Genomic DNA, 120792 nt, shown 5'->3' with positions numbered 1-120792 from the left:
ATAAACAAGTTTTTGTGTAATATAAGTTTTCCACTCCCTTGGTTGCATGATTGCTCTGGATTGTATATTAAATGTAAAGTTTTGTAAGAAACTGCCATACTGTCTTCCACAGTATTTTTACATTTCACATGCCTAGCAGCAATGAATGAGAATTCTTATTGTTCCACATCCTTGCGAGCATTTGGTGTTGTCAGTGTTCTGGATTTTGGTCATTCTAATATAGGTATGTAGTAGTATATTTATTATTCTTCATGATTATTGTATTCTTCAAGTTTTCTACATTGAAGATATGTTATTATTTTTTTAATGTTTATTTATTTTTGAGAGAGAGAAAGAGTGTAAGCAGGGGAGAGGCAGAGAGTGAGGGAGACACAGAATCTGAAGCAGGCTCCAGGCTCTGAGCTGTCAGCACAGAGCCCAACATGGGGCTCTAACCCACAAATCGTGAGATCATGATCTGAGCCAAAGTCAGATGCTTAACTGACTGAGCCACCCAGGCGCACCAACCATACATTGTTTTTGTAATAGAAAAAATGCATTATAAAATAGAAAGCTACAAAGTCTATGTCATAGGAAGGATTGGGGAGGAGGGATGGTAGAGGAATAAATATTATATAATATTACATTAAAAAACAATACAAAGTAATTATACAACTAGAATGACTCTGGTTTTAAATATTGTAAAAAAAAAAAATTGGGGTGACTGGGTGGCTCAGTTGGTTGAGCGTCTGACTCTTGATTTTGGCCAGGTCATGAGTCATGATCCCAGAGTCTTGGGATGGAGCTCCGAGTTGGGCTCCATGCTGAGCATGGAGCCTACTTGGGATTCTCTCTCTTTCTCTCTCTTTCCTTCTCCCTTTCCCTCCTTCTCCCTCCCTCTGTCCCTCCTCTCCTTCATGCTCTCTCTCTCTCTCTCAAATTGAAAAAAATGCATGACAATTCTATCCAATTTAGCTTTTCATTGGGACAAGAGACTGGTTACACCCAAAATGTGTTGTTTGTGGAGAAGTGCTTGCCAAAGGCATCTTGAAATCTTTTTTCTTTTCTTTTTTTTTTTTTTTTTAATGTTTATTCATTTTTGAGGCAGGGGGCAGGGAGAAACCCAGCGAGAAACCTGATGAAACCTGATGCAGGGCTCCATCCTGTGTCTAAAAGATCATCATCCGAGCTGATATCAAGAGGCTGACACTCAACCAACTGAACCACTCAGGTGCCCCCCCCCCAAACTTCTCTGTTTTCTTATTATTTAAAAACAAGACATAGGGAAATCTGGGTGGCTCACTTGGTTCAGCGTCTGAGTCTTGTTTTCAGCTCAGGTCATTATTCCAGGGTCTTGGGATTGAGCCCCACATCGGAATCTGTGCTGAGTGTGGAACTTGCTTGGGATTCTCTCTCTCTCTCTCTCTCTCTCTCTCTCTCTCTCTCTCTCTCTCTCTCAAATGAAAACAAAAAATGGGGGCACTTGGGTGGCTCAGTCGGTTAAGTGTCTGACTTCGGCTTGAGTCATGATCTCATGTGCTGACAACTCAGAGCCTGGAGCCTGCTTCGGATTCTGTGTCTCCCTCCTTCTCTCCCTCCCCCACTCATGCTCTGTGTGTGTCTCTCTCTCAAAAAAATGAATAAACATTAAAAAATTTAAAATAATATTTAAGAATTAAAAAAATTAAAAACAAGACATAAAAAATTATAAAATCAAATACAATTGTAAAAAATGTGATATTTTAAGGGGAAAAGTTAAGAATTCTAAACAAGTCATAAAAGTATTATTTGACTACCTATAAATCCATAAACAATTACATTTCATCCTATAAGTCAGTATACAGTTTATATTCAATATATATAACACGGGTATGATATAATGTAATTTTTGTATTTGCTAACAAATCATGCTTTTTTTCTTATTATAAATTCTTTTTATATTCTTATTTATATTTATTTATTATTTGTTATTTATATAATTTGTATGTTTATATTTATTTTATTTTATTTATATCCTATACATATTTTATATTTATATAAGAGAATTTATATTAAATTCTTTTTCTTATTATAAATTTAAAACAAGTATAAAGTGTGCATCATTTGTGTAACAAGAAAAAAGTAGAATTCTGCCAATATATTGTATATCATGGTGCAATAAAGTTGACTCTATAATACAATTTAAATTTTTTTTTAATGTTTTTATTTTTGAGAGAGAGAGAAAGAGATAGAAAACATGAGCAGGGGAAGGGCAGAAGGAGAGGAACAGAGGATCCCAAGCAGGCTCCGCACTAACAGCAGAGAGCCAAACATGGGGCTCTAACCCAGGAGCAGGGAGATCACCACCCCAAGCCCAACTCTGTCGCTTAACCAACTGAGCCATCGAGGCGCCTCTATAATACAATTTTAAAAATATGTATTAATCTAAAACAACATGCTTTACCTAAAAGTAGTTCTATATAACAGCCAAGGAATGACAAACGATTCGAAAAATTCTTAAGCTGGTAAAAGTATTTATTAATATGAAAGGGTTAAAAACAAAAAACGTTGAAAATGTTCATGTAATGTTTAAGAACGTTAGGGTTAGATTTGGCTCATAATCTAGACTCCTTCCTTGGAAGAATGATAGAAACTCCCTGAGGTTTCATTTTACCTGTATAATTGGGATATGAATATCACAGTGCTGTTTTAAAGGTCAAACCAGATTATATCTGTAAAAGTACATAACCTGTTACAGGATAAATCCCCAATAAATGTTAACTATCCTCCCCCCGCCCCCCGCCATGGGGTGGAAAATGAGGAAGGAAGGAATCTCCACCTGTGGCCATACATCTTCCTAAGTAAGAAAAAAATCCAGAGGATAGCAGGCATCCTTGCTAGACACATACACCATTTCGTTGTCCAGCGGCACAGAATCTGCTGACAAACTACACTCTCCCTTCCAACCACATTACCCCTAAGATTCAGGGCACTTTCCCTTCTGCGCCCTTTCTTGCTCGTACTCCCAGCCCCAGCTTCCCAATCCACCTATTCCAGTCACTAGCTCTTTGCCCCGCTTCTTTTTTTTTTTCCTCCCTCTATCCCTTCTAGTTCTAAATTTCCCGCCCTAGTAGCTCTTGACCAATCGGGGATGGGATTGTGTCTTCTTTCCCGGCCTTTTGGTGACGTTAAGAGAAATAACATTTCTGATTGGATTTTCTGGAGCAGAAGGCCACCAATAACTGGCAGACTTTTTTGGCGCAGACGGACCGCTAGTATTATCGCTGGTGATTGGTTGGAGTGGCGAGTCAGGAAAATGGCTGCGAGTCCCTCTGTAGTCCCTATGGCTGCCCCGGTGATGCCGGTCCTGTCATCGAGCAGCGATTTCTCAAATTTGCGAGAAATAAAGAAGCAGCTACTACTCATCGCGGGCCTTACCCGGGAGCGGGGTCTACTGCACAGTAGTAAATGGTGAGACGTCAGGGTCGGAAGAGACTGGGTTTGGATCTTTGGCCTTTGGGGCTTGTTGGAATTAATTCAGTTTGGGTGTTCCAGGTCCGCGGAGTTGGCCTTCTCGCTCCCTGCCTTGCCTCTGGCCGAGCTGCAGCCGCCGCCGCCTATTACAGAGGTAAGCACTTCCATCACTGTGAGCGCTCCCCACCAACCCGAAGGGTTATGGTGTATCCCGTCCTGCTTAGCAGGAATGTTTGTAGAGAGAATTAAAGCTTTTAAAGAGCTGGATGTTTTCAGCGATTTTTATCTGTGTGGTTTTGTTGATCTTTGTAAAGATTTGGTGGTGCTTTACTTAAGCTGGAGAGAATTAGTAAACAACCCTTGCTTAAGATTTCAGCCTTTTAAGTTTGATAGCCTAGCCTAGACAATGTTCTTAACGATGAGAAGAATCAAAGGTTTTAACAACAATGTAAAACTGGTTTTGGATTCAGATAGCTCTGGGTTCAAATCTCAGCTACACTGGGGACTTTTGGCAACTTTCATCTGTGAAATGCGGATAATAATAGTATCTACCTTAAGTGGATATTGCTAGAATTATATAAGATAGGAATATATTTTATGTTTGATCTACAGAAGGTATTTTTACATAGTCTGTGTGGTTTGAATAATTGTCACAATCCGTTTTGTTTCTCCTGAAGATGCCATTTCTTGATTCCCCTCCCCTCCACACACTTTTTTTTAATTTAATTTTTTATTTTTTAGAATTTACATCCAAATTAGTTAGCATATAGTGCAACAATGATTTCAAGAGTAGATTCCTTAGTGCCCTTTACCCATTTAGCCCATCCCCCCTCCCACAACCCCTCCAGTAACCCACAGTTTGTTCTCCATATTTATGAGTCTCTTCTGTTTTGTCCCCCTCCCTGTTTTTATATTATTTTTGTTTCCCTTCCCTTATGTTCATCTGTTTTCTCTCTTAAAGTCCTCATATGAGTGAAGTCATATGATTTTTGTCTTTCTCTAATTTCACTTAGCATAATGCCCTCCAATTCCATCCACCTAGTGGCAAATGGCAAGATTTCATTCTTTTTGATTGCCAAGTAATACTCCACTGTACATATATACCACATCTTCTTTATCCATTCATCCATCGATAGACATTTGGGCTCTTTCCATACTTTGGCTATTGTTGATAGTGCTGCTATAAACACAGGGGATGCACGTGTCCATTTGAAACAGCACACCTGTATCCCGTGGATAAATGCCTAGTAGTGCAATTGCTGAGTCGTAGGGTAGTTCTATTTTAGTTTTTTGAGGAACCTCCATATTGTTTTCCAGAGTGGCTGCACCAGCTTGCATTCCCACACACACACTCTTAAAAATAGTGAAGGTTTCTGATGTCAGAAGGTATAATGCATGTGAGAGGAGGTGGGTGAAGAAATAAGGAATTGATGAAGACATGTGAAAAAGGCCACTAGACTCCTAAGTTGAATGGATACATTTAGGATTTATTAATTCAATGAAGAAAACACTGAACATGTTTTGGTTCCGGTTTTGTTCAAGTAATATTTGGGCCAAGAAGGATGAGAAAAATGTAGCAAATGAAGATTTAATCGACTTACCCCTAGAATTTGGGAGATTGTATGCTTTATTAACTTAAATGTGCATCATTTCATTTATATACAGAATTAAGACTGTGTTCTATACTTTTTGCAATACTAACATGTCAAAACTTTTTTGAAGTATAAAAAAATAAAAGTAATTGCACAGTATGTTGCATTTCTGTACATTTTTGAAAGCCTGGAAAAGGAAGCAAATGTCAGATATTAATGCTAGACATTTTCCATGACTTTTCCACTTTTTCCTCATCAAATGTGTATTATTTGCTCCGTTTTACCCATGAAAAAATGAGTTCTCAGAGAAACTAAGTAACTTCCCTACTAATGTCATGAAACCAGGAAATCAAGGAATCAGAATTTGAATCCATTTCCCTAACACTAAAGCCTATGCAACTTCGCACCTCATTTAAAGAACTAGTACAACTTTCTGAGTGTCTTGGTTCAGTTTTTAAAATTTTTAGTTTTTCCCAACTTTTTATTTTGAAAAAAAGTTCAGTGACCTTAGTGTGTAATAAGACAAATATACAAAAGTAATTTACATTTCTATGTATATGTAAATATGTATACATATCTACACACACATATATGCTAGGTTTTGGGGAGGAAGAAAATACTTTTTCTTACATCTTGAAATTAATGAATATGCTTCTTGAATTTGGATTTTTGTTGTCTTGTTCCCAACCACTTATAAAAACTTGTCTCTCTTCTAGGAGGATGCCCAGGATATGGACGCTTATACCCTGGCCAAAGCCTACTTTGATGTTAAAGAGTATGATCGGGCAGCACATTTCCTGCATGGCTGCAATAGCAAAAAAGCCTATTTTCTATACATGTATTCTAGATATCTGGTGAGGGCCATTTTAAGATGTCATCTGCCTTCCATGAGGCATCCATATGTAGAACGAAGGGGGAAAAGTTTAATCTTTTAAATAGTTGAACAGTAGTCTACTTGCTAAATATACTTTATAAATACTTAACAGTAATAAAGAGGATGTCATAAAGTTAAAAAGTGGCAATATAGAAGAAAATATTAAAAATATTTTTTATTACATTTTATTTATTTTTGATAGAGAGACAGCACAAGTTGGGGGGGAGGGGCAGAGAGAGACGGAGACACAGAATCTGAAGCAGGCTCTAGGCTCGAAGCTGTCAGCATAGAGCCCGATGTGGGGCTCAAACTCACAAACCGCGAGATCATGACCTGAGCCAGAGTCGGACGTTCAACCGACTGAGCCACCCAGGCGCCCGGAAAATATTAAAAATATTGATAGGAGTCCATGGCTGGCTCAGTTGGTGGAGCATGTGACTCTTGATCTCAGGGTTGTGAGTTCGAGCCCCACCCACATTGGGTGTAGAGATTACTTAAAAAAATAAAATCCTTAAAAAAATTGATAATATTCATTACTGGTAAAATAGGCGCTAGGCTCCCTATTTTTATTTTTTTATTTATTAATTTTTTTTTTAATTTTTAAAAAACTTTGGGGCACCTGGGTGGCTCAGTTGGTTAAGCTGCCAACTTCAGCTCAGGTCATGATCTTGAGGCCTGTTGGGTTTGAGCCTCATGTCAGGCTCTCTGCTGACAGCTCGGAGCCTGGAGCCTGCTTCAAATTCTGTGTCTCCCTCTCTCTCTGCTCCTCCCCTGCTTGCATTCTGTCTCTGTCTTTCAAAAATAATAAACATTAAAAAAATTTTTTTTTAAATTTTAAATCTTATTTATTTTTGAGAGAAAGAGGAACAGAGAAAGAGAGAAGCACTGAATCGGAAGCAGGCTCCAGGCTTTGAGCTGTCAGCCCAGAGCCCGACGCAGGGCTCGAACCCACACACTGCCAGTTCATGACCTGAGCCAAAGCTGGATGCTCAACCTACTGTGCTATACAGGCACCCCTTAAATTTTTTAATTTTTAAAAATTTATTTTGAGAGAGAGCATAAGCAGGAGAGGAGCAGAGAGAGGAGAGAGAGAATCCCAATGCAAGCCCAACACGGGGTTCAATATGTGCACAATGATATATGAACAGGGCTATTTATTAAAGTATTTTTTGTAATAGCCATAAAATGTCAATAACCTAAATATTCATTAGTCAAGCAGCACCTGGGTGGCTCAGTCAATTGGGTATCAGACTTCAGCTCAGGTCACGATCTCACCATTCATGATTCGAGCCCCATGTTTGGCTCTGTGCTGATACCACAGAGCCTGGAGCCTGCTTCAGGTTCTATGTCTGTGTCTTTCTCTGCCCCTCTCCCGCTTGCACTCTGTCTCTCTCTCAAAAATAAATAAACATTAATATATATTCATTAGTCAAGAAATCCATTGTTAATTCTTGCCTGAAGTATTCTTTACTATGATATTGCAAAATAATGATTTTCCACTCCAGTATTCTCTCCACATTTGCTACTAGCCACTTGGCATTCTACTCTATGCAAGAGTTTTCCCTCACCATCCCCATTTATTTACCATCAGTATGAATTCAAGGATTCTTATATTTGTAATTGTTTGTAATTTATTACTGTACTTATAAATTATGTCAGTGCTCGAATTATTCCAGATTTGGACAGTGGGAGCCCCTGAATTATTGTTTAAAAGTAGTGACCAGTAGTAGTTGACATTTTGGTTGGACTTGGACCCTTTAGCTAGAATCAGACTCCTAGTTTTATTTTTATTTTATTTTGTTTTGTTTTATTTTATTTTAATTTATTTTATTTTAATTTTTTTTAATGTTTTTATTTATTTTTGAGAGACAGAGAGAGACAGAGAATGAGCAGGGGAAAAACAGAGAGAGAGGGAGACACAGAATCTGAAGCAGGCTCCAGGCTCTGAGCTGTCAGCACAGAGCCCAACACAGGGCCCAAACCCACAAACGGCAAGATCTTGACCTGAGCCGAAGTCAGTTGCTTAACTGACTGAGCCACCCAGGCGCCACCAGACTGCTAGTTTTAGAATGAGTTTCAAAGTAAAGTGAGAAAAGACCAATTTGTTGATTTTCTCTTACAGTCTGGAGAAAAGAAGAAGGATGATGAAACAGTTGATAGTCTAGGTATGGATCTCTTTGTCTTACCTTTTGGATGAAAGCAGGGGTTGCATAATCAAATGCCTATATGAGCCAGGCAGGTAATATAAAGGTGTGAAGTAGACTTAGGAGGACTGTTGCAAATTGGGGAGCACAACTTGGTAACTTGTAACCTGCTTGTTACCCAGCCCTGCTGACAGCTCCCTTGAGGAAATGTGGGCCTAGTGTCGTCAAGGCTTTCTTCCCTTGGCCCTACTGAACTGAAACTGGAACTGAAACTGGAAATTCAGCTTTTTAGTTGAGACTTCTGCTTTTTAAACACTGATTATTATTTTAAAGTTTTAAAAACCTTTGTGGGCCTAGCAAAATATGACTGTAGACCAGTTATCAGTGGTAATTTCTGGAATAAAGTGGATTGTGTAAGGTATTGTTGGCCACTTCTGAGTATTTGCTGGAAGTTCCAGGTGTAACTTTGGTTGATGTCAAGGGGAATGTCTAGGTCCGTGAAATGAAGATTGGCAGTCTTTCCTTAGATCTGAGATTTGGTTCCTTTCCTAGGTCCCCTGGAGAAAGGACAAGTTAAAAATGAGGCACTTAGAGAATTGAGAGTGGAACTTAGCAAAAAACACCAGGCTCGGGAACTTGATGGATTTGGCCTTTATCTGTAAGTGGTAGAGTAATTTCAATCCTTCTATAACATTTTCTCCAGAGTGGGAGGGATGTGTTATGAAACATTAACTTCTGTGATTGTCTCTTTCCTAGATATGGTGTGGTGCTTCGAAAACTGGACCTGGTGAAAGAGGCTATTGATGTGTTTGTGGAGGCTACTCATGTTTTGCCTTTGCACTGGGGAGCCTGGCTAGAACTCTGTAATTTAATTACGGACAAAGAGATGGTAAATTGAGAGGAGCTATGTGAAAGACCCTCTGCTCCAAGTCTTAATGTAATTCTGTAATGGGCTGGGAAGAGAGAGGTTTGCTAAACCTTTGTAGTTACATCTTTGCTTCTTCTGTAGTCTCTTTCATTGCTGGAATTTCGGTCTTTGAAAGACTCATGTCTGGCTCTTGTTTGGTGGTTGCTGTTGGATATGTGTCTAGTTATGTTAGAATATCTTTTCATTATTTCATGATTCACATTCACATTTTACTGTGACTTGCTTTATAGACTAAATGCTATTATACTTTTTTTTCCTCATTCCAAAGATGCCATAGGAAAGGTTTCTCTGATATCAAGTATTGTATTAAAAACATTTTTAAGGTCTCCGCTGAGCTGTCCTAGGACTTTGTAGAGATTTAGAAATTTGTTATTTAATGAATTAAAGTATATGAAATTGCTTTATAAACTGCAATCATTTTATTAATTGTTATTATAGGACATTGTCTATAGAGTTTATTTTGCCATTCTGCAGTAGTTAACGGAATTGATAATACACTTGCTTTTGTTGGCTCTAAAGAACTGAAGGCTGGTTGACTTCCCCCAATAATGATACGTGCTACTAAATCTGGGTCTGAAGTCTTATCTTGACTTACTCCTATTTATTATCTCTAACTGCCTAATAGACTTTCATTAAAAGTTTGTTTTTTCTCTGAACTCAAAATATGCAAAACCAAGTTTCTGATCTTGCCTACCAAATTCTTTCTTCCTCCCAGCTTGATAGACTCCCTTGATACCATCACTATTTCTCAAGATACCCAGTCTTGATGCCTCATCACTAGATTTGTTCTTCTCTTTCTCTTATCTCCTTTTATCTAGTCAGTCACCAGACATTGCCATGGTCTCCTTCTTGCATGCATCTCTTTTGGTTTTCTTTGCCATCTTGGTTTTCATCTCAGATTTGGATTACTTATAAGTAATAGTTACTTTTCTACCTAGTTTTTCCATTTGTACCCTCCCATTCCTATGCTATCGTGCATACTGTTTTCACACTTACTCTTAAAATACCCATGTCATTGTGTCGTTCTCTTGTCAAAAATTTCAGTGGTTTCCTATTGGATCCCACTTCCTGTTTTGCCATAGGACCTGCCCTATCCATTCAGTCTTATTTTTTTCACTATTTTTGAACACATAGCCTCCTCTCAAACTAAGCTAGTTTCCTCATCCTATTCACTCACACTCAGGATTGTTTTGCCTCTATTGATGTTGTTGCCCTGCCTAGAGTGTTTTTTTCTTCTTCCTCTCTCTTTTTTTCTTTTCAAGTTCTACCTATCCTATAAGACTCACCTGAAATACTAGGCTTTTCTTTGAAGTCTTCCCTTAATTTGGTCATTCCTCCCTATTGTGCTTGTAAGTCCTGTTCACTTAATTGAACTGCCCTCTGTTTGTTATGTGCTCTCCTAAAGTTTTGGTGATAAATTTCTTTAGACAAAAAGACAGTTCCTTGATGTTCATTTGAGAGAGAGGTCAAAGTATATTAAGTGTGTCCCTCTCTCTCCTGCTGGCAGCTGAAGTTCCTGTCTTTGCCAGACACCTGGATGAAAGAGTTTTTTCTGGCTCATATATACACAGAGTTGCAGTTGATAGAGGAGGCCCTGCAAAAGTATCAGAATCTCATTGATGTGGGCTTCTCTAAGAGCTCATATATTGTTTCCCAAATTGCAGTTGCCTATCACAATATCAGAGGTGAGTGAATAAGGACAATGAAATACCATCAAATCCTGAATGTAGCACTATGTTGTTTTCTAAACTTTCTTACCTTTTTTTCCTGCAGATATTGACAAAGCCCTCTCTATTTTTAATGAACTAAGGAAACAAGACCCATACAGGATTGAAAATATGGACACATTCTCCAACCTTCTTTATGTCAGGGTGAGCTGCTTCCTTTGCTTAGAATTGATCAAGCTCTTTTGTGCTTTAATCTCTTGGGTTGGATTGTCACAAGTTGCATTAGCTAGGGGGTTCCTTAACTCATGCTTAGATTGTCTTTCCGTTTTCTTCTAGAGCATGAAATCAGAGTTGAGTTACCTGGCTCACAACCTCTGTGAGATTGATAAATATCGTGTGGAAACATGCTGTGTAATTGGTAAGAGTCACTACTTTTTTTCTTTTAAGATTTATTTTTACTGTAAGTAATACAGATGTAAAAAATAACAATTAAAAGTGTCAAAGAGGGGTGCCTGGGTAGCTCGGTTGGTCAAGCATCCGACTATGGCTCAGGTCATGAGCTTCCAGTTTGTGGGTTTGAGCCCCAAATCGGGCACTCTGCTGTCAGCACAGAGCCCACTTCGGATCCTCTATCTCCCTCTCTCTCTGCCCCTCCTCCGCTTGCACTCTCTCTCTCTGAAAAATAAATAAACATTTAAAAGTGTCAAAGATAACAAAATATATACTATAGAATGTAAAAGCACAGTGTAATCCCACCCCCTAGATTATTTGGTGAGCATGACTCCAGAATGTTTTTCTATGTGAATACATGTGAATGCTAAAAATGTGTGTGTGGGTGCATGCGTATGTATAACTTGCTTGCAAAAACTGTATCATTATACACACTCCTCTGTAACTTTTCCTTTTTAAAAATATTAACAAAAAAAAAAAAAAAAAAAAGCGGGGTGCCTGGGTGGCTCAGTCGGTTAACCGTCCGACTTCAACTCAGGTCACGATCTTGCGGTCTGTGAGTTCGAGCCCTGCATCGGGCTCTGGGCTGATGGCTCAGAGCCTGGAGCCTGCTTCGGATTCTGTGTCTCCCTCTCTCTCTGACCCTCCCCCATTCATGCTCTGTCTCTCTCTGTCTCAAAAATAAATAAACGTTAACAAATTTAAAAAAAAAAAAAAATAAATAAAATAAAATATTAACAGTAAGCTTTCTCATTTTTTTATTTAGTACATGAAGATTTATATTACTTTTGATGGCTATTCAGTATTTTATTTCATAGATGTACCATTTTTATTTTTATTTAACCATTTTCTATTGTATAAGTTGTGGCCACTATTTATTAATATAAAAATAGTTTCAGGAAACATCTTTGTATGTGTACATTTATTTTTTCATGTTTATTCAACTATCATCCATGTGATCCATTCCTAGCAGTGAAGGTTGGATCAAAAGTGTGTATATTTTAACCTTAATATTACTAAAAAGCTTATAAGAATTTCCAATCCTAGGGGCATCTATGTGGCTTAGTCGGTTAAGCATCTGACTCTTGATTTTGGCTCAGGTCATGATCTCACAGTTGTAAGACTGAGCCCTGCGTTGGGCTCTCACTGAGTGTGGAGCCTGCTTAAAGTTCTCTCTCTCCTCTGACCGTCTCACCTGCTCATGCTCTCTCTCTCTCTCTCTCTCTAAAGTAAAACTAAAAAAAAAGAATTTCCAATCCTATGAAAACAAATCAGAAAACCTCTTTCTTCATATAGGGGCATTTCAGTCTTTGTACTTTTGACATTTTGGGCTGATAATTTTTTTGTGTGTGTTGGGGGCCGTCCTGTACATTGAGGGTGTTAGCAGTATCTCTAGCCTCTACCCACTAGATGGCAATAACCCTCTTCCCCCAATAGTGACAACCAAAAATGTTTGCAGATATTGCCAACTCTTGGGGTCATAATCATCTGTGGTTGAGAATCATCCGTGGTTGAGAACCATGCCCTATGTACTCCACCACACTTATTGTGACCTTATCATCAATTGACATAAACATATCAGTGGCCACATTTGGATAAAAGTAAGCTTGGTTGTTTGTGACAGAAAGCCCAGGTTCCCTGGAAATGAAAGGGAAATCCCCCTTCCTGGGTGTTTGGTGACCTGGCGTTGAGATCGTACATTCATATCTTTCTAGGTCAGGTAGTTGTTAGTAAACTGATAGAATTTCTATCCATTAATTTAATATTATTAGCCCTTGAGTAAGTTGTAGTTCAGTGTGGGAAATAAGCGTTAAAAAATATAATAGGTCCTAGTGTGCTTGGGTGGCTCGGTTGGTTGAGTATCCAACTTCAGGTCAGGTCATGATTTCATGGTTTATGAGTTCGAGCTCCACATCTGGCTCACTGCTGTCAGTGCAGAGCCCCCTTTGGATACCCTGTCTCCCTCTCTTTCTGCCCCTCCCCTGCTTGTGCTCTTTCTTGCTCAAAAATAAATAAAATATTAAAAAAAAATGTAATAGGTCCTGGGGTGCCTGGGGGGCTCAGTCATTTGAGCTTCTGACTCTGGATTTTAGCTCAGGTCATGATCTCACAGTTTGTGAGACTGAGCCCCATGTGAGGCTCTGTGCTGACAGTACAGAACCCGCTTGGGATCTTCTCGCTCCCTCCCTCTCTCGAATGCCCCTCCTCCGCTCATGCATGTGCTGGCTCTCTCTCCCCCTACCCAAACAAATAAACATTTAAAAAAATATAATAGGTTCTTTTTTTTTTAATTTTTTTTTTAATGTTTATTTTTGAGACAGAGGGAAACAGAGTGCAAGTCGGGGAGGGGCAGAGAGAGAGGGAGACACAGAATCTGAAACAGGCTCCGGACTCTGAGCTGTCAGCACAGAGCCCAATGCGGGGCTCGAACCCACGAACCGTGAGATCATGACCTGAGCCGAAGTCAGACGCTTAACCAACTGAGCCACCCAGGCGCCCCAAGATGTAATAGGTTCTATTGGAACATAGGTGAGAATAAGAATAAATGATCTTTTCAATATCAGAACATTATAAAGAAAATATAAAGTCCATTAGGGTGAGGGCATAATCCCATTTTATTCAGAAAACATCTTTTGAACATCTTTTTTTTTTTTTTTTAAGTTTATGTATTTATTTTGAGGGAGAGAGAGAGCAAAAGCTGGGGAGGGGCAAAGAGAAGGAGAGGCAGAATCCCAAGCAGGCTCCATACCATCAGCACAGAGCCAGTGCAGGGGTCAAACTCAAAAACCCTGAGATCATGACCTGAACCAAGATCAAGAGTTGGATGCTTAACCAACTGTGCCAACCAGGTGCCTCATCTTTTGAGCATCTTCTGAGTACCAGACCCTGTGCTTTCTTTTGCAGTACCTACCCTTATTGCCCATCGAGGAAGACTAGTAAAAAAAAATAACTATAATGCAGTGGGTTGAGTGTTAATGATTGAGGTAAACCTAAGATGCTAAGAGAGTACATAAGTATCTAATCTAGCCTGTGATTATTAGGGAAGTCTTCCTGAGATGGTGGTGCTTGAAGGCTGGGCAGAAGTAAAACAGTTCAGTAAGAGAGTAAAAGGATTGACTTCGGAAGGGCATTCCCTGTATAGCACCAAAGTATGAAACAGGCATTCTGCCTGAAGTAGCTCAGCATCTGGAAGCATGGTGTGGGAATGTTCAAAAAGGGGCCCTATCTTGAAGAGGCTTTTATGCCTTGCTGAACATTAGGATTTTATTATGAAGGCAGTAGGAGTCTTCTGAAGGAATGTATACCAGAATGATGAATGTTCTCAGATTTTCAGATTTTTGGAATAATCCAGTCTAGGGATGATGAGAGCCTACACTGAAGTATTGGCAGCAGGGATGGAGAGAGGCTGTTGGACTTAAAAGGTATTTAAGAAGTAGAACAAATAGGGGGCACCTGGGTGGCTCAGTTGGTTAAGTGTCCGACTTCGGCTCAGGTAATAATCTCATGGTTTGTGAGTTCAAGCCCCACATCAGGCTCTGTGTTCACAGCTCAGAGCCTGGATCCTGCTTCAGATTCTGTGTCTCCTTCTCTCTCTGCCCCTCCCCCACTCACACTCTGTCTCTGTCTCTCAAAAATAAATAAACGTTGAAAAAAAAAAAAAGAAGTAGAACAAATAGGAATTGGTGACTGGGCAACCAGTTGGATAACAGTGCTCTATACATGAAGAAAGGAAATAGAGGTGGGGGAGAGAAGGAATGAATAATCCTTTTTTAAACCTCCACACTTAATGCTAGTTAAAATCAAAAGAGACTTACATATGAAGAGCAATGATTTAGGAGTTTCTTGTTTGTTTGTTTTGATTTTATAGTAGCTTTTATTATTTTTTATTTAATTTTTTAAAATTTTTGATTTTTAAGTTTACATCTAAGTTAGTTAACATATAGTGCTATAATGATTTCAGGAGTAGATTCCAGTGATTCATCCTCTATGTGTAACATCCAGTGCTCTTCCCAACAAGTGTCTTCCTTAATGCCCCTTACCCATTTAGCCTACCCCCTGCCCCCCACAACCCCTCCGGCAACCCTCAGTTTGTTCTCTATACTTAAAAGTCTCTTATGCTTTGTCCCCTCCCTGTTTTCATATTCTTTTTGCTTCCTTTCTCTTGTGATCCTGTTTTGTAACTTAAATTCCACATATGAGTGAAGTCTTATCTTTATCTTTCTCTGACTAATTTTGCTTAGCATAATACCCTCTAGTTCCATCCACGTTGCAAATGCCAAGATTTCATTCTTTTTGACTGCCGAGTAATACTCCATTGTATTTATATACCACATCTTCTTTGTCCATTCATTCGTCAATGGACATTTGGACTCTTTCCATACTTTGGCTATTGTTGATAGTGCTGCTATTAACTTTGGGGCACATGTGCCCCTTCGAAATAGCACACTGTGTCCCTTGGATAAATACCTAGTAGTGCAATTGCTGGGTTGTAGGGTAATTCTATTTTTAACCTTTTGAGGAAACTCCATACTGTTTTCCAGAGTGCCTGCACCAGTTTGCATTTACAAGAGTTACTTGTTTTTTTAATAATCATTTGAGGTGAACTCCTTAATGAACTGTTTGTTTTTTTTTTTCCCTCAGTATATGTGTTAAATGCCCAGCACAGTGCCTGACATACGGTCAATAAATGTTTGTTGAATTCAGCCTACCTACTTAAAGAATGAAAAATAAGGAATATTAGTTTATGATAAAAAAAAATATCCTTCAGCTTTCATATTATAGCCAATTCAGAGGAAGTAAAAGTAGAAAAAAGGGTAGAGAGAAAAAAAAACCTGAGGACCTGAGAGAAAATGAACGCTCTTATGAATAGAATGGTCGCAAGGATCTCCTGTTGGTTTAGTCCTTGCATCTGCTTTGATGTTTCGATGTGAATTGTTTCCTTCTTTGTCTTTTCTGGAGTCCCAATGTCTGACAGGCAGCATTTTATGTACTATGTGAAACAGCTTATACTACAATATAGCATAGTTAAGTTTGGACTCTGGAACCAGGCTACCCAAGTTTAAATCTCGGTTCTACTACTAACTAGTTGTGTGACTTTGGGCCTAACCTGTCTCTGCTATGGTTTTCTCATTCACAAAGCAATAATAATGGATTCTTCTCTCATGTAATTGTCATGAAGATTAGATAAATTAATGCCTACAAAGCACTTACAGCAATGTAGTTGCCCAGCACACTTGTAATCATTAGTATATTTTAGCTGCTCCAAATGAGATTTAAAAAATCTCATGTACTTGATCTTTGCTCAAAACTTGGCCAGTTCTGACTTCCTTAATATCTCTATCATTCTCACTCCTTTAGAAGCTAGGGCATATATAGGGCTATACCCTTCTTCTTGGGTGAGGATCAGTATTTTGGCCTAGAAATGTACTATGCTGATGTATATAGCTCTAATCTTCCCTTTCCCTACTCTCTCACTTATGACTATTTATTTTTTTTAATATTATAAACATTCTTCTTCATAGCTACATTACAAACAGGATTTGTGGGGATTTAAAATTATTATTGAAGTATAATGTTATATTAGTTCCAGGTGTATAACATAGAGATTCTACAATTCTGTGTATCATTGAATGCTCACCATGATAAGCTAGTCATGATACAAAGTTATTACAGATTTATTGACTGTATTCCCTATGCTGTACTTTGCATTCTGTGACTTACTTATTTTATAACTGGAAATGTGCACCTCTTAATCCCCTCTATCTATTCATTCATCTTTTTAAAAAAATAATTTATTCCTGAGGTTCCTAGGTGGCTCAGTCGGTTAAGCATCTGATTCTTGATCTCAGCTCAAGGTCATTATCTTATGATTCTTGAGATCAAGCCCCATTTGGGGCTTTGTGCTAACAGCGTGGAGCCTGCTTGGATTTCTCTCTCCTTGCTCTCTGCCTCTCCCTTGCTCTCTCAAAAATAAATAAACTTTAAAAATAGCTTTATTGAAAAAAAAAACCAGGCTTATTAAGGTATAATTTACATAAGTTTATACTTCAAGGAGTTTTTGTAAATTTATACAGTTGTGTAACCATAACCATAAATCCAGTTTAGAACATTCTGGCACCCCTGGAAGTTCCCTTGAGTCTGTTTGCAGTCAGTCCCTCTTGCATCCCCCAGCAGACACAGATTTGCCTTCTATCTCTATATTTTGCCTTTTCTAGAAATTTTCATGTGAATGGTATCTTGCAGTTTTTAGTCTTGTTTGGCTTCTTTCACTTAGCTGTTTCTGAGATTCACCAGTGTTGTAGCATGTTTCAGTAGTTTTTTTTTTTTTTAAGTTTATTTATTTATTTTGAGAGAGAGCTCAGCACGTGCACAAATTGGGAGGGGCAGAGAGAGAGGAAGAGAGAAACCACCCAGACACCCCTCAGTAGTTCTTTTGAATGTTGAGTAGTACTCCATTGTTTGGATATGTATATTTTGTTTATCCATTTACCAGTTGACTTAAGATAAATGGGTTTTATACCCTTTCTGCAATAAAATCTTCCACAGATTCCTAAAAGCTCTCACTTGCTCTTTTCAAGACCAACAATGATAGATCTGATTTGATTCTTATGGGAGAGAGGAGCTCAGAGCTCTACCTTTTTATCCCTTGAAGTACCTCTTTAGAAACCTGGGAATGTAGTTGGAAAACTACCAAACTGTAGAAATTTCCCATCCTTTGGTAAGAAAATATGTATAAGTGCTATATCCAGATGAAATAAACTGAAGAAAAACTTGAAGTGTTAGGGAACATTTTTTTTTTTAAACCAATATGTGTGATAGATGAATATATTTCCCAAGGGAATAATGATGTTCCCGTCATGTACATTTTGGCTTTTCTGCAAATACTTTGGGGGAATGAGTTATAGTTTCATGCCTGCTCTGTGGAATGCTATTTTAGGGAACTTTTATTTTTATCTCTCTAGTTACTTACATGTCTTTTGTTTTTCAATCAGGCAATTACTATAGTTTGCGTTCTCAGCATGAGAAGGCAGCCTTATATTTCCAGAGAGCACTGAAATTGAATCCTCGGTATCTTGGGGCATGGACACTGATGGGACATGAGTACATGGAAATGAAGAACACATCTGCTGCTATTCAGGCATACAGGTGAGTTTCTGGTTGAGTGTTGAGGTGGAGGAGATTGACGTTAGGAGCCTCTCTTGAGCCTGCAAGTCTCTAACCTTGATTCTCCCCTCTTACCAATCTCTCTTTTGTTTCGTAGACATGCCATTGAGGTCAATAAACGGGACTACAGAGCCTGGTATGGGCTTGGACAGACCTATGAAATCCTCAAGATGCCATTTTACTGCCTTTATTATTACAGACGGGCCCATCAGCTTCGGTAAATCTGACCAGTTGATGATGTGTTTGTTATGAGACGGGCTAGTACTTTATCTTTTGATAGCTACTGAAGAATCACAGTGAATGAATGGTTTTCACTCTTAGAGACCTGGGTGTAAACTTGCCCTATGCTCCTTGGTCATTTTTATGCAGTATATTCTGATGGGTTAGTTGGTAGTATAATTGTGAACACAAAATACTGTAATTATATGAAGTATTGGATTAAAGGCTAATCCCTGCATGGATTTGAATTAGTGGTTGTTGGTGGTGTGTCCTCAAGGTTGGACTTTAGTAACTTTTTAAAGTCTTTGCTCAAACTGCCTATTCCTCCTCTTTCTTAGGCCGAATGATTCTCGTATGCTGGTTGCTTTAGGAGAATGTTATGAGAAACTCAATCAACTAGTAGAAGCCAAAAAGGTATCTGAATTGGGGTCCTGGAGAATTTGAATGGAGATGTGCTGGTTGGATGAAGGGTTGGTCTCTCTGTGCTCTAATTTTCCTTCATGTTGATCTATCTACCTAGGAAAGTTTTAAGTATTTATAGGTGCATAGGCTAAAAAGCAAAGCACGGCTGACATTGTCAGTGGGATTATCAGTCTAGTACAAATGCTTTGTATTCTGCAAATCTGAACTTCTGGGAGGCTTGTAGGACTTGAGCCTTTATGTGGTAGGTCATGGCACATGGGACAATGGTCAAAAGTGATCAGTTTATTGTTTTGACAGTGTTATTGGAGAGCTTACGCCGTGGGAGATGTGGAGAAAATGGCTCTGGTGAAACTGGCCAAGTGAGTGAAAGGAATGAAATGCTGTTGTTATTTCTGCTGGCTTCTCTGGTACGGCTCATCCTGCACTCTCTAGAGCCCCCATCATCCTCCTACATGAGTGTGCAGATGCATCAGGGTGTGTGAATACTGGTCTGGAAGTTAAGCCATCTTGACTCAGGAGACTCCTCTCTAAAGGGGGAACTGCTTTCCTCTTAGGCAAGGGATCAAGAATGAATTGAAAGGAATGAAATTTTCATGTCAAAGCAGTCTAGGAAAACTACTTTAAGTACTGATCCTCCTCCAGATAAAGCCCAAGGAAATAAGGAATGACTCAGAAATAGCAGGCAAACAAGTCTTAAATGCAATCTTATTCCTGCCAGTTCTTTTCTGAATTCTTAGCAAAAAGTCTGAATTGCTTGGTGTCTTTTTAAAATTTTGCTCAGAGTATTATCAGAGAATTTTGCAAAGGTATGTTGTCCACTATAAGTATTTACCTACTCTCCCTCCATCACCAGTAGGAGAGGAACGAGGCTGAGTTTTGATGAGATATCCATCACATTGGGACACTAATATTATTCTGGGTCCCAGTGTGCCATTTATGTCAAACCTTGTAGTTTTCTCTGTATTGCCATTTTTTGGGTCTTAATCATGTGCTTTGCGTTTTACCATTAGCTTGCTCTGAGATCTGATTTGTACTTACAGACCTATTTATTTTGTAGGCTTCATGAACAGTTGACTGAGTCAGAACAAGCTGCCCAGTGTTACATCAAATATATCCAAGACATCTACTCCTGTGGGGTACGTTTCATGACCATGCGAACTGGGTTGCTGATCGTATTCTCATCGCTTTAGTCACTCTTGCTTTCCTTATCCAGGAAATAGTGGAGCACTTGGAGGAGAGCACTGCTTTCCGTTATTTGGCACAGTACTATTTTAAGTGCAAGCTGTGGGATGAAGCTTCAACTTGTGCCCAAAAGTGTTGTGCATTCAATGATGTGAGTAGCAGTTCTTTGCTCAAGGGTTTGGATTTTAGGTTCAAACATATGATGTTTAAAGAGGCACCTGGGTGGCTCAGTCGGTTGAGCATTCAACTCTTGGTTTTGGCTCAGGTCATGATCTCACGGTTCGTGAGTTTGAGCCCCACCTTGGGCTCTGCGTTGACAGTGTGGATCCTGCTTGGGGTTCTCTCTTCCTGTCTCTCTGCCCCTCCCCTGCCTTTGCTCTCTTAAAATAAATTTAAAAACAAACAAAACATATGATGGTTATAATCATCTGAGAGTGGAAGATGGGTAAGAAGGTAAGTGGAAAGGCTTCCTTGATCTGTGAAACTTTTACATCAGTATTTTAGAACTGGTTTTTGAGAATAGCCTTGGATAGACTTTGAAACACTTTTCTGATTTTGTTTCAGACCCGGGAAGAAGGCAAGGCCTTGCTCCGGCAAATCCTACAGCTTCGGAACCAAGGGGAGACTCCCTCCACTGAGATGCCTGCTCCTTTTTTCCTCCCTGCTTCACTTTCTGCTAACAACACTCCCACACGCAGAGTTTCTCCACTCAACCTGTCTTCAGTCACACCGTAGTTGGCTGTTTTCAAGCCAGCACACTACTAGACCCATGTTAAGCCTTACTTCTGTGTAAGGAATGGCCACATCTGTTCTTCCAAGGACTTTAGTTGTCCGTTTGTACAGATGGAAACAGCTCCTTGGGGATGGTTTACAGAATCTGACAGAATAATCCTGGCAGGAACGGACATGGTCTTTTGCCGGTTAGAAGCACTTCTGTTTCCCTTCTGTTCAGAGAGTGGCTACGAATCTGGGCCTTCTTCCCAGACCTTTTCTCCCCATCTAAAAAACATCCCTTTAACAGCACTTTAGTACAGGCAAGGCTTACAGAAACCAAGTTTTAATGCTGCTGGGAGTGAGAGATTTCTTTAGGGAGGGATGGAAGGGAGAACAGTGTGCCACTCTACCCTCTGCAGGCAGTAGGGGCACTGGATACCCTAGGAAGGTGAGGGTACCGGATAGACATGACCTCATCATTGTGGATTTACTGAGCATGACTATGCTGTCAGAGGTAAGATTTAAACGGAAGCTACACATTTGTTCTTGCTCTGGGGGGACATTCTTCAGAAACATAATTTTAAGAACTCTTCATAGAAATTTTCATATTGGAATTAACTTACTAGAGTTGAATGAAAGAGGGGGCAAAAAGAATCTTACTTTGCATGGAACTGTTGATGGCAAAAGAGCCTATGGAGTTACCTATACTCTTACTAAAGCGAAGCAAGGAGTCAGGATTACAGATAATTTCATGGATGTTCCAAGAGGTGTTAGGTTTTGTGACCGTATAGACAAGAATAAACCCATTTCAACCTGGTCTGTTGTAATAAATATTTTCGATGTAGTTATGTTCCCTACCCGCCCCCCCCCCCACCCCCATGCCTATTTTCTCCCAACAGAATGGTTCCTTTCAGCCTTCACCTGTTTAGACAAGGCAAAGGGAGTCATTCTTGCTGTGCTCTTAGAGGGTTTCAGGCCTGTGCATGTGTATTCAGTAGGAGGTAATATATGCTATGCTTGTAATGTCTGCTGTAATGAATTTGAACTGTAGATACCATGGATTATTCTGAGCTCAGGGCCCAGCCTTCCTTTACTGTTTCCAGAACAAGTTTGTTACCCATTCACCAACTAAAGTCTGACACTTCATTTTATATTAAGGAAGGTTTAGAATATCTAATGTCCCTTGAATTCATTTTTTACCAAGCTTTCTTAGCTGTACACTAGTTACACGTCTCTACTGCCATTCCTGTGCAAGGTTCCAAAGGGCCTGAATTTTTAATTTAAAATTTTTTTTCTCATTTTACAAGTTCTGTTTTAATGAATTTGTTAAATTTGGAATTCAAACAAAAAATGTGAATATGTTTATTTAATATAACTTTGTGTGTGCATAGAAAACCATATACGTAAAAAAGCAATGAGATTACATAGGTGATTATATTACAAAAGGGAAGAAAATAACTAGTACTTGTATATTGCATTCTGGATACAGTTCCAGGTATGTGGTAAAGCTTAAAAGAGACCTATTTCTCCAGCAGCTGACCCACCTCAGAGCAACAACTGCTCTCTCCTTCCCTACAGCCTTAGTATTTTTTGCCAAAGGGCCCGGATTTGAGTAAAGGGGAGCGCCGTGAGCGCAGGATCCGCGCATAAGGGCTACAGTCTGTTGAGCTTTGGCAGGTGGGTGTTCTGGGAAGTAAGTTTCGAAGAAATGGTTTCTTCCCTGGGGGCTGTTGGTTTGGTTGCTGGTTTTCCTGGTTGGCACCAAGGCGTTTTTTGGTAGAAGCCTGGCCTTGGAGTTTTAGTACAGTATGATACTGCTCTGCGATGCATGCTGCCTTCTTCCGAAGGTCCAGTTTCACTAGCATCATGTTATTCTGCAGCTCAGCCAGGGTCTGATCCTAGAAAGATGAATAAAGTTACAGAAAACCTTTCTGTCTGGTGTATTATAGAAACAAAAGGGTAAGGTACTCACCATTTGTTATTAACAACTGTTTTTAAAAAGATTAATTCTTTAAGTTAGAGCTTTTAATGGAATAGGGGGTATTTTCCTTAAGACCCCAACAAATAGCACTGAAGAGGAAGACATTTTTTACCATGAGGTGGCATGAACTCGAATAAGTTTACTTAACCTCCAAGAACGTTAGTGCCTAGGTATCAAATCAAGATAGACAGCTCCTTTTTATTTTTTATTTTTTAGTTTATTTACTTATTTTTGCTAATCTCTACACCCACTTGGGGTGCCTGGGCGGCTCAGTCCGTTAAGGGTTCAACTTCGTGTCAGGTCATGATCTCAGTTTGTGGGTTTGAGGCCTACATTGGGCTCTGTGCTGCCGGCTCAGAGCCTGGATCCTGCTTCAGATTCTGTGTCTCCCTCTCTTTTGCCCCTCCCCTGCTTGCATTCTGTCTCTCTCTCAGAAAAATAAACATTAAAAACATTTTTTTTTTAATTAAAAGAATAAACTAAACTTATGACCTCGAGATCAAGAGTCTCATGCTCTACTGCCTGAGCCAGCCAGGCACCCCTTAAAGTCTACACATTTTGGATGAAATACAATACTATTTATTTTCATCAGGTTGTTACAACAGAGAAAACACCTATAAATTACATAGCATAGTGCCTTGTACTTAGTGAATGGTTATTTTTATTTTACAAAGAAAACAAACTCTCCTTATTCTAAAATCAGCCCCTAAATGTCTGCCTTTCTCATCTGCTTCTCATTCTTTTTTCTCACATATACTCTGGGGTGGGCTGATGTGAGAGAAGGAAATATATAGGGTGTCCTTACCTGTTTGATTAAGATGTCATCACAAGTGGTCAAGGCTTGGCGAAGTTTTCCTGCCCCAGTGCTGTGGCAACAGGCTCTTTCTGCTGACTGGAGAGACTCACCAAGTTTCTGAAGCTCCGTCCGCAGCAGTCTTATATTCTGAAAAAAAAAACGAGTAGGAACCACACTGGCCAAGACCAACCAGGATAATGATCTGGAGGCACTCAACAGCCATTTTAGAGACGTAAAATTAGAAAGGCTAGTCAGTTAAATGAAGTAGCCACTCTCCAGGACAGCACAAAAACCCCCTGGTCCTCGTGTAAATCAGACTGGAAAGGAAATTGCTTTATGTAAGAGCCTTGGTAACAGAGAAAGGTATCAATTACCTTCTGTCCCTCCTCTAATTTCTTGTCCACATCAATGGTGAAGGGCTTGGCTGATGGTGGTGGTTCTAACATTTTCTGATACTTCTGTAGTTCTGAGAGAAGGAAAAAAGAAACTTCAAAATGTAGGCTTTCTAGCCTTCGACTTCCCTCTTAACTGAGTTAACAGTAGCTTGCAACAAATACAGAAAGTGAGGCAATGTGCAATCTAGAGTGAGAGGTTAGGGAGATACAGGTCCAAGTTGATGAAAGTATTTTGGAGTTGGAGTCAGAAGGCCCAAGTTTGAAAACCAGTTCTCTGAACCACTCTCATGCTTTGTGACCTCTCACCTTCAGTGGTGGAACGTAGCTCTGCTCTGCACTGTTCCAGTTTAGCTTTAACCTCCTGGAGCTGCTGGCTGGAGGCAGAAGCCGCCAACCTTTGTGACCGCCGAAGGGACAATTCAGACCCTGGTTGTTGATGGGCTATTGGCTGCTGTCTGACTTCCTGCAAAAGAGCTTCTAGCTCTTCTATTTTCTCATCCCGCTCCTAAGAGGGAAGCAGAGAACACAATTCCATCCATAGTCAGACAAATCCTACAGGAACAGATGGCCAAATGGTGAATAAAACCTTCCCTGACACTTAATGCCTGTTAGCACTTATACCATTTTCTAGGCCAAACAAATCCTTAATCAATTCATAGACTGACACATATATAGTACCAAAGACACTAGAAAAAACTTGAGTTACATATTCCTGCTGTACCAGCATTTATAAAATCTATTTATCTCAGGCAACCCAGTGATGGGAATCAGTAGCTGGCTGGGGCTGGTTCAGGACAACTCACCTGAAGCTCTTCTTGGTAAAAACTTGTCAGTGACTCCTTGAGGATCTTTAGTTTCTCTTCATACATTTCCTCTAACAGTTCCTTTTGGGTATCCAAATGTTCACTTTCAGAGGAGAAAAATGGATAAAGAAGATGTGGTATCCATACACACACATGCATGCACATACTCACACACAATATTGCTCAGCTATACAGAATGAAATCTTGCCGTTTACAGTGATATGGATGGACAGAGACAAGTCTTCAGTTAAGCAAAATCAGATGGGTACCTGAGTGGCTCAGTTGGTTGAGCATCTGACTGTGGCTCAGGTTGTGATCTCACTTTGTGCATTTGAGCCCTGCAATGGGCTCTGTACTGTTGGTGTGGAGCCTGCTTGGGATTTTTGCTCTCTCCTCTCTCTGACCCTCCCCACTCATGTTTTCTCTCTCAAAATAAATAGAAAGACAAAATACCATATGATTTCACTTATATGTGAAATCTAAAAACAAATGAACTTAAAAATACTATTAAACTTAAAATTATTTATTTTTAAACTTAAGACTTTATTCCAGTCTTGTCACTTAAAAAAGTTTTTTTTAACATTTATTTATTATTGAGAGACAGAGAGTGAACAGGGGAGGGGCAGAGAGAGAGGGAGACACACTATCAGAAGCAGGCTCCAGGCTCTGAGCTGTCAGCACAGAGCCCGATGTGGGGCTCGAACCCACAAACTGCAAGATCATGACCTGAGCAGAAGTTGGACGCTTAACTGACTGAGCCACCCAGGTGCCCCCAGTCTTGTCATTTTTTTTGTTGTTGTTTTGTTTTCTTGGAGAGCACAAACCAGTGAGGGGAGCAGAGGAAAGGAAGTGGGCTCTGTGCTGACAGCCTGACGGCAGCAAGCTGATGTGGGGCTCGAACTCACGAACCGTGAGATCGTGACCTGAGCTAAAGTCAGACACTCAACCGAGCCACTCAGATGCCCCTTTTTTAAATTTATTGTTGAGAGAGAGAGATGGTGCAGGTGACTGAGGGGCAGAGAGAGAATCCTACACAGGCTCCACACTGTCAGCATGAGGCCTAAAGCAAGGCTCGAGCTCACCCCATGCAGGTCTCAACTTTAAAACAAAAAACAGACTTTTAAATACAGGGAACAAACTGGAGGGCAGGGGGGTAGGGGAAATGGGTAAAATAGGTAAAAGCAATTCAAAGGTACAAACTTCCAGTTATAAAATAAATAAGTCACAGAGATGAAAAGTAAAACAGGGAATACGCTCAATAATATTATAATAATGTATGGTTGACCAATGGGGACTACACTTTCTTTTTTTTGAGACAGAGAGAGAGAAAGCATGGATGCATGACTGGGAGACAGAGAGAGAGAGAGGGAGAGAGAGAGAGAATCTCAACCAAGCTCTGCGCTGGAACTCACGAACTGTCAGATCATAACCTGAGCCAAAATCAAAAGTCATATGCTTACCCAACTGAGCTACCCAGGTGCCCTAGATGGTGACTACTATTGTGGTGAGCACTGAATAATGTACAGAAGTGTCAAATCCCTAGGTTGTACATGTGAAACTAATATAACATTGTGTGTCATTTATATTTCAATAAAACATTTTTTTAAAAAAAGAGAAGATAAGTGAGTGAAGATTCTGAGAAGCAAGCTTGGGAGACAGATCTTGAGGCACAAGATCTATGATAGTTTCTATTTCCCACCCTCTGGTCCTATTGACAGACCAAGAGGAGTCACTCAGCTGGTACCTGCACCACTGTTCCCGCTGCTGCATCTGCTCCACCATCTCATTGCAAATTTCATCACGAAGCTGAATCTCCAGCTGCAACTTTTCTTGCCGTTCTTTACAAAGCAGTGCTTTCATGGCTTCTACCACTTGTAGGAGCTCCTAGGAGAAACACAGAGGCGATCAGATGGAAGGCAGCATGGAAAATACATGGCCATAAAGCGGATACACCAAAGCTTTTTTGCATTCTCACCTCCTTGCCATACATGGAAATGTCAGCTTCATTTTCAGTGTCCTCATCAAGGCCTGGATCTGTCTTAACTCCTGTCTCTAAGCTGGGAGATGCCCGTAGACTGTGTTCCTTGATGAATGAATGTAGCAATGGGAATCCCAGTTGCACAGGTGGAGCATGCACAAGCTAGGGGTGGGGTGGGAAATCAACTGAATTCATAACTAGTCCCTAGTAGATTCCTTAAATAAAGGTACCAGCCCAAAGTGAGCACAACCATCACACCTACAACTTCTTACCTGGCTGGCAATGGCTGAGAACTTGGCCACATGAAGGGTCTCATCATAGGTAGATGCACAGGGATTCACATTGACAATCATGCAGGAGCGGCCTCGGCCTGTGAAGAAGCCTTGGAACACTCGAGTCAACTTGCTGTCACGAAAGGGAACCAGGTTCTGCTTTGACCTAGCAGGGAGAACAGAGCTTTGAGCAGAATTTCAGCCTTTGGTGTAACCCAGCACCATCCCCAGTGGTGACCAGGAAGTCTCTCAGCAAACTGTAGTGCTCCAGATCATCCTAGCGCATGGCTTGTAATCAGAAGCTTACCGATTCTGCTGGTTTTGGCGCAGGGCAGCAATACAGCGGCCCAGGGTGTGCAAAGAAGTATTAATGTTTCCTGCTTCCTTCAGCCGCTCACCACTCTTCTGATCTTTGCAGCGTTCTGAGCCAGCCAGATCACAAAGTGACAACCTTGAAGAATGGACAGGATCTGACATAAGGACACCACATGTTATGAGCTTTCCAGCCCTTCATATTGTTCTGGGGAGGGGAGGACCCACCAAGAATCTCTGTACTCAAGGAAGCAGAGCAAGACTCTAACACAAGTAATTCCTCTGAGGCCCTCCCTTATCCCCTATTTCTATTACCACTTATGACCAAGAAGTCCAAATTTCTTTCTTTTTTTAATTTTTTTTAATGTTTATTTACTTTTGAGAGACCAAGAGAGAGCACAAGCGGGGGTTGAGGCAGAGAGAGGGAGACACAGAATCTGAAGCAGGCTCCAGTCTCTGAGCTGTCAGCACAGAGCCCGATGTGGGGCTCGAACTCACTAGCAGTGAGATCATGACCTGAGCAGAAGTTGGTCCCCCAACCGACTGAGCCACCCAGGCGCCCCTCTTTTTTTTTTTTTTTTTTTAAAGATTTATTTATTTTTGAGACAGAGATCACAAGAGGGGGAAGGGCAGAGAGAGAGGGAGACATAGGATCCAAAGGGGTCTCTGGGCTGATAGCAGCAAGCCCAATATGGGGCTCAAACTCACAAACTGTGAGATTACAACCTGAGCCGAAGTCAGATGCTCAACGAACTGAGCCACCCAGGCGCTCCAAAGCCCAAATTTCTAAATGGAAAAACTTACTCGCTGATCTTGGGGATGATATCCCCTTCCCCTTGAAGGTGCAGGATCCGGATTGAGAAGATGCTGTGACTGGAAATCAAGAAAAAAAGAGAAGTTACTGTATATCTTCCATGACTATGTAGAGGACCAATGTTTCCTAGAACACAGTGAAAAGCTGACTCTCACAACCCATTCACCTGCGGCTAGAGTTCTGGTTCAGATGGGTACTGGCAAAGCTCTGGTTTTTACGACCCACTTTGAGCAGCTTCCAGGCCTCCTCAGCATCCTGAACATGAACCCAATTGAGATCTAAAGCAAAGAGAGAGGAATACATAAGATGGGAGCACCTAACTTTTCCTGGTTTCTCCCAAGTCCCCTTTCAGGGTTGTCCCCTGCCTCCCACTTTCCCATACCTTTCACATAGGGATTGCCATTCTGATCCTCACACAGCCGCAGAGTCTGCCTCTTGCGCTGCTGGCTAGGCGGTTCTAACAGGTCATAAAGCAGTTCGTTGTAGATCTCAAAGAAGGAGATCCAGATGGAGAAGCGGATGTCTGCAGGGACACTCACAGGGGCAGTGTCTGGCTGTGCCCATCGGTGACTCATTTCTGGGGAAGAAGCCAATGTACAGGGTATCAACCCTAGAGTAGTCCATCTCCCCTATGGTCTGCAGTGGCCTTAGAAGGAGCAACTTGGGTTGCAACCTCTGGTCTTTACCCCTGGCAGCTGTTGGGAGCAAGGGAGTGGGTTTCTACTGTTACTTGGCACAAAGCTCAATCATGGTACATACCATCCAGTTGGCTACTGCTTGTCATTTGACTGATGGAGGAGAGCCCAGCAATGCCACTGTCAAAGCTGCTACTGGTACCCATCCGTCCTTCTATGTAGACACTCCTCTTCAAGGAGGTGGACAGCTCCTCCTGGAGGGGTGCAGGAAAAAGATGAGCACAAAACTTTCCAGAGATTTATCCTCTTATCCCCACCTCTGTGAACATCAACACTTCACCTCTTGGAGGCCTCCATTTAGCAGGGCCAGTTTCTTTATCTCCTCCTGTCGAATCTGCTTACTGTCTAGCCAGATGACCTCATTGGAGAATATGGGCTTCAGATCAGGTGTTGCATGAAGTTGGCCTTGGAGGCTATTGAAGATCAGAGCCAGGGACCGGGGTAGGATTCCCCCATCCTTGATGGTACCTGGAAGCATGCGAAAAATGGACAGCTAAGTGCTATTCCCCAATTCAAAGCATCAAAAGGCAAAGAAAACACCATTACAGGCCAATCAGCAATTCTGTGAGGCCTACTAACTCACCTTGAATTGTGTGGGTTTTCCCTGAGTTGGTGACTCCGTATGTATAGATGAGCCAGTTCTGCCCTTTGAGTACATCCTTTACCATCTCTTTGACAGTCAGGTTGAAGAAAGATGCCTGTCCCACTTCTGGCCCGAAGATCTAGAGATAGACCCAATTTCTCAGACGCCCATCCCTCATCTGTGTAGAGGCAGAAGCATCCCTTCCTGGGTGACTGCCTCTGGACACTACTTAAGCAACTTCTTCCTACAGTGCTGCCAGCTGCTCTACAAACATTAAAGATTAAAACCACTCTCTTCCAGTGCATCTTTCATCCAAATCAACAAATACGTAAGGAATGCTAGCCACTAAGTCTGATGCTGCAAACACAATGGGGTAACACAATGATCACAAGTGTGGGCTTTGGGGATGGGTAGCTCTAGGTGCAAGTCCCAACTCTACCACTGACTAGCTACATGGCTTCCACAACATAACCTTCACTGAGCTATAATATCCTTATCAGGAAAATAGGGACAATAATAATAATAATAGAAATGTTGGGAATTAATGCACATAAAGTACTTGATGCACTGGTTAGCACATAACAAGAGTCCCCAAAATTGTAGACATGCATATATAAGGAACTCAGAGTCAAGTAAAAAGCTTCCCTTTAAAGAGAGAATAAAGCTGCCTCTACATGTTGGTCCCTTGCTCATAAACCAGTACCTCCATACCTGGGAAAAGGTGAATCTATGTGTGGCTTGTCCAATTCCCCGCTCACTGCTCTTTTGGGCAAAGGAGTCCTTAGGTGCCTGTAGAACAAGGGTCTCCACATTCTCAATACGGACACAATCCTGAGAAGGGGGAAGAAAACAGTTGTCACAGAAGGAAATAATCCTGGGAACCCCTTCTGTTCTGCATCATTCCATCTTGAATCCTCCCTCCTCAGAAACTCACCTGATCTTCCTGTCGTTCCAACTCTGAAGGTAACAAGGGCCTGACCCTCAGGTATACTTTCACCTTCTCTGTACTATCCTCAGATGGAACCTGTGGTAGAATTCCAGGCTGGAATCAGTAGTTACTTCCAAACAGATGGGCAAACATAGAGTAGTTCCAGAGAATCATGCTAACACTACCTCCATTTCACCTCAAATGTCTCTGTACAGCTACTCTATAGTTCTATAATCATTTCAATCCACATGTGTTTTTTCACTACTTCATCGCCCTTCACTATCTTTAGTATCTTGGAAACCTGGCTTGCCACAATGACATTCTGAATCAGAACTGGTTAACTGGTATGAAAATCAGCATGTGGTATTTTGGCAAAACACAACAGGTAAGCACCCTGGAAGCAGACACACCTAAATTTCAGTCCCAATTCCATCACTTAGAACAATGACACCTTGAACAAGTTCTTTAGACTCTCTGCCTCTTTTTCCTGATCTGTAGAATGGGGTTAATAATAGAACCCACCTCATTCATTCAACAGATATTTAGAGATCTGCCTACTATGGCCCCCAAACTTTAATAGGCACTGGTAGTCTGGAGTCAGGGACTTTCTTAAGGCTCCTACTCTCATGAAACTTTCTCTATAAAAGAGGAGACTTATCAGTAGAAGTGATCTCAACCAGAGCCACTTTCCTGCCAAGGGACATTGAGGTATGTCAGGGTAAGTTCCTTGGTTGTCACAAGTGGGAAGGAGCTAGTGACATCTAGTGGGTAGAGGCCAGGTATGATGCTAAACGTCTTCCAAGGTACAAGACAGCCCCCTGTAACAAATTATCTGGCCACAAATGTCACTAATGCTGCAGCTGAGAAACCCCAGTTTAGCAGAAAGCCTCCATAAATGGAAGCTACAGTTGATATTAAAACCTTACTTAATGGGCAGTATGCTCTTGTGTAAATTAACACATCTAGGCATCACAGTGAAGAAGAGAGAACTATTAGCCTTCTCTCACAGGATTAACTGAGTATGCACTTGAGAATGTTTCATTTGTACAATGTAAATAATGTTTCTTCCTATGGACACACAAATTTACATTTTTTACTTGTCATGATCTTAATTTGGAATTCATCTCCCAGACCCTCAGGATTATTGGTCTTTGCCCTGAAACTAATTCTGTATGGACAACTAGTAGGCTGAAGATAACACTTTCTGCTGCCAAGCCACTGTCCAACTCCTTTACCTGCTGCTTATCCTCCAGGGAGGTGGAGATGACAGAACAGTCTGTTATCAGGTCCTTGCGTACCACAGACCCTAAATCTGCAGCTGTGGACTCAAACATGGGGGAGACTACAACTTCCTCATCTGACAGCAAGCCGGCTGGCGGAGAAAGGATCCCTTGCGACATGACAGCAGGGGCAGCTTAGGTCTACAAAGAGACAAGAGTGGGTAGGGAGGAGAACCTTAAAGGACACAAGGGGCTGCAAATTCTAGCTAAGAAACAATTTTCTTGCCCCAGGACACCTTCCTCTCGCTGCTTGAATTCCTACTCCCTTTTCCCTTCAAATGCCAGGAGAGAAGGGGATGAGACGGGTTAATTATGTAATCCAGTCTTTAGGCATTTCCGACCGCCATGAGGAATGAACAGATACCTCACTCCAAAAGCAAAATCCCCACTCTAATTAGGGTGCCTCACCCACCGGTGTAGAGAAGGTGGTATAATTAGCTTTAGGCTTCTTCTCGAAGCCCGCCACCAGGCCCAAAGGCAGGACAGACGTATAAAGAAAAAAAGGGATGGCGGCAGCTTCGCTTTCTGAAAACCTATCCCGGGAGGGCAAGAACTCGTACAGCCGCTGGACTCCAGGAGACCCGCAAACTCACCAAAGACGCGACACTCGCTCCTCCTCCGGTACCGGCTCACTCACACCCCGCAGCCGAACCTGGACTTTCGCAGTCTGAGAGCACAACTCCACCCACGAGGTGCACCTTTGTTACTGATACAATGTTTTAAATTACGCGCTGCGTTCGTTCGGCCAATCAGATAGCGGAGCCTGCAGCTGCCAATCAGCGCAAGCAAAGGGGGCGGTGGAGCCTTTTAGACCGTTTGCTCTGGTCTGACCTCTACCCTGCTCATGCGGGTCCGGGTTACCAACTGTCAGAGTTTGGATTTGGGAAAGCCTAGAATTTTTCGCGCTTAACACTTTTCCTTGGATACACGCGTTTCTTTTCTAAGAAACTTAAAGGAAATTGTGAGGCTTCAGAGCCATCCTTTTTAGCACATTGCTTCCTAAGATCGCTCAAAAAACCTGGTTTAGGGAGCTTGCTCGTCCTGAAGGTTGGGACTACGCTTCCCAGGAGGCATCGCGAACAAGCGTCGGGACTCTATTTCCCAGAGTTCCCGGGCTTAAGCCCCAGCAGGCAGTCCTCCCTGAGAGGGGGTTGGAGTTTTCGGGGCCAAGATGGCGACAGGAACGGGTAGTAAGTATGTCCGCTGTTTTTGTGTGGAAGGCCTCTTAGATCCGAGACTAGGCACCACATTTCTGTCACGCGCTTAGGGAACAGGTGCAATGATTTGCTTAAGAACCCAGGGTCTTCAAAGACCTGCGCTCGATCGTACTGTGAAGACCAACGACTAGACGCCCAGAAGCGAAGGGTCTTGTGTTTCAGGGAGGCTGCGGAGATTTGAGAGGAGCAGCTCGGCGAATCTTTGTGTGTTTGGGAGCTCTGCGGGGTGAGAGATAAAGGGGCTCTGGAGTCTTGGGTGTGCAGACGAAGAAATGCCGGTAGCCGTACGGAGTAGCCTGATTTCCAAAAGCCATTCGTTTTCTGACCAACGTTTTTGAGGCCCGTACTCTATCTCCCACAGAAACAGGGTACTTTAACTGTTAGCTTTTTTGGCCACTAGGAAAACGTTCGGCCACTAGGAAAACTGCGTTTTCTGCGTCTCAGCCATTTTCCTCTGTTGGATACACTGAAAAGGTCTTTTAGGCCCGACAGCTACTTGGGGGAGGAGGTACTGAGAGAAGTAAACAAGTTTATGCTAAGAAAGAGGCAGGGCACTAGGCTCGGGGTGGAGTGGCGGGTGGCCGCTCGGAATCCTGGGAAGAAGCCTTTGCGTTCAAATTTGAATAAAATGTTAAAACTGGGCCTCTCCGGGAGGTGCCTTATCTTACTCTGACCTTCCCCCTTCCATTTTTAGAATAAAACGGTAGCCTTGTCATTTGAAGAAGTAAAAGGTTTGCCAGATATTCAGTGCAATTCATATGGAATAATCATTCGGTGGTGGTATTTTCTTAGGTGAAAATCAATATTCGGTGATAGTAACTCATTTTGTTCTTAGAATCCGGGATGTTTTGCATTAGGCTTTTAGTCCTTACTTTGGGCCTTAGAACTAGTGTCTGGGTGGCTTGTTCTCTAAGACTTTTCTCCTTTTAGAACACAAGCTGCTGAGTACTGGCCCTACAGAGCCATGGTCCATCCGAGAGAAGCTCTGTTTAGCCTCTTCGGTTATGAGGAGTGGAGATCAAAATTGGTAAGGCATCTAAGATGGCTGCTTTCTTGGGTCTTAGAAACTGTTGGGTATTTTTTTATTACACTGGTGCAATGTTACAGTTAATCATACTAACCCTTAAGCAGTATTTGTTTTTTAACAGCTTTATTGAAATTTAATTCAAATACCATAAAAGTAACCTAGTATATTCACAGAGTTGTGTAATCATCTCCACAGACTAATTTTAGAACGTTTTCATTACTCTTAAAAGCAGTCTCTTATCCCTTCCTTAAACTGCCACTTGACAGTCTCCTCTCCACCTCCGTAACATCCACCCCCACACACACCCTCAGGCAAAAATACCCCGTCTGCTTCCTGTCTCTCTAGATGGCCTATTCTGGACATTTCATATAAATGAAATTTGAGGAATAGCAGAACTGTGTTGTAAAAAGGCCCCATTTTAGGGCGCCTGAGTGGCTCAGTCGGTGAAGCCTCCTACTTCGGCTCAGGTTATGATCTCAGGGTTTGTGAGTTAGAGCCCCGCGTGGGGTTCTTGGCTGAGAGCTCAGAGCTTGGAGCCTGCTTCAGATTCTTTGTCTCCCTCTGTTTGCCCCTGTGCTGCTTGCACTCTGTCTCTCGCATTGTCTCAAAAGTTAGTAAACATTTAAAAAAATTTTAAAAATAAAAGGGCCCCATGGTCTTTATATTCCCACAGGCAATGAATTTTCTTTGTATACTTGACAACACTTACTGTGTGTCATGCTAGTGGGTATGAAATGGTATCTCATTGTGGTTTTGATTTGTATATCCCTGATAATGTTGTTGAGCATCTTTTCAGGTGCTTATTGGTCATTTGTCTGTCTTTGGGAAAATGTCTGCTCAGATCCTTTGGATTATCTATATTTTTATTATTGAGCTTTAAGATCTGTAAATATTCTGGACACAAATTGCTTGTCAGATAATTTGCAGATTTTTCTTTTGTGTGTTGTCTTTTCATTTTTTTTTGATTGGTTTAATTTATGGCACAAAAGTTTTTAATTTTGATATGTCCAATTTATTTTTTCTTGTGTTGTTTAATGCTTTTGGTGTCATAGCTAAGAGACCATTTACTTCTATGTTTTCAAAGCTAGGTTTATTTTGTTTATATTTTTGTTTAATCTCTCCCCCCATTGTGGGAGGCTGGAGCTCACAACCCTGAGATCAAGAATTGCATGCTCTTCTGACTGAGCCAGCCAGGCATCCCCAAAGCTTTATAGTTTTAGCTCTCTATATATGGGTCTGTGATCCATTTTGAGTAATTTTTCTGTAGGTTGTAAGACGGGGATCTTTTTTACATGTAGATTTGCAGTTGTCTCAGTCTCCAGTCTTTGTTGAAAAGACTGTTCTTTCCCTATTGAAATTGTCTTGGCACTCAGTATTTCTTTTTAGAGACCAGAAAGTAAGGACTCTGGTTTCCAATTTTTTTTTTTTTTTTTTTTTTACTTCTAGGACGTACCCGTTTTTATTTGTAACATTTGCTTGTTTTTCCTCAGAATCAAAAGACACCTTTTACTTGTCTTAAGCCTGTTAATTATTTAATAAACAAATTTGTGTTTTGTGGCACATCTCTACTATTTTAATTGTTCAAATGAGTCTACAGAGGCACCATTGCTGGTTACACTTAACATTTCTGCAGCTTTATATATTTTCCAAATGACTTAAAAATTTTTTTTAATGTTTATTTATATTTGAGAGAGAGCATGAGCAGGGGAGGGGCAGAGAGAGAGGAAGGAAGACACAGAATCCAAAGCAGGCTCTGGGCTCCGAGCTCAGCACAGAACCTGATGTGGGGCTTGAACCCATAAACTGTGAGATCATGACCTGAGCCAAAGTTGGACACTTAACCGACTGAGCCACCCAGGTGCCCTTCAAATAACTTTTTAAAGGTGAAATCTGGATATCCTAGGTAATAGCTGTTTTTAAACCAAATTAAATGGTAAACCCTAAGACAAAATGCATCACACTAATTTGATAAATCACAAATTAAAAATAGTATAAGAACACTTAAGTAAAACTTTGAAATTTTAAATTGCATTTCTTTTTTTGGAGGTACTAAATCATAAGTTTCCAAGTTCAGAATGGCACACAGTGTCTTCCATTGCTATACCTCATCTACCAGTGTTAGCATTTTCTTAGAGTTTCATTACTTGTGTTTCTCTGGCATTGATTTTATATACATTAGCAAATACATGTTTTCTTCTCCTTTTTTTTTTTTTTTAATGTTTAATTTTGAAAGGGAGAGTGACAGAGCATGAGTGAGGGATGGGCAGATAGAGAGGGAGACACAGAATCTGAAGTAAGTTCCAGGCTCTGAGCTGTCAGCACAGAGCCCGACATGGGGTTGGAACCCAGGGACCGAGAGATCATGACCTGAGCCGAAGTCAGACACTGACTGAGCCATCCAAGCACCCCTCGCCTCCTACTTTGTAAACACAAATGGTTTTATACTATATATACTGTTCTTTACCTTGCTGTTGCTTGTCTTCTTTTCTGTAACTTAGTGTATGTGAAGCTCTGTCTCATTCTGTTTTTTCTTAAGTGTCTGTGTGGTATTGTGATAAAGGTAACTGTAATTTATTTACCTGGTATTCTATTGATGGACATTTCCTAATACAAATATGACTTTGCATATTTGTATGTAAAGTAAAAATAGGATTATTGGGTCAAAGAATATATGATACAGAATTTGGTAAATATTTCAAATTGACCTACTCCAGTTGTTTCGATTTATATTCCCGTTGGTGATATATCACAATGCTTGTTTTTTGGTTCGATCTTTCACAATATTATAAAAGGTGAGAAATGGTTCTCATATTTTTATATTTTTCATTTACATTTATCTTATGTTGAGTGTGGTTGAATATCTTTGTGTGTTAAAGAGCTGTTTATAGTGCTTTTTTTGTAAGATGCCTTCTTCCATTTTTCTTCTTGATTATTTGTCTTTTCTCATTACTTGGGAGAGGGCTCCTTACATACTAGGGAGATTAGCCATTTGTTTGAGCTATGAGATGCATTTTTTTAAAAACCAGTGTGCCATTGTCTTTTCTTGTGGTAATATTTTTACATTAAGACTTTTAAAATACACTTAGTTTATTAATATTTTTTTTTTGACAGGTCCTGGATTTTGTGACCTATTTAGAAAGTTCGTCTCTAGTCTGAGATTATAAAATAATTCTATGATTTTTTTCTCATACTTCCATGGTTAAATTTCTTTTAATATTAATTAGTTTATTTATTTATTTTTTCAACGTTTATTTATTTTTGGGACAGAGAGAGACAGAGCATGAACGGGGGAGGGGCAGAGACAGAGGGAGACACAGAATCGGAAACAGGCTCCAGGCTCTGAGCCATCAGCCCAGAGCCCGACGCGGGGCTCGAACTCACGGACCGCGAGATCGTGACCTGGCTGAAGTTGGACGCTTAACCGACTGCGCCACCCAGGCGCCCCGATTAGTTTACTTATTTTGAGAGAGCACAAGAGCGCGCATGAACAGGTGCGCAAGAGGAGCAAAGAGACGGAGAGAGACACTCCCAAGCAGGGATTAACTTAGTCCTTAACTGATACTGAATTGACAGCCACCCAGGTGCCCCTAGTTAAAATTTTTTTTAACATTTAAATCTTTGGTTCATTTGGGGCTTTTCTTGGTACAAGGTGTAAATTATGTATCGAACTTTATTTTTTGTTGATAGCTATCCATATAACAATATCATAATAACAATATTATAAAGGAAAAGAGCTGTGTGATCCCATTATCTCAACACAAATTGAAAAAAAACTTTTCTTTTTAAAGTTATGTAGTTTTGGGGCGCCTGGGTGGCTCAGTCGGTTAAGCGTCCAACTTCGGCTCAGGTCACGATCTCGCGGTATGTGAGTTCGAGCCCCGCGTCGGGCTCTGTGCTGACTGCTCAGAGCCTGGAGCCTGTTTCAGATTCTGTGTCTCCCTCTCTCTCTGACCCTCCCCCGTTCATGCTCTGTCTCTCTCTGTCTCAAAAATAAATAAACGTTAAAAAAAAAAATTTTTTTTTTAAAACAAAAAATAAAGTTATGTAGTTTTTTAACCATATAGTGTGGAGAATAAGATAGGATATCCATGTATCCAGTACCTGGATTTAATAAATCTTAATAGTTTGTCATATTTTCTTCACATCCTTTTAAAGAAATAAACATAGACACAATTAAAGCTCCCTTGCATACCACTGTGATCCCATTCTAGTCTTGTTTTTATTTCTGTTTGTCTTTTTATCTACAACTTTTTTTTTTTTTTTTTTTTTTCAACGTTTTTATTTTTATTTTTGGGACAGACAGAGACAGAGCATGAACGGGGGAGGGGCAGAGAGAGAGGGAAACACAGAATCGGAAACAGGCTCCAGGCTCCGAGCCATCAGCCCAGAGCCTGACGCGGGGCTCGAACTCACAGACCGTGAGATCGTGACCTGGCTGAAGTCGGACGCTTAACCGACTGCGCCACCCAGGCGCCCCTTATCTACAACTTTTTAAAAGATTGCTTGATTACATGATAGCCGAAATTTGTCTCATTTTTTCACTTAATATTATGTAGTACATATGTTTCTTTTTGCTACATACATTTTATAATTATTTTTATGGTCTATTTAATGTTTTGTTGAGGTGAAATGCCATAAGTTAAATCCCTTGCAGGCATTTAGGAAAAACTTAACTGTTGTTCTGATCAAGTCCACATCATGCTTTCTTCTTGGTAGTTGCTTTTTTGTTGGATTATTACTATTTTTTTAAAGTTTATTTTGAGAGAGACAGTGCGAGTGGGGGAGGGGCAGAGAAGGGGGGCCTCTACTGCACTCTACTAGTACAGAGCCTGACGTGGGGCTCCAACTCATGGTACTCTGAGAACATGACCTAAGCTGAAACTAAGAGTCAGAACCACCCAGGCACCCCTGTTAGGTTATTTTTTTATATTACATTCCTATGAATTGTATTAGTGGATCAAAAGATAACTTTTTTATTAGAAAAAAAAATTTTTTTAAGTTTTTTCATTTTGACAGAGTGGAAGTGGGGAAGGGCCAAAGGGAGAAATCCCAAGCAGGCTCCTTACTGTCAGAGCCTGATGCGGGGCTCAAACTCACAAACTGTGGGATCATGACCTGAGCTGAAGTTGTACACTAACCGATTGAGCCACCCATGCACTCTAAAAAATAACTTTTTAGTCTGAAATATATTACAAACTGATTTTCAAAAGACAGATCTCTTTAAAAGAGCCAAAATCGGGGCGCCTGGGTGGCGCAGTCGGTTAGGCGTCCGACTTCAGCCAGGTCACGATCTCGCGGTCCGTGAGTTCGAGCCCCGCGTCAGGCTCTGGGCTGATGGCTCAGAGCCTGGAGCCTGTTTCCGATTCTGTGTCTCCCTCTCTCTCTGCCCCTCCCCCGTTCATGCTCTGTCTCTCTCTGTCCCAAAAATAAATAAAAACGTTAAAAAAAAAAAAATTTAAAAAAAAATAAAAGAGCCAAAATCAACATGAAAATACTTTCTCAAATGAACAGAAATGGTGATGTACTAGACTAATACCTTCACTTCAGCCAGGAAATAGATCACCTGTGAGAACGGTTTCACAATGATTCTTTACCTCTAAATGATTTTAAAGTAGTTGTGTCATTTTCCATAGTCACATATTCTAGAATACTTTCTGGTGGCAATTTATTTATTCTAAATTTTGTACTCCAAACCTTGAACTATTAGCATAGCTTCCCCTCAACCCCCACCCCCGCCCCCTTTTTTTTCTATTTAGTGTGTAATAGGCTTTTCTCATTTTGTGTAGGGTATCAGTTAGCAGAGCAATCAAGCCCTTTGCAGAACCTGGCCGCCCTCCAGACTGGTTCTCTCAAAAAGTAAGTTCCCAAGCAAGTGCTCTTTTATTTTTTATTTATTTATTTTTTCCTGTGAGTTTTTTTGTTGTTTTTTACTTTATGTTTTTTGATTTACATTCAAGTTAGCATATAGCGCAAAAATGATTTCAGGAGTAGATTCCTTAATGCTCCTTACCCATTTAGCCCATCTCCCCCTGACAACCCCTCCAGTAACCCTCTGTTTGTTCTTCATATTTAAGAGTCTCTTATGTTTTGTTCCCCTCCCTGTTTTTATATTATTTTTGTTTCCCTTCTCTTATGGTCATCTGTTTTGTCTCTTAAAGTTCTCATATGAGTGAAGTCGTATGATATTTGTCTTTCTCTGACTAATTTCACTTAGCATAATACCCTCTAGTTCCATCCATGCAGGTGCAAATGGCAAGTGCTCTTTTAGAGCATTCTTAGAGACGTGAAATGCATTCCCTTCCAGGCCTTGCTCTTTAATCACAAGTCTTTTATACCACAAAGAGAGAAGAGTTGAGAATACTGTTTCCTTTTTTCCCCACTGTTGGCCAGTCTACCCATGTATGTTCATATTATAAACTTTTCTTGTTGTGTAACTAACAGGTAAGGAGGGTCCAAGCTTGAGAGTTAAAAAGATCTGAGTTTACTATGACTTCACTTAGACTCTTTAGACCATGATTCTCCGTTATCTCATTTGTAAAATGGAGATAAAAGGTACTTCAAGATTCTTGCAAAGATTTAGTTGAGGCAATACCAGTAAAGCGTATAGCACAATACCTTGCATGTGGTAACTACTCAGTAGATATTAACTATACATATTGGCTATTGGGTTGCTTTTCCTTGCATATATAAATTCTAGGTTAGAAGACTCCCTATTCTATGTCCTGGTACTAAGTATTTTGAACTGATTTGACTGCAGAGTATTTGCCCTTCTAGAGACCACTCATCTTACATATAGCTCTTCTTTGCAAGCCTTAGTTTGAGATGTTGAAACTTTTCGTATATGTGCTGCCGAAGCGAGCACGAGATGTTGAAACTTTTAAAGATCATTCCTTTCCAGGCTTGTTCATCATATTTTTACTTTTTTTCATAGCATTGTGCTTCCCAGTACTCAGAGCTTCTAGAGACCACTGAGACCCCAAAGTGAGTACAAAGCCAGGTGTTCAAGCCACATCTCTTTAGTGGAGAAGGTTTACTGAGGAATCCTGTCAGTTTTATATTGTTTATATTATTTATAATATATAAATATATATATAATATATTTATATATATAAATAAGTATTTTTAAATATATATAAATTTATAATATATGGTTATAATATATAAATAATATATTTATATTATTAGTATTACTGGGTGATAAAAATAGAGCAGAAGTTATCTATGGTTAGATGGTGGAGAGGCTCAAAGAAAGCAAGTGGGAGTGGGAACGAATGTTCTTTTATGCAAATGTGCGTTTTTGTTTTGAAATTTTCTACAGACGGAAAAGGGGTGAAAAGGGCGAAGTGGTAGAAACTGTTGAAGATGTCATTGTTCGGAAATTGACTGCTGAACGAGTTGAGGAACTAAAGAAAGTGATAAAGGAAACCCAAGAAAAATATAGGTACTTAGCAGAGGGAATGCCAAATGGTTGGGAGAGACCAAAGGGGCTGACTTTTGATACTGCTCAGAATTTTTTAAAATTAAACTCATTTCTCATTATTTCTAGTTAACTCATTTCTCTTTATTTCTAGACGGCTGAAAAGAGATGCAGAACTAATTCAAGCTGGGCACATGGACAGCAGACTGGATGAGCTTTGCAATGACATTGTGATGTGGGTTATATTATATTGTTCTTCCTTCTGTATACCTTCCTCTGTTTTTATCCTTTTTCTCCTCAAGTATTCTGGCTTATCTCCTCCATCTGCCATCCCTTTAGTCTGGAGTGATTCTGGAAGGGAAAAGCTGCCCCATGGCCTGGTAGCTGGGAGGGGAGAATGAGTTGTAGACAATAATGTGGAATATTTCAGTGTGAAGATACAACTTAATTTTAACTTAAAAGTGGCTTTAGTTTGCCTGAATGAAGAGCTGGTAGTTTGGCAGTACACTAAAAATTTCCTGTTTTGCTGAGAAGTATTCCTTTTTAGGCCTTTCCTCCATAGAGTGCTAGCCTGGCAGAAATTTCTTTGTAAGGGTGTTATGACCTGTGGAGGAGTTAGAGCTGGCTAGGATCTTACCCTTACTTCCCGCTTTAGGAAAAAGAAATTGGAGGAAGAGGAGGCTGAAGTAAAGAGGAAGGCTACAGATGCTGCATATCAAGGTAAATGGAACCTCCTCCTGACTCCCTTTAGCAGTTAACTATATATACAGTACTGCATGTTAATAACAGTTGAAGACTATATTGTAACATAGAATCCACTAATTCCATTTTATTTGCGCACTTATCTATGTCCTCTTCTTTTTTACCACAATAAAAACATCCCTTTATATCCAGGAAGAAACTCTTGGAAAATGAGCTCTGCTCTGTTCTCACTAGACTTAGGGTCCTTTTAGGACGCGAAGGCTTGATAATATAGATGTTGAATATAATTAAGTTTTTAGGAAGCAAAGCTCTATAAGAAGATTAAGAATAGCCCAGTCATTGGATAAGAATATAAGCATTTGTAGCTCTAGCTCTGAGCCAGTGAGGTCTTTTCTCGTATTAAAAACAAAATCGTAATAATAAGTTGTTGAAGAGGATATTGAAGGATGTTTAAGCCACCTTCCTGTTCCAAGAACCTATGAGATAGTTCAGTGGGTTTGCTTAGAGTGAGAATTATGCTTAGGAAAAATGAGTCTTAAAAAGTTGCTTGTCTCATGGTGACTGGCTGGCTCAGTTGGGAGAGCATTTGACATTTGATCTCAGGGCCGTGAGTTTGAGACCCATGTTGCGTGTAGAGATTACTTAAATAAACTTTTAAAAAAGAGGTATCTGTCTCCCACAAGTAGAATACTGCTTTAATTAGGCAACGTCCCTATTTGTCTTTTATGTAATAGCAGAGTAGTGACCAGTTTCGTTTATTTAATCTTGAAAACTTAAAAATTGTTGCTTTTTATGTTTTAGCTCGTCAAGCAGTAAAGACACCCCCTCGGAGATTACCCACTGTGATGGTCCGCTCTCCTATAGATTCTGCCTCCCCAGGAGGTGATTATCCACTTGGAGACTTGACTACAACCACTATGGAAGAGGCCACCTCTGGAGTGAGTGTATTTTCATCTGCAGGAATTGATCAGCAAAGGGGCAATAAGCCAGCAGAGAGCTGAGTGATGAGGAAACCACTTTTGGCCTAGAGGCAATTTCCTCTCTTGGTCTGAAGGCCAAAGACTTAATTTACCATGTTCTGTGCTCTTAAGATAAGGATGGACCTAAAAATGTTGAGCCTTTTGACCTTTTGAGAGATAGGTAAAATAAGAAGTTGTTTGTAAGTAAACTAGTTTTTTTAAATTTCTGCTGAAATGAGGGATAGTGTTCTTGTAAATATAATATTGGTAGTGGTTAAGGAGTTTGTAAAAGGCAGGTTGGGTGGAATGTTTGGGTCACTGTGAGTTTGGGTGGAACAGAGAAACCTGGAAGAAACCTATGGCTGAGAGCAGGAGGGGTAGAGGGTTCTGGGCAGTTACACTCAGGACTAATAAAGTAATAGTTAGACACACTAACCCATCCAGATTAGTAGGGAACCTTCCAGAGTATGAGAAGTCAGATAAAGGTTCTCTGTTGTCTCTTAGGTAACCCCTGGGACTTTGCCGAGTACCCCAGTCACCTCGTTTCCTGGGATTCCTGACACCCTTCCTCCAGGCTCTGCACCCTTAGAAGCCCCCATGACCCCAGTAACAGATGATTCACCCCAGAAAAAGATGCTTGGACAGAAAGCAACTCCACCCCCCTCCCCTCTGCTGTCAGAGCTCTTGAAGAAGGGCAGCCTCCTGCCTACTAGCCCCAGACTGGTATGGAGACTTCTGTGGGTGTTTGAGAGCTGTGGTGATTTAGTACTTTGGAAGGGAGTGCCTGGGACCTAAAATATGACATGGAAAAAAAAAGTTCAAAAGAGAAAGAGATCTCCTAATTAAATGTTAACTTAACAAAAACAGAAACAAAAAACCAATAAGTTGATAGTATCCTCGGGTCCTGAGTTATCTGAAACCACATCTGTTTTGGTTCTCTTCTACAGAGAACTCTTGTCAAATAAGTTTTAAAAAGTAGAGCTTCCCTTGTGTCTGAAATTATTCTCTATGGATATTAACTTCATGAAGTTTGGTCAACTGCTGAAGCTTTTTTGGGAAGTGGTAGTAAAGGATAGCTTGAGTGTATCCTTCACCTCTGTTCTTCCCTAATAGGTCAGTGAGAGTGAAATGGCTGTGGCTTCTGGCCACTTGAACAGTACAGGTGTCCTCCTGGAGGTAGGCGGGGTTCTTCCCATGATACATGGTGGGGAGATGCAGCAAACACCCAACACTGTTGCAGCCTCCCCTGCTGCCTCAGGTAAGTCAATACTTTTCCATTATCTACTTTACTTCAAAGATGTTAATCTTAGTATTGACTATCTTTGGTTTCTAGCCTCTGATAATAAGCAACTGTCATTCCTAGATGTAAAGCCCAACTTTTTTTGGAGCTACCTTACCTATTAAACCACATAGTGCCCCAGATTGTAAATCCATTCTGTCTTCTAAATAGTAATATCTCTGGATGACCACAGCATAGATAATGATGAGAAGAATAGTGAAGTTAGTAGTGAAGCTGCTTCTCTGGGGCTTGCAAAATTATGGAAAGGCGCTAGAGATATCTGAGGCTGTAGTATAGGGGATCAAGATTTGGAGCCAGAGAACTGGACTTGAGTCTCAGGCTTCCTACATTACTGATTTTGTGACCTTGGCGAGATGACTTAACTCTTGAGCTCCAGTTTGCTTTTTTATTAATTGCAACATAATGTACTTTACAAGGATGTTGAGAGAATTGAGTGAGATAGAAAAAGTAAAGCAAAGAGAAAAGCTTTACAAAATATCAAACCTCAGTTATTGATATTTGAATGGTGTTGAACTTGGGTGGTTTACAGCATGCTTAACTGAAGCAGAAGTGACAGATTTATTCATACCAGTTTTTCGTGGTTTTGTTGTTATTGTTTGATTTTCTTCCAGTGAAAAATTTCCACCCGTTTTTCATACACCCTGTGTGTTCTAGTATTTTGGTTTATTCCTAACTTGGAAGAAGATCTTTATTAGAAAGCTTGGAAAAAGTAAGGAAATAGATAATGAGCTTACTTAAAAAAAAGAAGAGTTCCTTTCATCCTTTGAGACTAAAACTTTTCTTGGTTGAGTCTTAAAGTGGCTCTTGCTTCGTATTTATGTGCTTTCCTCTTACCTCATTTTGTGTACCTCTTTGTCTGTTAGGTGCTCCTACTCTTTCCCGGCTTTTAGAAGCTGGTCCTACACAGTTCACCACTCCTCTTGCTTCCTTCACTACTGTTGCCAGTGAACCTCCAGTTAAACTTGTGCCACCCCCTGTAGAGTCTGTGTCCCAGGCTACCATTGTCATGATGCCTGCGCTGCCAGCACCATCCTCTGCTCCGGCTGTCTCCACTCCTGAGAGTGTAGCTCCAGGTGCGTCCCTGACCCACGCCCTGAGCAGCCACTAGGTCCAAAATTTCATCTCGAGCTTCAGTTAGAGAAAGCTGACCAAGAGCATCATCTCCAATTCAGATGCTTCTGTCCTGTTCTCCATGGACATCTCTATCCTTAGAAAAACAAGAATGAAAAGATGTGGGCGGGCATTTATGTGTTGGGGGAAAGGGGCTAAGTGTACACATATGAGTAGGCTTGAGAATGTGTGCTCACCCTACTTTCTAGATAAAAGTGAGAACCAAAAAACATAGGCAGATGTAGATCTAAGGTAACTTTTTGAGCTTAAGTGTGTGGGTACTTGACATCTGTCTATAGCCTTGGTTGATCTCCAGGTGGTCACTTGGTACTAGATAAGCTTCTGAAATTCTTTTCTCTTCCTGTTATTCAGTGAGTCAGCCTGACACCTGTGTCCCCATGGAGGCTGTGGGGGATCCACATACTGTGACTGTTTCCATGGATAGCAGTGAAATCTCCATGATCATCAATTCTATCAAAGAAGAGTGTTTCCGATCAGGGGTAGCCGAGGCTCCTGGAGGATCAAAGCCTCCCAGCATAGATGGGAAGGAAGATTTAGATTTGGCTGAGAAGATGGATATTGCTGTGTCCTACACAGGTGAAGAGCTGGACTTTGAGACCGTTGGAGACATCATTGCCATCATTGAGGACAAGGTAACTATTCACAGAGCCCAAAAGAATCTCTCATCAGTCCTACATAGGCTTCTCTCCTCAGCCTCTCCTTGCTTCTTGTAGGTACATAAACATTTTTCCTGCTTCTGCCCATCTCCATCTCCATAGTCCCAAGCCCTTTGGTGCTCACATTAGTCCTTTCGCAGCCATCCCTGTGTTATTGGTTTGCATAGGACAGGTGCCTGCCCATTGGTTGCATCTGCTACATGGAGAAGATGGAGAGAGAAGCTATAGATTGAGGTCATTTCATTTGGTGCTAACAGAATTGAGGGACTTGGGCTTCTTTCTTTGACTTCAACAGTGTATGTATTATGGGACAGGTAGATGATCATCCTGAAGTGCTGGATGTGGCAGCAGTAGAAGCAGCACTGTCATTCTGTGAAGAGAATGATGATCCCCAGTCCCTGCCTGGCCCCTGGGAGCACCCTATCCAGCAGGAACGGGACAAGCCAGTATCTCTCCCTGCACCGGAGATGACTGTCAAGCAAGAAAGGCTGGACTTTGAGGAAACCGAAAACAAAGGAATCCATGAACTGGTGGACATCAGGGAGCCCAGTGTTGAGATTAAAATGGAACCTGCAGAACCAGAGCAAGGCATCTCAGGTCCTGAAATAGTAGCTGGAGTTGTTCCAGCCACAAGTATGGAGCCACCAGAACTCAGAAGTCAGGACTTAGATGAGGAACCAAGAAACATTGCCCCAGGAGAGATTGCTGAAGCAGATGTTTCCGGTGGGAAAGGCAATGAGACTCCACTTACAACTGTGAAGACAGAGGTATTTAAAATTGGCCTGGGAGGGGCACCTGGATGGTTCAGTCGGTTAAGCAGGCAACTCTTGATTCTGGCTCAGGTCATGATTTCACTGTTCCTGGGACTGAGCCCCAGCTGTGGCTCTGGCTCTGTGCTGTCAGCAGAGCCTGCTTGGGAATCAGTCAGTCAGTCAATCTCTCTCTCTCTCTCTCTCTCTCTCTCTCTCTCTCTCTCTCTCTCCCCCCCCCCCCCCCTTCTGCACCTCCACTTGCATGTGTGCGAGCTTTCTTTCTCTCTCAAAAATAGGGGTGCCTGGGTGGCTCAGTCGGTTAAGCGTCCGACTTCAGCCCGGGTCACGATCTCGCGGTCCGTGAGTTCGAGCCCTGCGTCAGGCTCTGGGCTGATGGCTCAGAGCCTGGAGCCTGCTTCTGATTCTGTGTCTCCCTCTCTCTCTGCCCCTCCCCCGTTCATGCTCTGTCTCTCTCTGTCCCAAAAATAAATAAACGTTAAAAAAAAAAAAAAACTTAAAAAAAAAAAAATATTAGGGGCGCCTGGGTGTCTCAGTTGGTTAAGTGTCTAACTCTTGGTTTCAACTCAGGTCATGATCTTACAGTTCGTGATTAGAGCCCCACATCGGGCTCTGCGCTGGCAGTGCAGAGCCTGCTTGGGATCCTCTCTCTCTCCCTCTCTGCCCCTCCCCTGCTCATGGCCACTCTCTCTCTTACTCAAACTTTTTTTTTAAAGAAAAGCTTTAAAAAAATTTTTAAAAAATAAGTAAATAAAATCGACCTGGGAGGATGGAGGGTTATACTTTAGGTAAGAAGTGACTGCTTAAGGGGCACCTGGGTGGCTCAGTTGGTTGGGTGTCTGACTTTGGCTCAGGTCATGATCTCGCAGTTCATGAGTTTGAGCCCCACGTTAGGCTCTGTGCTGACAGCTCGGAGCCTGGAGCCTGCTTTAGATTCTGTGTCTCCCTCTCTCTCTGCCCCTCTCCCTCTCACGCTCTCTTTCTCTCAGAAATAAACGTTTAAAAAAAAGTGATGCTTAGGCCTTTGGTTTTCCTGTTGCATTCCTGAATTGTCACATGGTTGATGTGGCCATAGTCTATAGGTGTGATCATTGCTATATATGCTTATCCTGCTCCTTGTAAGGTGACCATTAGATTCCTTTTACGTGGGTAGGACTAAGAGTTTCTTCTGTAGTCTGATCATTAAAAAATAAACTTCTGGGGGTGCCTGGGTGGCTCAGTCGGTTAAGCATGTGACTTTGGCTCGGGTCATGATCTTGCAGTTCATGTGTTTGGGCCCTGTGTCTGCTTCAGATTCTGTATCTCCCTCTCTCTCTTCCCCTCCCTGCTCATTCTCTCTCTCTTGAAAAGAAATAAACATTGAAAAAATAAACTTCTTTTTTTTTTTTTTTTTTGTTTTTTCAACGTTTTTATTTATTTTTGGGACAGAGAGAGACAGAGCATGAACGGGGGAGGGGCAGAGACAGAGGGAGACACAGAATTGGAAACAGGCTCCAGGCTCCGAGCCATCAGCCCAGAGCCTGACGCGGGGCTCGAACTCACGGAGTGCGAGATCGTGACCTGGCTGAAGTCGGACGCTTAACCGACTGCGCCACCCAGGCGCCCCGAAAAAATAAACTTCTGTAGCTGAAGTGATGTATCAGTATTTAGGGTATGTATTCTTTTTGGTCTTCAGGCATCCCCTGAAAGCATGTTGTCTCCATCACATGGCTCAAATCCCATTGAAGATCCTTTAGAGGCAGAGACTCAGCACAAGTTTGAAATGTCAGGTAAATAATAAGCCCAGGAAATCTGAACTCTCTAACTAACTTGAAATCCTTTGCTTAGGCTTCTTGAGGGATTGTGGGTTGTGGGCAAGTAGAGGAGGTAGAATAGGTCAGCATGGAAAGGAGAGCTGCAGGGGATTATTGTCCATAGGAAGGGGAAGGCTAAGGTGGAAAAATCTTCAGGTAGTCTTTCTCTCCTCTGCAGACTCATTGAAAGAAGAATCAGGGACTATTTTTGGAAGCCAGATAAAGGTATTTCAGACTTTTCTTTATTCCTCTTGCTGTGTGACTAGATTTCCCAATAGCACTACCTTTGTAATAAATTTCAGTGAACGTGCATCTTTTTTTCTGAGATGAGACTGGTTAAAGGAGTTGCGTGGGGAAAAGTTGCAGTGGACAGTCAGGCATACTGGCAGTACTGTGGCCACATGTGCTTCCCATCTGAAAGAATATGTGAATTTCACACAGAGCTTTCTTTTGCATTTATAATGCACAAAGAAACTTTGATACCTCAGAGTGATTTGGAGTAAATAGGGATGCCAGAGTCAGGGAGAACATACAAGAAATCAAATTATTACTCTATCCAAAGAAAGTTATCCAGAGTTTTCTTTTTAGAATTACTAAAGTAGTTATAAACAGTAATAAACATTTAAAGTGATGCGATGTGAGCTTGCTCCATCAGATGAGACACAAAATAAAAACTATTTTTGATAACTTTGTACCCAGGGTCAGAGTTCCTCTCAAGAGCAAGGGGAAAGAAGGAACGCCTCTTAGCTTAGTCTTAAGTAAGTAGCTTTTTTTTTTCTTCCTTTTAAAAAGATCCTGGGTCTTCTTCTTTGTCCAGGTTCTAAATTAAACTTGATCAGTTAGTGTAAGTAGATGGTAGTATAAGTGATAGAGAGCTCAGTCAGGAAACAGTGTGAGGCCATTTTCTAGAACTGATCTAACCCAAAAGATCATGTTTAATGACACTTTGCTGGATAGCTTTGCTTGCATTTGTTGACCGGAGCACACTGTGTCTAAGGATGCCCCAGGTGAGGATGAGGAGGAAGATGGAGTCAGTGAAGCGGCCAGCCTCGAGGAGGCTAAGGAAGAAGATCAAGGAGAAGGCTATTTGTCAGAAATGGATAATGAACCCCCTGTGAGCGAGAGTGATGATGGCTTTAGCATACACAATGCTACGCTGCAGTCCCATACACTGGCAGACTCCATCCCCAGCAGCCCTGCTTCTTCACAGTTGTGAGTATCTGAGATTCTTCTTTGAGGTCAAGATAGTGGAGGTGAGAAGTGGGAGAGTCTTACTTTTTCATCTTCTCTTTCTTGGTCTGGAACTAATAGTTGACAAGAAATGATGAGGATTTTTTTTTTTTTTTTTGACTTCTTAATGGGACTCTCTTCTTTTATTTCAGCTCTGTCTGTAGTGAGGATCAAGAAGCTATTCAGGCACAGAAAATCTGGAAGAAAGCTATCATGCTTGTATGGAGAGCTGCAGCTAATCATAGGTGAGTGAGCTTTACCAGTCAGTAGGAACATTTTCTCCTATTCCTCCTGCATGTTTGTGACTAGAGAAGAGCCTGAGTAGGTTTATATGGGATTGGTGGCATTGGCTCTTACAACCTTTAGCTACTTAAATCATGTTCCCTCACCTGCTTCTGAAGGATAAGTAAGTAATTGCACCTTACTCTTTTTGGACAGATATGCCAATGTCTTCCTGCAGCCTGTTACAGATGATATAGCACCTGGCTACCATAGCATTGTACAGAGGTAAGCCATGATCCATTCAGCATACTGACTTGCCTGAATTGTAAATTGTTTAGTCTTAATGGATTTTTGCTTTAGACAGTAAGTTTAAAGCAACTGTTTTTGATGTGAGTAAAGGTAACCAGGTGGTAAGCTAATCATTTCAGTGGCTGGATCACCAAAGATAGTCTAAAAGAACCCCCTTTATTACCTTTCCCAGCCAATACTTACTGAATAGATTAACTTTGGTTTTTGGATTAAGTGCATATTTTGGGGTGAGGGGGTTAGTATTTGAGTCCTGGCAGCTAAGACTAAGGGTATATATGAGAAGATGTATATGGTAATAATATATTCAGATCCATTTGGGTCCTCTTCTCTTCCATTTACCTGTTTTGTTTTTTTTTTTTAGGCCTATGGATTTGTCAACTATTAAGAAAAACATTGAAAATGGACTGATTCGCAGCACAGCTGAATTTCAGCGTGACATTATGCTGATGTTCCAGAATGCTGTAATGTATAATAGCTCGGACCATGATGTCTATCATATGGCAGTAGAAATGCAGCGAGATGTCTTAGAGCAGATCCAGGTACTTTGAGGATCTTTAGTATTTTAGCAAGGGTGAAATGAAAATATTCAGGTGCAGGGTTGATACTGATGTCAAGAAAGGGTGCTGTGGCTTTTACATAGAATATTCATCAGGGACACAATTAGGAACATAAAATTTTATTCTTGCTGGATTCATGTTGGTTTTCTCATGTTGGCTTGGTAAAAGAGTTATGAGAATATTCTCCCTTGGGCAAATAACTTCAGTTTCCTGAAGTTTTTAAATAATTCATTTATAAAATGGTAAACACCTTTTTAAAAATTATATCAAGTGTGTACATAGTAAACAGGATATAGTTTATTCTTTCCATCATAGATAATCGACTTCTATAGTAGTATTACCAGACACCCTTTGGGATATTGGGCTTCCAAGGGATGTTATCTGTCTATTGTCTGCTAAAGTAAATTGCCTAATGACTTTTGGTTCAAGTTTTTTTCTCTTTCTCATTCTTAAGAGAGATTTATTTTGTATGATGGCCAAAAAAAAGTTGTGTATTTAGGGGCGCCTGGGTGGCTCAGTAGGTTAAGCATCTGACTTTGGTGCAGGTCATGATCTCACAGCTTGGGAGTTCAGGCCCCGTGTCGGGCCCTGTGCTGACACCTTGGACAGAGCTTGGAGCCTGCTTCAGATTCTGTGTCTCCCTCTGTCTCTGCCCCTCCCCTACTTGTTCTTTCTCTCTCTCTCTCTCTCTCTCAAATATTAATATTTTAAAAAAGGTTATAGATATTTAGCATTTTTAGTTCCTTTAGCATATGTAACTAGAATTAAAACCTGAAATGCAAAACTTGTAATCAGTTGAGAAGTGTTTGAATGCTATTTGCAAAAGGGTACTACATGAAATCCTGTTTACAAGCCAGAAGTGTCTGAATTCTTCCATACTGGCTCAGATCTTGGGGCCAACCCTGTTTCTTTTCCCTGTAGCAATTCCTCGCCACACAGTTGATTATGCAGACATCTGAGTCTGGGATCAGTGCTAAAAGTCTTCGAGGGAGAGATTCTACCCGCAAACAGGATTCTTCAGAGAAGGTGAGGAGACCAAGAAGGAGCCTTGTATGCCAGTGTTCCAGTGCTAGAAGTCTGAAGCATCTAAGGAGCCTTATGTTACTACTTGCTACTTGGTAACTGCTGGGCTGCTACATTCCAGTGGTGTATAGACATGTGTACATCTTAAGATGGTGGTGGTTTGCACTTATCCAAACATTGAAGAAACCTGCTGTGACTGGAGGGCCCAGTCATACAAGAAATTATGAGCTGAATGAGTGAATTATTAGTTTCTCTGCGTGAGTGCTTGCATGGTGGGGGAAATGACTTGCAGCAATCAGGGACCATCAGTTCCTGTTCCAGACGCATAATGGCCAGACTGCTTTTGGTTCTCTTTCCTCTTGTTCTTGAGTTTTTTTTTTAATTTTGTCTTTGTGTATGTGGTGCTTGTGTCTCTATCCTGAGGTTTGGGGTGCTTGTGGCTGAGAGTTTCTGTGGAACCTGATCAGTGTTTGTTTGTCCTCTAACAGGACAGTGTCCCCATGGGCTCTCCTGCCTTCCTTCTCTCTCTCTTTGTAAGTATTGAATGGCTGCAAGGGGTGGTGTTGCCACAAAAATTCTCAGCTCCTGCTGGGGGTGGGTGGCAGAGGGAAATCCAACATGCAGACTGTGGCAGTGTCTTGAACTTCTCTTTATTCAGGTCATTAAGAAACTGTCTCTTCTGCATTTCTGTCTTTCTGCATGTGTGTGTGTGTGGGCTGGGTAGGGACTATTTATGAGTTCACTGGGCTGAAATGAGGTACTCTTGGTAAGGATCTAGGATGCATCTGCTCCTCATTTCTTGACTCCACCTTTTGCCAATTCTTTTCTTACAAATAAATGATTGCTCAGAGCAGCCGCTACTAGCTGGCTTCTAAAAAGTGTTCCTCATACCAGCAGATGCCCAGCACATAATTATTTTCTTTTCCCCTAATATTAAGTTGCATGACTGATGCCTGATACACAAACACTCTATACAATTTAAGATAAGGCTCTTAGGAACAGTGACCACTACATACAGTAGTGGCTGGTAGAATTAGAGATAAACTTAGTAAAGCTAGCCCTAAACAATTATCGTTTTCCTCTGTAAATTGAACAATCCTCTGGCTCTGTGTTCGTATGGGGCATTGAGGCATGATGTAATGGAAGAACATCAGGCTAGAAAACCACATGTTCTGAAACTCACTGGATTATCCGTTGGAGCCTTGTTTTCCTCATCTGTGTGATGGAGCTCATATAACGAGGTACCTGTCCAGCCTACCTCACAGGGATGTTGTGAGGATAAAATGAGATAATAAGTATGGAACTGGCTTGAAAAAAATTAAAGTGTTATACAAATGCAAGGTGGTATTTTTATTCTTCATGTCGCCTCAAAGGCAACTTGTGTTCATGAGCTTTTAAAATTTTAGAGTCCTTGCATGTTAAGAATGTAAAAATGGCCTAGCCCAGCAAAAGTGTTCACTGATTCATCTTGCCTACAGGCTTCATTCAGCCTGTACCACAGACGGAACACTGTAATCTCCCTTCTTTCCTATTGGCCTGCAACAATGACTGTGGATCCCCAAGCAGTTGGCTGGCTGTTGCAAAGCTGGTTAATAGGATCTTTTATCTATTGAAGACAGCAAAGTATTGCACGAGAGGAAGGAGCTGGGCTGCAGGGAGAGAGCAGCAAATGGAAAGAAGCCTTCTGATTGTCCTGATCTCATGGAAAACAACTGTCAGGAGGTGCTAGGGAACTAGTGCCAGGGTCAGTCTGCAGGAAAGGCCTTTCTTATAGGGACCAACAGCTGGACAGGTATGTTAGCCAAGAATCTCACTATCCACTGCCCTTTCTGACCCTCCCACCTTTCTTTTACTCTTCCTCTTCCTTTGAACATGGTTTGGGGCCTGGGTGGGATGACTAATAGTCATTCTTTGGGACCCCAGGTGAACCCCAGTGACCTCTGTAGTGGGCAGGAGCAAGATACTCTGTCCTGCATTACCTCTCACAAACTATTTCCAGGAAGTTTTAGCCCACTCTGTGGGAAGACAGATCTATGCCCTTCATATCCTGGATTTTTCTGCTGATTCTCTTCCTCTTTCCCCATGAAACCAAATCCCCAATATTGTTGCAACTTCTCTCTCACCTCCTCAGCAACTTGTACTCATGCTCCCTTTCTTTGTCTGCCTGTCATCTAGGATGGGGGAACCAGGGGGCGCCGCTGTGCCATTGAAGCAGATATGAAGATGAAAAAGTGAAACTTCAGAGTACCCTCACTGAGCTGAACCTGAAGTAGAAGTAAACAAGATAGAGCTTGGGCTTGTGGGCCCAGTTCCAGAAGTGGAAGTTACAGAAGAGGAGGCATCTGGGCCATGTGACATGAGCTGGGGAAATCTCTCTCAGAGAGTTGGAGTAGCACAGTTGCCTGTTTTAGGGCAAAAATCATGGGCTGTGTTAATGTCCTAATGTGTAGCTAGCAGATTGTAGCTAGTTTGTACTGTCTTGTGAAGTGTACAGACTTTTTAAAAAAACAAAAACAGAAAAACACCTGTGAAATGTGTGTGTACACAATACACAATAAACTCTGAAAGAAAAGCCTAGTCTTTGGTGTGTTCTCTCTGTGTATGCGAATGAGAAACTTGTGGGGTTTTTCTCTGCATGATAATTGTTTTATCATCTCTGGAAACGAGATTATTGCGGGGGGAGTGGTATTATAAATATGAGCTGTTCAACTATTTGGAGAAGGTAAGTAACCAAGACTGAATTTAGAAATAATGTTTTAAAGTGTTGCATCATGCAATGAGGATAATCTTATTAAGCTTTTCTTGAATGTTTGGGAAAACAAAGTTCTCAGTGTTCTGTTCATGGCATTGCTTTTGAAGAAGATTAGAGCATGGACATAGGTCGTACTGACCTTTTTCTCAGACATCGGTTCTACCTAGTGTACTGTCTTTGCAGATGATATTTTTAGGACATTATACTATTTGCTTCCTATTTCTATATGCAGGGTTTATGTGTAGTTTAAAATTCATTGTTGGGTTGCTTGGGTGGCTCAGTTGGGTAAGCATCTGACTGGCTCGGCTCATGATCCCACGGTTCTTGAGTTTGAGCTCCACATCGGGCTCTGTGCTGACAGCTCAGAGCCTGGAGCCTACTTCAGGTTCTGTGTCCCCCTCTCTCTGCACCTCCCCCACTCATGCTCTGTCTCTCAAAAACTAAACTTCAAAAAAATAAAAATAATAAATTCATTGTTATCTGAAGGCTAAAATCCATGTAAGAGTTAACAAATTTATCATCTAAGTTTATTCTAAATTTTGTTACTAAATAACTGAAACGAAATAGTTATGAGCCTTATTATAAAGAAATAGGTCAATAAAAAAGAAATAGACATAGGGTATTGTCTAGAATGTAGAACCTCCTTAAGAAAGATGTGTTTAAGAAAGTTATTGGAAGTTGCGGATCTTTATGGCTTGAACTATATAGCTTGTTATGATGCTCAAGAAGTAGAAGATATGTTCCTGTGAAGTGATAGAAAAGAGTTCAGTCAATCCAGGAGTTAGAAGATTAAGTAACTATAGTATATTCTCAAAGCAGTCTACAAACTTGCATGTGATACAAGCAGTGAGGCCCTAAAAATTGGAGAGGACTGTGGAGGAGATCCGTTAAAGGACATAGACTTTGGTTTGGCAGAGAAGGTGATGGGTGAGCTTGGCAGAGCAGGTTAGATTAAAGATCAAGACACTGACCACGAGGCTATGACATTTATTCCGGAACAGAGGATGAACTTTGAGAAAAATAGTGGATGAAAATGGGGAAGTGGGCTTGCTTACTGAATACCAGAGAAGGAAAGAGGATTAAGTAAATAGCGTTGATGGTGGGCATAAGGTAATTGGGGAGAGCAAATGATTTTGGAGATATTTAGGAAGTGATAATGAGTTTTAGAAATGTTGAGTTGAAGCAGGTGGTAGAGCACCTGAAGGGAATTGACTTTTGGATGCATGGAAAAATGAGACCAGAATACACATAAGGTAAAGGTAGAGGTTTAGGAGCCATTTGAAAAGGAGTCATCTGATCAAAGTTGAAACCTTAAAATACAGACATTATTTTAAGGAAGTATTCATAAGGAAGCAGAGGCCAAGCAATATAGAAGACAAGGATTTCTTGAAACTTGTAAAAGGGAGGATAAAGGGGTAAGAAAACCAGGATCGTGTAAATGAGAAGGAGGGTATTTTTAAAACTTGATATTGCAGTTCTCATTCTGAGAAGTGAGCGATAAATATCTGGAGGGTGCTTCAGGTAATTTTAAAGGATGTTTTGAGGATTTAATGGTTGGTAAATTTAAAATGCCTATACACTGAGCAAAGTATCTCTTTCAAATGGATTGCCTTCCAATTGAGTTTAAGGGTGATTTGGGATAGAGGAATTCTGTTCAACTAGCTAACTATGCTCTTGTTCTTCCTTCCTTCCTTCCTTCCTTCTTCCTTCCTTCCTTCCTTCCTTCAAGGAAACCCAAGAAAGAATTATTAAATTATTTTAACTGTTTGACATGGGGCTTTTTCATTTTATTCCCAATGACAAAGATTTCCTCTCCTGTCTCCCTTCAGCTAGCTTTTATTCTTTCTAATGGTGAGTAGAAAGAAATTTCTGATCCTTTATCTTTCTGCTGAACTTGGGAGATGGAAACGTCTTGAAAACAGTGATGTGAGTGAATTTAATGCATTTTTTTTCTGTGTATTTACAGATGGGGCATGAGTGGGTTTGGTTGGATTCAGAGCAAGACTATCCCAATGACTCTGAGCTGAGCAACGACTGCAGGTCCCTCTTCAGCTCATGGGATTCCAGTCTGGATCTTGATGTGGGAAGCTGGAGAGAAACAGAGGAGCCAGGGGCTGAGGAACTAGAGGAAAGCAGCCCAGGGAGAGAACCTAGTGAGCTGCTTGTGGGGGACGGAAGCAGTGAGGAATCTCAGGAAGAGGCAGAGCAAGTCAGCTGCCAGAATCTGCTCCACTTTCTTTCTGAGGTAATGGAGAGCCATTGTTTCCAAAGTTTGGAAGTCCCAAGTTTCTAAGAGAATGCTTACCCATACACATTTCTACCACTTTTGATATTGTTGACTAAAACAAAAGCTCCATAGTGGCAAGAACTAAGTTAATGGCTATGTCTCTAGCACTTGGTGCTAATACAAAACGTGTGCCAAATATGTACTTTTTGGCTGAATGTTCTAAGATTCCAGGTATTAGAAGCCCAAGGTCATAGGAAGTGGGATTTCTCTGTGTAGGACTACCTTATGAATAGCATTGCAGTTTGTTTTTCTGAGTTATGGGAGGCAATGCCCAGACTCTTTTTGAAGCTTATAACGTGACTTGAAGGCAGTATTTTGCAGTGTCCTTATTACCTTGGTTAAGGTTTACCACCAGCAATAAACTAAATTGGACAGAGTCTGTGTGGCAACTTCACACATTCAGGAGAACCTAGGTAAAGATCAGCAAGAATCCAACTCCTATGTTGTGTTCCTTCTATCTGGATTGTCCATGGTGGATAAAAATTTTCAGCATTTTTTAGACTGCCACTCCCAATTGATCATGGTTGACACAACGTGAACAATGAGAACGCAAGCTTCTTGAAGAGGCAAGAACGATATCTATCTTGTTTACTGTTAGGTGCCTAGCAACTAGTCCAGTGTCTGTGTATATGAGATATTTTATACATTTTATTTTAAAAAAATTTTAAATGTTTATTATTTTTTTTTTAATTTTTTTTTCAACGTTTATTTATTTTTGGGACAGAGAGAGACAGAGCATGAACGGGGGAGGGGCAGAGAGAGAGGGAGACACAGAATCGGAAACAGGCTCCAGGCTTTGAGCCATCAGCCCAGAGCCTGACGTGGGGCTCGAACTCACGGACCGCGAGATCGTGACCTGGCTGAAGTCGGACACTTAACCGACTGCGCCACCCAGGCGCCCCTAAATGTTTATTTATTTTTGAGAAAGACACACAGTGTGAGTGGAGGAGAGACAGAGAGAGAGTAAGACACAGAATCCAAAGCAGGCTTCAGGCTCTGAGCTGTCAGCACAGAGCCTGGCATGGGGCTCAAACCCACAAACTATGAGATCATGACCTGAGCTGAAGTCAGATGCTCAACTGACTGAGCCACCCAGGCGCCCCCATTTTATTATTTTTTTAATGTTTATTTATTTATTTTGAGAGAGAGCACAAGCAGAAGAGGGACAGTGAGAGATAGAGAGACAGTAACTGAGGCAGGCTCCAGGCTGTGAGCTGTCAGCACAGCCTGATGCGGGGCTTAAACCAACAAACTGCGAGATCATGACCTGAGCTGAAGTTGGACACAGCCAACTGAGCCACCCAGGTGCCCCGATATTTTATACATTTTAAATGATGGAATGAATGAATTAATCCATTTCCATCTCAAACTTAGTCACATTCACAGTATAATCATGTAACATTATTAATATGTAGATGATCATTTCTATTGGTGTTCCTATGCATCTAATAATAAACTATGATTGCAGGTAGCTTATTTAATGGAGCCACTGTGCATTAGCAGCAAAGAATCAAGTGAAGGTTGCTGCCTTTCGTCTGGTGCCAAACAACAGGAGGGAAGGGAAATTGAAGCTACTGAAGGAGAAGAACCATGTAGAGAGCCCGGACAGCTTTCAGCCTGGGTAGACACCTTAGTAGCTAAGAAGTCACTGGGAGAAGATGGAAGGCCAGAGGTGGCTCCAGCTCCCTCAGATGTTTGTGCACTTCAGCAACTACGCACAGAGAGTGAAGAAGTAAGTGGATAACTTACATCATCTGACTGATTGGTCCTCTGTCCAGGGAGGCAGAACAGAGTGGTTACTGCATATAGGTTATCTCCAGTGAGTTAGCTACCTGGGCTCAAATCCTGGTTTTAGCACCAGTTAGCTGTGTGACCTTGGGTGTGTCAGTGAACATCTTAGAACCTCAGCTTTTTCTGCTGTAAATGGAATAATGGTGCTTTCTCTACCTTAGGTTTGCTGTGAAATCTAAATGAGACATTTCGTGTAAAGCTCTTAGCTTAGTACTTGGCCCATAGTAAGCAATGAATAAAATTTAGAATGCCATTGTCGTTAATATTGTCTGATCCGCTAGACTAGTTAACTTAAGGTCCACATGTCATGCTGACAGTTTTAAAAGAATACAGCATCCATCTAGCAATTAGTATATTGCTTTTTCATTTTTTTCTTGGGGTATGGAATCACAGTTCTCCAGACATGTTGTTAGCAAGAAATCATTGATGTAGGTCTAGTTAAGTCACCTTTCTCTGATTTCTTTTATAGCTTTATATAATTGACCCTTCTCATCTTAAGGTCAGATTTCATTTACCCCGTGCAGGTAGAATTACCTTGCAGATAGTAAATCTCTTTGTAAAGTTTCCTTTGTTGCCTGGCATTCTCAGGGGAAGGTTCAGCAAGAATCCAAAGAGGAGGACAAGGGTGAAGGGTATGTGTCAGAGTTGGAAGACCAGCCCTGTTCAGGTGAGTGTGATGATGGCTTCAGCATTCAGGAGACTCCTTTGGTGGATATCCTTTTCAGCCGTGCTACCTCCTCAAAGTCGTAAGTATGGATTTTTATCCAAGGTTGTTAAGATTCAGACTTTTATTTATGCCTATTTTTTTTTTTTTTTTTTTTTAGTGTTTATTTATTTTTGAGACACAGAGAGACACAGCATGAGCAGGGAAGGGGCAGAGAGAGAGGGAGACATAGAATGTGAAGCAGGCTCCAGGCTCTGAGCTGTCAGCACAGAGCCCGACGCAGGGCTCGAACTCACGACCTGTGAGATCATGACCCGAGCCGAAGTCGGATGCTTAACCGACTGAGTCACCCAGGTGCCCCTATTTATGCCTATTTGAATTTGTTACCATGAACATGGATTACTTTTATAAATTAAAGGAAATTAGAATTGCAAAACACTAGAAGTAGATTTAAATATAATTTTATTGTACAAATAGAAGTCTGTATGTTTTCCTCTTATAAAACAAATCTGTTCCAGGTGCCTGGCTGGCTCAGTCAGTAGAGTATGCAACTCTTGATCTTGGGGTTGTGAATTTGAGCCCCACATTGGGTGTAGAGCCTACTTAAAAAAAAAAACTGTTTCATCAACATTGAGAATCTCTTTCATAAATAACTTTTCTCTCTAATTACTATTTTTATTTATTCAGGAAACCTGGCTCAGTCAAGTTGCCCCTCAAGTCTAATACTCAAAATCTTCTTTCAAAAATACTAAAGCAGCTTCTCTTAACTTGAAATATAAAACTTGATATTACTTTTGGTTAATAGTGATTATTAAGAGAATATTTATAGAGTTTGGGGTCTCTTATGGAAGCATTAAATATGTTTTTACTCCTATGGTGTTACTCCCTTTAGATATTAACTAGAAGTGCTATGTATTAAGAAAATCTCATTACCCACCTGGGAGAGATAGAATACCATTTGTGAAGTTACTGTTTCCTTTCTGTCCTGTTTTATCCCATAGGTCTGATCTAGGGCAGAGTGACCCTGTTCAGGATCACTTGCTATTTAAGAAGACTCTCTTGCCAGTCTGGAAGATGATTGCCAGTCACAGGTAGGTCTCCACACCACTCTTGGCATTCACAGCCACTCTTCTCATTTAGAGTGACTTTCCAGGGTTTCTTCATCCTGTCAGAGTTTGTCCCTTTACAGGTTCAGCAGTCCTTTTCTGAAGCCTGTATCAGAAAGGCAGGCCCCAGGATACAAGGATGTGGTGAAAAGGTCAGTGAAAAAGGGGTCGAAAAAGGTTGGTTGCTTTTATATCTGTCTTTTCATACTTTTATTTCCCATTTATTAGTTCCTTCCTTCCTCTCTCTTTCTCTCTCTCTCTTTCTTTTTTTAAAGATTTTACTTTTTAAATATATTTTTTCATGGTTTATTTTTTTGAGAGTGAGAGAGAGAGAGAGAGAGAGAGAGAGAGAGAATATGAGTGGGGGAGGGGCAGAGAGAGCAGGAGACACAGAATCTGAAGCAGGCTCCAGGCTCTAAGCTGTCAGCATACAACCCAACACTGGGCTCAAACCCATGAACTGCCAGATCATGACCTGAGCTGAAGTCAGACACTTAACCAACTGAGCCACCCAGGTGGCCCATAAAGATTTTATTTTTAAGTAATCTCTACACCCACCATTGGGCTTGAACTTACAGCCCCAAGATCAAGAGATGTATGTTCTGCCAACTGAGTCAGCCAGGCACCCTGATTACTTCTTTATTTCCTTTACATTACTTATAAACTCAAGATATATTTTACAGCTGAACAAGTTTGTAAAGTTACGGTAAGTTTGGTCTTCATTTGAGAAGGAATGCAGGGAACAAAGGATAAATAATAGGCTGTTTTCTTTTTCAGCATTGATTTTTAAGTAATATCCATTCATCTTATATTAGTCTTTGATACTGTTTGATACTGCTCTTTTGGAACAAAACTTTAAATTTATTTTTTTTAAGTTTATTTATTTATTTTGAGTTGGGGGACAGAGAGAGAGAGAGAGAGAATCTCAAGCAGGATCTGTGCTGTCAGCACAAAGCCCAATGTGGGGCTTGATCTCATGTATTGTGGGATCCTGACCTGAGCCGAAATCAAGATTTGGATGCTTAACTGATTGAGCTACCCAGGCGCCCCTGGAATGAAACTTTGAAAAGAATGCTATATTCATTCAAGCAGTTGTAGGTATGCTAAGACAAAGATGCTACTCCAAATGTTTATTTACACACATTGGTTGATAGCACTATTTTGGATTTTTATAGCATAGTTCACCTAAAATGCTGTCATAAACTAGTGTATAAATAGTGTAAAAGATCAGGAAAGGACGTTTGGAGACAGACTACTTCATTCTCTAGATAAGGAAAGTAAGGCTCAGAGGTGCTCATGACTTGGGAGTGATCAACAGTGAATAGCAGAACTAGATCTAAGCCAGATTCTTTTTTTTTTTTTAAGTTACATCCAAGTTAGTTAGCATATAGTGCAACAATGATTTCAGGAGTACATTTCTTAATGCCCCTTACCCATTTAGCCCTTCCCCCCTCCCACAACTCCTCCGGCAACCCTCTGTTTGTTCTCTATTTTTAAGAGTCTCTTATGTTTTGTCCCTCCCCTGTTTTTATATTCTTCTTGCTTCCCTTCCCTTATGTTCCATCTGTTTTGTATCTTTTGTATTTTTAAATTCCTCATATGAGTGAAGTCGTATATTCTTTCTGTGACTAATTTCACTTAGCATAATACCCTCTATTCCATGTACATAGTTGCAAATGGCAAGATTTCATTCTTTTTGATTGCCGAGTAATACTCCATTGTGTATATATACCACATCTTCCTTATCCATTCATCCATTGGTGAACATTTGGATTATTTCCACACTTTGGCTATTGCTGATAGCGTTGCTGTAAACATTGGGGTGCATGTGGCCCTTTGAAACAGCATACCTGTATCCCTTGAGTAATACCTAGTAGTACAGCTGCTGGGGTTGTAGGGTAGTTTTGTTTTTAATTTTTTGAGGAAGCTTCATACTGTTTTCCAGAGTGGCTGCACCAGTTTGCATTCCCACCAGCAGTGCAAAAGAGATCCTCTTTCTCCGCATCCTTGCCAACATCTGTTGTTGCCTGAGTTGTTAATGTTAGCCAGTCTGACAGGTGTAAGGTGGTATCTCATTGTGGTTTTGATTTATATTTCCCTGATGATGAGTGATGTTGAACATTTTTTTATGTGTCAGCCATCTGGATGTCTTCATTGGAGAAGTATCTATTCATGTCTTTTGCCCATTTCTTCACTGGATTATTTGTTTTTTTGGGTGTTGCATTTAGTAAGTTGTTTATAGATTTTGGATACTAACTTTTTATCTGATAATGTCACTTGCAAATATCTTCTCCCATTCTGTCTGTTGCCTTTTAGTTTTGCTGATTGTTTCCTTCACTGTGCAGAAGCTTTATTTTGATGAGGTCCCAGTCGTTCATTTTTGCTTTTGTTTCCCTTGCCTCCAGAGATGGGTTGAGTAAGAAGTTGCTGCAGCCGAGGTCAAAGAGGTTTTTGCCTGCTTTCTCCTTCAGGGTTTTGATGGCTTCCTGTCTTACGTTTATGTCTTTCGTCCATTTTGAGTTTATTTTCGTGTATGGTGTAAGAAAGTGGTCCAGGTTCATTTTTCTGCTTGTTGCTGTCCACTTTTCCCAGCACCATTTGCTGAAGAGACTGTCTCTATTCCATCGGATATTCTTTCCTGCTTTGTCAAAGCAGGAAACCCATATGTTTGTGGGTCCATTTCTGGGTTCTCCCATTCTGTTCCATTGATCTGCGTGTCTGTTTTTGTGCCAGTATCATACTGTCTTGATGATTACAGCTTTGTAATAAGAACTTGAAGACCAGGATTGTGATGCCTCCAGCTTTGGTTTTCTTTTTCAAGATTGCTTTGGCTGTTTGGGGTCTTTTCTGGTTCCATACAAATTTTAGGATTGTTTGTTCTAGCTCTGTGAAGAATGCTAGTCTTATTTTGATAGGGATTACTAAACCCGATTCTTAACTTCTAGTTCAGTCCTCTTTGTACACTGCTGTGTCTTCTCTTATATACCCACTTTTTGTGTCTCATTAAATAATTATTTAGGTAAACATTGACTTGATTCACACTCTTTTATCTCCACACAAGGAGAAGGACATTTTTAACTTTTGATTATGTAGTAAGAGAAGTAGATTAAACAAGTATATGACTACACATTGTAAACAGTCAGTCAGTCAGTACGATGGGAGTGACTCATCATTGGAGCTCTTTACAACTTTGGTACCTGGGGCTAGCATTCCTCCTACAGTAGTAAGAGTATAGTAGCTGGGCTTGTGGGCTCTGGAGTCAGGCTGCCTCTGAATTGGAATCCAAGCTATGTGACCTTGAGCAAGTATTTAGCCTCTCTAGATGTGTTTCCTCTTTGCCAATTGGTGATAATAAGGCGCCAGCTTATAGGTTTATTGAGAGGATAAGTGAGTTTATGTAGAAAGTACCTAGCACACCTCTTGGCCTATTGTAAGAAGTCAAATGTTAGCTGCTATTGGCATTTTATTATCTGATGGGTATTGTTATCTTTGCTACTGTTTTATTTGCTATTTTCATTTACTACTTGGAGAGCTGGTTTTTCATGAGAGCATGTTAGGTCCCACATATTCACCATGAAAATTTGATTTTCTCTCGTTTTTCTTGGCCACCTGTAGACCCATGGACTTAACTAGCCTGAAAAGGAATCTGTCTAAGGGACGGATTCGTACCATGGCTCAGTTCCAGAGAGACCTGATGCTGATGTTCCAAAATGCTGTGATGTACAATGACTCTGATCATCATGTGTACCATATGGCTGTGGAGATGCAACGAGAAGTCTTGGAGCAGATTCAGGTAGTGTATGTAAGAGAGTTATAAGAAGAAGGAGTACAGCCTCTGGAATCTGATTTTAGTAAGTCTGAGAATAAGAGTGATGTTAAAATGACCTGTGTTCTCAGAGTTTATGTTTAAAGGTGATTAAAATCCCTGAGGTACTAACGTTGTACCTACTGCTTTGGAAAACCCTAAACCTCTGTAGGACCAGCTTTAATAGAATAATGAAGTAAAGTAGTATAGGAATACAGGCAGCAGTGAAGAAGTCTCAAGAGAGTTGGGAATACAGAAGTAACAGGAGCTCCTACTTCCAGAGCCTCAAATCAGAGGGCTAACCATGCAAACCAAAGACTGGAGTCACTCCATTTTTTGGTTGCTCTACCTATTGATATTAATGTATGTTCACACTGTCTCATCTATAGGGGTAAGACATGGTAGCCAAAAGAGGACAGAGAGTTTCTTTTCTGGGCAAGACCATACTTTAAAGAAAAAAAGCATAGTCAGATCTTACTGCAGAAAAAGAAATAAAATTACAGTCAAATCTCTGTAATTTTTAAGATTCATAGCTTGCTATTACCTTGTCTTTGTAGGTGCTGAGTGTTTGGTTAGACAAAAGAAGAGACTTAAATAGTATGGAATGAGAACCAGCCAAGCCTGTGGATGTTGGAAAACCTCTTTTGTTAACCAGGAACTGCTATCCTGACCTTTTCTGGATTTGGGACCTCTTATTGATAGTTACAGAAGATCCCAGTACTTGTTTACCAGTTCTCTGTTGTCTTTTCTAATAAGAAAAATGCCTTAATTCACAACCAAGGAGTCAAAGGTGCCTGTGGACATAACATAAAACAGGGAAAGCTGAGATTTGGGGCTAAGCCATAAATGTTGCCCACAGCTTTGTTCCATAGGCTTTATTTAGATGTAACTAAATTAAACGTCTTATAACTGCTCTGTAAATAAATGTTATTTCACAAGTTATAGGTTGCTTTTTAATGATTACAGAATCTTGTATTAAAGGACAGTATCTGGTGGAATGAGTAAGGTACTTGATTTGGGTTTCTTACATATACTGTCTGCAGTTGGATGGTGTAGGATGAAGCGAGAGTGTCTATGATTTGTCTCCGTATTTATAAAGTTGAGATAATTGAAGCATTCTTCAAATGGCTAGGAGGGTGAAATAAGATGAAAATGTTAGAAAACATCTAGTGCTCTTAAGATTCCCAAGGGGGAATAAAGATGCCTGTAGGCTGGCATGCTCTGTTGGATAAAAGAAACCAGCCACAGCAATTTCTTACTTGACACATCCCCAAAGGCAAGGGAATTAAAAGCAAAAATGAACTATTGGGACCTCATGAAGATAAAAAGCTTTTGCACTGCCAAGGAAATAATCAAGAAAACTAAAAGGCAACCAACGGAATGGGAAAAGATATTTGCAAATGACATATCGGACAATGGGCTAGTATCCAAAATCTATAAAGAGCTCACCAAACTCCACACCCGAAAAACAAATAATCCAGTGAAGAAATGGGCAGAAAACATGAATAGACACTTCTCTGAAGAGGACATCCAGATGGCCCACAGGCACATGAAAAGATGCTCAACATCACTCCTCATCAGGGAAATACAAATCAAAACTACACTCAGATACCACCTCACACCAGTCAGAGTGGCTAAAATGAACAAATCGGGACACTATAGATGCTGGCAAGGATGTGGAGAAACGGGAACCCTCTTGCACTGTTGGTGGGAATGCAAACTGGTGCAGCCGCTCTGGAAAGTGTGGAGGTTCCTCAAAAAATTAAAAATAGGGGGCGCCTGGGTGGCGCAGTCGGTTAAGCGTCCGACTTCAGCCAGGTCACGATCTCGCGGTCCGTGAGTTCGAGCCCCGCGTCAGGCTCCGGGCTGATGGCTCGGAGCCTGGAGCCTGCTTCCGATTCTGTGTCTCCCTCTCACTCTGCCCCTCCCCCGTTCATGCTCTGTCTCTCTCTGTCCCAAAAATAAATAAACATTGGGAAAAAAAAAATTAAAAAAAAAAATTAAAAATAGATCTACCCTATGACCCAGCAATAGCACTGCTAGGAATTTACCCAAGGGATACAGGAGTGCTGATACATAGGGGCACCTGTACCCCAATGTTTATAGCAGCACTTTCAACAATAGCCAAATTATGGGAAGAGTCTAAATGTCCATCAACTGATGAATGGATAAAGAAACTGTGGTTTATATACACAATGGAATACTACGTGGCAATGAGAAAGAATGAAATAGGGCCTTTTATAGCAACGTGGATGGAACTGGAGAGTGTTATGCTAAGTGAAATAAGTCCTACAGAGAAAGACAGATACCATATGTTTTCATTCTTATGTGGATCCTGAGAAACTTTTAACAGAAGACCATGGGGAAGGAAAAAAAAAAAAAAGAGGTTAGAGAGGGAGGGAGCCAAAACATAAGAGACTCTTAAAAACTGAGAACAAACTTAGGGTTGATGGGGGGTGGGAGGGAGGGGAAGATGGGTGATGGGTATTGAGGGCACCTGTTGGAATGAGCACTGGGTGTTGTATGGAAACCAGTTTGACAATAAATTTCATATTTAAAAAATACTAAAATTAAAAAAAAAAAAAAGAAACCAGCCAGAGCCAGTGATACACTCTGCTGGATTGGCCCTCTGCTGGATTGGCCCTGTGCAGCCACCATCCCTGAACTGTGCTTCAGGTCTCCTAGCAACAAGCTACGGTGGCACTAGAGGAGCAGGCACTAGGGTGAGTGCATAGATGAGGTCCTTGCTCAGAATCTGCAGTACACTTTGGAAATGCACTGCAATTTGGCGATCCTGGTTTCTAACCAGGCCAGACCTTATGTGTGGTCTTCCAGGAGGGGTGGGAACGAAGCCACTTACCTGTCCCTAGAGTAGAGAGTTGCTGCGGAGTGGCCAACAGAGTTTTCACCTGCAACCCTGAGCGTCTGAGCCAGGCCCAGGCCTTCAGACTGCCCCTTGCCTCTCCCCCTCAAGGAAAGCGCTTAGGAAAACCAAGGGCATGAATTAGACATAGAGGAGAAATGGTGTTTGTTTGTTTTAGTTTAGTTTAATCTCTATACCCTACCTGAGGCTCAAACCCACCACCCAGAAATCAAGAGTCTCATGCTCCTGGAACTGAACCAGCCAGGCTCCCTGCTACCTCGTATCATATTACCAAGACACTGCTTATAGAAAAAGACTCCGCAGTTTCTAATTTTATAAGTTAATAAAATCAAGCGCCTAATAACTCTGTTCTTAGTCACAGTTACATTAAATTTGGGGTGGGGTTGATGCCTGTCATTGCAGTTGATTCCTGTGGAGAGTCTCCTAAATTTACATCCAAAAGGCAGAATGCAGATATCAATGCCCCCACCTCAGATATATGTAGAAAAAACTCTGGCTATTATCAAACCGGATATTGTTGACAAAGAGGAGGAGATACAAGATATTATTCTCAGATCTGGATTCACCATTGTTCAGGTAACTTATGGGCATAATGATCTTGTTCTTCTCTTTCCTTTTTTCTTTTTTAAATGTTTATGTAAACATGTTAACCTGTTTAGTTGCTAGTATTTAGCTTTAAATTTAACATTTATTTTAAGTATAAAAGTTATGTTTTTTTTCAGTTTTTTTTTTTTTTTTTAATTTTTTTTATTTTTGGGACAGAGAGAGACAGAGCATGAACGGGGGAGGGGCAGAGAGAGAGGGAGACACAGAATCGGAAACAGGCTCCAGGCTCTGAGCCATCAGCCCAGAGCCCGACGCGGGGCTCGAACTCACGGACCGCGAGATCGTGACCTGGCTGAAGTCGGACGCTTAACCAACTGCGCCACCCAGGCGCCCCAAAAAAGTTATGTGTTTTAAAAAGCTTTTCACACCTCAAAAGGATCTAAAATGAGAATTAAAATTCCTTTTTCCTCCACCTTCCTCTCCCACCCAAGTTTCAGTTTCCAGGGAAAGGCAACTACTTAAAGCTTTCTGTCCTTTCAGAATTTTTCAATGCATTTACAAACATTTCTCTCCATAAGATAGTACAGTTCTCTTCCCTTGACAAAGTTGCTTAGATAGCATTCCATGTTATTACATCTGAATCTCTCATTCTTCCTAACTTCTGTGTAATACTCCCCTGTGTGAATGAACCACACTTTATTTACTCGTTCCTCAATTGATGGACTGTTGGTATTTTCTTTTTCAATTATTACAGACATTTAAAGTGTTAAGCCTTACACTTATTCTGCAGTTGTTAGAGGTTTGAAAATGTATGTAAAAGGAGTGTTGTTAAAGATTATCATTAGGGGTGCCTGGGTGGCTCAGTCGATTAATGTCCAGCTCTTGATTTCAGCTCAGGTCATGATTTCACAGTTTGTGGGCTCAAGCCCTCCATTGGTCTCCATGCTCACAGTGTGGATCCCAAGATCCTCCCTCTCTCTGCACCTCCCCCACTCATGCTCTCTCTTCCTCTCTCTCTAAAAATAAATAAATAGGGGCGCCTGGGTGGCGCAGTCGGTTAAGCGTCCGGCTTCAGCCAGGTCACGATCTCACGGTCCGTGAGTTCGAGCCCCGCATCGGGCTCTGGGCTGATGGCTCAGAGCCTGGAGCCTGTTTCCGATTCTGTGTCTCCCTCTCTCTCTGCCCCTCCCCCGTTCATGCTCTGTCTCTCTCTATCCCCAAAAAAATAAATAAACGTTGAAAAAAAAATTAAAAATAAAATAAAAATAAATAAATAAACTTAAAAGATTATCATCAAATATAATGGGATTTTTAAAAATATTTGTTTTTGAGAGAGATTGAGAGAGGGAGACAGAGAATCACAAGTAGGCTCTGTACACAGCCTGGTGCAAGACTCCATCTCACCAGTGGTGAGATCATAACCTGAGCCAAAATCAAGAGCCAGACACTCAATCAGTTGAGTTACCCAGGTGCCCCAGGATATTTTAAGTAATCCTTTCTGTACCATCCCTACTTAAAATTCCAGGATTTTAAAATTTTCTTTTATTTCTACAGTGTCATATTGTCTGTTTTGTCAGTGTTTTATGAAAGAAAAAAGAAAATTTCAGTCCTCAGGAAAGATGAGGAATTTCAGATAAGCTTAGGAGGATACGTAGAGGTTCAGTGTAGAAATGGTACAAGAAAGTATAAGGAAAAAGTGCAGGAATGTATAATAAAATATTTAATATATTTAAAAGACTCAGGTTAAGAACTTTTTAATAAATGTTAGGAAAATTCGGTAACAGTTAAAAAAAAAGTTGGATTCAAATATTATACAGTGTATAGCAGGGTAAACTCCAAATGGATTTAAGATTTAAATATTTAAAAATTAAACATAGGGTTGCCTGGGTGACTCAGTTAAGCGTCTGACTTCAGCTCACATCATGATCTCTTGCCTCGTGAGCTCTAGCCCTGAGTCAGGCTCTGTGCTGACAGCTAAGAGCCTGGAGCCTGGTTCAGATTCTATGTCTCCCTCTCTCTTTCTCTGCCCCTCCCCTACTCATGCTTTCTCTCTCTCAAAAATAAATAAAAACATTAAAAAAATAAAAATTAATATTAAACATATAAACTGTAGAAAAAAAGATGCTTAAGTTTCTTTTTGTTCTTGGAGTAGGACAGCCTTTTTTTTTTTTTTTTTTTTTTTTTTTTTTTTTTTTTTTTTTTTTTTTTTACTGTGGTTTCTTGTCTAGGAGCCATAAAAGAAAAGATTGATACAACTATAAACATAAGAAACTTTTGCATAGCTAAGTAAACATTATAAACAAAGTCAAAAGCAAATAACAAACTTAGAAAAAAGATTTGCAATTCATGATAGGCAAAGGGCTAATCTCCTTAATACATAAAGAGTTCCTAGAAAAAGATAAAAATTCAGTTGAAAATGGGCAGAACATGTTGGGGTGCCTGGGTGGCTCAGTCAGTTGAGTGTCTGACTTTGGCTCAAGTCATGATCGCACAGTTTGTGAGTTCAAGCCCTGCTTTAGGTGAGCTCAGGCTCCTCATCGGGCACTGTCAGTGTGCAGTCTGCATAGGATTCTCTCTCACTCTCTCTCTGCCCCTCACTAACTGGTGCTCTCTCTCTCTCAAAAATAAACTTTAAAAGAAAAAAGGATAGATCATGTGGATGATCACAGAAAAAGAAAAACAAATGCATCTTAAACATATGAAAAAAATGACCAATCTCTAACAAGGAAAAAGCAAATGAAAACAGCCCTGAAATACCATCTCGCAAAAATATAAAAGTAAATGGCACAACCGCTATAGAAGGGAACCTTGCAGTTATCTATCAATATTACAGATGCATCTACCCTTTGACTCAGCACTTCTAATGCTGGGGATCCCTCCTGTGACCCATGTATTAATATGACATTATATGTATACAAGTTATTTTTTGTGGTATTGTTTATTTTCCAGCAAAAGATTAAAAATAACCTAGCATTAGAAAATTGGTTAAATAGGGGCATCTGGCTGGCTCAGTCTGTAGAGCATGCTACTCTTGATCTCAGGGTTGTGAGTTCGAACCCCAGTTGGATATAGAGATTACTTAAAGTATTTAGAGGGGCATCTGGGTGGCTTAGTTGGTTAAGTGTCTGACTTCCGCTCATGTCATGATCTCACGGTTCATGGGTTCAAGCCCTGCATCAGGCTCTGTGCTGACAACTTGGAGACTGGAGCCTGCTTCAGATTCTGTGTCTCCCCTGCTCTCTGCCCCTCCCCTACTCATGCTCTCACTCTCTCTCTCTCTCTCAAAAAATAAATAAACATTAAAAATTTTTTTCAAAAATGGGAATGCAAGCTGGTGCAGCCACTCTGGAAAACAGTATGGAGGTTCCTCAAAAAACTAAAAATAGAACTACCCTACGACCCAACAATTGCACTACTAGGCATTTATCCACAGGATACAGGTGTGCTGTTTCAAAGGGACACATGCTCCCCCTTGTTTATAGCAGCACTATCAACAATAGTCAAAGTATGGAAAGAGCCCAATGTCCATCGATAGATGAATGGATAAAGAAGATGCGGTATATCTATACAATGGAGTATTACTCGGCAATCAAAAAGAATGAAATCTTGCCATTTACACCTACGTGGATGGAACTGGAGGGTATAATGCTAAGTGAAATTAGAGAAAGACAAAAATCGTATGACTTCACTCATATGAGGACTTTAAGAGATAAAACAGATGAACATAAGGGAAGGGAAACAAAAATAATATAAAAACAGGGAGGGGGACAAAACAGAAGAGACTCATAAATATGGAGAACAAACTGAGGGTTATGGGAGGAGTTGTGGGAGGGGGGATGGGCTAAATGGGTAAGGGGCACTAAGGAATCTAGTCTTGAAATTGTTGTACTATATGCTAACTAATTTGGATGTAAATTTTAAAAAATGAAAAAAAAAGTGTTTAGAAAAAGAATTAGTTAAGTAAACTCTGGTGAAACCACCAAATTGAATACAGTGCAGCTAATTGTAAAATGAAAAAAGAGGAACCTGTTTGTGTCCTGCTATGGAAAAAATAAGATGCAGAGCAGTGTATAAAAATCTTGTGTGGTAGAAAGAGAAAAAGTAATATATATTCATGTTTGCCAATATTTGCAAATGAAACACTAGGAGATTAAAAACGGTTACCCAGGGCAGTGCCTGGGTGATTTAGTCAGTTAAACATCAGCTCAGAGCCTAGAAAATACTTCAGATTCTTTGTCACCCTCTATCTCTGTGCCTCTCCCACTCATACTCTGTCTCTGTTTCTCTCAAAAGTAAACAAAAAAAATTTTAGTAAAAATAATTAGTGAAAATTTAAGTATGCATTAAATTATGAATGAAAAATTAGTGTGAATGGTAATATTTAACACTTTTCCCTAATCAGCAGTAAATTTCATAGTAAAGAAGGCCTTGGTATACTGTATGCTTTTTTTTGTTTGTTTTAATTGTGATAAAATATACACAACATAAAATTTACTATTTTCACCATTTTTAGGTGTACAGTTCAGTACCATTATGTACATTCCCTTTGTTGTGCAGCCATCACCACTATCCATCTCCAGAATTTTTGTCAACTGAAACTGAGACTGCTTATTAATCACTCATTCTGTTTACCCCTCTTTTCAGCCTCTGGTAACCACTCTTCTGTTTTTTTCTGTCTCTCCGACTTTGACTTTTCTAGATGTGTCATGTAAGTAGAGTTGTATAGTATTTATTCTTTGTATTGAATGTTTTTAAAGCAGGCTTTATTGTAGTTGGGAGTCCATTGAACTTGAGGCTTTCTTGTCCCATCTAGGGAAAACCTTCTGAAAAATGATGTATCCTTTCAGTAGGTGGCAGTCTTTCTTCTTTTAGAAACTCATGGTTCCTTTTTTGATATCATTTAATACTACTTCTCTTTGTGAAAATATTTACCCTCACATCCCCAAGACCAAGAGTTGCGTGTTTCACCGACCAAGCCAACCAGGTGCCCCGATGTAATTTTAAATCAGTATAATTACTGATTCAGTATTAATTTCATTTTATTTTTTGAGAAAGAGGGCGCACAAGTTGGAGGTGGACATAGGATCCGGAGTAGGCTCCATGCTGACAGCAGCAAGCTTAATGTGAGGCTTGAACTCACAAACCGTGAGATCATGACCTGAGCCAAAGTCGGACGTTTAACCGACTGAACCACCCAGGTGCCCCCCAATTTTAGTTTAAAAAAAGCTCTTGGAGTGCCTGGGTGGTTAAGTCGGTTAAGCTTCTGACTCTTGATTTTGGCTTAGGTTATGATCTCTCAGTTCCTGCGTTTGATCCCCACATGGAGCTCTGCCCTGAGTATGCAAAGCCTGGTTGGATTTCTCTCCTCTCTCCCTCTCTCTCTGCCCCTCCCCCACCTCTCTCACAAAATAAATAAACTTAAAAAAATAAAAGGAGCTCTTAATTTTTGTTAAGTATGCTGCATTAGGTGGCACACCTGCAGAAGGTGGGTTCCCTTGGTTGTTAAGGGGTGTGTGACAAGGGCTTACATTTTAACAGATCAAATTTTTATTTTTAACTCAGCAACAAACCCCCCATACCAATATGCATAAGAATCACAAATACTGACGTATCTTTATTTTAAATAAAGAATCAAGGATTATATTAAATCAGGCGGTTTTATAATTTCTCGAGTTTCTTTTTCTTGACTATATGAATTTCAGTATGAGAACAGATCCAAGCACCTGTTTTGTGGTAGCTGATCCTTGGCTGGTGAGAATGTTAAGTTTGCCAGTAGAGCCTGTTTACAGCAATGCTGACCCACCTAGGTAAGCATCCTCCCATTTCTTGCTTTAGGCAGTTTGGCCAAGTTTCTGAAACCTGAGGATACATGATAGTATTAGAAGTTTTAAAAGAACTGGGGCGCCTGGTGGCGCAGTCGGTTAAGCGTCCGACTTTGGCCAGGTCACGATCTCGCGGTCCGTGAGTTCGAGCCCAGCGTCAGGCTCCGAGCGTCAGGCTCCGGGCTGATGGCTCGGAGCCTGGAGCCTGTTTCCGATTCTGTGTCTCCCTCTCTCTCTGCCCCTCCCCCGTTCATGCTCTGTCTCTCTCTGTCCCAAAAATAAATAAACGTTGAAAAAAAAAAAATTAGGGGCGCCTGGGTGGCGCAGTCGGTTAAGCGTCCGACTTCAGCCAGGTCACGATCTCGCGGTCCGTGAGTTTGAGCCCCGCGTCAGGCTCTGGGCTGATGGCTCGGAGCCTGGAGCCTGTTTCCGATTCTGTGTCTCCCTCTCTCTCTGCCCCTCCCCCGTTCATGCTCTGTCTCTCTCTGTCCCAAAAATAAATAAACGTTGAAAAAAAAAAATTAAAAAAAAAAAAAGAAGTTTTAAGAGATCACTTGGTAAATTTCACACTACACTCTTAGGAACATCTAACCCACTTTAGAAAGATAGCTGTCTGCCTTAAATATGGAGATTTGTAGCTTTGACCTAGTGATTTATTCACATTCTGATCATCTTTATTCTAGCCAGAAGTTTTCCTTAATGAGGGCTTTGAATCCCTCTTTTGTATTTTGAGTCTTTTCCTTCATGATCCACCTTTAGTGGAACTGAGAAACAGTAGTATTGGATGATTTTTTTTAACGTTTATTTATTTATTTTTGAGAGAGAGAGAGAGCATGAGCAGGGGAGAGGCAGGGAGAAAGAGAGCATTCTAAGCAGGCTCTGTGCTGATGCAAGGCTTGAACTCCCAAACCACGAGATCATGACCTGAGCTGAAACCAAGAGTCGGATACCCAACCCACTGAGCCACCCGTGTGCCCCGTTAATGGATGATTTTTTTTTTAAATTTTTTTTTCTTCCACGTTTATTTATTTTTGGGACAGAGAGAGACAGAGCATGAACGGGGGAGGGGCAGAGAGAGAGGGAGACACAGAATCGGAAACAGGCTCCAGGCTCTGAGCCATCAGCCCAGAGCCCGACGCGGGGCTCGAACTCACGGACCGCGAGATCGTGACCTGGCTGAAGTCGGACGCTTAACCGACTACGCCACCCAGGCGCCCCAATGGATGATTTTTAAAAAGCATTCAAATAGCTGCTTTTAGAGAAGGATGATCTCCAGTCAGAAGAATGGCTGACTTCTATGATATTTTTACTGATTCATTCATATAGTCTCATTTGTGAAGAAAATAATGTTTATTTGCCCTCAACAATTTATATTCTTTCAAATTGAGACACTTAATACCAACTATTTTTTCTTAACATCACAGTCAATCTACATATTTATGGCAGAACCAGAATAAATACACAATTTTCACATTCAAGAGAAAAACTTGTTTATAGCGTCATTATACTGGGTGTTATTTCTAAGTACCATAATGAGACCAGCTCCCTAAAATAATGTAGGAAAGTTTCACAATAAATAAGAAAATATCACACAAATAGGTAAAAGATGAATTTGGAATGTTCTAAAATCTAATTTTGTTACTTCAATGTATACAAAGTATATATTAACAAAATATTGGTGATAGTAGTCTTTTTACTTTAAGGAGATAAGCTGAATTCATCATTAACAAACCATATATTGAAGAAGACTGCCAAATAGGAATAGTTTTTCTTAGGTTAAATAGCTCTTTTTTATTTAAGTGTAATTAATATACAATGTTATATTAGTTTCAGGTGTACAACATACTGATTTGACAATTCTGTACATCCCTCAGAGCTTACCACAGTAAATGTGGTCACCATCTGTCACCATAGCAGGTTACTACAATTTTACTGACTCTCTTCCCTATGCTGTACTTTTCATCTCCGTGATTTATTTTGTAACTAGAAGTTCCTACCTCTTAATTCCCTTCATCTGTTTTGCTCATCCCTCCCAACCCCCTGGCAACTACCAGTTTATTCTCTGTATTTAAGAGTATGTTATTGTTTGTTTATTCATTTGTTTTATTAGATTCCACATGTAAGTGAAATCATGGTATCTGTCTTTCTCAAACTTGTTTCACTTAGCATAATACCCTTTAGGTCCATCCACATTGTCATGAATGGCAAGATCTCATTCCTTTCAAGGCTGATTAATATTCCATTATATATATATATATATTTTAAGTGTATATACAATATATATGCAAACATACATACACATACTTGATCCATATGACATCTTGATCTGGGTCATATGGTAGTTTTATTTTTAATATTTTGATGGACCTCCATACTGTTTTCCAAGTGGTTTCGCCAGTTTACATTCATATCAACAGTGAGCAAGGGTTGGTTAAATAACTTATAGAATTTTATTTATAGCCTATATTTAACTTTCTTCCCTCTCCCTTTCTTCATAATACAAAAATCTCAAATTTGTAATGAGATTAGTATTAATTTCAAGTTACTAATGACAATGATGAGTTATTATTGAATTGTCATTTTAAATACTTTTGTTGACTTTGTTTTTCTTATAGAGAAGAAAACTACATCTCAGCCCTGAGCACTGTAGTAACTTTTATGTGGAACAGTATGGGAAAATGTTTTTCCCCAATTTGACAGCTTACATGAGTTCTGGACCACTTGTTGCCATGATATTAGCTAGACATAAAGCCATCTCTTACTGGAAAGAACTTTTGGGACCAAGTAATACCTTAGTAGCTAAGGAGACACACCCAGACAGGTAACTTTCCTAGGGGGAAAAAAGGAATCCAACAAAAACAAAAAACAACAACAACAAAAAACTGATTTCATTATAAGAGAAGTGTCTTTGCATTTGAAAGTTTTCCTAAATCAACTTTTTGGTATTTTGGTTGGGGTAGGGGGGTCAGTTTTACACTGTAGCTATTTAAATGTCTGTGTTAATACTAAATGCCACAAAAGGCCTCAGGGAATGTCTGATTTATGGTTGATTAGCCTCATTCTTCTCTCATCCTTGAATCAAACCGCCCCTGAAGTGGGATTTTTCATAGGAAAATTGGCATGGCTTTTTAAAATAATATTGGTAATAAAGGGCCATAAAACCAGATTTTCAGCATTATCATTAAAGTTTGGGAACTTGAGGACATTGAAGTCTTGCACTTTTGAATATGCATTGCCTTTTCACTTCTCACAAAACACCACCTCTTCTTAACCCAGAGAACTCCTATTTTCCCAGTGTATCTCTCCTGCAGATTTAAATATATTTGACCCTCATCTAGATAGATTTAGGCTTAAAATCAAAATAGATTAAAACTTACATATATGTGAGAAGTGGCAATGCTTCTCTAAATTTCCTGAGCAGAATGCATATGTAAAGAGTAAGGAAAGGATATCACATTGGATGGTTATCATCTCTAACTTGCTTTTAGTCTAAGGGCAATTTATGGCACAGATGACCTAAGGAATGCACTTCATGGGAGTAATGACTTTGCTGCAGCAGAAAGAGAAATTCGATTCATGTTTCCTGAAGGTGAGTTATCGATGAGTATTGCATGTTCCTATTGTTTGCTTTTTCTTTTATTTGGGTGATATAGCTGGAAAGAAAAATAGCAGGGGTTTTCTCCAATATATTTTGTCATATTTTCAAGTTATAGTTACTTAAAAATCTGAAGCCAAAAATGGAAAACTCACTATTTCCTTCATAACTAAATTGTGCCCTCTAGGGAATCTTTTGAGAAGGGTTTGCTTTTTTTATCTTTTCTCTTAGACTAGCCCTATTTAGGGTTTTTCTTCTCCTTTGTTGCAATTCCTTAAGTTATCCCTAATGAGTCAGTAAAGTTTGTTACACATGAAAAAAAGAATCTCCCTTGGAAATTAGGATAGGTGTAACATTTTCTCTACTGGTTGCCTAATGAATACTCGTGCAGTTGTGAAATTAATAGTTCTCAGGCCCATTTTTTTTTTCCATCCTGTTATGGATGTTGTAAACCTTTTAGAAATGGGCATAATAAAGAACAGCATTGAGGTTTTTAGTTTATTTCAGTAATATTTTTAGATCAGGAAGAAAATTTGGTGATTTCCGTTGTACAGAAAAAAATGTAGGGGCACCTGCGTGGCTCCGTTGGTTGAGCATTCAAGTCTTGATATTGGCACAGGTCATGACTCATGGTTGCTGAGATGGAGCCCCATCTGTCAGTGCAGAGTCTGCTTGGGATTCTTTTTCTCTCTCCCTCTCTCTCTCTCTGCCTGTCCCCTCCTCATGCGTGCCCTCTCTCTCTCTCTCTCTCAAAATAAATAAACATCTTTTTTTAAATGTAAAGCATTTGAGTGCCTGAGTAGCTCAGTCAATTGAGCATCCCACTTCAGGTCAGGTCATGATCTCACGGTTGGTGTCTTCGAGCCCCTGGCCCCTGCATTGGGCTCTCTGCTGTCAGTGAAGAGAGCACTTCAGATCCTCTGTTTCCCATTCTCTCTGACCCTCCCCCGCTTGTGTGAGCTCTCTCTTTCTCAAAAATAAATAAACATTTAAAAAACTTACAGCATTGAGAAGCATAGAATATTTTTGGCCTATTTTTTTTAAGTCATTTAGACTTATTCCTCAGTATTTTCCATGGAGGATTTATTCAAAGAAAACTGAAAACTCTCTTGGAACTTTAAAAGTCCTGATTCTTAAAACCTGGTGTGTTTTTTTGTTTGTTTTGTTTTGTTTTACTTTTTTATTTTTAAGCAATTTCTACGCCCAATATGGGGCCCAACTGAGCCAGCCAGAAACCCCACAACACCTGTTTATAGATATTTGTACCCAAAAGGATTTGTATATATTTTACTCTTGCTAATTTCTGTCACATATCCTTTCCATTAGGGTATCTTTTTGGAATTGTTTATTGTAGAAAACTCCAAACATAACCAACAGTAGACAGAATAGTATAATAAACCCTTAATGAAACTATCACCCAATTTAAATAATTTTGGTCAGTCTTATTTCATCTATAACCTCTGCTTCTACTTCTCAATCTTCTATATTGTTTTGAATTATATCTCAAACATGAAATGTCTTTTTTTCAAATTTTTAAAAATGTTTATTTATTTTTGAGAAGGAGAGAGACAGAGACACAGAGTAAGAGCAATCAGGGGAGAGGCAGAGAGAAAGGGAGACACAGAATCTGAAACAGGCTCCAGGCTCTGAGCTGTCAGCACAGAGCCCAATATGGGGCTCGATTTCAAGAACCGCGAGATCATGACCTGAGCTGAAGTCAGACACTGAACTGACTGAGCCACCCACACCCTGTCCCCCTTTATTTTTTTAAGTAGGTTTCATGTCCAATGTGGGGCTTAAACTCACGACCCTGAGATCAAGAGTCACATGTTCTGATGATTGAGCCAACTGGTGCCCCCATGAAATGTCTTTTTAATGTGATAGTACTTAGATTTAGTCTAGGTACTAACGAATTAGACTTTTCTTCTGGCTCCAGACATCTAACCTCTCTGTGAGTCTTTCTCTTCTCATCAGTCAAATGCAGATAGATTAGTACCTTCCTACCTAATAGGGATATTGTTAGGGTTAAATGTATACATATATATATATAAAATTCTTAAAATGTGTTGTGCATCTGTGCTCAAATATTAACTCCTATTATTGTTTTGTTTTTTCTAGTCCTTTTTTTGAAAGCTCTTCTTACTCATAGGATTATATTCCTCAATTGTTATTTTAGATTGCTTTTGATTTTACCATTAATTAGTCCTCTAGACATGAGTTTACAAGATAAAGTCAGACATTTGAGAAGCAGCTGTTGCAGGATAAATATAAAGATTAATTACCTACCATGTTGCAGATCTTTTGCTGTGAGAATGTGAAGCTCTCTGGAGTAAATTCTCAGTTAGGGATATGAGCTCCTTCTTGCTTACCAGTCACTCAAGAACTATGTGCAGTGGGATGCCTAGGTGACTCAGTCAGTTAAGCATCTGGCTCTTGGTTTGGGCTCAGGTCGTGATATTGTGGTTTGTGGGTTTGGGTCTCACATTGGGCTCTGCACCACAGTGTGGAGCCTGCTTGGGGTTCTCTCTCTCTCCCTCTCTTTCTGCTCCTCCCCTGCTTACATGCTCTCTCAAGATAAATAAAATAAACATTAAAAAAAATGAAAAGAACTATGTGCAAGACTCAGTATGATGAGTCACTCAAGCAAGTTATAAAGATATTCAAAGACATGTTCCTAACCTTTGAAAAATATAGTTTGCTTCCCTTTGATTTGAGATGGCTAACTCAAAGTTTTGTTACATTCCATTGCTTCAACAAGTTTATTGTATTACCTACTATGTGCCAGAAATACAAAGATGAATATGTCCCTGCTCTCAAAATGATCACATATTAAAAATCTATGAAAATAAATATGCAATGCAGTGTATAAACTATAAATATTATTAGAAAGCTTCAAAAAGTTCAATGAAGGTTCATCTCTGTAAGAAACATGAAAAGATTCTTTATTTTCACATTAATCCATCCGGCCCTAGTTGCTAGGGACAAATAATAAATGGTCAGCAAAAATAGATGAGGTAGGAACAATCCAAAACTAAAGTTAAGGAAACAATTTCATTCACAATAGCATCAAAAAAATAAAATACTATTTCACTCATAGGTGGGATTTACAAAACAAAATGAACAAAGAAAAAAAGAGACAAAAAAAATTAGACTCTTAAAAATACAGAACAACAACAAAAAAAAGAGAGAAGAAACTGATGGTTACCAGAGGGTAGCTGGGTGGGGTGTTGGGTGAAATAGGTGGTGGGGATTAAGAGTACACTTATTTTGATGAACACTGAGTAGTATATAGAATTGTTGAATCACTATATTGTACACCTGAAACTAATATAATACACTGTATATTAATTATACTGGAATTAAATAAATAATAAAATACTTAGGAATAAGCTTAACAAAAGAAGTACAATTCTTGTACAATGAAAAGCACAAAACATTACTGAAAGAAATCAAAGACTATCTAAGATGAATAGACCTCACACGTTGATGTATCAGAAGAGTCAATGTTGTCAAGATGGCATTTCCCTCCAAATTGATCAATTAATGCAATCCCTGTCAAAATCCATGCATTCTTTTATGTAGAAGTTGATAAGCTGACTTTAAAATGTATATGTAATTGTGGGCACCTGGGTGGCTCAGTCGGTTGAGTGTCTGACTTTGGCTCAGGTCGTGATCTCACAATCTTTGAGTTCGAGTCCCGCAATGGGCTCTGTGCTGACAGCTCAGAGCCTGGAGCCTGCTTCGGATTCTGTGTCCCCCTCTCTCTCTGCCCCTCCCCCACTCATGCTCTCCCTCTGTCTCAGAAATAAATAAACATTTAAAAATGTATATATAATTGCAAAAGATCTAGACAAGCTAAAACAATTTTCAAAGAGAACAAAGTTTGATAACTTCCACTAACCTGATTTCAAAACTTACTATGAGGGTGGCTCAGTCAAATTAGGCGTTGGACTCTTGATTTTGGCTCAGGTCTTGATCTCACAGTTCAGGGGTTCCAACTCCACATTGGGCTCTGCGCTGTCAGTGCAGAAATTTTTGGGATTCACTCTCCCTCTCTCTCTGCCTGTCCCCTGTTCTCTCTCTCTCTCTCTCTCAAAATAAATAAACTCAAAAAAAAAAAACAAAACTTACTCTGAGACCACAGTAACTAAGGCAGCATTGTATGAGTCATATTAATCAATGAAACAGAATTAAGAATCTAGGAATAAATACTTACATAAATACGTTTATGGTCGATTGACTTTCAACAAAAGTGCCTAGACAATTTGATGGGGAAAAGATAGTCTTTTTCAACAAATGATGATAAGATAACTGAATATCCTCATGCCAAAAAAGAGAAAGAACTCAGATCCTCTTTTCTTACCAATTAGAAAACTTAACAACAATGGATCATAGACCTAAGCATAAGGGCTAAAAATATCTAGAAGAAAACATGGAAAATCTTCATGACCTTGAGTTGGACAAAGGATTTTTGCGTATGACCTCAAAACATGATCCATAAAAGACAATACTGATAAATTAGACTACATCAAAATTAAAAGCTTTTATGTTTCAAAAGCCATCATTAAAAATATTGGAAAGATTAGCCACAGAGTGTGATAAGAAATATTTGCAAATCTTATGAAATAAAAGACTTGTATCTAGAATTTATGAAGAACTCTTACAATTCAGTAAAAAGAAGGCAGACAATTAAAAATCAGGCAGAGGCACCTGGCTGGCTTAGTCAGTAGAGCATGTGACTCTTGACCTCAGCATTGTGAGTTCAAGCCCCACATTGGGTGTGGAGAGTACTTAAAAATAAAACCTTTCAGGGGCGCTTGGGTGGCTCAGTCAGTTGAGCATCCAACTATTGATTTCAGCTCAGGGTCATGAGGTCCAGCCCCACATCAGGCTCTGTGCTGAACCTGGAGCCTGCTTGAGGTTCACTCTTTCCCACTGCTCCACTCCCCTAAATGTGCATGCTCTTGCTCTCTCTAAAATAAATAAACAAATAAATAATAATAAAAATAAATAAACAAATAAATAATAATAAAAAATAAAAATAAATAATAAAACCCTAAAAATTAAAAAAAAACACGTAAAAGATTTGAATAAACATTTCACAAAAGATATATGAATGGCTGATAAGCACATGAAAAAGTGTTAAAACATAATTAATCACTGGGGAGGGGGACCTGGGTGGCTCATTCACTCCAGCTCTTGATTTTGGCTCCGGTCATAATCTCATAATCTCAGTGTGTGTGAGTTCAAGCCCCATGTCAGGCTCTACACTGACAGTGAGGAGTCTGCTTGGGATTCTCTGTCTCCCTCTCTCTCTGCCTCTCCCCTATGCACACACATATGCTCTTGTAACCTCCCACCCCACTTCAAAAATAAACTTAAATATTTATGTAACTAAAAATTATTACAACAATCAGTACAAAAAAGAGTGCTATAATGAGACTAATAGGAAAGGAACTTTTTATTCCATTCCTTTGTGATGTTTTCTAGCTTTACCTGCCATCCTGGCAAAGGACTCTCCTGTTGTTAGTTGTATCTCTCATTGAGATTGAGCCCATATACTATACCCATATACCATATGAAAGCCATATACCCACAGAAATCTGTCTTCCCACCCTCTTTTTCCTTGGGCCAGTAACGATTTAGATCTGAACATGTGAGACCAGTAGCTTTGCATCCCCATCTTTATTGAAAGTTGCACATTAATGAAGGTCATCCTCAAAAGACTTAAGACTGTAAACTACATTCTTCCTTGTATAAATATATTCTTTGGTACTACGAGTCTGATTGACCTACATAGTGTTCAAACAAAGCTAAAAAGACTAAAACTTTCCTATATGTTATATAATTTATTTAAAAACTTGAAAAATAAGCAGGAGTGTTAATATATATTACATAGACACAAATAGATTTTATGTGTATATTCAGTAGTCTATAAGAGAACAAGAAATACATGTACACCATTATATCTATACCACTTTGTAAAGTACCTGCCATTTTGTTGGCAGCAATTAATTGTTGGAATTAATTAATCTCCTAGATTTTACATGATATTCATATTTTTCTTTTTCATGACATTGTCCATTGTGATATTTACTATAAAAAATATGGAAATGGAAATGCAGGCAAGGGTATAGTAGAAAACATAATCAGAACTTTATACACGATCACTGTTAGCATTTTGGTATGTTTCTTGCCTGTCTTATATAGTCTTATTATTTCTCTGTGTGTGCTTATGTGTTTTTGAACAAACTATGTATGCTATATTCTAGTTTTGTTTCCTTTTTTTAAAAAAAACTTTGTAAGTATCATGCCACTAAAATTTCTTCTTTTGTAATGATTATATAATATTTCATCATTTGTATTAATTTTAATGGGAATACATTTGTGTTTACAGTGATTTTTGAGCCTATTCCAGTTGGACAAGCTGCTAAGGACTATTTAAATTTATATGTAACACCAACTCTGCTTAAAGGACTCACAGCCCTTTGTAAGGAGAAACCAGCAGATCCTTTTGTAAGAAATGTTTTTATTTACTCTAAAGAAATTGTCTATAGTTTTAATATTTTAAACATTAAATTTTTTGAAACAGCGAACGAGCATTTTAAGAACTATCTCTTATACATTTTAGATACTCCCTTATGTATAACTTTGGATTACTTATTCTCTTACTGTGTTTTACTTCTTAAGAAATATTGTTTTTAGGGGCACCTAGGTGGCTCAGTCGGTTATGCATCCGACTTCTGCTCAGGTCATGATCTCTCAGTTCATGGGTTCAAGCCCTGCGTCAGGCTCTCTGCTGACAGCTGGGAACCTGTAGCCTGCTTTGGATCCTGTGTCTCCCTCTTTCTCTGCCCCTCCCCCACTCTTGCTTGCACTCTCTCTCTCTCTCTCAAAAAAAAATAAATAAACATTAAAAAATTTAAAGAATATGGGGCGCCTGGGTGGCGCAGTCGGTTAAGCGTCCGACTTCAGCCAGGTCACGATCTCGTGGTCTGTGAGTTCGAGCCCCGCGTCAGGCTCTGGGCTGATGGCTCAGAGCCTGGAGGCTGTTTCCGATTCTGTGTCTCCCTCTCTCTCTGCCCCTCCCCCATTCATGCTCTGTCTCTCTCTGTCCCAAAAATAAATAAACGTTGAAAAAAAAAAAAAATTTAAAGAATAAATAAACATTAAAAAATTTAAAAAATGGGGCACCTGGGTGGCTCAGTCAGTTGAGCAACTGACTTCAGCTCAGGTCATGATCTCACGGTTTGTGAGTTCGAGCCCCACATTGGGCTCTGTGCTGACAGCTCAGAGCCTGGAGCCTGCTTCTGATTCTGTGTCTCCCTCTCTCTCTGCTGCTCCTCCACTCATGCTCTGCCTCTCTGTATCTCAGAAATAAATAAACATTAAAAAAATAATAAAAAAATTTTTAAAAAATTGTTCCAACAAAACAAAGAAAAAACATTGTTTCTAAATACATTTTCAATACTGCATCCTTTAATTACAGAGCATTGTTTTTGTGTATGATTTATATAATCACATGATAAAATTAGATATATATTTAAATACATTCAAAATTATTTTTTAAATTATTTTTTTTTAAGTAGGCTTCACGCCCAGCAGGGAGCCCAACATGGGACTTGAACTCATGACCCTGAGATCGATACCTGAGCTGAGATCAAGAGTCGGATGCTTAACCAACTGAGCCACCCAAATGCCTCTCAACATTTTTATTTTTAATGATATCTAACTTTTTTTCATAGAAAACTTTTTTTAATGTTTATTTATTTATTTTGAAAGAGAGACAGAGCTAGTGGGGGGAAGTAGAGAGTGAGAGAGAATCCCAAGGAGGCTCTGTGCTGTCAGCATGGAGCCTGACCCAGGGCTTGATCAAACCCATAAATTTTAAGATCATAACCTGAGCTGAAACTAAGAGTTGGACCAACTGAGCCACCCAGGCACCCTTAGAAAATTTATATTTGTTCACATCCCTAGATACTTCATTACTGCTCAGTCAGGTGAAAGAATGGTTGGATAGGAGGAACTAGGGTGCTTGTCAAGGGCCAAATGTCTTCCTGGTTCCTTCTTTACAGGTACTCTCACTCATTTGAAGACTCAGAGATAATGAGGAAAGGTTATTTTATTGTGTTTATTTTTTTTAAATTTTTTAATTTTTTTTTAATGTTTATTTTATTTTTGAGACAGAGCATGAGCAGGGAAGGGGCAGAGAGAGAGGGAGACACAGGATGTGAAGCAGGCTCCAGGCTCTGAGCTGTCAGCACAGAGCCCCACGCGGGGCTTGAACTCACAGACTATAAGATCATGACCTGAGACGAAGTTGGACGCTTAACCAACTGAGCCACCCAGGCACCCCTGTGTTTATTTTTTTAAAGTAAGCTCTGTGCCCAACGTGGGGCTTGAACTCACAACCCCAAGATCAAGAGTGGCACGATCTTACTACTGAGCCCTCCAGGCAACTCAGGAAAGGTTATTTAAAAAATATTTTGGGGGGCACCTGGGTGCCTCAGTCCGTTGGGAGTCTGACTTCAGCTTAGGTCATGATCTCACAGCTTGTGAGTTCGAGTCCCGCGTCGGGCTCTGTGCTGACAACTCAGAGCCTGGAGCCTGCTTCCGATTCTGTGTCTCCCTCTCTCTCTGCCCCTCCCCTGCTCATGCTCTGTCTCTCTGTGTATCAAAAATAAATAAAAACATTTTTAAAAATTAAAAAAAATTTTAATGTATATTTTATTTTTGAGAGTGAGAGACAGAGTATGTGTGGGGGAGGGGCAGAGGGAGACAGAGACAGAATCCAAAGCAGGCTCCTGGTTCTGTGTTGACACGGGGCTCAAACTCATGGAGTGCAAGATCATGACCTGAGCCAAAGTCAGACACTTAACTGACTGAGCCACCCAGGTGCCCCTGGGAAGGTTATTTCAATACCAGCCCTGATAAAATAGTTATCTCTAGCCTCTGTTACCATTCTCAAAGGGAATCCCCTTTGGAAGACAAAGATTTAATTTCTCCTACTAATTTTGTCACTTTTACCAAAAACAAACGATATTTCTTTTTTTATTATATTTTATTTACTTATTTTAAGTAATCTCTACATCCAACGTAGGGCTTGAACTTATGACCCTTGAGATCAAGAGTCACACACTCTATCGACTAAGCCAGCCAGGTGCCCCTAGGCAGGACTTTTTACTTTTTTTAAATGTTTACTTATTTTAAGAGAGAGAGTGTATGCACATGTGCACAGGAGAGGGGCAGAGAAAGAAGGACAGAGAGAATCCCAAGCAGGATCCGTGCTGGCAGCGCAGAGGCTGATGGGGGTCTATCCCATGAACTGTGAGATCATGACCTGAGCCAAAATTAAGAGTCCAACACTCAAACCACCTGAGCCACCTAGGCACCCCTAGGTTATTTCTTTAATAATTCCTTTTCATTGTGACAATAACATCTGTTTATTTAGTAAGAAACCTGAAACTACTGAACAATGTAAAGAAAAGAAAAAGATACATCTGGTTCCATTTACTAAACATGGTCTTTGAAGTCATCTTGTCTGGATTCAACAATGACCAAATTCATTTATTAGTTGTAGTAACTTTCTTGTGGATTCTTTGGGATTTTCTATATATAGGATTATGTCATCTGTAAAAGGAAATCGTTTTGCTTCTTTGCCAGTTTGGATCTCTACTTGATAATCTTGCATAATATAAAACTTAATGTTTTAATTTTTTAATAGTCATTTTCTCATTCTTAGAGTGATTTTGAAAGCTAGGTTTTAAATTGATATAGTACTAGGTTTTAAATTGATATAGGCACCTGGGTGCCTCATTGGCTTAAGCATCTGGCTCTTGGTTTCAGCTCAGGTCATGATCTCACGGTTCATGAATTTCCGCCCTATGTAGGGCTCTGTGCTGACAGTGCAGAGCCTGCTTGGGATTCTCTCTCTCCCTCTCTCTCTGCCCCTTCCCCCATTCACATGTGCACATGGTTATTCTCTCTCTCTCTCAAAATAAATAAATAAACTTAGCAAAAGAGCATCTGACTCTTGATCTCCGCTCAGGTCTTGATCTCATGTTGTGAGTTGGAACCCCATGTTGGACTCTGTGCTGGGCGTGAAGCCTACTTAACAACAAATAAAATGCTATAGTACATATTTATACTATTTGTAGTGTATGTTTATATAGTATATTTATACTATTCGTAGTATTTGTTATTTATAGTATTTATAATTAAATGTTTATTAACTTAAGAGTTTTTTTCTTTTTTCCATAGATTTGGCTAGCTGATTGGCTGCTGAAAAATAATCCCAACAAACCAAAGCTTTGTCACAATCCAACTGCAGAAGAACTTTAGTAAAATAAAGTTCCCCAAGGACAAATCACTATCTTAATGTAAAAGACATGCTTCTACTATAAAAGAAACAAACCTTCCTAAGGGTTTAAGTAACTGCATGTGAAATAAATTGTCTTTATAAGTTTTAAAAGAATGTGTTTTGTGCATAAGATAACATTATCTAAGGTAAAATACAGGTTTAGGGTATGGTTTTTGTTTTCTAATAAGAAAATTGATTTTATCTAGAAGTATTTGGAATGTTAATGAAACAATTCTAAGTGTTTTGCAATTGCAGACTGGTACTCTGCAATTAAGAGAACAATTAATTCATATAAGATGCATTAGAGGGGCACTGGGGTGGCTCATTCGGTAAGCAACCAGCTCTTGATTTCTGCTCAGTTTGGTCTCGCAGTCTGTGAGTTCAAGCCCCAAGCTAGACTCTGCACTGGCTTGGGATTCTCTCTCTTTCTGTGTACCTCCCTCAAAAATAAATAAATAAACATTAAAAAAAAATAAGATGGATTAGAAACAACTGAAGATGAAAAGACTCTCATCCCCATGTATAACTACTTCATGTTGTGTGCCAAAAAGAACCTTTCTTAAATTTCCATGCTACTTTACATTCCCACACTGTACTCAGCAAAGGTAGTGGCTGCTGAAAATGCCACTAGGACAAGACTAGGTAAAGAAACTTTTGATAGTGTTTTAACTATACAAAAGAAGATACTGTACAGTTTATTTATTTTTAGAGATAGCACGCAAGCCATGGAGAGGGGCAGAGGAAGAGAGAGAGGGAGGGAGAGAGAGAACGTTAAACAAACTCCACACTCAGCACAGAGGGCTGGATCCCATCACCCTGGGATCATGACCTAAGCCAAAATCAAGAGTTGGATACTTAACCAGCTGAGCCACCCAGGCACCCTGAAACTGTACATTTTAATTTTTTTTAGTGTTTATTTTTGAGAAAGAGAGAGAGCATGAGCAGGGGAGGGGCAGAGAGAGAAGGAGACACACAGAGAGAGAGACAGAGCATGAGCATAAGCATGAGCAGGGGAGGGGCAGGGAGACACGGTCTAAATCAGGCTTCAGTCTCTGAGCTGTCAGCACAGAGCCTGATGTGGGGCTGGAACCCACTGACCACGAGATCATGACCTGAGCTTAACTGACTGAGCCACTCTGGCACCCTGAAACTGTACAGTTTAAAAACAAGTTTCATGCAGCCTTAGATTTCACCCTTTTTTTCTTCCAAATGGGTGAATTGTGTACAGGGAGTTTAAATACTTTACAGACAAGAACAAAAGTAGTACTAATGTATTCATTATCATCCTCTTCGTCCTTTCCATCTTTCTTCTCTTCCTTCTTTTTCTTGTTTTCAGCCTTGATGACTTTTTTGTTTTGCCACATAGGCTTGTTTTCATATTTTGGTATTGCAGCAATCTGATTTATGTAATTTTCCTCAGCTTAGCAGCCTTCTTTTCCTAAGACTGCTTGTGCTCTGCAGCCGTGTTACTCTACATCTCTCCCTGTTTCTTTGCAGCATCACTAATGCATAGGCCAGGGTGTTCTCCTTGGATTTGGGCCAGTACTCAAAAACAAAAAGACTGAAGGTGATTTCTTCAGTACATTGGGATCCTTGACCTTCATTTTGTTTCCCCTTTTAGAGGAATGTAGGTTTTCATTTCTTTTATAACTGCCTTGTCTGTATTTGCCATATCTTCAAAGTTACCTTTCTCTTTATCACACATGGTCTTCCACATCTCTGAGTGCTTTTGTAAAACTGAGAAGGTGACTGAAGCATCTGGTTGCTTCATGTGTTCCTCCTGGCAAGTTTGCACAAAGAGTACATATGATGACATTTTGCTTCTCAGCCTCTTAGGATCTTCTTTGCCCATGTTTACTTTTTTTTTTTTTTTTTCCAGTGTGACACAGAGTCACACATTGCCCATCTGGTTCTTACTTGCCCTAGTCCTGTCTCTATAGAGCTCAGAGTACTGCAATGGCTGTCAGTTTATGGTATGATTTTGACAATGATGTAACATTAAGTAATAGGAGACTGATAAAAGATGTTGCTGTATTATTATTATTTTTTAAGTTGGAGAAGTAAGACGTGGAATTTATTTTTAAATTAAGCTTTGTATGGGGCTTGAACTCATGACCCTGAGATCAAGAGTCATATGCCTGGGATGCCTGGATGGCTCAGACTGTGAAGTGTTTGACTTCGGCTCAGGTCATAATCTCATGGTTCCTGAGTTAGTTCCCCACATGAGGCTCTCTGCTGTCAGCACAGAGCCCACTTTGGATCCACTGTCCCCTTCTCTCTCTGCCCCTCTCCTGCTCATGCATGCACATTCTCTCTCTCCCTCAAAAATTACAAAATGAATGTTTTGGTTTTTTTTTTTTAAAAAGGTCACATGCTCTACCAAATGACCAGCCAGACGCCCCAAGACAGAATTGTAGTTATGATATTTTCCTAAGCATATATCCTATATGTAGATGCATAATTAATACACATTTCAGACAGTTTAGTTCAAAAAGTTTAAATAATCATTTTGTATAATTAAAATAGAACCAGATTATGATTTTAACCAATCACTTATATATAACTATTTCCTCAACAAGTGCCTTCCAAGGATTACCAGAGAGTAGGGTAACAATTCATCTTTGTTTGCCTAGGATTTTGCTGGTTGTATAACTGAAAGTTGTGCATCCTGGAGCTTTCTTAGTCCTGAGCAAAATGGAATGCTTGGTCACTCTACCAAATAGTCCTTAGGTTAGTATTTCCCAGTTATGTTTTTGTGATAAGGTACTAGTTTCAAAAGAAAATGTAAAATTCTCACTTCTTAAATTTTTAAAAATTTATTTATTTTAGTAATCTCTATATCCAACATGGGGCTCAAATTCATGACCCTGAGATCAAGAACTGCATGTTCTACTGACTGAGCCAGCCAGGCGCTTCTCAATTCTTTAACTTTAATTTACTAAAAAACAAACGAACAAATAGGTTGTAAAGCACTTTATTAACAGATTTTTAACCTGGCCTAATCTCTTCAAAAAGTCAATGTCATTATTAAACAAAAAGTGGAAATGTGGAAGAACTTGTACATTAAGAGACTAAAGAGACCTCTAAAATTAAAGCATCTAACTAAAAGCAACCAAAAGCATCCTAACCAAACCTCACGAGATTGTGATTTGATCCTGGTTTTAAAAAGGGGAGTGCCTGGGTGCCTCAGTTGGTTATACATCCAACTTTGGCTCAGGTCATGATCTCATGGTTCATGAGTTTGAGCCCTGCATTGCTGTTGTCAGCTCAGAACCCGATTCAGATTGTCTGTCCCCATCTCTCTCTGCCCCTCCCTTGCTTGTGTTCTCTCTTTCTGTCTCGAAAATACACACACACACACACACACACACGGCACCTGGGTAGTTCAGCTGGTTAAGTGTCCAACTCTTCATTTCAGCTCAGATCATGATCGAATGGCTCATGGGTTAGAGCTCCACACCAGGCTCTGCACTGGCAAGTGTGAAGCCTGCTTGGGATTCTCTTTCTCTCTCTCTCTCTGCCCAACTCCCCCCTCCCCCCCGCCCAGTTTGTGCTCTCTCTCTTTCAAAATAAATAATAAACTTTAGAATATATATATAAGATCCTTGGGGGCACCTAGGTGACTTAGTTGACTAAGTGTCTGGCTCTTGGTTTCGGCCTAGGTCATGATCTCATGGTTCATGTCTTTAAGCCCCACGTTGGGCTCAGTGCTGATGGTGCAGAGCCTGCTTGGGATACTCTCTCCTCTTTTTGCCCCTCCCCTGCTCATGCTCTCTCTCTCTCAAAATAAATAAACTTAAAAAAAATCTTGGGGCGCCTGGGTGGCGCAGTCGGTTAAGCGTCCGACTTCAGCCAGGTCACAATCTCGCGGTCCGTGAGTTCGAGCCCCGCGTCGGGCTCTGGGCTGATGGCTCAGAGCCTGGAGCCTGCTTCCGATTCTGTGTCTCCCTCTCTCTCTGCCCCTCCCCCGTTCATGCTCTGTCTCTCTCTGTCCCAAAAATAAATAAACGTTGAAAAAAAAAATTAAAAAAAAAAAAAAATCTTGGGGCTTCTGGGTGGTTCAGTCATTCAACTTCCAACTTCAGCTCAGGTTGTGATCTCATGATTTTTGAGTTCAAGCCCCGCATTGGGCTCTGGGCTTCCAGCTCAGTGCCTGGAGCCTGCTTTGGATTCTTTATCTCCCTTTCTCTCTGCTCCTCCCCCAATTGCACTCAGTCTCAAAAATAAATAAACAACAACAACAAAAAAACTTTAAAAAATCTTTAGAGGACAATTAAGGACATTTAGCTATGGATTAAATATTAGGTGGTAATAAGGAATAATTGCTAAATTTCATAGGGTCAAAATGGTATGATCATAAAAGGAGAATGTAATTATTTTTAGATCATGCATTCTGAAATATTTAGGATAAAGTTTTTGATGTTTGCAATTTATTTTCAAATGGTTTGTCAAGAAAATATTTTTATACATTTTTGATAAAACAAAGTTAGCAAAATAATTTAACAATTATTCAGTCTAGGTGGTAGGCACCCTAGTGTTCATTGTACTGTTCTTTCAACTTTTCTGTGCTTTAAAACTATTCATAAATAAAGTTGGGGAGGGGCGCCTGGGTGGCTCAGTCAGTTAAGTGGCCGACTTCTGCTCAGGTCATGATCTCATGGTCCATGAGTTCAAGCCCCGCGTCGGGCTCTGTGCTGACAGCTCAGAGCCTGGAGCCTGTTTCAGATTCTGTGTCTCCCTCTCTCTGACCCTCCTCCGTTCATGTTCTGTCTCTCTCTGTCTCAAAAATAAATAAACGTTAAAAAAAATTAAAAAAATAAATAAAAAAAATAAATAAAGTTGGGGAAAAAAAGAGAAAAGATCTGTCATCACCATAATCTAGTAAGTTTTTCACATCATTGATAGGGAGACATTCAGATGTTACATGCCTCTTTTTTTTTTATTTAGTTTTTATTTTTTTTAATGTTTTTTTTATTTTTGAGAGAGAGAGAGAGACAGAGTACAAGTGGGGCAGAGAGAGAAAGGGAGACACAGAATCCACAAAGCAGTCTGCAGTCTCTGAGCTGTCAGCACAGAGGCTGACTGAAGGCTCAAACTCCTGAACCACAAGAACGACCTGAGCCCAAGTCGGACGCTTAACCATCTGAGCCACATAGGCGCCCTAAGATGTTGTATACCTCTTGATACAAAATGAAATATACTAGTCATCTATGATCTGTTTTAGCCAAATGTAAGTACCTTAAGATTATTTTAAAGATTTTATTTTTTAACTAATCTCTACATACAGCATGGGGCTTGAACTTACAACCCTGATCAAGAGCTGCATGCTTGGGGTGCCTTGGATGGCTCAGTCGGTTAAGTATCCAACTTAGACTCAGGTCAAGGTCTCATGGTTCGTGAATTCAAGCCCCACAGCTTAGAGCCTTGGGGCCTGCCTCAGATTCTGTGTCTGCCTCTCTTTCTGACCCTCCCTAGCTTGCACTCTGCCTCTCTCTCTCTCTCTCAAAAATAAACTTAAAAAAAAAAAGCAACTAGAGAGGTACCTGGCTGGCTCATTCGGTGGAGCATGCAAGTCTTAATCTTGGAGTTGTGAGCTCAAGCCCAACATTAGGTGTAGAAATTGTGTAAAAATAAAATCTTTTAAAAAAAAATGTAAGAAGCACCTAGAAAAATTTGGAAGATGGGATGTTCGGCAGGACAGCTGCCCCCATCTTCTTAACACATTGGTGTCATGAGAAAAGGGATTACTTTAGATTAAAAGAGACTTAAGATACATAATCAGAATCAATTCTTGTTTCTAGATTGGACCCTGGTTTAGACAGACAAGGGGCAAAGGATCTTTTTGAAGAGACAACTGGGAAGATTTGAATTCAGACTGAGTATTAGATGAGATGAAAATGTATTATCTTGGAAGGTAAAGATTGTTAACCCAAAAGAACACATTACAAAGCAGTATGCACAATGTGATCCTACTTTGATGAAAAAAATACATATATGCATATACATGTAGAATATGATGTGGAAGGATACCCACTTATTATATATCTCATTATTATAAAATGTCTGGAAGGTGGGAAGATGCTGTTTTATTTATTTTTTTTTTAATTTTTGCTTAGTTGTATTTTCAGTACAATTCCAGTTGCATTTCTCCAGTGTTCATGTTACTGCTTTTGTAATTTTTTCTAAGGTTGAGAAAGATAAACATCTTAATAGATGTCAACATTAAAATTGTTGGCAACATTTCTTTATTAATAGACTTTCTATGGGCAAGATGTTTTACAAGGTCTTAGTGCTGGCGTATATCTGAATTTTTGGATGTATTCCTCCTGAGACTAATATGCCTGCTGTATTCAAAACACCTTCAGCATCAGTGTTGGGAAGACCAACCAAAATCTTAATAATAAAGGTAAGTAATAGATTGTTGTATTTTGAGCAATGGACAAGAGCACATAGGAAAAAGCAAATTTTACAATCAGAGTCCAGTGTGACAGCTTCAGGAGGTCATTTCCACCACAAGAGATTCCTCTTGTGGAAAAGAGAGGCAGCATTGTATATGGCAGAAAAATTGCATTCTAGAAGTCAGCTCCAGTCTTCTGTTTTTTAAAAATGGGTCAGTGGGGTGAGAGAAAACAGACTAATCTGAGATGTGTTTGGGAGATCGGATAGACAAAAATACATGCACATGGAAACATTTATAGTTAGCCACAGGATTCCTTAATTTTAGGTTATTATTTCATGGGCCATACTGCAAAGGGTAGCGTAAGGTGAATAGGAAAACAAGAAGACCGCCTTTTTGTTTACTTCCTGGATCATTGGAGAAGGGAGTAGACCACTTTCTGACCAACCTTTTATGTAGTACCAGAGTACTGTGCCCATACAGGTCATCGTTAAGTGCTTTAATGCATCTCTCTCACAATGAATGATAGTGTCATATCCTTATTAATCAAGATAGATCACTTCAATTCAGTTCCTTTCTCCAGGACTCCAAGAGACCAAAGAAAGCAAGCAAGCATGTAATTCTGTTATGATTTGGAACTAAATGGTTCAGATGTTTCTTTACTTCTGTAGAAGTTTAGATACAGGATAACATCTAGAAGCTTCCCGTGCCTGTTACCAGTCTTCTTATACTTAGCCAGGAAACATGGCATAACATGTCTAACCTGGGCATATCTTCTCAGCATATGTTTGGAGGGTTTTGAAGGGTAGAATATTGCTTGAAGAAGAGAGCTCCCGGCAGTAGTGTATATGCCCTGGCAGAAGAGTGCTACAGATTACCTTGATTTGAAAGTGTCACAAATACTTTCGAGAAGTGCTTGCCTAGCTCAGAAATACTACTACTGCTTTTATGGAGCTCTTTATAAGAACTATTTAAATTAAGCTTTGACTTAATTCAGAGATGGCCCAATTCTTTGTTTGCTATTTCTCTCACTTCAGATGCTTTGCCTGGAAGGCAAAATGCTTTTCCTTAGTCCCCTCACTAACAGCAGTCCCTATCCTAACTTTATTCCTTTCATTTTAGATCCATAATTGCTTTCCAAAAGCCCTGTCAGACTTAGGAGAAACTTTAACAGAATTTACTTCTAAAGGTAGAATCCAGTGATTTCTGGCAATTTGAGATAGTGTGAGTTAGCTTTCTCCTACCTCACCAAAGGACATGACTAAAGGAGGAGCTTTGTGGACCAGTCGTGCATGGCTTTCCTATTAAATTAGACCCTTGAGTCCACTAGACTAGGATAACTAAAGAAAATGATATTGTCCCTTTCCTGCTTCCAAGGTGACCCAAAAAGTTCTCTCCCATCCAAATCAAGGGTTGATGACATTGCTTTGATTGATACCTTTTGTCCCCAAACCAAATTGTTTTTTATAGCTCACCCCCTGCTAGCACTTTCCAAAGTGCCACTGCCATCAGCTCCAGAGGGAGCCCCTTCCTCAGGCTTCCTGGCCAGCAGCTGCACTGTGATGGCCAGTAACACCGAATGGGAGGAGAAAGCAGCTTGCAGACAAATGGGCAGCTAATCTGACCGACAGCCCCATCACTAGAACCATAAAAAACTTCTTTTTCCCCTGCCCCTCCCCCACTTGCCTCATCTGCATTTCTTAGCTGAAGTGGGTGGAATGCCTCTTGGAAGAATTATGGTTTCAATATTGTTTATCAAATCAACCTCAATTCTTTTTTTTTTCCTTTTTTCTTTCTTAAACCAATTCTGTTTATTGGGCCCAATATTGTCAAATCACTACAGACCTTATAGATATTAAAAGGACAATAAGGGAATATTATGAATAACTTTATGCCAATAAGTTTGACAAATTAGATGAAATAGACAAAGCCCCTAAAAGACACAGATTATCAACAATGTGTCTGTCACCTGAACTATAGTTTCTAGATCCTTCTTTAAACTTTCTGTTACTACTCTGTGTTCAGCTTTTTATTTTGAAGCAGCCATTCAGAGCTTACTTAATTAGCATTCTCAATTCTTCTGGGATCTGGTTACTTTTCAGCACAAGTTTTGTAATTGTGTGATAGAGGGGTTAAGCTATTGTATGAGAATAAGCATGTCAGGGGTTAATAAGTCTTATCTTAAGATTGTAAAACCCTGATCCTTCTGGGTGGCCTTTATGTTGAGGCCAGAATGACAGCCTCTCTGGACTTTATCTAGTGTCTCTGGTCCTTGCAATGTGAGAACATTTCAAGGAGTCGTTAACATATATATGTGGTTGGAGCCTCTTGCACCATAAAATGGTTAGACAAGGACCAATATAAAACAGTCAGTCTACAATGAAGCTGAGGCCTTGAAAACAAGCACATCCTTTTCAGTGGTACTTGCTTTTTTATAATGTGTCATTTAGTAAATGGACTGTGAAGAATTAGTCATGCCAGACTTCTAGCCATCTGATGACTGGCTGTAGACTAAATATCCCAGTTGAAAATCTTTAGGCTTTAAAGCTTCAGTCTTTCCTTTCAAAGTTCAATTGAAATAAAATACTACATCTGATAGGACTCCCAAGTTCTAGTCTAGTTTAACTTGTTTGCACCTTTCAGAGATGCAAGTTCAGCACACAAATGGCAAACTTTTATGAGTTCCTTCATGCCTCTCAGGGGTGTAAGAAAATGAAATTTTGAAACCATTGTTACCTTTGTGCTGAGAAATACAATACTAGAGTTAGGTAAAAATGTAATATTATTAAGGTATTGTCTCATCGGCCAAATCACCATGTTACATCCCCCTTTCTATTGCAAATACGATAGGTCCAAGCCTGAATTCACTATTGTGTATGGAAAGCCAGACCTTTTCTTGAGATTCCCATAGGTCTGGATACCCCTACCTGCCTTCTTCTCTCAGCTCTTTCAGTAGTTACCTGACTCTCAGGGCCTGACTGTAGGCTCTCCTAAGCCACCTGGCTGGCCTTTTCCCTGGACTCCACACCCTTGCATCTTCTTTTACTTTTCTTACTGTCACAGCTCCATTCTTAAAGTCTCTTCATTTTTTTCTTGATCATCATTTCCTTTTATCTTTACCAGTGAGTTTGGTATTCCTGACCTCAACATAAGCTGCTATAAAGGTTTGGGTTTGTTGGTTAAATCTCAATAAAACTGAAAAAGATAAAGATTTTTTGAAGTTATGAAGCACATCACAGACTAAAGTACTTAAAAACATTATGCTATCATACTTTGTTACTGTTCTAGTTGGCCTGGGGACTCAAGTTGAATAGACACTGCCCATGATGAAAATAGGTTTCCTTCTTCCATTGAGTAGCTAGGTTTGACATTCATTCTATTTTTTGACAACAAGTATTTGTTGAGTATCTCATGTATACCTAATGCGTTAAAAATAGTATCATATTTGTTGGTCTGGTATTCCGAGCTCTCACAGACTGGCCAGTGCTTGTCTTTCCAACTTTATCACACCAGAACTTGCCCTTATGAACACTGCTCTAGCTAGAGTGGTCTAGTGGCTCATTCCTAATTGTGTTCATTTGCTGAAGCCAGTCTCTTCCTTTACTCCTGCATCCCCACATCACAAATACTGGATGACTCTCCTACTCTTTTATGGTTATGCAATTCCTAGTTTAGAAGGCAATTTCCTAGAATTTTGCTCTAAAATATGCTTGCTTCTTGTGCCTGTGAAATACTCATGCTTAATTTCTGACTTCTCTGGCACTTAATAATATACTCCGTAGACATAATGTAGTGGGTAATATGGTCAAATGGTTTAGCATTTGGCTTTTGGAAATAGTAAAGCAGTTTTGTATCATAACTCCATGACTTCCTAGTTCTGTGACCATGGGAGGAGTTGCTTAATCTCTAAGACTGTTGCCTCATCTGTAAATTGAGGATAATGATAGTATTGACCTGACAGGTTGTTGTAAGAATTAAATGTGAAATGTAAAAGCACCCAACAGTACCTTGGAGGCACAGAGTAAGCACTTAGTCAATGTTAGCTATCATTATTTGCCTCATGTATTTTATTATTGTTTTTAATTATCAATTTTTTTCTTAAGTAAACTCTAGCCCCAATGTTGGGCTTGAACTCATGATCCCAAGATCAAGAGTCACATGCTCCACTAGACTGAGCCAGCCAGGTGCCCCTACCTCCTGTATTTTTAACTCATTTATATATGGATTATGTTGCCACCATTAATGGAAGAACTTTCTCCTATTACCTATTACATGCCAAACGCTATACTAAGCACTTTTATTATTTAACTCTCACAACAATCTTGAGGTTAAAATGAAGGATCTCAGGGTGCTTGGATGGCTCAGTAGGTTAAGTGTCCAACTCTTGGTTTCAATTCAGGTTTGTGGGTTCGAGCCCCACATCAGGCTCCATGTTGACAATGTGGGGCCTGCTTGGGATTCACTCTTTCTCTACTCCCCTCTCCCCCACCCCCACTCTCTCTCCCTCTCTCAAAATAAATTTCTTAAGAAATTCTTAAGAAATTTCTTTAAAAAATTTCTTTTAAATGATTGGGTCTAGAGGCCATATCTAGGAATTATTAGAGCTACAGTTTTTAACTTAGTTACATTTGGCTCAAAAGCCGTTCCATGACTTCATGGTGTTTTTTTCACAGACCTAGAAAACCTTGTTTTTTTCATAGGTCCTGCTAAGTGTTGTGTACAGACCAAGTTCATTCATTTAATGGACTTATTTTGTATAAATTAGTGGAGTGGAACTTGGAGCTTTCCTACATTTATGCTATTGCTTTTGGGGGCCGATAATCACAGTTTTGTTTCCTTTATCACAAATGAAATGCCTCCAAATCCCTTTTCATTTTCCATATTACTAAAGGCATTCATGCCTTTATTTACATTTAACCACTTGCTTAGCTTTACCAGTGAATATTAAACTACATAATACAACCCCTTCATTTATAGTTGAAGCAGGGTAGCTAAGAGACATGCCCAAGGTCACACATCAAGCTAATGGCTGATGAGCCAGGTTCCTGGATCACATCCAGAGTGCTATTTACTATGCAAGGAGCCCCTTGAGAAGAAGCACTTTTGAAAAGACTGTTATCATAAGCTGTTAACAGCCTCCACCTGCAGTCTTTTTTTGTGGCATTAATTTAACAGTAAACCTTTTAAAAAATATAATATACAGGGGCGCCTGGGTGGCGCAGTCGGTTAAGCGTCCGACTTCAGCCAGGTCACGATCTCGCGGTCCGTGAGTTCGAGCCCCGCGTCGGGCTCTGGGCTGATGGCTCGGAGCCTGGAGCCTGTTTCCGATTCTGTGTCTCCCTCTCTCTCTGCCCCTCCCCCGTTCATGCTCTGTCTCTCTATGTCCCCAAAATAAATAAACGTTGAAAAAAAAAAATTAAAAAAAAAATATAATATACAAATAAGCTGCCTTCAGCACAAAATTCAAATTATTGAAATCTAATCATAAGACCGTATGTACTTGAAGAACATCTTACTATTGCTGTTTTACAGGCTATAAGCTTCTAGAAACCAAAGGGAGTTCTAATTTATTCTGTATGGCAATTGGCATGAGACATCATATGAAGGCCAGACTGTCAGGATAGAGAAACTTAGGGGCTCAGAATAGAATTTTAGAATTCCGAAAAAGTTTTGTGCATATCTAATGCATTTGAATCCAGTCCCATTCTTTTTATAGTAACGATTTTGAAGCTCAGGAAGTGATTTGCATGGCATTATAGTAAAATCTGTGGCAAAATCGGCAACACTTTTGCAATAATGTCCAATTGCATTCCTTGATTACTTGAAAATTAAAATTAAATTGTGTTGATATCACAAAAATAGCAGGAATAAATACTTTTGGAAAAATATAACCTTTAGGGAACTAAAATCAAACATTACCTTAATCTCCCTTGAAATGTGAACCGCCATATTATGTAGGCAACTTCACTGCATATACAGATTTTCCTGGCTTTTCAACAGTCCTTATGTGTTACTGGCAGAATTATTTTTTTCACCAGAAACATCAGAATTCAGAAAGAGAGAAAAAGGGAATTATCTCAGCTAAATGGGAACTTTGAAAATCTCCAAATTGTGAGCTATTCTAAAGTGGCCTCAGTTTTTAACAACTTCTGATCACAGAGAGGAATTGGGATGGGTTTGGGTCATCCTCTAGGAAAATCAACAATTCTTTTCTAGTATTTTAGCCATAGAGGCAACAAAAATATCTGGCTGTTCAATATAGCTTTAACAGTATTTTTATCCTCAGTGTTTTCTTTAGGTTGTGGGTTATGTGTGTACACCTATTAGAGACCAGGATTCAAGAGAAATTTTGTATTGTCAAATTTTTGAGACAATTTCATTCTTCCCAGTTTGTGCTCATATAGATTCAGGTCACACTTTTTTCTTTGGTACAGTACTACCCAGCCTGGGTCTACAATCAGACTGAGAAGGAGAATTATATGACAGTGGGGAACCACATCCATACCTTCAGCCCAGCCCTGTCCTTCAAACTCTGGAGATTATTCAGAGTCAACCCCAGGACACTAGTGAGTGTGGGAAGCTCTTGGAGGGGTGAGGAGTGGGAGGATACCAGGGACCTGAAAGATCTTATGAAGTTTCCTGCCAAGCTGGCCTAGGATTAACCCATCATTTCCCAGCCAGAGTTATCCCAGCTGTCTTGCTTTCCTGGGGCCTCTCATGTTAATCTATGGAATTGACCAACTGAGTTTGACCGTGACTGGCTTTGTTTTGCAAAACAAAATTGGTAAGGCAGGCCTCATGCTGACTGACTGAATGGTGTCATCAACCCAATTCAAGGGGTGCCACAAAAGCAAGGAAATGAAACTTCAATTTCCTCCTCATGTTAAATGATAGCTTATCATACTGATTATGACCCTTATGCTGCTCAGGGCAAAGTATTTTATTGCTCTTGTTGTGAACAGCAATAAACCACTCTCATCTTCCACATTTTCCTCCAACTCCTACCCCCACCCCACACCTGATTAAGGCTCATCCAAAAGGACTGTTCTTTTTTGTCAATGGTCTGAAAACCAAAGCCTTCTTTTTTTTACACCCCCCCCCCAACCTGTCAGGATTTTACCTTTATTCTAGGAGGCCCAAGATTTGCTTTAAAACAGAAACAAACAACCAAAGAGAGGTGGGGAAAAAGCCCTTCTGGCTTCAGAGCGCCCTTGTAATATCCAGCTCCTCTCACTTGAATGAGCTTTGCTTAGGTTCTGGATCAGGCAGACATTTGTTGTCTTCCCTGTGTTCACACTGCCCCTGTATATATACTTCCACTGGAATACTTCTATATAACACATTTTATGGGCACAATTGTGCTTTCCTTCTGGATTGGAAAGGGCTATGTCTCTTCATCTTTGTGCCCCTGACCCATAGAAGGCGTTCACTGAATGAACAGATTGATAGATGCCAACCCACAAAGTTCAGCTCATCTATTTCCCTACCTGCCAACAAGTCTGTACCTGCCTGTTGCCAGATTGCAAAAGAGGTCCAGTTGCTTAGCTTCCTCATTAGGCACTTGTGGACATCAGTGGGAGAAGTGTGTTTCTTTGGACTTGAACCTGTACTCTCTTCCCTTCACCTCCTCCTTTTTGTAGAAGTCTCATTTATTCCATGGCTTCAAAACTGTATGTGTATGACTCCTAAATTTACATCTCCATCTCAAATATCTTCTCTAATTTAGTCAGCTTTCCCAGATTTAATAACCAATTGCCTGCCTGATATCTCCACTTGAATGTCTCAGAATATTTTCAAAGTTTGCATGCTTAAAATGGAGCTCTTTGCAATTCATTTTTATTTTTTTATGTATGCCCTATGTCCAAAGTGGGGCTTGAACTAATGACTCTAGGATCAAGAGTCCTATGCTGTACTGACTGAGTTTAAAAGGAACTCTTTGGGTTCTTAGCTGGCTCAGTCAGTACAGCATGTGACTCTTGATCTCAGGGCTATGAGTTCAAGCCTCACGTTGGGCATGGAGCCTACATAAAATAAAATAAGGTAAAATGAAACTCTTGATTCCCGTCTTCCCATTAGCCCTAATGTCTTTCTCATTTTGCTGATGTCCATAAGTGGCATCATCTGCCACTCACTTACTAAAGCTAGAAAACCAGAAGTTTTCCTAGATCCCTCCTCTTTTCTCACCCACCACATCCAGTGCTTCAGCAAATTTTATTGGTTCTACTTCATTTGTACATACTTCTCATTTTTCCTGTTCTCTCTAGTCGCACTGGCCCTACCTTATTCCAAGCTACCATCAGCTCTTGCCTGGCCTAATATATAATTGCCCTTTTGTCTTCAGGATTCCATGCTTGTCTCTCTCCAGTCCATTTTCCATATGAGCCAGTATGAGTTTTCTTACAAAGTAAATAGGATCCAATCAGCACCCCACTTAAAATCTTTTAGTGGCTTCCCATTTCTCTGAAGTAAAATTCAGACTTTTTTACTGTGACCCACTGGATCTTGGATGATCTTACCTCTGCCTGCTTCTCTAAGTTCACCTCATGCCACCACATACAAACCATGCTCTAGTCACATCAAGCTTTTATCAACTCCTAGAATTTTTCAAGCTCTTTTCTGCTTTGGGCTTTATTGCTTTATTTATATTTTTTTTAAGTTTATTTATTTATTATTTTGAGAGAGCAAGAGAGAGCGGGTGGGGGAAGGGCAGAGAGAGGCAGAAAGAAAGAGAATCCCAAGCAGTCTACAAACTGTCAGCCTGGAGCCTGACGCAGGGCTCAATCCCACAAACTGTGAGATCATGACCTGAGCCGAAGTCAGATGCTTAACCAACTGAGCCACGCGGGCACCCTCCCCCTTTATTATTTTAAATTTCAGAGAGAGAGAGAGAGAGAGAGAGAATGAGAGAGAATATTAAACAGGCTCCACACCCAGTGTGAAGCTTGGTGCAGGGCTTGACTGCATGACCTTGGATTATGACCTGAGCCGAAATCAAGAGTCAGAATCCCAACCAACTGAGCCACCTAGAAGCCCCAGGACTTTATTGTTTATAACACTTCTTTCTGGAATATGCTTTCCTGAAGCTTTTATAATTGGATCCTGTTCATCTGAGTATCAGCCTAAATGTCAACTCACAGAAAGCCTTCTCTGACCACTTTATCTAAAGATGTTGCTGCCTTATAACAATCATAATTATTTCTATCTCAGTGTGTGATAATTTAATTTTTTATTTGCTCATTGTATCTGTTCTCATTAGAATGCCAGTTCCATGAGGGCAGAGAGAGACCTGTCAGTGTCATGAACTTCTGTATCACCTGCATTTGTTCTATGCCTATAAAAGAGTAGGTGCTCAGTAAATATTTATTAAATGAATGAATGAATGAATGAAATAGGTTATAAATAGGATCAGTGTATAACCATCATCAAGACAGGAAACTTTTCAGTGTGAAAGGAAGCACAATTACATTTATACTTGGGACAATAGGCATAAATCATAAAGCAATAAAAAGAGCACTAGAGTTTCCAGAAATAAAAGAAGTCCAAAGTACTCTGAAGTACCCTACAACAATTTTTTTCAAGTTTATTTATTTTTTTTTAGTAATCTGTACACCGAATGTGTGGCTCAAAATCATGACCCCAAGATCAGGAGTTGCGTGCTCTTACAACTGAGCCAACAAGGCATCCCTGTGCCTTACAATATTTTTATACGGGTAAAGCCAAGTTAAAATGAGTACTATAGAAAGGGACATGCAGTGAAGAGTAGGGAATGGACTGACCTTTTCCTTCTTCTTGGGCTTAAGTGGTAAGGGTGTGTTTGGGAACATCATATGTTCTTCTCTTTTCTTCTTCTTTTTTTCTTTAGTGTTTATTTTTTTTATTTTGAGAGAGAGAGAGAGAAAGAGAGAGAGTGCGAGCAGGGGAGAGACAGAGAGGAGAGAGGGAATCCTAAGCAGGCTTTGCACTGTCAGTGCCAAGCCCAATGCGGGGCTTGATCCCATGAACCACAAGATCATGACCTAACCCCAAATCAAGAGTCAGAAGCCTAACTGACTGTGCCACCCAGGCACCCCTCTTTTCTTCTTGTTATTAAAAAATTTTTTTAATTTCACATAGCACACCCAAGCCCTCGCCCATCAGTTACCTATCTGAGTTATTGCCCCACTAGTTAGTTTTGAGAATAGTATGGATCCACCCCAGAGCAAAAGACCTAGGGTTTGCTTGAACTTAGAATTAGGAGACATGAGATCTATCTTCATCTTGACTTTTACCTATAGGCAAATAACCGTGAACAAATTACTTTCCTCTTTTGCAAGGTGAGAGGGTTCTAGGAGATGACTTAGGTCTCCTTTCTCTGAGATTCCATGAACTATTTAATGTCAGGAGAACAGTAATCACCCACCACATGCAGAGTGTTGTGAGAGTCTTACAGAGGCACTGAGAGGTGGTAACATGGTTCTACCTCCAAGGAGGAGATTTGTCAGCCCTCTTGTTGAGACATAGAAAAAGACATAATGACTAGATATCATAGGTAGCGATATTTAGATTCTATCAAATAATTGGCAGGCAATTTCAAAGAGCAGCTAATAAACCTTAAGGACAGAGTGGAGAAGGAGAGTCAATAGTTAGGGCAAAAGTATTTCAGGGAGAAAGAAGATGGTCTCTAGTGGGACACAGAAGTTGCATGGGAATGCTATATGTGAGGAACTGTCATGACTTGGTCTGGCTGGAGCTGAGGAAGCAAAGGATAAAATTGGAAAAGCAAGTTAGGAGCAGGTGACCTGTAGGAAGGGCAGTGGCTTGGAAAAAGAAGGGAGTAAAGCTGATTATTCACTTTCTGATCTATTTACTTCTAAATTGTTTGAATTTTTGAATTTTTTCATCAAAAACATATTTTTTATGAGAATGTATGTATAGAAAAAATTTTTTAAATGTTTACTGTGGGATATTGTCTAGTTTAGGACACTTCAAACGTAGGCCAAAGAACTGGGATTTTATTCTCTAGGACATTGCATGTTTCTTTTTTTAAAAAAGGTTTAAAAATTTTATTTCAAGTACAATCTCTGTCCCAACGTGGGACTTGAACTCCCAACCCCAAGATCAAGAGTTGCATGCTCTACCAACTGAGCCAGCCAGGTGTCCTTGTTTGTTTTGTTTTTTGATCAAATGATGATGAACTGAATGTAGTATATTAGTAAGATAAATGTGGTAACAATGAGTTAAATAGAGAGTTGAGAAGCAAGATACAAATTATTGAGTGCAAAATTCATCTACACGGTACAACAGTGTTAGTCCACTGGAGGCAAAGGCAATGAAGAGAAGGGAATAGATTTGGAAGGCAAACCAAAGGAAGATGATTAAGTATGAAAAGGTGAGTCTGGGAAGATTCAGGAGTAAGCCTCAGTCCCTCAAAGTTTCCTTACACCACTTGACAGAAACAGAAGTCATAAGAGAAAGTCACTGCTGTCCCTCTGGTAGAAATAGTAAGAAACAATAGAGCTGTGGTGCCTAGAATTTACACAGAGGTGGTGATTTAGGAATCATCAGCAGAGAAACAAAACTGGAGTTTTAGAGTAGGTAAGTTCTCCAAGGGTGAAAGCAGAGAAAAAAGTGTGTCCTGATTGTTAGTTTCATGTTCTTGCCCCTGTGCCACTGCAAGCCCCTGCACCACTGCAAGCCCCTTGCTATGGAGGACTTTGCTGCTTGAGGTCCCAGCTGATGGAGATGAGAACCAAGGCTACTTGGCTGAAATGAAGGGGGTTAGAAATGAATTTGGGTTATGGAGAAATGCAAATAGGGCCTGAAGGGGCAAAGTGCTGTGTTGTCAGAGAACAGGTAGATTCTTCAGATACTTGAGGGCAAAGAGGATATGGCAGTGAGACTTGAGAAGGATATGTGGTTTGCATCCTGATTAACTATTCATAGAAGCCTAAATTTGGTGCATTTGAAGATAGTCTGGGAAAAAGAGTGTGAGAGAGAACTAGTGAGAAACTGGAGTTATTAGGTTTATTTAGCTTGGAGAAAAGGAGAGTTTGAAGGCCTGATTCATAATGAGAGATCCTAGAAGATTTGGTGGGCTTAAAATAAAGCAGTGCTGATTCAGGTTAGACCTGCAGCAACTGATAAGCAGTTTATCACAGGAAAGGAAGGACTGGCTTCCTTACCCTTGATGGTCTTTCAAGAGTGTACAGTATGCTCCTCCTTAGGTGTTTGATTAGGAACTCTTCTGTTAAGAAGCACATGGCTGAATCAAGTGATCTTGTATAGACTGCAAGAAGCTCCTGGTGAAGAAATGATAAGGGACTTCAATACCTCTGAGTCCCAACATAGGTTTGCACAGTTAACTGTGAATCAGAGAGGAATGTGGGAATGAATTTGGGTTCCTGGTGCACCACCAGGCCTTTTCCCTTACCTACGTCCTCTGTTCCCCTATCTGGTCTCCCTACTCCTTTACTGGCCTAATGTGGTCTGAGGCTTCCTGGAGCCTTGGCCTAATTTCCCCATTGCTTTCACTGGTCACCAAACATCCCTTTTCTGACGAAAAGGGCATTCTGGCAGGGTAGGCAGAGCACCAACTGTGGAGAATGTTCAGGGACTTGGAGTCTCGTGTTACCTCTTTACTTATCTCATTTGGTGACCCTGGGCAGGTTACTTTCTTCCTCTGAACCCAACATTCCCCTGTTTGTTAGGGAATGCAGCAGGATTAGCTAGTTTAGAGCTATAGTCCTACTCAAAGGTCTTTAACTTCTCCTGAAGACTTTGCTCTGGTCCGTGCTTTCATTTCATTTCCCCTCAATCCAAACATCTGTATCTGGGCCCAGTCTCTCTCTGTCTTTTGTGATCAATTATTGTAAGTAGTTTGTGATCTGGGGCTAGAAATTTGTCTTTCTCTGGATCCTGTTTTTCCTTCCTCGACCCTCTAAAATAAACACTCCGCCTTTGACATTCCTTTGAAACTTTGACCTCTAATATAGACCATAACTGTTAGCATTTTTCTTTGAGTACCCCCTAGCAAACCAGGATTCTGCCCTCCCAAGTCAGCAGGAGTCAGGCTATCTTGCTTTATCATTCTAAGGAAGGCCTTTGCAAGTCAAAAGTTAGGTTTCTACATTCCGGAGAAGGGCTGAGAAATTTAACTCTCCTACTTGCAGAAGAGGGAAGAAGAGGACACCTTTCACTGCATATGAATGGTAGTCATTCTACAAAGCTGTCAGAACAGTTAAGAATGTCACCAGAGATCCCTGGGCTTCCAGAGCCTAAGTGGTGTAAAGAAAGTGTATGGGTTTGGTTTGTGTGATAGTGGCGTGAATTCAAATTCACCCCCTTGTGTTTAATTTTAGGTTAGGTGCTTAACCTCTCTGAACCAGTTTCCTCAGTAATAAGAAGGGAATAATTGTAACTCTCTAATTGGATTGTTCCCAGGATTGAAGGATATAATAGATACTAAGTACTTGACACTTAGTGGGTCAAGTACTTTCTTTTCACCATACTGTTACAAGGAAGCCCTAGCAAGCCCTGAGGAAATTGGCAGGGGACCCTAGGAGACTCTAGGAACAAGCCTCATGGTTTTCTTAGAAGCCCCTGATTCTACCCATGGCAAAGGTCAGATAGGAAGGAGGACTAGGACAAGGATGAGGACCAGGAGGAGGAGAGGAGAAAGGAGGTGAGAGGGAGAGGAGCAGAGATGAGGTGAGAGGGGCTTGGCAAGCATAAGAATATTTTCCTTTAATCCAGACCGAGAAAATACAGGCTTCTATTCTCCAGGCCATGTGAAGCAGTGCCTGGATCTGAAATATGCAAATAGGCTCATGGACAGGATTCCCTTATTGAGTTGATTCCTTTTTCAATAGGTTTTCAAGACCTACCATAGACTGTGGCCAATCTTCCTGTCTTGAGCCCTGAACCTATTGAACATAGGAGTTTTACTGTTTTGTCACCTTAATGATAGCCAGTTTGTTAAGGACAAGCCAAAAGGGAAGGAGTGTAGGGTTGTAACTAGTGAATCTGAATAACACTGTAATGCCTTGGAATGAATCCCTGACAGGAAGGTGATGGATGTAGAGAATCTAAATTCCTTTAGTTCCTGGCTCAGGGTCTATGTGGGAAGATTGGTTGATGTGATTGATTGGCATGAAAGTAAGATGAATGAGGATGGAAGAGACTTGGAAGGAGCTAGACTATGAGCTTTTTGGGGAAGTAGGAATTCTCAGTTGTTCTGTGAAAACCTCAGATATAAAGCCACAGAAAACACAAGGCATGCTCCTCTTGAATGATCATGTTTGTACAGGGCAGCGGGAATTGTTTTGTTTTTGAATCCCCCCCCCCCCACTTCAGGATTATTTGGGAACCTCGGGGAAGTCCTGGGGGGAAAATGTCAAAGCATCAGGTAGGTACCTGGGTCCTTTGGATGGAGATTCAGTTAGGAATGAAGGGAGAATATCTAGTTTGTTCATTTCCCTAGCACAGTGTCACAACTCAGGTTTCATAATGGACACTTTGGCATCTATGTGTATTAAAGGATTGACCTCAAGGCCAGATCGTTTTATAATTTTTTTTTTCCTCTGAGCCCCAGGGTAATATTGTTTTGGTTACCTATTTCTTCACCATAATTTTTGTGCTTAGTGTCTTGCTCCCCTTTCCACTACCAACACACACACATTTCCTGTGTCACTAACTGTAGTGTCTTTCTGTAAACTTCCTTAGGACAGAGGTAAAGGAAATCTTCCCTTTCCTTGACATAGGCTGCACTTTATGGATTTCTCCTTGTCTCTGGCATCTATGGTAGTTGTAAACGCACCAGAAGGAATGTTTCACCTTCCTTTTTACTGAAAGAAAGAAAGAAAGAAAGAAAGAAAGGGAAAGAAAGAAAGAAAAGGTGGGTTATTTCCTGCTGGCATTTTAAAAAATTAGTAATTTAAAATTTTTTTCTAATGTTTATTTTTGAGAGAGAGAGAGACAGAGTGTGAGCAGGTGGGGGTGGGGGGCAGAAAGAGAAGGAGACACCATATCTGAAGCAGGCTCTAGCCTCCTAGCTGTCAGCGTGGAGCCCAATGTGGGGCTCGAACTCACAAACTGTGAGATCATGACCAGAACCAAAGTCAGACGCTTAACCAACTAAGCCATCCAGGCACCTCTCATTCTTTTTTTTTTGTTTGTTTTGTTTTTAAAGTTTATTTATTTTTGAGACAGAGAGAGACAGAGCATGAACGGGGGAGGGCCAGAGAGAGAGGGAGACACAGAATCAGAAGCAGGCTCCAGGCTCTGAGCCATCAGCCCAGAGCCTGACGCAGGGCTCAAACTCATAGACCGTGAGATCGTGACCTGAGCTGAAGTCGGACGCTTAACCGACTGAGCCACCCAGGCGCCCCTCATTCTTTTTTTAAAAAAGTATTTTATGGCAAGTATTTTTTAAGTACTTATTTTTTTAAGGGAGCACTAACTCATAATCCTGACATCAAGAGTTGCATGTTCTACCAACTGAGCCAGCCAGGTGCCCCAATAACTCATTATTTTTTGATAAGAAAAATATTTGGTTTTTTGTAGACAAGTGTAAAAATACAGAAAAACCCAAAAAGGAAAACAAATCACTCTATGTTGGTATTATATGATAGCAAATATTTTCACATTTTTAAACATAAGTTCTATGCCCAGTGTGGGGCTTGAACTCCCAACCCCAAGATCAGGAGTCATGTGCTCTACCACCTGAGCCAGCCAGGTGCCCGAGTATTTTCATATTTTTAAAAACAAAATTGGGTTATCCTCAACATGCTGTTTTATGATTAATTTTATTCATTTAATATATCATGTGTGTTTCTCATGTTACTAAGTATTTCTCGAGAATATTATTTTAATGGTTGATAATTTCATTGTGGGGCCATGATTTAACTAGTTTGCCCTACTGTTGAACATTTAAATTATTTTCTAATTTATTTTTTTGATGTTTATTTATTTTTGAGAGAGAAAGAACAGAGGAGGGGCAGAGAGAGGGGAGGAGACAGGATCTGAAGCAGGTTCTGTGCTGATAGCAGAGAGCCTGACGCAGGACTTGAACTCAGGATCCTAGCCATGAGATCATGACCTGACTTTGGTGAAGCTTAACTGATTGAGCCACCCAGGCACCCCAATTGTTTTCTGATTTAAAACATTAAGCTGAGAATGTTTTTCCATTCTTGGTGATCGTTCATTTTACTTGTTTATTCAACATATCTGAAATACCTCCTCCCTGCAGGGTGGTTGGCCTTTGCACAGAGGGGAGACTCCTAAAGCTGAGATGCTCAGGTTTAGGAGACCAGCTTTTGAGCCCTCAGGAGCTTCTTCTCCAAAGTTTGCCACTGGAAGATGTAGAAGTGCAAATGAAGAAGATAGAATCCATAACTTTCCTAGTCTCTTGCCCACGTTCTCCCTGAGGCATACAGACACCCCAGGAAGCCCAAGTTTAAAAGCACAAACACACTTTGAGTATGGTTCAAGTTGAAAGGGCTTCCTTGTTCCTCAAGTTTCTTAGGTTGTATTAAGGGTAATACCTTCTAAATCTAGGAGTTTGGATTATTTTCTTATTGGCCAGTTCCTGGTCCTCAATTTTATTCTCTCTCAAACACTTATATCAAGGGGGTTGGATATTTCCATTTTCCCCTTAGCCTTGGGTATAATTGGAATATAGAAGCAGGGTTTCCCATTGCCTTTCTTATCCTAAGGTTTACAAACAGAGAAATAAAAGGTCTCAGATTGATATATATTCTAGCATTTATTGCAAAATGAGGTTGAATTCCCAATCTGGAAAAATAACAAAACAGTCATTTTACAGCTCTTTGGGGGGAAAAAATCCCTCTTTGGGTGCATGATTGGGGCAGGAGGAGACTTGTCTAGGTAACTTTGGAGTCACCTGTCCACTTACTGTGACCATCCTTTTTCTATGGCTAGAGAGATGGTTTCTGAGCTGGAAAAGTCCTCAGCTTATGTTGGGGTCCTGGTTTCCCCAGGGTTTTATGAGGAGAATTTTTTTTTTTTTTTAAGTAAGCTCTACACACAATGTGGGGCTTGAACTCAAAACTCCAAGATCAACAGTCACATGCTCTATTGACTGAGCCAGGCAAGCCCCCTGAGAACTTTATAAAAGTGCATACTCAGATGAAAAACTCAACACCCTAAAAACCTCCCACTGGGCAGATATAAGGTCTCTGCCCCACTTATCTGTCTTCATGAACATATAGTTGGTCTTCCTGGAGCCAGACAGCACAGGGGAAGGTTGCTCCTTCAGGAGTCTTGTCAGAACTCTTTGATTCCCTCTGATTCTCAGCAGCACAGCTGGGTTGGATGTGATTTGAAACTTACAGCAACAAGTACTTTGAGGGTCCTTCTGTATATGACCCTCAAACCAAACTCCCCTTTAACAAGCTGCAAAAGTACAGGCACAAAGACCAGGAAATAACTTACAAGAAAGATGAAATGGGGTCTGCCCAAGTTAGAATCCCCAGGTTCCAATTTCAACTCTGTGGAGAATATGCTGTATAACCGTGGGCCTCCATTCCCCCCATGAATAGCAGATACGAAGACGACTACAGGCCAACCCTGTGATACTCCAGTTGTTTTCGAATTCACTCTCTCTTCAAAAGAAGCTGTGTCTGCTTCCATTGTCATGCAACTGAGCAAGTGAATTTGAGTGGGGTGCTATCAAGCACTGCCTGGGGAGCTTGTGCAGTAGTACTTGTTTACCACATGCCTACACTGGTCACACCTGACTGTGCAACACCACTGGAATTTGCAGTTACAGCTGCTGATAGCCTCAGTTCTTCTCTCCTCCACCTGCAGGCCACACTCGGTGCACAAGCGCCCACAGCTGCGTTGCTCCCACCTGGATGTGTTGTGGCTATTCTGCAGACACTCCCGACCTTCTGTGCCATAGATGCCCAGGCTGGAATTGCGGGTACAGTAATCTGGTGATTCCTCCAAAAAGATCAGCTCAGCCTCTGCACTAGGAAGGAATCCCTCAGTGGGTGCCCAGTGTCCCTCAGCACTGTTCCCAGCCCTTAACTGCCGCTTATCCATCTCGATTTTCAGGGCCCGTTCGTACTTGGCCTTCAGGTAGTCTCCCATCTCCCGGAAGTCAGCCAGCTGCAGCCAGCATGTCTGGATACTGCAGCTTCCAGAGATGCCATGACATTTGCAGGTCCTTTTCATAATGGCTCTCACTGCCTTCAGAGAGAGAAAGAGAACGAAAAAGAATGACTCTGGGTAGGGAAGACCAAAGGCTAGTAATTAAATGGAATATTTTAGAGTTGAGCTTCTTAACTTTGGAGGGCATCAGAATTACTGGGGAGGCCTGTGAAAAACACTTATTCTTGGGCCCCACCTCAGATCTTCTCAATTGGAATGTTCAGGGGTATAAAGGCCTCAGTGTGGGTAATTTTAAAGCTCCCTTGGGTATTCTTCGGGAAAGTCAGACAAGTGTTGAGGTTACTGGAATCAGAAACCTTGGGCTCTAGGCCCAATTCCATCACTTGTTGAGCCTGTTTCTCTCTCTCATTGGAATAAGAATGATCAAGAAAGTACTGTGTAAAGGGGAAAATATGATCATTGGCACTGTTATTGTCCTGAAAGTGGGACCTGGAGTATTTGTAAGGGTTTTGATTTGTCCTCTCCCAGAGGGAGGGAAGCTCCTGCAGTCTGAATGCTTACCCTTGAGGCAATTACCCATGAGTGTAATTAATTGCCTTGAAAACCTCTTACCCTTGCCCTGGGCAACTAGGTCATCCAGATCTAGGTTCAAAGGGAAATTTTTCTGCTCTTAGCACTAAATCCAATTTGTTTCCAGATTTGAGTTCAGAATAATTCAGAAGTTTTGGGGTAGAATAGACCCTCCAGAGAAGCCCAGATCAGTCCCAATCCCTCGAAGCCCAGACATATTTTAGGACACAGGTTGGATGAAAACCCCCATCAATTTCCTAGAACATGCAGTTGAAATGGGTAAAATTTTAAGTCATAGAAGCAAGGCTTTGGTACTATATTGTTCTGTGTTCTCAGAAACCTGCCTGTGGAAGGGGCTAGACCGTAATGTCTAGGGATAAGACTAAAGTAGAAGATCTGAGTTTATTGCCTGGTTCTGACGCTTATTAGTTAGTTGTATTGCCTTGGCCGAGCCACTTGGCTCAGCCTGAACTGGCGTTGTCATTCAGAGACTGGGGGTAGCCCTCCCAGTCCTGATAACTGCTGTATGGATGACATATGGGTATGAGACAGCTCTTGGTAAGCTGTACAGATGTGAGGCTATTGCCAGTACTGAAACTGATAGTTCACTGGTGGACTCCTATACCTACCAGCCTGCCTGCCCTATTGTTGTGAAGATTCATCAGGGCTCTGGCATCCTTTCCCTTTTCCAGGCTGTCCACAAAGAGTTTGGAGATCCTTTCCCCAAATTCCACATTGTCGCTGCAGCCTCCCCAGATCCAGCCATGACCTCCTATACATAAGGAAAGAGTAAGTTCTGCACACATTTCCCTGGTCAATTTCAGAAGAGTCAAGGTCACTTTGGCTAAACATCCCCCAAGAGCCCTAGAAGAGTGTAAAGCTATAGCTGCAGGTGAAAAAGGGACGTGGAGGTGCTCAGGGTGGGTGGGTGAGGTCCTGTTCCCAAAGCCAAGTGCTCACCCTCAGGTACTTTCTATCTCTAGGCAGTTAGTTTCTATACCCACAGTAAAGGAGGCATACTGAGCCTGACCTAGATGATCTCAGAGGTTCATTGCAGCTCAAACATTCTGGAATTCTGTACCATTATCTTACAGTAGTCTTGTTAGAGCCATCTCCTCCCTCATTAATGACAAATCTGATTCTCTTAGATGGTGTACAAGTAACTGAGTAGCTCTGGATTATGGCCAAACTGTTCTCAGACTGAAATATGAGGGTTAGCTTTAAACTCTCTTTGGCCTTCTAATTCCTAGATGCCTTGTTAGTTCTAGAGTTCAACGCTACTTGGTGATCCTGGAATCAGGGACCCAGGCTCAACTCTTGGGAGACTATAGGTTCAGGACCTCCCACCAAGAAGTTGCTGCTAGTATCTAGGGGTTTGAGGAAAATGTGTCCACCTTTTCCTGGAAGACCTTAGCCTGAATGTAGCTCTGCATCCCTCACTTCTTCCCACCCACATCAGAGAGCACAACTTACCTGTTTTTCCGTTTTTTGACTCATCACAGCCACAGTTTTCAAAGTCACCCATGCTACAGTTCTTGGTGATGGTGTACATGACTCCAGCAGAGCTGATCGCATGAATGAAGGAAGTCTCCCTGGTGGCTTTGGAGAGAGAGAGGGGACTGGAAACTTGGGCTCTGATGACCCAAAAAAGCAGAGGCTTTGGAAAAGCAATGCTCTTTCTCTCCCCTGTCCCCTGCCCCCTTTGGGTTGAAGAGGATACTCTTTCTTCTACTTGAGAGAACAGTGCATGTCTTTCCAGCGTCCTTACTGTCATTCACACAGACATGAGCATCCCCATGTACAGATGGGGAAAGAAAAGCCCAGAGAGACAGTGATGAGATCAAAGCCACTCTCCTTACCCCTTGTACTGGGACCAAGACCCTGCTCTCTTGAAAACCAGCCTGGGCTTCTGTTCATTAGCCACTGCTTCTAGTCCTCAGGCAGTGAGGACTCAGTGAGGTGAATACAAAAATATCTCTTTTTGTTTTGTTGTTATTTGTTTGTTTGTTTGTTTGTTTATGTATTTTGAGAGAGAAGGGGAGAGAGAGAGAGAGAGAGAGAGGCAGGCAATGGGCAGAGAGAAGGAGAGACAGAATCCCACGCAGGCTCTGCACCATTAGCACCGAGCCTGATAAAGGACTTGAACTCACAAACCATGAGATCATGACCTGAGCTGAGATCAAGAGTCAGATGCTTGGGGTGCCTGAGTGACTCAGCTGGTGTCTGACTCTTGGTTTCATCTCAGGTCATGATCTCATGGTTCTTGGGTTTGAGGCCCATATCAGGCTCCATGCTAGCAGTGTGAAGCCTGCCTGGGATTCTCTATCACTCCTTCTCTCTCTGCCCCTCCCTGGCTCACTAGCTCTCTCAAAATGAATAAACTTAAAAAAAATTATAGGGGTGCCTGGGTGGCTCAGTCAGGTAAGCATCTGACTTTGGCTTAGGTCATGATCTGGTGGTTCATGGGTTTTCATGGGTTTGAGCCCTGTGTTAGGCTCTGTGCTGACAGCTCAGAGCCTGGAGCCTGCTTCAGATTCTTTGTCTCCCTCTCTCTCTGCCCCACCCCCATTAGTGCTCTGTCTCTCTCTCAAAAATAAACAGTGAAAAAGAATTTTTTTAATTTTAAAATTACCCTTAAAAAAAAAAGTCGGATGTTTAACTGACTGAGCCACCCAGGTGCCCACAAAAGTATTTCTATAAAATGTAATAATCTCTGTTTTTAAAATGCATGCCCATATTTGTGTGTTTGTATACACTTACCTTGCACTGAGTTACATGAAATAAAAATAGGGAAAGGACTCTGTGTTTGCAGCCTTGGAGGAGTTTCCCATCTGCCCAGCTGTCATAAAATCCCAACAACAGAGATGCTGAAAGATCACACTGAGCTGTATCTCATGTGGAGGTGTGCGTGTGTGTATGCACCAGTGCAGCTGTTTTTAACTGTGTGTAGTAGTTTGCATAAAAGTTGTTTATATAGAAACAATAAAGAGGTGCCTGAGAAGAGGTGGGGAGTAGTAAAGAAGATGATAGTGACGAAGAGAAATATCTTCCCATGGAGTAGACACTCAGAATGGGGAGTGTGTGGAAATGAAATGGGACAATGATTTCTTACAGAGTTTAGTAAGATACCAGCTCAATAAATGGTAGCCACGATCATTATGATTATTACATGGTTCCTGCTTCATGTCAGAAGGAAGTAAAAGTCCTTTTCTCTTTCCTAAGCCAGCTTTGTAGCCCTCATTACTCCTGGTGACCTAAATAGAGCTGGCCTTATTGACCAAATGACAAAACTGGGGTAAGAGAGGGGAAGTAACTCATTTCAAGGTTTCACAGCAAGGAAATGGCAGATCAGCTGATCACTGATAACTTTTTCATTTCACTGTGCATATATATGTCATACATACAACGTATACACATACTGCAAACCCACCTCCATGCACATATACCCCCTTGTGCAGGTGCACAAACTTACCACTTCTCAACCTGTTGTGAGTGGACAGCTGGAGAGCATTTTCCGGGCAGTTCCAGCGTTCCCAAGCAAATTGGAACTTACACTCCTCAATGCCACTCTGGGCACCCAGGGCCACACTAGTAGTGTAGGTCAGATAGGCCTGGCAAAGGGAAAAGGGCTATGAAGTTCAGCTCTGGCTCAGGTCAGGTTGTCTGGGGGGAGCAGGGGAGCAGGCAGGACTCAAATGGGTTAGCTCTCCATTAAGGAAAACTTATGGGTTCCCCCGTCTGTCTCCCCTCCCCTCTTTTCTTTCCCCAAAAGAGTTCCCTTAGGAACCCAGATGGGTAAAAACAGAAGCCAGAGACCATCCTACCTTAGGGCCTGTTATCAGGAAATTGTTCACTGACCTATCAAAAAGAGGAAAAGTGAGGCAAGTGGTGAATGGGGATGATATAATGGGGGTTTCCTTGGTGGGGAGTGGTGGGGGGGGCAAGGACTTACCATGCAGAGGCACTGAAGGTGGCATAACATATGCCAACAGCCACCCTGAACATAAACAGCTCTCCCATGGCCCTGCTCAACCCCAGGGGACCAGGTCCAGCCCAGGGCCAACTCCAGAGAAGTGAGGAGAGGGCAGGGTCTTTCTCAGTATTTACATGGGGAAATTCTGAATGGCCAAGGGGGAAAAATCAACAGCTCTTCTCATTTGTCCCTCACTGGCAGGACTGCAGGAGCCACTGACCCAATGGGGGACCAGGAAGGAAGGACTCAGCCCAAAACCTCCAAGGAAAGCCCCGCCCCACCCTGCCCTGCCAGCCCTTCTTCCCTCTCAGGCTGACAGAAGGGCTGAAGCCTTTCCTTACCCTTGAGGTTTCTTTCCTCTATAAATCAGATTTGTCTCTTCCTACTTGATGGCTCGTTTCTCAGACTCTTGTAGGCTGGAGCAGATGAGGTTCCTAACCCTCAAGGTAGGTCACCAATTCCTCAGATCTACAGTGTCCTCATCTGTCAGTGAGACCTCACTCTTTGTCCTGCCTTCTTCCCCAGTATTAATAATTATAGAGGAACCCTACTGGGGACCCTCTACTACTCATTTTCCCAAAGTAAGTGAATGCACCTTTCCTACCTCCTTCCTTGGTGACTGTAAAGTCATGGAATCATGGGACCATGAAACAGATCACTTCAGAGGGTATCTATGTAATAGGCCCTTCTATTACATTCCACCAAAGTAAATTCTGGTAAATTTCCTTCATTCCTAGAAGGTCTTTCATTTTATATGTGAGAATCTATCTTCGGGCCACCCAGGGCTGTATTTGAAAAGATTGATGACTTTCTTTCTTTGTTTTTGAGATAGAGAGTGAGAGAGACATAAAGAGACCACGAGTTGGCAGGGGACAGAGAGAGAGAGGGAGAGACAGAATCTGAAGCAGACTCGGAGCTGTCAGCACAGAGCCTGATGCAGGGCTTGAACTCACAAACCACAAGATCATAATCTGAGCCAAAGTTAGACGCTTAACTGACTGGGCCATCCAGGCACCCCAGGACTGATGCCCTTCTGACACCAATCTGTTGCTAGGACATCAGCTCCTTAGGCAAGAATATTTTATTTTATTTTTAAATTTAATTTAATTTTGTTTTATTTAATTTTTTGTTATTTTGTTTTTTAAGTAATCTCTGTGTCCAACATGGGGCTTGCACCCATGACCCTGAGATCAAGAGTTACATGTTCTACTGACTGAGCCAGCCAGGCACCCCAGGAATCTCTCTTCTAGATTGACTTTAATGCTTGAGATGATGCCTGGATGAGTGAACAGATGAATGAATGAACAAATGAATGAAAGAAATTGTGGCCCCTAGTAGGGACCTGAGGCACCATTTAGGTAGGTTTGGGCACATAGCGAAGGGGTGGAGCTCCTACTTGGTTGGTGAAACTCTTTTCTAGGGCTGAGGAGGCACCATCCTGACTCAGCACCCTGTGACCCTGAATATCCAGATCACATCCCAGCCCTCTGGCACCTGATTTGGGTGAGAAAGGGAGCTCAAGCACTCCCCCCAACCAAAGGAGCTCCAGGGGCCAAGGAGTGATCAGGCTTTTTTATTTGTTAGGGCAGTGCACTCAAAGTATGGGCTAGGATTGGTGTTAGTGTGTGAACTGTTACCTGTTACCTAAGTACAGAAGTGAAAGTGTTTAGAAATTTTTACAGCATTTTGATGTAATAATTTTAGATATGCTGAATCTAATGATAAGAAATTTGGGCTCCTAATTTGTATATATATTTTTTTCTGTTTCATTTTTCTAAGAGGATAGGTGCGAATGTCACAAATGCAAAGTGTCCTTAATGAACTAAAGCTCTGCCTCTTGGCCCAGCAACTAACTGTCTTCCTCTGCTTGCTTGTGAGCTTCTCTCCTTGGGGAAAAGAGGTATCTGAGACTTGAGTCACTTAGGAAAAGCCCACTGAGTTTGCCTCCTACTTTCCCCAGTCAAGAATCTAATGTCTGGGGTGCCTGGGTGGCTTAGTCGGTTAAGCGTCCAGCTTCAGCTCAGGTCATGATCTCATGGTTCGTGAGTTCAAGCCCCACACTGGCTCTGTGCCAACAGCTCAGAACCTGGAACCTGCTTTGGGTTCTGTGTCTTCCTCTCTCTCTGCCACTGTCCTGCTTGCTCTCTGTCTCTCTCCCTCTCAAAAATAAATAAGCATTTTAAAAAATTAAAAAAAAAAGAATCTAATGTTTAACTTTACCTTCTTAAGATAGCAGCGTTGATTTCCATGCCACTCACTGTTGGGTCAGAGCACCGTTAGCCCTGAGGTAGTCCCCGCCATGCTCCTTGAAAGAGTTTTAGGAATGACTCCACATTCACTTCCTGTGTGTGAGCACCTGGGTCTTATTATTCTGTATCCCCTATAGGAAACAGAGGAGAAGATAGTGAGCTTTTTGTGTGCAAACATTGTGTATGCTTCTGCTCAGATTCTCCAAAGCTCACATAATTTCTCCAATGGGAATTTAGGATGTTAAGGAAGGACTTTACTCCCAGGTCTTAGGAGCCTTCTGCTTTGGCCACTAATTTGTGGTATAACCTTGGGTAAACTATTTATTACCACGTGGACTCAGTTTTTTCATCGTAAAATGAGGGAATGCAGAAAATGTTGAACAATGAATGACCTCTATAGACTTCCCCAGCTTTCTACATGTTGTAATCCTACTTTTAAGGTTTACAAAACTTATTAGTCCCCAAGGTAATTATAGGCCAGAAATGGGGAAGTCTTGTCTTCCCTAGCTCTTCATGTGGATTCATCTTATTTATCTTTGAATCCTTCAGTTGGCCATCAGGACAGATCTGTAAGACAGATACCTAGAGAACAACCAATGCTTTCTTCAGAGTGCTTTGGGTCTATGTCTACATAAGATCCCTGTGCTGGACTGATGGAGGTCCCTCATGTGGACAGAGAGATGAGCCAGAGATAGACACTCCACACTGGAGTCTACCAATCATTTACAGTCATTGTGCATCCATTTCCTTAACCCCAACTCTATTGTCTCATTGTTTGCTTGACTGTTTAAGTAGGCTCCCATCAAAGGTTGAGAGTCCCATGCTCTACCAACTAAGCCAGCCATCCTATCTCATTAGTTGTTTTGTTTGTTTGTTTAAAGTTTATTTTGAGAGAGAGAGAGACTGTGAGAGAGCTGGGGAGGAACAGAGAGAGAGGGAGAGAGAGAATCCCAAGCAGGCTCTGCCACTGTCAGCACAGAGCCTGATGTGGGGCTCAGACTCACGAACCCTGAGATCATGACCTGAGCTGAAACCAAGAGCTGGCTGCTTAACCGACTGAGCTGCCCAGGTGCCCCTTTATCTCATTAGTTTTCTTTCTTTTTTTCTTTTTTAATGTTTATTTATTTTTGAGAGAGAGAGAGAGAGAGAGAACAGGGGAGGGACAGATAGAGAGGGAGACACAGAATCTGAAGCAGGCTCCAGGCTCTGAGCTGTCAGCACAGAGACCGACACAGGGCTTGAACTCATGGACTACAAGATCATGACCTGAGCCCAAGTTGGATACTTAACTGACTAAGCCAGTCAGGTGTCCCTCTCTCATTAGTTTTTAAGTGATGATCCAACTCTTGGTTTTTCTTTTCCAGGAAGGGAAATCTGGATCTGAAGATCACAGGAGATGATGACAGGGAGGTAGAGTGGGCCTGTCACAAGACAAGAGTGTCTCTGAACCAATGGCATGCTGGTAAGTAGGTGCTTAATAACCAGCTGTGGTGTGACAGGAGCCATGATTGGTAGTGTTTGTTGATTTCCATGGTGTAAATACTCCCACCATGGCCTATTTCAAACTACCATCATGGACTTAGGAAGAAATGAACAGTATCGCATCATTATATAGTATTCTATCATATAGGTGTAATAGACATATAAATAACCTTAAGAGTATAGATAATAGTAAAATGTCAGAAAATAATTAGGAAAAGATTATTTTGAGTACTTGTCATCTTTGTTTTGAATATAATTTGTTCATGTAATTTAATTTTTTTAAGATTTTGTTTTATTAAAAAAATTTATTTTAATGTTTATTTATTGAGAGAGAGAGAGAGACAGAGGGTGAGTGGGGAAGGGACAGAGAGAGAGAGAGAGAGGAAGACACAGAATCTGGAGCAGGTTCCAGGCTCTGAGCTATCAGCACAGAGCCCGACGTGGGGCTCGAACTCATAA

The 120792-nt window shown here is 40.6% G+C and overlaps 6 protein-coding genes and 1 pseudogene across 16 annotated transcripts; 4 read left to right on the top strand and 3 right to left on the bottom strand.

Moving 5' to 3' along the window:
* Positions 1–3253: 3253 nt before the first annotated feature.
* Positions 3254–21606, top strand: CDC23 (cell division cycle 23). The gene is made up of 16 exons (XM_030318939.2): positions 3254–3429; positions 3514–3586; positions 5741–5878; positions 8021–8063; positions 8595–8700; positions 8799–8931; positions 10478–10655; positions 10744–10841; positions 10974–11055; positions 18080–18233; positions 18349–18468; positions 18809–18884; positions 19191–19252; positions 19951–20029; positions 20107–20226; positions 20640–21606. Exons 1-16 carry the CDS (start codon positions 3275–3277, stop codon positions 20808–20810), a joined length of 1788 nt encoding a protein of 595 aa, XP_030174799.1. The 5' UTR covers positions 3254–3274; the 3' UTR covers positions 20811–21606.
* Positions 21607–22140: 534 nt separating this feature from the next.
* Positions 22141–32352, bottom strand: KIF20A (kinesin family member 20A). The gene is made up of 19 exons (XM_030318927.1): positions 32220–32352; positions 31582–31767; positions 30353–30442; positions 30130–30249; positions 29419–29557; positions 29116–29303; positions 28900–29029; positions 28523–28717; positions 28307–28418; positions 28131–28199; positions 27322–27465; positions 27015–27180; positions 26740–26904; positions 26509–26648; positions 24765–24867; positions 24268–24466; positions 23941–24032; positions 23576–23713; positions 22141–22687 (listed from the first exon to the last, which is right to left on the bottom strand). Exons 2-19 carry the CDS (start codon positions 31744–31746, stop codon positions 22370–22372), a joined length of 2673 nt encoding a protein of 890 aa, XP_030174787.1. The 5' UTR covers positions 31747–31767; positions 32220–32352; the 3' UTR covers positions 22141–22369.
* A 163-nt stretch (positions 32353–32515) lies between these two features.
* LOC115516313 (bromodomain-containing protein 8) lies at positions 32516–54516 on the top strand. Of its 11 annotated transcripts, none has more exons than XM_030318879.1 (22): positions 32518–32816; positions 33774–33870; positions 39657–39726; positions 40802–40851; positions 41189–41311; positions 41442–41522; positions 41943–42007; positions 42791–42927; positions 43453–43671; positions 44062–44206; positions 45229–45321; positions 45731–46011; positions 46350–46802; positions 48481–48574; positions 48777–48823; positions 49596–49810; positions 49981–50073; positions 50267–50335; positions 50721–50898; positions 51838–51942; positions 52428–52472; positions 54115–54516. In XM_030318879.1, the coding sequence occupies exons 1-22, from the start codon at positions 32798–32800 to the stop codon at positions 54172–54174; spliced, it is 2739 nt and encodes a 912-aa protein (XP_030174739.1). In that variant the 5' UTR covers positions 32518–32797; the 3' UTR covers positions 54175–54516. The 11 variants fall into 11 exon arrangements, with proteins under 11 accessions (XP_030174716.1, XP_030174774.1, XP_030174707.1 ...); XM_030318837.1 differs by having other exon boundaries at positions 45112–45321; XM_030318864.1 differs by having other exon boundaries at positions 32766–32820; positions 45112–45321.
* Positions 54517–56490: 1974 nt separating this feature from the next.
* Positions 56491–65653, top strand: LOC115516373 (bromodomain-containing protein 8-like). The gene is made up of 7 exons (XM_030318947.1): positions 56491–56936; positions 58447–58710; positions 59358–59515; positions 60435–60524; positions 60623–60691; positions 64155–64332; positions 64902–65653. The coding sequence occupies exons 1-7, from the start codon at positions 56631–56633 to the stop codon at positions 64950–64952; spliced, it is 1116 nt and encodes a 371-aa protein (XP_030174807.1). The 5' UTR covers positions 56491–56630; the 3' UTR covers positions 64953–65653.
* A 1226-nt stretch (positions 65654–66879) lies between these two features.
* NME5 (NME/NM23 family member 5) lies at positions 66880–87617 on the top strand. Its single transcript, XM_030300095.1, has 6 exons — positions 66880–67067; positions 67631–67804; positions 76212–76417; positions 77085–77185; positions 83589–83707; positions 87452–87617. Exons 2-6 carry the CDS (start codon positions 67676–67678, stop codon positions 87530–87532), a joined length of 636 nt encoding a protein of 211 aa, XP_030155955.1. The 5' UTR covers positions 66880–67067; positions 67631–67675; the 3' UTR covers positions 87533–87617.
* Positions 87618–88723: 1106 nt separating this feature from the next.
* LOC115516604 lies at positions 88724–89403 on the bottom strand (annotated as a pseudogene).
* Positions 89404–111615: 22212 nt separating this feature from the next.
* Positions 111616–116649, bottom strand: WNT8A (Wnt family member 8A). The gene is made up of 6 exons (XM_030319323.1): positions 116582–116649; positions 116454–116487; positions 116102–116240; positions 114103–114228; positions 113259–113401; positions 111616–112137 (listed from the first exon to the last, which is right to left on the bottom strand). The coding sequence occupies exons 1-6, from the start codon at positions 116647–116649 to the stop codon at positions 111616–111618; spliced, it is 1032 nt and encodes a 343-aa protein (XP_030175183.1).
* Positions 116650–120792: the final 4143 nt, after the last annotated feature.

This window comes from Lynx canadensis, chromosome A1 (assembly GCF_007474595.2).
Source record: "Lynx canadensis isolate LIC74 chromosome A1, mLynCan4.pri.v2, whole genome shotgun sequence".
NCBI classification, from domain to species: domain Eukaryota; kingdom Metazoa; phylum Chordata; class Mammalia; order Carnivora; family Felidae; genus Lynx; species Lynx canadensis.
Note: the sequence above shows the minus strand (reverse complement) of the source record. Positions and strands in the feature narration are given on the sequence as shown.

Coding starts and splice junctions, on each gene's coding strand:
- CDC23 (XM_030318939.2), top strand. CDS start 3,275: ATGGCTGCGAGTCCCTCTGTAGTCCCTATGGCTGCCCCGGTGATGCCG. Junction 3,430..3,513: donor CTACTGCACAGTAGTAAATG/GTGAGACGTCAG, acceptor TGGGTGTTCCAG/GTCCGCGGAGTTGGCCTTCT. Junction 18,885..19,190: donor AACTAGTAGAAGCCAAAAAG/GTATCTGAATTG, acceptor TTGTTTTGACAG/TGTTATTGGAGAGCTTACGC.
- KIF20A (XM_030318927.1), bottom strand. CDS start 31,746: ATGTCGCAAGGGATCCTTTCTCCGCCAGCCGGCTTGCTGTCAGATGAG. Junction 28,419..28,522: donor TGGCAATCCCTATGTGAAAG/GTATGGGAAAGT, acceptor TCTTTGCTTTAG/ATCTCAATTGGGTTCATGTT. Junction 23,714..23,940: donor AATTAGAGGAGGGACAGAAG/GTAATTGATACC, acceptor TTTTTTTTTCAG/AATATAAGACTGCTGCGGAC.
- LOC115516313 (XM_030318837.1), top strand. Junction 42,008..42,790: donor TACAGATGCTGCATATCAAG/GTAAATGGAACC, acceptor TTTATGTTTTAG/CTCGTCAAGCAGTAAAGACA. Junction 52,473..54,114: donor CCTTCCTTCTCTCTCTCTTT/GTAAGTATTGAA, acceptor CCTGTCATCTAG/GATGGGGGAACCAGGGGGCG.
- LOC115516373 (XM_030318947.1), top strand. CDS start 56,631: ATGCATTTTTTTTCTGTGTATTTACAGATGGGGCATGAGTGGGTTTGG. Junction 56,937..58,446: donor TGCTCCACTTTCTTTCTGAG/GTAATGGAGAGC, acceptor CTATGATTGCAG/GTAGCTTATTTAATGGAGCC. Junction 64,333..64,901: donor AAGTCTTGGAGCAGATTCAG/GTAGTGTATGTA, acceptor TTGTCTTTGTAG/GTGCTGAGTGTTTGGTTAGA.
- NME5 (XM_030300095.1), top strand. CDS start 67,676: ATGCAGATATCAATGCCCCCACCTCAGATATATGTAGAAAAAACTCTG. Junction 67,805..76,211: donor CTGGATTCACCATTGTTCAG/GTAACTTATGGG, acceptor TTTTTCTTATAG/AGAAGAAAACTACATCTCAG. Junction 77,186..83,588: donor TCGATTCATGTTTCCTGAAG/GTGAGTTATCGA, acceptor TTGTGTTTACAG/TGATTTTTGAGCCTATTCCA.
- WNT8A (XM_030319323.1), bottom strand. CDS start 116,649: ATGGGAGAGCTGTTTATGTTCAGGGTGGCTGTTGGCATATGTTATGCC. Junction 116,488..116,581: donor ACCTTCAGTGCCTCTGCATG/GTAAGTCCTTGC, acceptor TCTTTTTGATAG/GTCAGTGAACAATTTCCTGA. Junction 116,241..116,453: donor TCCTGATAACAGGCCCTAAG/GTAGGATGGTCT, acceptor TCCCTTTGCCAG/GCCTATCTGACCTACACTAC.